Source organism: Pygocentrus nattereri, chromosome 13 (assembly GCF_015220715.1).
Source record: "Pygocentrus nattereri isolate fPygNat1 chromosome 13, fPygNat1.pri, whole genome shotgun sequence".
In the NCBI taxonomy this organism is placed as follows: Eukaryota; Metazoa; Chordata; class Actinopteri; order Characiformes; family Serrasalmidae; genus Pygocentrus; species Pygocentrus nattereri.
This window is the reverse complement of record NC_051223.1, coordinates 17987028-18131206: the sequence shown is the minus strand read 5'-3', so window position 1 is coordinate 18131206 and position 144179 is coordinate 17987028. Positions and strand designations below refer to the sequence as shown.

The 144179-nt window shown below is 39.3% G+C and overlaps 2 protein-coding genes and 1 long non-coding RNA gene across 7 annotated transcripts; 1 reads left to right on the top strand and 2 right to left on the bottom strand.

Moving 5' to 3' along the window:
- The first annotated feature begins 55426 nt into the window (after positions 1-55426).
- Positions 55427-59168, top strand: LOC108443186. The gene is made up of 4 exons (XR_001859115.2): positions 55427-55511; positions 55973-56067; positions 57956-58091; positions 58571-59168. It is a non-coding gene; the product is annotated as an uncharacterized LOC108443186 (long non-coding RNA).
- A 411-nt stretch (positions 59169-59579) lies between these two features.
- On the bottom strand, positions 59580-64295 carry wfikkn2b (WAP, follistatin/kazal, immunoglobulin, kunitz and netrin domain containing 2b). Its single transcript, XM_017723666.2, has 2 exons — positions 63777-64295; positions 59580-62089 (listed from the first exon to the last, which is right to left on the bottom strand). The coding sequence occupies exons 1-2, from the start codon at positions 63963-63965 to the stop codon at positions 60596-60598; spliced, it is 1683 nt and encodes a 560-aa protein (XP_017579155.1). The 5' UTR covers positions 63966-64295; the 3' UTR covers positions 59580-60595.
- Positions 64296-74551: 10256 nt separating this feature from the next.
- Positions 74552-137611, bottom strand: abcc3 (ATP-binding cassette, sub-family C (CFTR/MRP), member 3). Of its 5 annotated transcripts, none has more exons than XM_017723671.2 (31): positions 137364-137605; positions 118414-118590; positions 118182-118304; positions 117021-117158; positions 115043-115168; positions 114211-114272; positions 112983-113114; positions 109282-109512; positions 106124-106301; positions 103600-103761; positions 102022-102114; positions 101489-101692; positions 100381-100527; positions 100024-100111; positions 99752-99818; positions 97791-97917; positions 97531-97707; positions 94295-94462; positions 92990-93173; positions 92711-92819; positions 92245-92401; positions 91746-91956; positions 88343-88656; positions 83495-83694; positions 83123-83249; positions 81942-82043; positions 81122-81268; positions 79824-79982; positions 77284-77450; positions 76986-77180; positions 74552-75018 (listed from the first exon to the last, which is right to left on the bottom strand). In XM_017723671.2, the coding sequence occupies exons 1-31, from the start codon at positions 137394-137396 to the stop codon at positions 74910-74912; spliced, it is 4614 nt and encodes a 1537-aa protein (XP_017579160.1). In that variant the 5' UTR covers positions 137397-137605; the 3' UTR covers positions 74552-74909. The 5 variants fall into 5 exon arrangements, with proteins under 5 accessions (XP_017579160.1, XP_017579161.1, XP_037399860.1 ...); XM_017723672.2 differs by lacking the exon at positions 88343-88656 and adding an exon at positions 90271-90581 and having other exon boundaries at positions 137364-137604; XM_037543963.1 differs by lacking the exons at positions 74552-75018; positions 76986-77180; positions 77284-77450; ... (2 more) ...; positions 81942-82043; positions 83123-83249 and having other exon boundaries at positions 83358-83694; positions 137364-137611.
- Between the last annotated feature and the right edge of the window lie 6568 nt (positions 137612-144179).

Genomic DNA, 144179 nt, shown 5'->3' with positions numbered 1-144179 from the left:
GGTTCAGAGTTACTGCCTAGTATGTGAGTGAAGGAAACTCCCTTACAGTTTTCTCTTGTCCCAGCAGTTTTTAACAGAAGTACATTTAGCAAATGTGTTCACCATTTTAACTGTAACATTTCACTTACAAATCCTTATTTTCTATAACATTTACACAGATTAAAAAAAAAGTTAATTTATCGCGATTAACTATATGAAATTCTGAGAGTTTTATATATATATATATATATACACACACACACACACACACACATACAGCATATAAAGTACACATATGTAGTGTAATGACAGCATCTTTATGTATTGTCATATAGTAATATATATTACATTATTACATATACAGATATTTACATTGTATCTGTACAGTATTTATAGTATACAGTATCTGTAGTATAGTGACTATAGTTGCTTTTATATATATATATATATATATATATATATATATATATCCTCTCCTTGGATCACCACCTTATCGTGGTGGAGGGGTTTGCGTGCTTGAATGATCTTAGGAGCTATGTTGTCTGGAGCAAAAGCTCCTGGTAGGGTCTCCCATGGCAAACTGGTCCTAGGTGACAGGTCAGACAAAGTGTGATCCATAATAACCCCTATGAAGACACAAAAGCAGGACTTGTGTACCCTGCCCGGAACAGGGTTACCGGGGCCCCACCCTGGAGCCAGGCCTGGGGGAGGGGCTCGCCAGCGAGCGTCTGGTGGCCGGGCATTTACTCATGGTGCCCGGCCGGGCCCAGCCCGAAGGAGTTACATGAGCCCCCCCTCCCATCGACCCACCACCAATGGGAGGGGCAGTAGTAGGGGTTCGGTGCGTTGTGGATCGGGCAGTGTCCGAAGGCGTGGGCCTTGGCGTTCTGATCCTCGGTTGCTGAAACTGGCTTTTGGAACTTGGAACGTTACCTCACTGGCGGGGAAAGAGCCTGAGTTGGTGCGCGAGGTTGAGAGATACCGGCTAGATATAGTCGGGCTCACCTCAACACACAGCTTGGGCTCTGGGTCCAATCTCCTTGAGAGGGGCTGGACTTTATTCTTTTCTGGAGTTGCCCATGGTGAGAGGCGGCGGGCAGGTGTGGGCTTTCTCATAGCCCCTCGACTCGGTGCCTGTATGTTGGGGTTTTCTCCGGTGGACGAGAGGGTAGCTTCCCTACGCCTTCGGGTTGGGGAACGGGTCCTGACTGTTGTCTGTGCTTATGCACCAAACAGCAGTTCAGAGTACCCAGCCTTCTTAGAGTCCTTGGGAAGGGTGCTTGAAAGTGCTCCTCCTGGAGACTCTATTGTCCTACTGGGGGACTTCAACGCTCACGTGGGCAATGACAGTGAGACCTGGAGGGGTGTGATTGGGAGGAATGGCCTCTCTGATCTGAACCCGAGTGGTGTTCAGTTTTTGGACTTCTGCGCAAACCACAGTTTGTCCATCACGAACACCATGTTTGAACACAAGGATGTCCATAAGTGCACATGGCACCAGGACACTCTAGGCCGCAGTTCAATGATTGACTTTGTAGTCGTGTCATCGGACTTGCGGCCATGTGTTTTGGACACTCGGGTAAAGAGAGGAGCTGAGCTGTCAACTGATCACCACCTGGTGGTGAGTTGGATCAGGTGGTGGGGGAAGATGCCGGTCAGACCAGGCAAGCCCAAACGTATAGTGAGGGTTTGCTGGGAACGTCTAGCAGAAGAACCTGTCAGATCGATCTTCAACTCACACCTCCGTCAGAACTTTGACCAGATATCGGGGGAGGTGGGGGACATTGACTCAGAATGGGCCATGTTCCGTTCCTCCATTGCTGAAGCGGCTGACTGTAGCTGTGGCCATAAGGTAGTTGGTGCCTGTCGGGGCGGTAATCCTCGAACCCGGTGGTGGACACCCCAGGTGAGAGATGCCGTCAAGCTGAAGAAGGATTCCTACCGGGCATGGTTGGCCTGTGGGACACCAGAGGCAGCTGGCAGGTATCGACAGGCCAAGCGATCTGCGGCTTCAGTTGTCGCCAAGGCAAAAACCCGTGTATGGGAGGAGTTTGGTGAGGCCTTGGAAAGTGACTTTAAGTTGGCTCCGAAAAGATTCTGGCAAACCATCAGGCGACTCAGAAGGGGAAAGCAGTGTGCCACTAGCACTGTATATAGTGGAGATGGTGTGCTGCTGACTTCGACTGAAGACGTCATTGGGCGGTGGAAGGAATACTTTGAGGACCTTCTCAATCCCACCGACACGTTCTCCAGTGAGGAGGCTGAGTCTGGGGACATGGGAATAGGCTTGTCCATTACTGAGGCAGAAGTCGCTAAGGTAGTTAAGAAGCTCCTTGGTGGCAAGGCTCCAGGGGTGGATGAGATCCGCCCTGAGTTCCTCAAGGCTCTGGATGTTGTGGGGCTGTCTTGGCTGACACGCCTTTTCAACATTGCGTGGACATCGGGGGCGGTGCCACTGGATTGGCAGACTGGGGTGGTGGTGCCTCTTTTTAAAAAAGGGGACCGGAGGGTGTGTTCCAACTACAGGGGAATCACACTCCTCAGCCTCCCTGGCAAGGTCTATGCAGGGGTACTGGAGAAGAGAGTCCGGCTTATAGTCGAACCTCGGATCCAGGAGGAACAGTGCGGGTTCCGCCCTGGTCGTGGAACACTGGACCAACTCTTCACCCTCTCCAGGATTCTGGAGGGTTCATGGGAGTTTGCCCAACCAGTCCACATGTGCTTTGTGGATCTGGAGAAGGCATTCGACTGTGTTCCCCGGGGTATTCTGTGGGAGGTGCTTCGGGAGTACGGGGTACATGGCTCTTTGCTACAAGCCATTCAGGCCCTGTACAAACAAAGCTGGAGTTTGGTTCGCATAGCCGGCAGTAAGTCAGACTCGTTCCCAGTGAGAGTTGGACTCCGTCAGGGCTGCCCTTTGTCACCGATTCTATTCATAATTTTTATGGATAGAATTTCTAAGCGCAGTCAAGGGATGGAGGGTGTCCGGTTTGGTGACCTCAGGGTCACATCGCTGCTGTTTGCAGATGATGTGGTCCTATTGGGGACATCAGGCCGCGAACTTCAGCTTTCGCTGGATCGTTTTGCAGCCGAGTGTGAAGCGGCTGGGATGAGAATCAGTACCTCTAAATCCGAGACCATGGTTCTCAGGCGGAAAAGGGTGGAGAGCCCTCTCTGGGTCGGGGATAGGCTCTTGCCTCAAGTGGAGGAGTTCAAGTATCTCGGGGTCTTGTTCACGAGTGATGGTACAAGGGAGCGGGAGATTGACAGGCGGACTGGTGCTGGGTCAGCAGTGATGCGGGCTCTTTACCGGTCTGTTGTGGTAAAGAAAGAGCTGAGCCATAAGGCAAGGCTCTCGATTTACCGGTCAAGCTACGTTCCCACCCTCACCTATGGTCATGAGCTTTGGGTAATGACCGAAAGAATAAGATCGCGAATAAAAGCGGGCGAAATGAGTTTCCTCCGCAGGGTGTCTGGACTCTCCCTTAGAGATAGGGTGAGAAGTTCAGTCATCCGGGAGGGACTCGGAGTAGAGCCGCTGCTTCTTCACGTCGAGAGGAGCCAGCTGAGGTGGTTCGGGCATCTGGTTAGGATGCCTCCTGGACGCCTCCCTCGGGAGGTGTCACAGGCGAGTCCACCTGGGAGGAGACCCCGGGGAAGACCCAGGACACGCTGGTGCGACTATATCGCCCAGCTGGCCTGGGAGCGCCTCGGAATCCCCCTTGGAGAGCTGGTGGAAGTGGCTGGGGAAAGGGAGGTCTGGGCTTCATTGCTTAGGATGCTGCCCCTGCGACCCGAACCCCGGAGAAGCGGAAGATAATGGATGGATGGATGGATATATATATATATATATATATATATATATATATATATAGTGTAATGACCATTTATGAATATGTATAGAGCATATGAACAGTCATTAGTACAGATCTACCAAAGACCCACCTACAAATGCATTGTTTTATAGGTTAGACAAGCTTTACAGAATGTTGTCCAATTTCCTGTTAAACCTAATGAGAAATTGTGGCACGTAAGAGTTTAAAATATGTAATTTTAGAGTGCTTTAATACTTTCAAGCTACTTTTTTGTATGCGTGTATACTATATTTACACTGGTGTAGTTGACATGCAATAAAGCTGGCATTAGTACAAAGCATATAAGCTGTAGCAGCCCCATGTAAATAATTGTGCCCTTGAACTACATTGAATAGGACTTTTGTTAACATCACGTAAGGCTTGTCCAATCTAACAGCAACTTTTAGGTATGATAGTATTATGAATACACTGGGCAGGGCATGGAGAGGTCAACTGCAAAACAAAACCCCTGCAGAACCCAACCAAGAATACGTTGAGTGCAGATGGTGCACTTGACTGAACCTCGTGTTTGTCCACCGTCCTGTTCAGTCCTTGTAGGTATTGGTGGAAGACAACAAATCAGAGTGAGAGAGAGAGAGAGAGAGAGAGAGAGAAAGAGAGAGAGAGGGAGGAAGGCCCCTTTTCAGCTGTAAACTAAATCAATAAACAATCAGCAGGCTGGCTTTTCTGAAGAAGACGTGCATCAGCCTGAAATGCTGTTTTATTGTGAAGTTGCAATAAAGCTCATTACTCAGTAAGCTTAACAGTAGAACCTAAGCAACTCAGTTATGAATATGGGGCTCATACTGTATGCATTTACATACAGTTTTTAGCAGCATAATTGTTCTGGGATTGTGGGACATTAAAATAATAATCAGATTATTTACTGGTAGAAAATAGAATGAGAATGGGTGTAAAAGGGAATTTGTTGTGCTCAATCAAAGACAGAAAAAATCTAAATCATGCAACACATAACAATAACAATACTATATACAATGGACTGAAAAAATTGTATATCTGGGTTTTTTTTTGTCCAAACTGAAAAATAAACAACAAAAAGGTATCAAATTTTAAAACAAGAAAAAATACAATAAGAATAAATATTTAAGTTTTAGGACTTTGGCCATGTTCAGGCCTTTATACAGAAAGGTCAGATTGTATTTTTTCTCTTCTCTCTTCCAGTGAAGCTCATGTTTAGATGACTCTCAGGAGGATTTGATCTACTCATCAGAGGCTTTTGCACTTGAGGAGTCTAGGCCAACTTGAGTGCTCATTGCCATTAAAGCAAAAGAAGTACACACTGTTATATATTTGTTCTATGTACCACATTATTTGTAAGTCGCTTTGGATAAAACCGTCTGCTAAATGTAATGTAATGTAATATATTGTTATATAGGGGAGAATGGGATTGGACAGCATGGAGGTTGGTTAGAACATTGTTACCTTCTGGGTGTAAAAAATTAAACAAAAATAAAGTCTCCTTAAGTAAACAAGAAGTAAATATAAAGTGTCTCTGTGGTTGGGATTGGTTTAGGGCTGTTGTCACAAACATATGTTTTGTTTTCTTTTTCTTTGTTTGTTAGTTAGAACTATAAATTTAATTTAATTTTAAAATGTCAATATTTAACTCACAAACTAGAAAGATATTGTTTATTTTAATATTTCTAAAGTCTTAATATGTGCTAAAGAAAGAAAAAAGAATTTTAAATGGTTAAAGTGACCCAGGTTTTTCTTGTTATTGATTTTTAAAATTAATCTTCAATACAAGCCAAAAATAACATTGTAACGGGGAGCGAGGAGGCGGACGCATATGTGGAGATAAGCGACGTTTATTAAGGGCAAATCCAGGGTCATAGTCTAAACGGTCCAGGGTCATAGAGCCAACACGGATTGATCGGGGGGCAGACATGACAGAAAACAGAATCAAACATACAAACAGAACAAGCAGAACAGTACAAACAACAGTACAAAGACCAGCGACCAGACAGGGGGGAAAACACAGGCTTTAAATACATAAGGGTAAATGAGGAACAGGCAGGAACACAGGTGGAAACAATCAGGGGTGGAGTCACAAAACGAGGGGGCTGGACTAAAAAAATCAAAACAAAGAACATGCGGGCTAAACCAAAACACAACATGAACACATGGACAGGACTGGGAGGGGCCAATCGTGACAAACATAAATGAACTATTCCTAATGTATAATTGATTCCAAAAAAACTTTTTTTATAATGCCATTTCTTACTATTATTTACCATTAAATATGCTAAAATGACCATTCCTAAAATCACAACATGACACTGGACTTTGAGGTAAGCTTATGCTGGAATGCATTAGTGGAGTGGACGTTAGCTGTAGGCGTCTGGTTTCTTACCTCATTGCTGATAGTAACTAGAGAGTTTGAGTGAGATGGAATGTTCCATTCACCCCTTAGAACCCAGTGTACTGATCAGGCAGACGATGCCCTCGCTGACAAAGCTGCTTTACTGGACATTTATAATCCCAGGACCATGCACAGGGTGCCTTCACCCTCAGAGGATGTACAATAAATCTGCTGCATGATGTGCAATTATAAATACACCATTGAAACATAACAGTTTGCTTTTCAGATGGTGGCTTATTTTCTTGGATCCACCTCAATTAATTTATTTATATAATTGAAATTTCTGTAATGAACATTTGGCATATGTCTAATTATGCTAAAATTGCTGTGGGATAATTTTAACAACATTGCAGGATTCACTCAACAAATGTTATTTAGATTCGTTGTATTATAGCCGACAGCAGAGGTGTGTTACAGATACCATATACTCACCCCTGATACTTTGCCCCCTTTCTCTCACACCCACACACATTAAAGGAGTATACCCTGTTATGTATAGTACAGTGCAAGTCACATTTATTCTTTTAGTTTTCAGTTAAAAGGTCAACTAAGTACAAATTCAGGATATTTTTCTGAGAAGATTAGATAGTGAATAAGATAATTCACTAAGATAAATTCACTAAGATAAATATCAGCCACAGAAGGTCTGGTAGACAAACTTGCCATCATCAGATAAACAGAAAGTAAAGTGGTGGTCATCTTTGAGACAGAGGAGGAAAATCAAGCTCCACTCTTGCTTCAGATCTGAAAAAATCCACAGGTGATTCTGTCCACCCTTCCACTGTGAGAAGACAACTCAATACTATGAGTCTGAAAGGATGTGGAGCTGCCAAGAAGCTGTTACTGAGAAAAGGAGACTTACAAATCAGACAAAGAAGCTGCTTGTTACCACCTCAAAATCCAGACTACAACATCACTGAATGTGTTTGGGATTACTGGATCATGAGAGACTGAACTTTGGAGATGAAGTGAACTGAAAGCAAGTCTCCTGAAAAGAATGGATGCTGCAGTAAACACAAATTGTGGAAACACTAAATCCTGAAAATGTGGATGTTACAACCTATGTAACATGTCGAAAAGTTGGAATGCTGTGCAAAATGAAAAAAACGCAATAATGCGCTCATCTTTGAAACGCCATATTTAACTGAAAATAGTATGAAAACAACATGACAACAACAATTCTGTGAAAGACTGGGTGATATAATAGTGCAACAAATTCAAGAATAATGTTTCTTAATGTAAAACAGCAAAAAAAAATCCATCCATAGGGTTTAATATGATGTTGGCCCACCCTTTGCAGCTATAACAACGTCACCTCTTCTTGGAAGGCTTTCCACAAGGTTTAGGAGTCTGTTTATGGGAATTTTTGACCATTCTTCCAGAAGCACATTTGTGAGGTCAGACACTGATGTTGGTTGATAAGACCTGGCTCACAGTCTCCGCTCTAATTCATCCCAAAGGTGTTCTGTTGGGTTGAGGTCAGGACTCTGTGCAGGCCAGTCAAGTTTTTCCACACTAAACTTGCTCATCCATGTCTTTATGGACCTTGCTTTGTGCACTGGTGCGCAGTCATGTTGGAACAGGAAGGGGCCATCCCCAAACTGTTCCCACAAAGTTGGGAGCATGAAATTGTCCTAAATCTCTTGGTCTGCTGAAGTATTAAGAGTTCCTTTCACTGGAATTAAGCGGCCGAGCCCAATTCTTGAAAAACAACCCCACACCATAATAATAATCCCCCCCTCCACCAAACTTTACACTTGGCACAGTGCAGTCAGACAAGTACCGTTCTCCTGGCAACCGCCAAACCCAGACTCATCCATCGGATTGCCAGATGGAGAAGCATGAGTCATCATTCGACATGTCAACATGTCTCAATTGCTCTAGAGTCCAGTGGCTGGGCTTTACACCACTGCATTCAATGCATTGCATTGCGCTTGGTGATGTAAGGCTTGGATGCAGATGCTCAGCCAAGGAAACCCATTCCATGAAACTCTCTACGCTGTTCTTGAGCTAATCTGAAGGCCACATGAAGTTTGGTAGTCTGTAGCAATTGACTGCAGAAAGTTGGCAACCTCTGCGCACAATGCACTTCAGCATCCTCTGACTCCGCATTTTACATGGCCTACGAACTTGCAGAGTTGCTGTCATTCTCAATTGCTTCTACTTTGTTATAATATCACTGACAGTTGACTGGAATATTTAGTAGTGAGGAAACTTCACAACTGGACTTGTTGCAGAGGTGGCATCCTATCACGGTACCACGCTGGAATTTACTGAGCTCCTGAGAGTGACCCATTCTTTCACAAATGTTTGTAGAAGCAGTCTGTATGACTAGGTGCTTGCTTTTGAAAAACATCTGAACACCTGAAAACATCTGGTGCATTATGGGAACAAAAATGCAACAAAGAAGACCTTGACCTATTGAGCAGCTAAAATCCTATATCAGGCAAGAATGAGAAAACCTTTCACTTTTTAAGCTATGGTCGATCTCCTCAGTTCCATAACACTTTGTTCAGTGTTGTTGAAAGAAGAGGTGATGAAACACAGTGGTAAACATCAAATTCAAAATGGCAAAGATTTTTCAAAAGTGTTTCAACATTTAATATGTCTTTGTACTCTTTTCAATTCAATAAAGGGTTTAACTGATTTGCAAATCTCTGTATTATGTTTTATTTCCATTTTCCATAGCATCCAAGCATATTTGTACAATGGGGTTATATGCTTAGTATTTTTTTGAGGCTCCTGTGTACTTTTTTGTCAAATATATGAAGTGTTTTGTACCAGCTTTTTTGAAAATTATCTTCTTTTACATGATGTAAATTGTTTGGAGTGGGCTTTATGGAATGGAACTTTTCATATGTTTTATGTTTCCAGATTTTTACCTGATGCTGAAAAGTGAATAACTTGTACTGGCCGTTTGGTTGGGCATTAATTACAGTGTGTGTGTGTGTGTGTGTGTGTGTGTGTGTGTGTGTGTGTGTGTGTGTGTGTGTGTGTGTGTGTGTGTGTGTAGCTCAGAGTAGGACACTGTACTGAGCTATATTCCTCCTGTCCCTTTACCTGTATACTTATAGACCCAAAATAACAGGCGAATGTTCTAATGTCAGCATTTCTCGCTTTTTTTTTGAGCCCCAACAAAATAATACAGCACCTTTCCTCTTTTCGTCTCAACCCCATTCTAAAATCTCTCTCTTTCTCTTCCCCTCTCTGCCTGGCTCTGTCTCCTCCTCTAGCCCTCGTGAGCAGGTTCAGCTGCACTGCCTGGCCGACTTTAATTTCCAGCAGTAATGTTCACAGCACTGTGATTAATTAAAGCAGGCTGCCTCTGTAATAAAGAGATGTTCCACTAACTCCTGTTTGTTTTCCCGGGGAGAGGCCGCGCGCGCATACTAAACAGAGAGTGCACGGCTGAATGCTAAAACGCAAACATCAGACACAGTGCTTTCAGGGTAACAGAAGCGGTGCAGCGGTGAATAAAAACACAGGCATTAAAAGCAACTGCAGTTTAAAAAAAAAAAAAAAAAAAAGCTGACAGCCTGAAAGGCCGAGCACACAGAGCTCCACTTTTCTGTCTAACGATGTGCATTCACATACACCCACCATCCACTTTATTAGAAAGACCTACCTTATACCTACACTCACTGGCCACTTTATGATATTTATGTACATCTGTATATCATTATTCTTGGCTTTATCTAATGATGTAAGTAATGTAGGTGGGACAATCACACTGAAGCCCAGACTGTGGGCCCTTATAAAGACGTTCACACCCATGATTCATGGGGAGCTAACTTAAAATACTTCAACCATTAATCTACATTAGGCATTAGAGGGATTAAACATGAGAGAGGAAATAAGCACTGCTGTGTCTGATCCACTCATGCCAGCACAACACACACTATCATACCACCAGCATGTCAGTGTCACTGCAGTGCTGAGAATAATCCACCACCCAGATTAAACCTGCTCTGCAGAAGCAAAGTAGCCCCAGACCATCACAATGCTTGACTGTTGATACACTATATTGCCAAAAGTTTTCACTCACCCATCCAAATCATTGAATTCAGGTGTTCCAATCACTTCCATGGCCACAGGTGTATAAAAGCAAGCACCTAGGCATGCAGACTGCTTCTACAAACATTTGTGAAAGAATGGGTCACTCTCAGGATGTCAGTGAATTCCACCATAGTACCGTGATAGGACACCTCCTGTGCAACAAGTCCAGTCATAAAATTTCCTTGCTACTAAATATTCCACAATCAACTGTCAGTGGTATTATAACAAAATGGAAGTGATTGGGAATGACAGCAACTTAGTCACAAAGTGGTAGGCCACGTAAAATGACAGAGTGGTGTACGTGGATGCTGAGGTACTTGTCTGACTGCACTGTGCCAAGTGTAAAGTTTGGTGAAGAGGGGATTATGGTGTGGGGTTGTGTTTCAGGAGTTGGGCTCGGCCCTATAGTTCTAGTGAAATAAACTCTTAATCTTTCAGCAGACCAAGAGAGGGCCCAGCAGCTGCATCCAAGCCTTACATCACCAAGCGCAATATAAAGTGTTGAATGCAGTGGTGTAAAGCTCCTCAACTAGACTATAGAGCAGTGGAGACGTGTTCCCTCGAGTGAGAAATCATACTTCTCTGTCTGGCAATCCGATGGATGAGTCTGGGTTTGGCTGTTGCCAGGAGAACAGCACTTGTTTGACTGCATTGTGCCAAGTGTTAAAGTTTGGTGGAGGGGGGATTATGGTGTGGGGTTGTTTTTCAGGAGTTGGGCTCGGCCACTTAGTTCCAATGATAGGAACTCTTAATACTTCAGCAGACCAAGAGATTGTAGACAATTTCATGCTCCCAACTTTGTGGGAACAGTTTGGGATGACCCCTTCCTGTTCCACCATGGCTGTGCACCAGTGCACAAAGCAAGGTCCATAAAGACATGGATGAGTGAGTTTAGTGTGGAAAAACTTGACTGGCCTGCACAGAGTCCTGACCTCAACCTGACCTCATCCCAACACCTTTGGGATCAATTAGAGCTGAGACTGCAAGCCAGGCCTTCTCAACCAAGATCAATGTCTCACCTCACAAATGTGCTTCTGGAAGAATGGTCAAAAATTCCCATAAACAGACTCCTAAACCTTGTGGAAAGCCTTCCCAGAAGAGTTGATGTTGTTATAGCTGCAAAGGGTGGGCTGACATCATATTAAACCCTATGGATTAAGAATGAAATGTCACTCAAGTTCATATGCATGTGAAGGCAGACGAACGAATACTTTTGGCAATATAGTGTATGATATTCTTATAGTTGAACATGGTGTTAGCTTTATGACAGTTGTAATGAGACCAATGTCTTCCAAAGTTTCACCTAAGTGCTCAATTCACAGAATATTTTCCCAAAAGTCTTGGGGGTCGTCTTTGTTTTCTAGCAAATGTGAGATGAGCCTACCTACTATTTAATAGTTTAGAAATATTTTTTCATGGCACAATAGCATTAGGACTGCAGGACATTTATTGATATATTATGGTGTTCTTGTCTGGCCAGGGATCAAACACCAATCTCCAAATATAAGGGACAAAGCTTCCCTGTTTTAGTATGTGGATGCAAGTAAAAGAAATTACTTAAAGCTTTCAGTATTATTTGTACTGACCGTTTAGGAATTACAGGCATTTTCACATATAGTCCCTCCATCTTCACAGCCTCAAAAGAATTTGGACAAACTAAGAAACATAAATACAAGGATTATTTTTATGCAATCCTTTCCAGTCAATGACTGTCTGGACATCACCAAACTAAAAACTGTGTCTCTGTCCAAATACTTATGGGCCCGACTGTATTCTTAAGGACTGTTCTGTGTAGTTAGTCACAGCTCTTCCATGCAGTGTAATGGTGTTATCTACTACACTAAACCAACTTGTAATGCAAGTCATGGTGGAACGGCAATGCAGGTGTTTTTAATAAGTGGCCGGTCAATGCATAATAATGGCAAGTGAGAAGTTGTGCATAAGTGAAATAGTCAGTGCATAGCAAGACTCCATTTTAGTGATGCTGAGTAATGAGGCTTGATCACTGAGCCTTGGGCAATATGTGTGAGTGCTCTGTCCAAATGGAAAATGCTCCAAACTAGAAAAAGGTCATGCTCCTCAACTGCCACAGCAAAGCACAGCTGTGTCAATACGAGCATGAAGCACTTTACTTTAAAGAGCCTTGATATTATTGGTAATGCTATCACAGTCGAAGCGCCCTCTAAATGGATTTGTCATAGATATGAAAGCGTGTGTGTGTGTGTGTGAGATGAGGCCTGGGAGGAGATGGGGGGAGATATCAGAGGCGTGTGTTTCTCACATCTAGGATACGTCTGCTCCATCTCGTTCCAGATTATTTTAAGATACTTCCCCCTCGTGTAGCTCTTTTACCCCCTCTCTCTCTCTCTCTCTCTCTCTCTCCCTCTCTCTCTCTCACGCTCACAGCCGCGTGTGCTGTGTCTGTGCTGGAGCTGGAGTAGAGGATGCCAACATGAGTCAGGACACCAGATCTGTACCAGCATTCACACTGCATCTCCAAATTAAGAGATGAGAGAAAAAGACTTAGATAGGTGGCTAAATAGATGGATGGATGAATGGAGGGAGAGAGAGACAGCACAATTATGCACAATGTACAGATCAGCTTTTTCTATAAAATCACATGTACAATGATATGGGGGGGGGGGGGGGGGGGGTTAAAAAGAAAACACTCAATAGAAATAGATTTAGGCAGCTGTTTGTGTGGGATGTTGTCCAGAAAGAGGAGAAGAAGGGCCTTCATCATAACTCCCACTTAAACTCGGTTAGTTTTACCTAGGAAGATACTATAATTTAGGTGATTACTGACACGATTTGTGGTTTTAATCCAATATGAGTCTGCAGCATGTGGAGTTTTTAAGTCTAACAGTACTAAAAAGAGTGAAGTACCTGTAGGAGTCTTTTTATTTTTTTCCTATTTTATTCATTGTTACTCCCTCTCCTTGAATTTTCTGGTTTATTTATGTGAAGCACTTCTAGCTGCATTTCATAACAGATTATACAAATAAAATGTATGAAATAAAATGCATGAATATAATAGAAACATCGATGTAGCACGTTCTTTCCCATACGCAGCACTGGCTCTACCTAATAACAGCTGCCAAATGGACCCCTAACACTCTGTTGTCTAGGATGCTAGAGTCAGAAAATAGAGAAGAAAAAGAGAAGATGAAGAGAATAAGCTTAAAGATAAAGGTGTGCTCCTCTGTTAACTTTAGGTTTAGATACTCAGGCTGTGATTAACCCTCATGCATGTGCACATGAAATGTGGTGTTTATGACAAACAGGCAATCATATGAAACATGACGAGGAGACACCACAGACAGAAAAATAAACCATACTTACTTAAATATGTAAAAAGTGGTTAAATGGTTTTATTTCAGTATGATGCTTAAATGGTAATCTGCCCCCACTGCCACTGGGGTTGGACACGTAGCTTAAAGTTAGAGGGTAAAAATACTGCAGGGTGGGACAGACCCCAGGATCAAAAATGCTAAAAAGTTTATCTATAATTTAATTTGTAACTTATTGGATCCTCAACTGAACTAAATAATTTAGAAAGCTTTTGGTAGTCACTGTTTTTAATTAATCTCTAGTTTGACAGTACTTCACCTAGTAAGATGGGGGGGGGGCAAAAAGGCTAAAGTAGGCTCTGTGCACTCTTCATGTTGTTATTGTTATTTAGTCCTGTGCTGACAGTGTGACAGCACTGGTGTTGGGGTATTGTGGTACAAAGTAATGCATTACAGTAATGTGAGTACTGCTTCCTGTAAGAAAATAGTGTAACATATTGCAGTTTACTGACTTTATATTAATTACACGCAATGCATTTGAAATGTACATGCAAGTATAATGTAATATTATCTCTCTTTCTACAAAATGTGCGTGCTACCTGTCAGGGCTGACTGCACAGCTAGACAGGCTGGACTTGATTTTCATTCAGGAACAGCTTTGTCAGCTTTATGTTTATTTCATAGAGTTTTGATTTAGATGCAGCTGTTTTTAGACTGTATCCACAGGCTAGTTTCCCATGTTTTCAAACAGCAGTAGTCCTTCATTGTTTAAAATCAGTATAACTGCTCTGACTTACTTAGAGACAGTAACAGTGATTCAAATGATGTTTACTGTGATTGGCTATTTCGAAAACAAGTACTGAAAAACACTACTGAGTTTTCCCCTTACAGATGGTGCAGATATGTATGGGTTTTAGAGAGTCACATAGATGTATTGCTTTTCAGAGATCCAAGTGATCCAATTACAGTTTTGATGAGCAATTTGTAATCATAATTTGTAATGGATTCCCTATCCCAACATCATATAGCACTGATATACATGATATTTTAATCTGGGCTTTCTGATGTGATTTGGTGAAATGACACAAATATATTTTACTGTATTAAACAGACAATCAAATCCCTTACAATTTAGCACAGCCTGCATTGGTAAAACCTAATCTGGTTGGCATAGTACTGTAGAAACTTACATGCCCTCCCCTGTCACCCCAGGCAGCTTTACTCACTGAGTGGAGAGCTGATTCTGTGTTTACTGTTATGTAAATTGGCCTTGATAGGTGCCGCGAGGTGGTCAGTACTGAGGGCATGACAGTGTCCCTTGTCTTGAGAGCAGAGCAACTGCTTTACATTAATGACATTTCAAATGTCCATATTTTAATTCTATTCTTCTGAACAAGGAAGCTTCATTTGTTAAATATGATGCACATGTGATCAGATTTTTAACCCCATAAAAGACGTTCTCTACATACTCTACATGAGGCTATTTTAGACGGACAAATGGACAGCTTTATTGTTCATTTCTGTAAACCTGCCTTGCCACAGCACAAGCAACACGTTAAAAAAAATAAATGTACAGAAGAAATAAAAATGTTACATCTATTATAGCAAAGTTATAAAGTGGGGTAGATATAAAACAAACTCTATTATTTAACTGCATATAAATAATTATGATAAAAAAATAATTATTGTACATTTTCGGTGCTGTTTCAGTTTAGCAGCTCTAGGGAGGTGGTAGGGAGTCATGCATTTCTTTTGAACACTCTTGTTCCCTCTACGTCTCTTTTGTCATTTGTTCCTGTGGTGGTGCTGTGCGTAACCTGGCTTTTCTCATCCAGTTCCCCCAGGGCCCCCAAACATGGAAAGAGCTACATCACAAACACATCAGGCACTATTTATGGAGACAGCTATTTCCCCATGGATCTACATGCCATCAGCGACCCTTTCCTCGGAAAAAACAACCCATAATCCTAGTCCTGAGTGCGTGAGTATGTTGGAGCATTTGTTGGTACATGTTGCAGATTTATTTCCACTGTGTTAAGATAAACAGCAGGATGTGTGAAAAACAACACTAGTTTGATTCATTTCCTTGAGAAAACCACAAAAGAGTAGTTGGACAGAAGTTGGTTTATTGTCAATACTGTTGGACCAATTATCCATGCTTATATGTATGCCAATTTTAAGTTTTCCCTGCTCTGACACACCTGATCCAACTCATAACTTACTAATGAGCTGATGCGTTGGTATGAGTTCCTTCTGGTTGGGAAAGCTTAAAAGAATCCTCCAGCATTTTTAAACCTAATTTCTATTTGCCACAACTGTAGCACACAGTCAATTACCAAATATAGCAATTATAATGCATTTCCTTGTTTTTGGAACAGAAAACTCATTGACTCATAGCACTTATAATAGATGCTGAAGCAGCTGCTCATTGGCTTCTGTTAACAGTATGCATCTGTCCACTGGCTTACGTCAACGAGTTTTCAATTCTTTTACTAAGTACAGAAAAAAATGTGAAAAGCATTGCCCATGGTATGATACAGTTACAGCAGATTAGGCTGGTAAATCCTGGAATAGTTCAATAAAACTAAAAAGACCTCAAGAGCCCTGACTTATACAATGGCTGACGGTAACAGAATACTTGTAACAATATTATCTAATCAGGATACAAAAGGTAACTTCTGTTACAGTTTCAGGAAACAGTCATCAGATTACAGATAATGAAAAAACATGAGTGATTGCTGGATTTCATTAAAACCGCACACCAAACTGCGAACTCCCAACTGTGAACAACTGCGTGAGCAAATAGTCCAAAATTTTAAGAACAACATTCCTCAATGTGCAATTGAAAGGAATTTTTATTTCATCATCTACAGTCCATAATATCATCAAAAGATTCAGAGAATCTGGAGAAATCTCTGCAAGTATGCAGCAAGGCAGAAAACCAACACTGAATGCCCGTGACCTTCAATCCCTCAGGCAGCACTGCATTAAAAACCGACATAATTCTGTAACGGATATTACCACATGGGCTCATGAACACTTCAGGAAACCATTGTCAGTGAACACAGTTCGTCGCCCCATCTACAAGTGCAAGTTAAAACTATGCCATGCAAAGCGAAAGCCAAATATCAACAACACCCAGAAACGCCGCCGGCTTCTCTGGGCCCGACCTCATCTGAGATGGACTGACTCAAAGTGGAAAAGTGTCCTGTGGTCTGACGAGTCCACATTTCAAATTGTTTTTGGAAATCATGGACGTCGTGTCCTCCGGGCCAAAGAGGAAAAGGATTGTCTGGATTGTTATCAGCGGAAAGTTCAAAAGCCAGCATCTCTGATGGTATGGGGGTGTGTTAGTGCCCATGGCACGGGTAACTTGCACATCTGTGAAGGCACCATTAGGGCTGAAATGTACATACAGGTTTTGGAGCAACATATGCTGCCATCCAAGCAGCGTCTTTTTCAGGGACGTCCTGCTTATTTCAGCAAGACTATGCCAAGCCACATTCTGCACGTGTTACAACAGCGTGCCTTCATAGTAAAAGAGTGCAGGTACTAGACTGGCCTGCCTGCAGTCCAGACCTGTCTCCCATTGAAAATGTGTGGTGCATTATGAAGCGCAAAATACGACAATGGAGACGTCGGACTGTTGAGCAACTCAAGTTGTACATCAAGTAAGAATGGGAAATAATTCCACCTGCAAGGCTTCAACAATTAGTGTCCTCAGTTCCCAAACGCTTATTGAGTGTTGTTAAAAGGAAAGGTGATATAACAAAGTGGTAAACATGCCCCTGTCCCAACTTCTTTGGAACGTGTTGCAGGCATCAAGTTCAAAATAAGTGAATATTTGCAAAAAACAATAAAGTTTATCCGTTTGAACATGAAATATCTTGTCTTTGTCATGTATTCAATTGAATATAGGTTAAAAACGATTTGCAAATCATCATATTCTGTTTTTATTTATGTTTTACGCATCATTCCAACTTCATTGGAATTGGGGTTGTATATAACTTTAGACAAGCAATGGAAAGATCACATTACTTTAATACAGTAACCCTTTGTGTTTGGTTAGATTACATTTTTTAACAGTGCAGTTTACCCCACACTGTGCAGCAGAGCTACATTACATTAGTTACATTATTCTGCTCACATCCTCAATGATTCATGAAATACTGGAAATCTGTCTCAGCAGCCTGGAGGAGAAAGTGCTCACCTCTAGGTCTGAGTTATTTCTATATTCATTTGCATCTTTGACCCATCCAGGGTGTATCCTGCCTTCCGCCCGAAGACTGCTAGGATAGGCTCCAGCACCCCCCCGCGACCCTGACGGAGAAGCGGCTTAGAAAATGGATGGATGGATGGATGGATTTGCATCTTTCTGACTGACAGACTTCAATGCTGCAGGCCTACAAGCTTGTAAAGAGGTTACTTTAATTACCTCGTCCAAGAAAAAAGACGTACAGAAGACGTAAAGAGTGGGCTGTTGGGTAGAAGATGAGATATGTTTTTTGTTGTTCTTTTTTTCTGACACTGGGTTTGACAAGTGAGCATCTACATTTCAAAACATCCTATAGTCACTGTTCCACACAATCCTGCAAAGCTTACGCCTGCATCAAAATGTGTTACAGACAAGATCCATAAAATTAAATTTAAATTTTTAAATAAAAATTAAAGAATTAAATAGATACATAACAGAGTGCAGTGAGGTTTCCTCTGGAGCTCGACCATCATGATGATGGATAAAGAAACATTTCAGGCTTTTGTGAGTGCTACTGAAGCTGTTCACTCTCAGCTGTGGGCTGCTAGATCCCTTTAATTCAAGCACGTCATCACTGTGAGAGAAGAATGGCTTCAATATAATAAACTGCATGCTCCATGTCATAAAGATATGGCAGTCATAATTTGTGCTCCATGACATTCTTCTATGACTCAAAGCAGGGAGTGGCTTTTATCACTGTCATGGCAGAAGAGGAACAAGAATAAATTATCCATGCTAATGCCATATGTGGCATGATAATGAATGATTTTTCAAATAAATAAATAAGTAAGATCAAAATGAGCTGAGTTTGAAATCAATAACAAATGAATATGCTTCAAACATTTTTGTCCAGAGGGCTAACACTTTAGTTGGACGGTTCACTGTAGATGCTCAGTTTATCTTTGGGTAACATTCAACTATAGATCTATTAAATGCAACTGAAACTGAAGTTGCATGTGAAAGGGTCTATTAAATCTATCTCTAACCCTAAACCTAACCCTAACCTTAAGGCTAAACCTACACCTACTCCTAAACCCAAGCCTAACTTAAATGTTGTTGATAACCAACTGAGTATCACCAGAACGACTGTAAATAATATAGGTATCTATAGATCATCTATAGTGGGACCATGCAAATAAAATGTGACCAGGGAAATTTCTATTAATGGCTATTTCTATTATTAGTGGACTAATATGTAAAGTGATAGCTTTACAAAAAGCAAAATATTTGGGCACCCCTTGTCAAATGACTTATTTTATTATTTTTCTAAGTGAAAATATGTTACCCATCATCTCCAGAAAACACACTTCTGCACATTCTAATACAATAAACAACAACTGATTATGTGCTGAATTTAACCTATTGAGCAACAAATAAAACACAACACGTGGCCTGTGCAAATGTTATGGCACATTTTATATTTTATGCTTTAGTTTTTTCCAATATGTTAAAGTCAACAAACAAACTAAAATTAGCAGGAAAACGCTATTTTAATTCACAAGTTTGTTCCCTGTAGAGGATGCATACTTGCACTATATTTCCAAAAGTAGTCGCTCACCCATCCAAATAATTGAATTCAGGTGTTCCAATCACTTCCATGGCCAAAGGTGTATAAAAGTAAGCACCTAGGCCTGCAGACTGCTTCTACAAACATTTGTGAAAGAATGGGTCGCTCTCAGGAGCTCAGTGAATTCCAGCGTGGTACCATGATAGGACGCCACCTGTGCAACAAGTCCAGTTGTGAAGTTTCCTCACTACTAAATGTTCCAGTCAGCTGTCAGTGATATTATAACAAAGTAGAAGTAATTGAGAATGACAGCAACTCAGCCACGATGTGGTCGGCCATGTAAAATGACAGAGCGGGGTCAGCAGATGCTGAGGTACTTGTCTGACTGCTTTGTGCCAAGTATAAAGTTTGGTGGAGAGGGAATTATAATGTGTCATTATTTTTCAGGAGTTGGGCTCGACCCCTTAGTTCCAGTGAAAGGAAATCTTAATGCTTCAGCAGACCAAGAGATTTAGGACAATTTCATGCTCCCAACTTTGTTCAGGGGTGGCCGTCTGTTCCAACATGACTGCGCACCAGTGCACAAAGTAGGGTCCATAAAGCCATGGATGAGCGAGTTTAGTGTGGAAGCTCAACCCAACAGAACACCTTTGGTTGGCCTTCTCATTCAACATCAGTGTCTGACCTCACAAATGGGCTTCTGGAAGAATGGTCAAAAATTCCCATAAACACATTCCTAAACCTTGCGGAAAGCCTTCCCAGAAGTGTTGAAGCTGTTATAGCTGCAAAGGGTGGGCCAACATTATATTAAATCCTATGGATCAAGAATGGGATGTCACTCAAGTTCTTATGCGTGTGAAGACAGACGAGCGAATACTTTTGCCAATATAATGTATTTTCACTTAGAAAATCAACAAAACACTTACATTTGCTGGGTGTATTCAAACTTGTGCATTGTTTAAAAAAATCTTTTACTCACATTTTTCTAAATTCTACATTACATCAAAACCTGTAAACCAAGCAGCAAAATACAAAACTCTGCATTTATCTGTCCCTTTCCTGAGGCATTTTTTGCTCCATGTTACTGCGCTCTCTGTTTTCGAGCTGCTCTCAGGTCAGTGTGAGGTCACAGCCTGCAGGCCAGGTTTAAATAACCCCCCAACTGCCCTCCCTTTTGTCCCGGCCTTGTAAATCCTCAGCTCGGGATGCATTACTGGGATTGCCTTATGTAATATCTCCCAACACTGGGTGATAAAGCTCCAAAAGCATGGTCTGTAATAGAGCGACTTTGACATGAAATGCCGACATGGACGAGTTCTGGCTAAATCCAATCTAAATGCAAAACTGGCTATTAATCTCTCCACCTCCAGCGAGCACACGCCAAGCAAGCTGGCACAACATACATACACCTATTTACACATATTTGAAAGGTGCTTTAGTGATGTGTCATATAAGGTCCACTTCATATATGTGGCATCTCTTTTTGAATTATGTTGTGACATAAAAGCAAACTCAGTCACTGCGAGGCAGACCAAAGAACTGAATTCTAAACTTTGAATTCCTTCTCATTGAAAAAACTTATCTTAAGAGTGATAAAATATGCTGCCATTCTTGTTCAGGTGTTTGTGATTAAGTCCTACCAATTTGTATTCCTTGAAATGCAATATCACAAAAATTCAATTACAGCACACTGTACTGTGAGATTAATTCTGCTCGCTTGAGCTCAAACAAAACAAACCGGTCGCCTCAGGTCTTCACGGAAACCCTGTTTGAGGTACGACTGGCCAACAGCAGAACGGCAGAGCTGCACAGTCCTAAGCAAGCAAAAGGATTGCCCACCTTTCAGAAAGACCCATTGTGAAGCATGAAAGAATGGCCTGAATTGACCGTCTGAGAAATGAATAAGTTACATAATGTTTTTTTTTTCTTTTGGATGTCACCACTGTACATGTAACTGCACAAAGCCATGATGTCACTTGTCACGTCAGATTATGCTGTCTTCTTTTCTCCCTAAACTGCCTTGACAAAAGAACCATACATGCGTATACAGCAAAAGATTAGCATAGTAAAAAACAATGTTAGAAATTATGTGAAGTTCAAACACACATACACTACCACACAAGTCTGGAATCAATTTTCATTTTAATCATTTTTGTAATCTTACAAATAACATGTACAATGAAAGTTTAAATGTTCTAAACTGGTCACTAATAGGTATTTTAAGATGTTTTATGCTAGATTTTAAATTATATATATATAGAAATATTTTAATGATACATGTTGTTGAAAGTGAGCTTTATACATACACTAAATATCAATGCTATGTAATACTATGATCAATACCAACATGATTACAGAATAAACATGTGTTTTCCGTCATACATCAGCTGTTAATATTTTCAAAATCTTGATCTAAAAACTAGATCCAGCAGTTTTGACAGTTATTTACAGTATTTTGTGTTGAGATGTCAGCCTTGAAATTTAATCACTACTTTAAACACATGAGGCATTCTGGATCATAAATATCATAAATTCTGGCTATAGCCATCTTACAGACACATTTAAAAAAAAATTCTAGCTTCTATTAATAATTTAAACGTGATGTTGCAGTGGGCTAACATACTAGATTCATTTTTTATATTTATCTCTGACAAAATTGGTTTTATATTATATTATAAAATATATACATATGCATTATACATTTTTAATATATAAACTTAGTATTTTTTATTATAAATAATAATAAAAGCATAACAAACAAAGAAATGTCTAGTGTCTTTAGAATAACGGACTGACCACCCCTCAGCCCAGGCCTTAACATCACTGAATGTGTTTATGAATGTAAGAAGCAGAAAACACAACCAACTTCTACGACTGAACTTGATATGTAGAATAACATCGCTGTAGATTTCTTTAAAAAAAACGAAAGCAAGTCTGCTGAAATGAATGGCGGCTGTAATAAAGGCTAAGAGTGGACACCATAAATACTGAAATAATGCATTATATCTAGTTACTGAAGCTTCTGTGTGACTTTGTGTTTTTTTTTTCTTAATGCTGAATAGATAAACAGGCAGACATAATTATCAACACCTGAGCAATATAAAAAATTCTTTTCCATTTTCCATTTCTGTTGTCAGTGCAGGTGAGCTGAGCTGTATTGCTGAAATGAAACCTCATTACCTTGATCCTCAATGTTAAAGAGGCTTTGGCATGCGGCCCCCCCCTCCACCACCCGTGACACTAGAGCAGACTGCTCTATTTTCTGCAGGCACATGCACACAGGCCGTATCACGTTCTACTCAATAAACATTGGCTAAGGAAGATAATGCGAGGGGGAGGGAGCTTTATCTGCTAAGCTTGGTTAACAATACGATCTAACTTCTACTTATAGTCCAGCGGTGTGCCGTGGCAGCAGGCAGCCCTACTGCTCCCTGAAAGGAAAGCCAATGACTTGTGAAGGTCAGTGGCCAGCTCAGTCTGTGAAATTAGCTCTCTCTCTCTCTCTCTCTCTCTCTCTCTCTCTTTCACTCTCCAGACCTGTTGCCCTCAGGCCAGCTGCCAGTCATACAACCATGTGACATGCCTGAAGATGAGATAGTGAGGCAGAAAGAGTGTGGGAGGAGGAATGTGTTTGTGTGGGGGTATGTGTGCTATGTGTTTGTTTTCATATATTTTCAGCACAAAATGTCCTGACTCTGTATGAGAATCAGAAAAAACCACAGGTAGCCTACATTACCAGGAGGAACAGAATGGCTGTTACCCTTTTTTCTTTCTTTTTGGTTGAAACTGAAACAGCATGAGTTTAGAAAAATCTTTATATACATACATACACACACACACACACACAGATCATATACATATATATATATATATATATATATATATATATAATATATCATATATATAATAAGGATGCCCGTAAGTAGTCTTCATTTATATTATTTACTATCAATGTGGCAAGTACATTTTTCAGCGTCAGGGAAAAAAAAAAGCAGACAACATGTTTAACCCCTTAAACTTTAACCACAGGCTTATTACATAATAAGGCTTATTATTCAGTAACTACAGCAAGCTAAGCGATTCTTAAGGTATTGAAGAATGTAGTAAAACTTTGGGCTTGTCGGCAGACCTGACCATTTAAGGGGTTTAAGAGAAAAGCCTCAAAAATTAAACATCACATTTTTTCAGTATGAAGTATGTTCACTTTATGTGGCTTTATTACAGCTTTATTACAGATTGTTTTCATTCCCTCTACAGGGATATTTTTCCCACACCTCCCAAGTTCAGTCTCAGAAGCTGGTTGCTTTTCTGCTTCCCATAACCTGAAGTAATCCTAAACACATTGAATGATGTTGAGGTCTGGACACTGGGTTGGTCAGCACATTGTTCTGAGAACATCAGTAGCAGATTTTTGGCAGCTGTTTTTTTTTTTTACCTTATTTTCCTTTGACTTTCCCCTTCCTTATGCAAGTGGACAATCTTATATTGGACAATCTTATAACATCGCCTCCTGAAAAATGAATAGTTTGTACTTATATTAACTAGGAATTAAACTAAAGGGGTCTCTGATATTTGTACAGAGCTGTATATATGACCCATCTCTCTGACATTCTATAAAAATAAACGTGTGTGTGTGGGGGTGTTTGTTGGGGTTGTGTAGGAATGTGGCGTGAGTGTGTGAGTGAGGCACAGACAGGACCGCCACTGTAAGCAAACACGTTAACTGTCTCAAGTTGATTATCTCGGCTATCACTTTACTATCAGTTAATTGTGCTTAATTCCTCTGCCCTCCTGCCCGCCAGCACTGCACTGTGATAATGGACTACTTCAGGATTGGCTGGGGTAAGAGGCTCTACATCCCTTTCAAGGTCAGGGAGAGTATATAAAGTGTCGCCGTGAGCTGTGAGCACGGTCTTGCTCAGATAAGACCACAAAACTTGTGCAAAGTTTAAAGGAAGGGATTTTCAACTAGAGGCATGAAATGAACACCAAACTACTGATAATTACTGTTGTGATAAAATCTTGTGTCTCCAATATGGTAACTTTACAGGGGAAGTAAAGTTCAATTTGGCAATTTTTCAATTTTTTGGCTTTTATCATCATGCAATGTTAATACAAATGTAAAGGGCAGCTGGTGTTTCCATCTAATGTAAAAAAAAAATCCCAAAGACAAATATGTTTTGAGAGGCCACTGCAGATGTGATGTAGACTGATGATGCCTTTAACTAATATTCCACTAAATATCTATTGAATGCAACTGAACATTATGTTTAATGTAAAATATTCTATTCAAGGGTCCACATAATGGAAAACTGAATTTTGATCACTCTTCTGAGTGTCTGATGTAGTATGTAAACATTATCAAAGTTTGAAAACCTACCATTCGCAGTCCATAAATGGAAACTACACTAAAGAAAACAGCTAGTTCTTCATTTCTTGTTTTTCTGATATCATTAAAACAAACATCCACCTTTTCAGGCTACAGAAGTTAGGTCTAGCCTTTTCACCCTAAACTTTTAAGGAATGTTTTAGCCTGGGCTACTTCTTAAATAAGGAACAGTACAGGGCAGCCAATCAAAACGGAGCTCGTTTACATGTAGTTGCTGTAGCACAAAAACTTTATCTCCATTTTTATTATTTTTTGCATAATTTGAATGCTCCAGTTACATTAGCCTTGTGTTAAAATTTCATGGGAAACAGAGCTACTGAGACAGTTTAAAATTACTTGGTAAAAACATGGAGGGTCATGAGATCTGAGATAAGGGCCATTTAAATCTAACACCAAATCTCAACCTAACCATAGTATCAACTCAAAATCTAGACCTAGTCCTAAACCTAACCCTAACCCTAAAACTGTTGATAATTAACTGAGTTTTATCAGATAGTTTAACAATTAAAACATCTGCATGTAATTTTTTGAGCACTATCAACCATGTTTTCTCTCCTTTCCTTCAGTTAGTTAATGCTTACAGCTGAAGACTCAGTATCTCTGATGTAGGACGTCCTGTTTGATGGCATGTGAAAATATGGGATACATTCCCATAGGATAAGGCCTCTTCCATAAAGTCTGGTCTTATATGTCTATAATAGAAATCTAGAGGTCTGAATGGAGAGGTGAATGGTGATAAACTTTCACAACGAATCCATAAATGGAGCTTTGTGATAAGCAGGGCACTCTCTGGGGTATCTCCCATCACCCCTTTGTGGCATTGCAGGCTAAGTGCACTAAGGCCCCCCCATTCTGTACAGGTAGACTTTAATCAGCTGCCTACATTATTGAGGCAGTTATTGATTAAGCTGAAGTGCATGTCTGTGTATTTCAGAGTGCGTTTACCCCGTTAATAACTTGCAGACAATCCAGGCTTAAATCAGGAGCCTCTGTTAGAATAGAAGTCTTACAAAAATCTACACACAATGTCATTAGAGATGGAGAGTGAATTACACTGATCATGGTGGTCACAGGCCATTTCCAATATTACGCAGTGGATTTTAAGCAATGCCTTCTGCCAGTATGTGACATCAGCATCGCACAAAACCGTGACGCTAGCCGTGGTCTTTTGTAATGCTAAGAGAGAAGTTAAGCTGCGGCTGACTCAATGCCTCACTCTGCGCCTCGCTCTTTTTTAGCTGTTTGTCTAAAAGCCTGGAGATAAAACTCCAAAAATAGAGGAGTGTGGCAACAGAGGGAGAATGAGTCATCCATATCAGCTGTACTCTTCCCTGGGTGCATGGCAGCCTTAATGCAATCACAACACATGCACACTCTCTTACACAGATTGCCTAATTGAGGTATTAAACGCACAGAGCTGGTGCCTTTATATATTTTGTGTTTTCAATACACCCTCAGATTTCAAGATTGTTTAACTGCAACTTCTCAAATAATCTGAACTGTAAACTAATTTGAATGTAGTCGTTGTGCTTGTTTCAGAGTAGAGTTTTGTTAATACAGGCGTATGCAAAAGTTTGAACACCCTGGTTAAATGACAATTTAATGATTGTCTTGTTGATTTTCTACAGAAAACCAAATTAGATGTGGCATTTTTCTGCAAATTTATCACACAATATCTTTTTTTTCCCACATTTCACTTTGGGAAAAAAAACAAAGCATACAATGTGCCATAAACATTGCACAGGCCACATTCTACATATCACCCCCCCCCCCCAAAAAAAAAGAGTTAAATTCAGCAAATAAACAGTAATTGTGCATTAAAACATGCAGAACTGTGTCCTCACAATAAACTTCATCTAAAAGGTATGTCATCACAGCTGTGAAGCTGTATAAAATCATGTTGATGCTGAAAAATGAGAAACAGCAGAAATGATTCAAAAACAGCCACCTCAAAATAGTGTTTATGAATAAAATGAAAAGCTTACAGGGCTGTTTCTGAAGGAAAACAGAGTCTGGTCAATTTAGGTGAGGTTGGGTCTCTCTGTTTGGCTGCAAGGAATCTTTTCCCACCAGTTTCATATTAGCAACATTTTATACTGTAAAAGCATTACATTTAATACAGGAAAAGGTGATCAGATTACTGCTGGAATAACATGTTACTTGGTACCAGCAACATGCCAATTCATAGTTAAAATACAAAGACTGTGCTGGCTTATCTACATCTAGACCTCTTTAACAACAAGGTTAATTAAAAAACAATTGCCATCAAGGAATGAAAATAAATGCCCTCTATTAGCATTATGCAAAACAAGTTGAGCTTTGGTCCATTCCATGTTAGCCATATTAGCATATGATTTGAATGAAACACTAACTGCCCTCAAGTATTTTATCTGGAAAGGTTCCCCTGATCATACATGTGATCATTAACACAACACGACGTCAGCCTGTAACGAACAGTACATTACACAACAGCACTGTTATGCATGTGTTAAAGCCTCCTGTCTCCTACTGATGTCATGGCAGATGATGCGCTTGTCGCTTAACTCTGTCAGCAGAAAGAACAGCTCGTCAGCATAAGGAACAGCAAGAGTGAAGGAAAGTGACAGAGAGCCGGTGGCTTTGTCTGGGGCAAAGTTCAAAAGAGCTCCAGCTGCTGCGTGGGAGGAGGATGATACACACACAGTCGTGACTCTCTCAAACCGAACCTCTCAAGCATCCTCCAACAACAAATACACATGCAGTAGCAGTTATCTACCTGTCTGAGGAACGTGTAACGGTTTACAGCAGAGGTGTAAATCTCCAGATGTGGAGATTTAGAGAGGAGCCCAAACCCATTTTCAAGCACACAGATTCTTAGTTCAGTGAAATAGTGACTCAAGCAGAAGTTAAAGTTCTTTTCTCAGTAAACAGCATGAGTATAAGTTTGTCTCTTTTTGGTGTATGTATGAAATGACGCACATAAAGTCAGTGGTAAGGCCAGTTGCAAAGCAGCACAGATGTGGTCAGTTAATATAATATTAATAACTAATATGTAACTGAGAAAAAATTCATTTGATTATGCATCTTTAAATCTCAATGCATCATGATATCTCACATTTGACCTCTTTTGGTAAGATTCACAATTATTTAAAACATATATACTGAATACAAAAATGTCAGTGGAGGAACCATTTACAAACTTCTCTTCATTAGATATGAAAAGAGCACCAGAGAGCATTATTTTGTGTGCATACATTAATTTTGATCATAATTATTTGGTTATAAAACATAAAAATAGATTTACTAAGTGTTACTGCAAAAATGTGGCACTATTACTAAAACTGATATGATAAATGTTGATGAAAACATTTTTGTTGTCTCCTCTTCTGGTTCTAAAAAAATGGTTGCTCAGAGCAGGCAGACACAAGCTTAAACATTCTTAAGATTCACAGAGGTTCCTTTGTCAGGCAGGTAATATTAAGGTAGAGAGCTGCTATCAGTCATGCCTTTTTAATGTGTTTAGCACAGATTATGCTTTTATTGTATACAGAAGATGTTTCCTACAAAGTGTTTGGCCTACAGCACAGGTGACTGTGTAGACAGTACATATCACTAATGTTAGTTAACCCCTTAAATGGCCAGGGCTTTGAATACAGGCAACCTGACTGTGTGTAATATATTTGTTCATAGAACAATCAGAAGAGGTGTGAATGATAAGATATTTGAGGGCACAGGAAGTATTTGCCTGATTTCTGACTGTCTAATCTACTTGACATTATTACCTTATATATCTATGTAGCCATCCATCCATCCATCCATCCATCCATCCATCCATCCATCCATCCATCCATCCATCCATCCGTCTACTTGCTAATGGTTAACATGACACGCTTCCAGGTATTAAGCCATTATGGTGCAAGGCTTACGTTTGCTCTGCGTTTATGCTCAAATATCAATTTATGCTCTTATGTTAGGCATCAAAAATGAAGGGTGAGAGACACAAGAGGCTGAGACAGACAGATATGGAGGTGAGAATAACTATTTTATAAGAAACGATTGAGGCACCAGTGCTTACACACACATTGCAGGTCTTTTTCATAATCATTTTAAGTACTGTCACGATACCCCTCCCAGTCCTGTCCATGTGTTCTGCTGTGTTTTGGTTTAGCACACGTGTTCTTTGTTTTGGTTTTGTAGTCCTGCCCCCTTGCTTAGTGACCCTGCCCCTGATTGTTCCCACCTATGTTTCCACCTGTGTCTTGTGATCCCTTGTTGGCCCTGTTCTATTTAAGCCCTGTGTTTGCCCTTTTGTCTTTGCTGGTCTTTGTTGTTTGAATGTTTTGAGTATGCTGATTGTTTGATATGTATGCTTGTTTGGTTCAGTACTTTGGATTTCCGTGTTCTTTGTCTTGTCTGTCCCTCCTGCTATCCGCATTGGCCATTTGAACCTGGACTGTCTTGACCCTGATTTTGGATTTGCCCATAATAAAAGTCACTTATCTCCGCATATGCGTCCGCCCCCTCGCTCCCTGTTACAAGTACACAAAGAGCTCCATAACTTTTTAACCCATTAAAATCCCAGTCTTATTGCATACTAAGGCTTATTATTCAGTAACTACACGGCCTTAAAATACAAACTGGCTGAGCTATAGGATAAAGAAGTGTGTAATGAAACTTTGGGCTTGGAGGTGGGCCCTGGCTATTTAAAGGCTTAATAACTGTGATATTTGGATAAATAAATGAATATGTAAGTGAACATATAATATTATATACAGATCATATCCAAAAAAGTTGAGACGCTGAGCAGATTGTAAATAAAAAATACATGAAATGCAATTACATGTAATTCAAGTAAATCATACTTTTTGAACGAAAATACTACAAAGACAGCATAACAAAGGCTAAAACTGAGAAATTTGATTGTGTTTTGAAAAATATATGCCCATTTGGAATTTGATGATAACACATTACAAAAAAATTGGGATGGGGACTTCCTTTAACAACACTCTGTAAGCATTTGGGAACTGAGAAGACCAACTGCTGTAGTTCTGAAAGTGAAATGTTTTCATGTTCTTGTTTGATATAGGATTTCTCCTTTGTCGCATTTTTCATTTCATAATGCGCCAAATGTTTTCAGTGGTGACAGGTCTGGACTGCAGGCAGGCCAGTTTACCACCCAGACTCTTTTAATACAGAGCCATGCTGTTGTAATACATGCAGAATGTGGTTTGACATTCTCTTGCCAAGACAGTCAAGACCTTTCCTGAAAAAATCATCTGGATGGCAGCAACTGTTGCCAAAACATATATCTATTGATCAGCATTAATGGTGCCTTCACAGATGTGCACATCACCCATACCATGTGCATTAATGCACCCCTTTACCATCATGAATACTAGCTTTTGAACTTTGCACCGATAACAAGCTGAGTGTTCTTTAGCCCAGAGGACACAGTGTCCACGATTTCCAAAAAGAATTTCACATTTTGATTTGTCATACACAATTCCACCTCAGTCCATTTTAAATGAGCTTCAAATGACATTAAATTAAAAATTGGCATATGTTTTTAAAATAACAATAAAATTTCTCAGTTTCAACATTTGATATGCTGACTATGTACTATTTCCAAGGAAATATAGGGTTTAAATGATTTGCACATAATTGCTTTTTTTTTGTTTATTTTGCACAACGTCCTGACTTTTTTGGAAATGGAGTTGTATGTCATGAATATATAAACCATTAATGTCTACAACTTCACTATCAACCCTAGTAGAAATTACTGATAATAGCTGGATTTCTGACTATGGTAAAAAACCCTTTTTATTACTTGAGAAGATTTTTTTTCTCTATCCATATTACACCAACCATTAAAATACTGCATGTTCAGGTTGAATGTCTTACAGTGAGAACAGATTGTCCTATTTTTGTATTTCTCCAAAAGTTGTTCAAAGCTATTGGGAACCCCCTTCGTGCTCAGTAATGTTTTTAAGGTGTTTATAACCTAATAACTAAATTAGTAACTATTACTAAACAAATTTAAGACCATTCATAAACACTTTATAAGGGTAGTCTTATCATTTTTGGTCCCCAAAATTGATGCAGTTGAACTGGCAACTTTAGATGGATGCATCACAATGCATCAAAGGATTTGCACACTTTTAGTGGTGTGTTATTAGCGTTTAGGCCTCCAGTGGGCAGGATTACATTTTCAGGTCTGTACTAAAGACCGCAGTTGCTGCTATGTTCCTGTATTGTTTAGCAGTTCTTGTTCGACTGTGTCCAGCAGCCGAGCAGGGCAGAGCAGAGATCAGAGGCAAACTGCTAAAGGCTTCAATCAGTCCAGTTGTGGATGTAGGCTTTAGGCAGTGGCTGCAGTAGCTGGGAGTGTCTGCAGGAGCTGAGGTGAGCTCCAGCTTACCTTGCTCTCTGACAGTTGAGCCTCATCCTTTTTGTGTCCTGCTAAAGGGCCTGGATTGTACACAATGTACTGAGGCACATTTTTCCTGGCCCAGGTTCAACGGTTCACTGTTTGCTGCAGTGGACTAGGGCAACACGACTCATGTTCCAGCCTTTCATCCATTAAGTACTACAGCCTCTCTCTGTCTCAGGCACTCTTGCCTTCTCTGAACTGCTCTCAGACTATGTCTGTCTCTCTTAGCTATATGACATTACATTATGACATAGAATAATATGAAAATATGTTATGGGCATTGTCATCCAATATGTTTTCTGATGTATTATAGATATAAAAATCACAGAATTATACCAGGCACTGCAGAGTAACAAGCAGCTGACTAAATGTCACCCCTTTTTGGCAATTTTCACAGCCTCTTATAAGCATAGCATTGCTGTTTTGCTGACATTATTTGCTGACATTATTGAAAATGTCTTCAGGTATTGCACTATTATATTTCTGACATATTGCCCATTAATAATAAAGCATTACATCATTCGCAAATGGGAGTTTTTGTGTTACATACACACATTCTGCATAAAACACACACACACACATGCACGTTCTGAATACACAGACAAAAATTAAATAAAGAAAGAGAAGAGATGGTTTTAGAAGGTCAACTTGAAAGGAGATGTGGCCCCAATATAAGTCAATTTGGTTCGGCATAGCAAGAGAAATGTAACTGTAAGCGCTTCAAAGGAGACATGAATCTAACAACAAAATAACAGGCCAGTTGGTTGAATCAGTGACCTAAATATGTTTTCATATATTAGACCATCTACTGGAACATATGGCCCTTTACTCTGCAATGTAAATATTTAAAAGGTAAATGTTTGAGGAGCATATTAAAGACGTTTCAAGTCAAAACCACTTTTGTTTTTCAACCTTGACAATTCTCCAAGTGTTACAGAACTGTGCAAAGATCAGAGACCACTCTTAATTTTCAGTCCAGCCATTAAATATAAGTTATTTCTTTTTAAAGAGATATTTCTGATGACATTAGATACAATGCAAGATAATGAGGAAGGAGAAAGTCTAAAAAAAAGGAGTGAAAAACAGGAGTTTCCAAAACAAAGCACTCCTAAAACTTTTCTTTAGTAAAGATAATGCATCTGTATACAACCATGAACACTCTAAGAACCCTTTGCATGATTAAAGGGTTCTGTGCATCATGAAAGGGTTCTTCAGATTTATGGAGAACATGCTGTAGCTTTTTTATATAGCACCAAAACTGGTTCCGCTATTATGATGCCAATCATTATCTCTATTAAAGAACTCTTGAAGAACCAAGTGAGTACTTAAAATTAATTAAATATGTAGAGAAAAATAAGACTCCTAACAACTGTGCAACATCTGGCAGACCAGCAAAACTGTCACGATCAGATAAACAGCACTCAAACCTTTCATCTTTGAGACAGAGGAGAAAATCAGATCTGAAAAAATCCACAGGAGTTTCTGTCCATCCTTCCACTGTGAGAAGACAACAACACTATGAGTCTAAAAGGATGTATAGCTGTCAAGAAGCTGTTACAGAGTAAAGGAAATGGACACAAAGTTCAGTAGATTGACCACCCCAGTGTCCAGACCTCAACATCGATGAATGTGTTTAGGATTACTTGGACTGTGAAAAGCAGAAAAGGCAACCAACTTCTAGGACTGACCTAAGTTTTCTAAAAAGAATGGAAGCTGTAATAAAGGATGAATACACTGAATATTGAACAACTCACTCACTCGCTTGCTAGCTGGCTGGCTGGCTGGATGGCTGGAGGTTAGGGAACCAGCCTTGTTACCCGAAGGTCGCCAGTTCAATTCCCAGAGCCGACAGTATGTGAACAAAGCACCCTTGAGCAAGGCATAACCCCCAACTGCTCCCTGGGCACCATGGATAGGGCTGCCCACTGCCTTGGGCAAGTGTGCTCACTGCCCACTAGTGTGCATGTTGTGTTTCACTGCACAGATGGGTCAAAATGCAGAGGTGAAATTTCCCCGTTGTGGGACGAATAAGGATCACTTAACTTAAGCTTATGCTCCTGGGCCGTGAGGGGTGCTCGAATTTATCGCAGTACTTGTTAGGTGAAAGGTAGGAAACACCCTGGACTGGATGCACAAATAATATTATAAGAAATATTATATTAATATATTATACATATTTATATTAATATTACAGAAATATAATATAAATATTATAATATAATATAAGAAAAGGTTCTAATGCTTTTCGCTTTTTTTTTTCTTGACCCTGAAAAAATAATAACTTTGCACAATACTGTATACGTAGTGGCCTAACAAAGCATTTGGACCCTAACTATTTAAACATTTTTAAATTTTAGGTTTCTTTATAAAATATTTAACAAATATATTTATTTCAAAAGAAGACACTAAACTGATGATAGACTCTTTGTATGGAGAAAGTCTGGAGAAGAATTCCAAACACCCTGCACTAAAGGCTTTGTAAAGCACAAAGGTGTAAACATCAAAGCCAGGAGCTGTTTTTCTTACAGGGCTGTCGATGAGCTTGTGTTCATTGATGGGATCGTGAGCTCTGAAGTGTACAAAGCATTTTGGGGGAAAACTTGCAGAAGTCTGCAAAGAAATTGCTCAAATAATAATGATTTGAAACACATCACCTGAAAAAGAAAACCTTGCCAAAAAGAAATAAAATAAATGCTATTCAGTTTGACATTTTGTTTCCTAACACGGTGAACTTCATACATTTTGAAATAACAAATGTCTGTATAATACAACCCCAATTCCAATGAAGTTGGGACGTTGTGTAAAACATAAATAAAAACAGAATACGATGATTTGCAAATCCTTTTCAACTTATATTCAATTGAATACACTACAAAGACAAGATATTTAATGTTCAAATGGATAAACTTTATTGTTTTTTGCAAATATTCATTTTTAAATATTCACACATTCTGTCCGGCGACTCAGGAGTGGTCGGGGTGGCTGTGCCCAAGCTGTATTTGGCAAGGGTGGAGAAACTCTGACTTCAAGTGAGGATATTGTTGGTCGGTGGAAGGAGTACTTTGAAGAACTCCTTAATCCAGGAGACGTGCCTCCCTCACGGGAGTCAGGGCCGGAGGCCTCTGGCGTGTCAAGCTCCCTGATGGAGGTCACTGAGGTAGTTCGCAAGCTCTTCAGTGGCAAGGCACCAGGGGTGGATGAGATTCGTCCCAAGATGCTTAAGGCTCTGGATACTGTGGGGCTGCCATGGCTGACAAGCCTTTGCAATATTGCATGGACCTCAGGAACAGTACCCTTGGACTGGCAGAGCGGGGTGGTGGTCCCCATTTTTAAAAAAGGGGACCAGAGGGTGTGTGCCAACTATCGGGGTATCACACTGCTCAGACTCCCTGGGAAAGTTTATGCCAAGGTGCTGGAAAGGAGACTCGACCGATAGTTGAACCTCAGATTGAGGAGGAACAATGCAGATTCCGTCCCGGCCATAGAACAATGGACCAGCTTTTCACCCTCTTGCGGGTTGTTGAGGGGGCATGGGAGTTTGCCAACCCAGTCTACATGTGTTTTGTGGATTTGAAGAAGGTTTATGACCATGTACCCCGAGATATCTTGTGGGAGGTCCTCCAGGAATATAGGGTACTGGGGCTACTATTCCAGGCCATTCAATCTCTGTACTCCCAGAGTGAGAGCTGTGTTCATACACTCAGCATTAAGTTGGACCCTTTCAGCGTTAGTGTTGGGCTCTGACAGGGTTGTGCCCTGTCTCCACTCCTGTTCGTGATATTCATGGACAGGGTGTCAAGGCGTAGCCGAGGTCAGGAAGGCATTGTGAGTGGAGGCCAGAGGGCGGCGTCTCTGCTATTTGCAGACAATGTTGTTCTTTTAGCTGAATCACATGGATGCCTCCAGTGCTCACTGGATCGGTTTGCAGCTGAGTGTGAAGCAGTTGGTATACAGATCAACATCTCCAAATCTGAGTCCATGGTGTTAGCCTGAAAAAGGATGGCATGCCCACTCCAGGTAAGGAGAAAGGACTTAGCCCAGGTTAAGGAGTTTAAGTATCTCGGGGTCTTGTTCACGAGTGATGGGAAGAGGGATTTTGAGATCGGACGCTGGTTGGGACAGCCGGCAGCAGTAATGCAGTCATTGTACTGGACTGTAGTGGTTAAAAGAGAGCTGAGCCATAAGGCAAAGCTCTCTGTTTACCGGTCAGTCTACATCCCGAGCTTCACCTATGGTCATGACCTGTGGGTAATGACCGAAAGAATGAGATTGCAAATACAAGTGGTGGAAATGAGCTTTCTTCACAGGGTGGTAGGCTACCCTCTATTCGATAGGGTGAGGAGCTCGGCCATCCGGGAGGAGCTTGGAGTAGAGCCGCTATTCCTCTGCATTGAGAGGAGCCAGCTGAGGTGGTTCGGATACCCCCTGGATGCCTCCTGGTGGGGGTGTACCAGGTACGGCCTACTGGGATAAGACCCTGGGGTCATCCTGGAGGAAGTTGCAGGGGACAGGGTCATCTGGGATACTCTGCTCTCCCAACTGCTACTGCGACCCTATCTGGACTAAGCTGTTAACGACAATGATGATGATGATGATGTATAATATATACGTTTGTGTTATTACATGTACAACAAGTATTTTTATACATATACATGTATTAGATGTATATTAACCTCACCGCTGTTTTATGCTGTCTTTCTTGAGCCTGCAAGTTTGTCTTATTAAATGCTGATGTTACACATAGAGGTTTGAAGCCTCTGAAAAAAGGATTTAATGCTCCACTGATGTTCTTCACTGAAGCCACCATAGAGATCAGAGACTTAGCTCTGATTAGTCAATCAGCTCTGTTCAAAAGGCAAAGGAAGCCCAGCAGAATGCCAATAGCAGGAGCATTATGTCTGCCACATCATTAACAGACGGTGTCCTTGGCACAGAGGGCATTCTGCTCAAATTACAACATTTGCAACATGAGTAACGCTTTATAGACATGTTCATTGTGCTGTTGACAGATTAACAATATGTGTATCGTTTTCATTTATGGCACCAAGTAAAAAGGAATCTGCTGTGATAGCTACTCTATCTACGGTAACTCAAAAACACTTAAACCTGTGTGACAACACATTTATGTTACTTTCCCCATCAAAGTTGACTTTTTCACCTGGCAAATGTGCTCATGAGGAACTCTGACTTCAAAGCAGTTTCTTGTGGAGATGCACCTCCCCTGCAGCTGCCTCCAGCAGCCTCTTTGGGTTTAAAGCAGGAGGATGTTGGCCATCTGAGAATGTGTCCATGGATAAACAGGGGAAATCAGGGTTTAACAGGCTTTGCCTCACTGTAAATGAGTCATTTATTTTGAGCTAGCAAACAATGAAGCAGCACAAATGAAACCTCAGCAAGGATTCTCTCCACGCAACACACATAAGTAGCACTACCAAGGGCTGAGCTAGTCACATCAGCTATCCTAACTATACTTTTTCACAGAAGATACATAAAACATACACAACGGTTTGTATTACTGTGGTTGTACAGTGCTTCCTTTGCCGTCTGTATGACTGTGGCTAAATACCCTTGAGCTAGTGGCACAAAACCTCAGCACTACATAACATTTAACAGTGACACTACATAACATTTAACAGTGCTGCTATTCAACTTGCTAACTGAGGGTTGGGCTAGTCATGGAAGCTAACTGTACTAACTGTTTCATAGAACCTACAAAACATACACAGAGGCATTCCTTTCGTTGTAGGTTGTTTTCAATGCCTTGTGAGTGACAGCGGCTAACAATTGTTGTGCTAGTGTTACAAATGAAACCTCAGCAAATATACTGTCCGTACATTAGTGTCACTAATCAAATAGCTAACTGAGGATTGGACTAGTCACAGTAGAGTAAGCTAATTCTACTGTTTCACAGAAATTACATAACGAGGTTTCTTTGAAGGGGGTTTCCGTTGCATTCTGTGTGACTGTAGCTAATGGCTGCTGTGCTAGCAGCACCAATGACACCTCAGTAAAGATTCTCTCCCTGTAGCACAGAAGCAGTGCTATTCAAAAAGCTAACTGAGGGCTGGACAAGTGATGGTAGGTAAGCCAACTTTACTGTTTCATAGAAATTATATAACTTGTACACAGAGGTTTGTATTCTTGTCCGTGAAGAGAATTCAATGTTAGTCTGCTAGTTTATGCTGCGGTCACCTATCATGCTCATGCCAGATGACCGGCACACCAGCAACCAAAAAATAACATATGCTGGTTTTGGTGGTGATCTGCTTAACAGCTTCCATAGCTGCTGACCAGCATCCAAAACACACAATATGTTGGTTTTGTTATTGATCAGCCATGCTGGTCTATGCTGGTTTCAGCAAGACACTGGCCATGTAGCATTCAAAAGCATTCAAAAGCAATATTAGCCAAATAGCTAACCGAGGATTGGGCTAGTCATGGTAGACTAAGCTAACTGTACTGTTTTATGGAAATATGTTTGTATTTCTGTCATCGTAGGTTGGCTCCTTTGCTTTCTGTATGGCTGTAGCTAACAGTAGCTATGTTAACTATACTGTTTCATAGAAACTACATAACAAACACAGGCAGGTTTGTATTGCTGTTTTTATTGGGTATTTTCAATCATCTATATTGGCTAAATGCTGTTGTCCTATACCTAACACACCACAAACCTTAACTATATTATATCTCCAAATAAAAGCTATATTTATAGAATTCTTTTTTACTCGCAGCCATATGTCCATACAATCTCATAAAGTTAATGTTTTCATTCATTTTGGGGGCATTTTTCTCTCCACAAATAATTCTCACTCATATACACAGAAATAATTCAACACATCTGTCTACAGATGTTTGTAAAGATGATGAAATTAATTGTTGGTGAGGTATGATGACTAGGAGAAAAACATTTATGACTGTAACTTTTTCATGTGTCTGTCAAAGCACAAACTTCATGCAGCTGTGTGTTAAACATTAATCCACAGTGCTTCTAAATAATCTGCCTGGCTAAAGATATGGAGCCCATAAATCCTATGCTTGAGAAGCATAGCCATTAAAGCATGCTGAGGTAACGCAGAGGACACTCTCTGCCTGGCTGCAAGACTGCTCCAAATTTAGCTCCTGCTCATCTACCACACTACTCCAGACCTCTATGAACAGCATTGTCCTCGTTCCACAGCAACACGCCACCAAAATTATTTACAGACGTATTTGGGAAAAGGTGCTGAACAAAACATTAAAAGAAGGAAGCAGAGAGATGTTGAAAAGGTTGCTGTCAGAGGCAAAGTGACTACAATTTAAGTTGATTTAGATCAAAATAGCAGAGAGAGAAAGGAACCTCATTGTAAGAGCAGTTAATCTACAGGTTTAATCAGTGAACCAAATATTTTAACATATATAGGCCTCTGCTGGTATTATAGCACTTCTTTCTGCAATTGTCATGTCTGAAAGTGCCACCAGAGGTGATTAGATGAGCCTACAAATCTACTTTAAAGTAGTTTAAAAGGTCTTCTCAAGCAGAAGCAAAATTAGCTATCAGAACCCAAATTGAGTTCAGGTCAAAAACATCTTAAGCACAAGCAGAGCAACCTCTGAGAGCATTCAGTTTCTTTCACCACAAGAAGTGAAGTTTGTTAGGCAGCTTTCTTCTCTTTTTGGGATGTTTTGCAGTAAAATACAATGCTAGAACTTGAAACTCCAAAGAGATGTCACCAATCACAAAGCAGTACGAATGCTGAGCCAACAGAACTAAGGTGAAGAAATAGTAAAGACTAATTTGAAACTGTAGATTATTTCCATACAAACATACTATTGTAATAATAATGACAGTCTAGGACAGTGTTCTCCAACCATGGACATGCAGAGCCTAGTTCCAACCACATTCTTCCACACTTGTGCCAGCTAATCAACATCTTCCCAAGTCCCTGATTGGCTTTATCAGATTTATTATAATTAAGTAAGGAGTGGGGCATCTTACTAGACACAGGCTGGAACCAAACTCTGCAGGAAGGTAGCTCTCCAGGAACAGGGTTGGTATACACAGGCCTAGAACATTTGTAAGTGAAGTAATAATGCAGTATTAAAAATGGAAATTGTAATAGTAATGGCAACAGCAAAAGCATTAGTTATAGTAATAGTGTAGTAATAGTAATAGTACAGTAACAGAATAGTAATTGGGGCTCTAGGCAAAGACCAGGAAAGGGGCCCTCTAGAGGCACTTTTTTATTATTATTTGAGGATCTGGGCCGGTGCAACTGTATAAAAGTGTGAAAAAGTTACCTCATGTAAAAGTATTGTAATTCGAATAATGAAATACATCTAGTATTTTGGGATTGTTGTGAGAATGTTATAATTACTTAAAGGGCACATACATTTTAGGTCCACTTCTAACAACAATTTGTGTGATTTTATGTACCAAAACGATTCTTGTTAACAATTCATGTTAACACGACAGCTTCCTACTTCTTTATGTCCCTTAAATGTACACATATATGTAAATGTCAATGTTTTGGTTTTTCATATATCTAAGAAACAAGGAATTCAAGCAGAGCTGGACTAGACAGTGAATAATATGCCTTGAAAGTTTAACAGTGTTTACATGGGACCCTTGGCGTATTGAGGCCCTACATGGGTGCATACCTTTTCCTAGTGCAAAGACTGCCCCTCATAGTAGCAGCAACAGCAAGAATAATAGTTATAGTAAAGGCAACAGTATTAAATTAATAATAGCAACAATAATGTTACAGTAACAATAATACTAATACTAAAAGCATCAATAATGCTAATAGTATAGTCACAGTAATGGAAAAAGTAACAGGAATAGTATGGCAAAAGTAAAAGTATAGTAACAGTAATGATAATAATAATAGTACAGTAATATTAATGATAATAGAACTAGAATTAGTGACACACTACAGGGAGAGTCAAAAGTCAAAGGACACAGTTTTATTTTATTTGATTTTTTATGCTGTCACAAGCCTCCATGATGCAGTGCTGAAGGTGGTGTTTGTTGCAGATTTTCTCAGCATACACAGTTTGTTTGAGATGACCCCAGAGATAAAAGTCAATAATATAATAAAAAATAAAATAAAATAAAACCTGTCCTGTGACTTATGACTCATGCTGTACTGTTCAAGTCACTTATCAAATTAATAAATGTTATTGAATAATAAACTATATGATGAAATGCATAAACTACACTAAAATGTAAACCAATGATTTATTCACAATTCCAGGTAAAAAAAACCACACAAAAAACAGGGTACAAACACTCAGACAATCAATTGTTATTAAATAATAAACAGTAATCGCCAAATTAGATTAGGCTAGACTTTTATTATCCCACTGGGGGAAATTTACATTGTTACAGCAGAATACACAGTAAGCAGATAAAGAGCAGTAAGTAGACAAAGATGTGCATCATACAAAATACTAAGTATAAGATATACTATATAAATAAATAAACAAACAAGGCATCTGTTTGCAGAAAAATATAAAAAATAAAAATTAGAATTAAGAAACTATACAAATTTACAGTTTACACATGCAGTTGTTGGATATTGCACATTTCTGAGCCGGTAATGACTGGATATCGCACAGAAATTGTAGATATTGCACAGTAATAATTACAGATATTTCACAGAACGTGTGTATGTATTGCACTTGTACCATTTTGTCAGCAGCAGATATTGCACATTAATTAGAGGTAGGATAAGATACAGGTCTATGTGGTGTGTTCGTGATAGAGCGCACTATGATATGATATTATAGATATTTCTTGTCATAAATGTACTATCATTACTAGCTGTAAGATCGGAGACATTTAAATATGGGGCATTCTGGGTATTAATATTAATATTATATCATATATTAATATCATTCTTGATGCTGTATAGTGTTCTTAATCATTAAGGAATCACATACAGGTTCATCCATTTTCCAAACTTTCATTTTTCCATCTTTTTGCAAATTTGAAAACTGTAGATTATTATAATCATGTTAGATTCATGTTATACATGTATCTGTATGGATGTTATGCGTTTGAAGAATAACCTCAACACAGGAATGCATAAAATTTGCCAAAATCATTGCCAAAAGTAAGTAAACTTTATGACAAATACGTGCTCATATTTCATTCATGTTGAATGAAGTCAAATTAATGCATCCCTTTTTTCAGAGTAGGAGTAAATGATCTACAAAAAAAAGTAGTAGACTGTATTGCTCTTATAATCATTGCATTGAGTTCTTCTATTGCCATTACATCCTCCTCTTCCTCTATTTAGTTTTAAGTATCACCACACTGTGTAAAGCTCAAAGCCGATTGCATAAACGCGAGAACAGGGGCAGTGGATATTTGGAGCACCTTTGCTGCTGCCACAGCGCGTCCCTTCACACACACAGAGAGGAATTACATAAGACTCCAGCAGAGATGAATTCAGGTCGAGGCAAAGTCGCAGCCAAAAAGAAAAGAAAGGATGGCTGTGAGAGAGTGAGCGAGAGTGTGTTACTGTGTGTGATTACGCGATACACAGAGGGGTCTCCTACAGAGGGGTTCCGGCCTTTGTGCTGAAGTATAGGAGGATTAACCTGGGCCTGCCCCCACCTTACCACCATTACACAAGCAAAGCCACTGCCCCACTCTGACCCGTTCTATTCCTGACCACAGTGTGCACTGATCTAAAAATAAAACACAGTACGACACACATTGAGTCGCACACACAGACGCAGTGTTTGTTTGACGTCAAGGTAATAAACCCCTCTTTCTAAAGAGAATGGGTTTGTAGAGGTTTAAATGAAGAGAACATCAGCTCCACTCACTGGTGGAAGGTGGATGCTATACAGTGCAAAAAATTGTATTACATTCTGTGTAAAACAACATTTATCCAGAGGTGTGTAGTAACCAGTTAGTCACTCAGTTCCACGTACTCAATGGTTTGGTGGATTTATACTTTGCTGAGTATTTACCAATCAGAATAGTACATTTGTGTAGAACAAAATCCACTTAATTTAATCCCTAATAGAATGTGTCATTAAAATGTACTTCCTAATTTCTTTTTCTGGGTAACCTTCATTGTTTTATGTTGGTTTGAGTGTCTGTTACTGTTTTTCATTTGATCACACTGCTGACTTCCAAGGTTCATCATATTATGTAAAAGTTAAATTAAAACATTTTATATGCTGACAAATGCTGTACAGGTCCATTTCTGGCTATAAGCTGAATAAGCAATCAGACACTGGGGACCCTGAGTATGTATTTTTAAAAAGTTTTCTAACATCATTGGTCAGATATTTCCTTGCTTTTATACCTTCTCAGAGTGGATTAAGTACCATTTTTTTTTTGTTCTTGCATACAAAAACATATGACTGAATTGGGAGGGTGCCCCCCTCAAGTCAAATGTTGCTTAGGGTCCCCAAATGTTCAGAAACAATGTTCATGTGTCATATATGTGTGTACTGTGTGTAGCTTTCTGACCTGCTCCTTTTATATTTCTGGGTCATTCACACAAAACCACCTCAAACTATGTTCACAAATAGGAGAGTGACATACTAATCATGCAGATAAATAATATTCATATCATTCAGTAGATGAGCTGGAACTCTATATGGTACAGCTTAGTTAAATGATTAATTTCTCTGTTTTTAAGTTTTCTTGTAATTTTTTTACCTAATTTCCCTTTTCCCTGATGGTAATTCCAACACTTTCTCATTACAGATATCTATCATTGTCTCTGTTTTGTTAATTAGAAAACGTGTGTTTGCAATACTTTTGAATCTCTAACATTTTCTACATAAACCACAAGCCTTCCAGGATTCTCCCCATCATTCTGCACTCAATACCCCATAATGGCAAAGTGAAAAGAGAAATATAGAAAATAGAAGATAAATAGAAAGTGTACACCGAAATTGGCTGAAAAATGCCATATTTAAGTTTGTTCTGTATCAGCAAAAACATCAACAAAACATACCACTGTATCTTCAAATCTTACAGTATTGCTGTAATAAGCAATAATAATTTGGTCACTTAATTTTGAAAATCTTACTAAAAATCAATTTTAAAATTATATCAGTTAGGTTTATTTCTAACTATTCATTCTAGCATTATTATATGTACATTTATTACATTCATAATATTTGTCTTGTTTGTGAAAATAATCCTAATTTTTACATCTGCTTCAGTTATTATTACTTTCAAGTAACAACACTTTTTCGTGAGTTTGGGCTGAGACTACACACCAAAATATTTGTCAAATACAAATACTCCACCCATCACGCGGAGGCTGGGGGTTCAATTCCCGGATGGTGTTAACGCTGGTTTGAGGCAGTCATGGGCTGGAGGTTAGGGAACCAGCCCTGTGACCAGAAGGTCGCCAGTTCGATCCCCAGAGTGCACAGTATGTGACTGAGGTGTCCTTGAGCAAGGCACCTAACCCCCAACTGCTCTGCGGATAAGGCTGCCCACCGCTCCGTGCAAGTGTGCTTACTGCCCCCTAGTGTGCGTGTGCTCACTAGCATGTATATGGTGTTTCACTTCACAGATGGGTTTAATGCGGAGGTGAAATTTTCCTGTTGTGGGACTAATAAGGTTCTCTTAATCTTTATCTATCCCTAAAACATTTCCCTCCACAGTTACATGCAGACATACATTGTCCACCATGAGAATTTTAAAGACTAGAGGATGCTCTTCTATTGGATAATGTGCACTGGCGTAAAAATCAAACTTCAATGACCAAATGACTTGGTTTTATTGTAATTTTAGTGGAGGCAGAGTTTTTCTGAGGGTGCAATCAGAAATGCCCATCGGCCCTGATATTCGAACCCATAAACATCTAGCGGCTTGTTCACCATTCCTACCGCAAAGCTACCACACCTCACATACTATTTAATAATTAAACCTGAGGAAAAAACATATTCTTCTACAAATTCAAAACTATTTACATATTGTTGAAATATTCAAACATGTAAACATGTTCCATGTGTTCAGGTGAAAAAAATCCATTATTTCACATTGTCATTCCAACAGAAGATGGGGACTGTGTTCTGAATGAACAACTGTGGTAAGTCTTTAAAATGACTGCTGGACACAGAATGCTTACACAATGCTGACACCTTGTGGCTCAAACTTCCATGCTACTATTTTCTGTATGGGATGGTAGCCCTTCACCACAGCGTCTCCCATGTTTTTTAGTTTAAATGATCAAAATAGGTCATACAACATAGCACATCATCATGTTCAAATGTATTCAGACACCCCCTCTAATAAGTGAAGTTCACTTTAATGTCCACCTATTGCTAATACAGGTGTTTAGTTATACACAATGTTTGAATAAGCCCCACAGAAAAGCACTGTTAATAGAGTGGGATGCTCTGGCACAGGAGCCTAGAGCCATCACACCTATTGCTAAGCATTGCCTACAGGGGTATAAAGCCCCCCAGCATTGTGCTTAGGAGCTGCGCAACTGTGTAGAACAGAGTGATGGAACACCATCCTATACCTCTGGGGATGAGCTGGAGTGACATTAGTAATCTAGAACTAATCATCCAACATCAGCACCCAACCTCACTAACGTTCTTGTGGCTGAATGCAATCAAATCCTCACAACAATGTTCCAACATCTAGTGTCAAGCTTTCCCAGAAAAGAAGAGGCTGTTACTGCAGCAAAGAGAGGACAAACACCCTGTTAATGGCCTTCATTTCAGAAGAAAGCAAACATGGCCATATAGTGTACATATTAATGTAGTGTAAATTTATAATATTTATTTGTCACCATAAAATGCAATTTGCACCTCTTCACCTTCCAGACTAGTGTAGACAAACACTAGTCCTACATTAATATAGCACAATATAACATTCATATCAGCTAAAGAAGCTATGAAAAATGGTCATCTATTAAAAATGTACAATATGACGTAACCTGCTGCATGAATATGGAGAATGTATCAATATTAATTTGTCCAAAAAATGCCCAGGGCTGCCAACATTAATGAAACAATTATAAAACGACTGGGACACATGAGTTATTCCCAAAGAGATACACTATAGAGAGACTTAGACAGCTGTAGTGAAGGACAAGCCTGTATCTACTTGGCCTTATCATTTCCTCTCAGGGGAATCCCCAACGCTGCCTTAGGGACCTTCTCCATTACTTTATTAGCACAAGTGAAGGATATTAGGGGTGAGAGATCAAACAAACGCCACTGTCAACTTCAGCAGCAGGACTCACTACCTGACGCATTTCGCTTTTCAAACCCCAAAATAACGGAGGACAAAGCTACAGCAATACAATGCTTAACATTTCAAAACCATAACATTCAATTTGCTGGTCTGATATACATGACTGCTGATACAACCTCACCACTTTCTTCTGCTAGCTGGCTCATCAGCATGCTAAGGACTATACGGCTAACAAGTACACAACATTTCTGCTCTAAGTTTATAGCCAAACAAAGCAATTACTTATACACATTATATATGTGATATATGCATATATGATATATGCAAAGTTCTTTAAAAATTTAAAGGCAAAGTTTGCCTTGCTAGCAGGCTGACTCACAGTCTAACCTGCCAATGTCATTCCTTTTAAATAATCCACTCCTCAATGTCCACTCTTCCCTTTCTGCCACAAGTGTTCACTTGTCTAGCATGAGTGTGATGCACAGCCGATTGGTGAGCCAAAGCAGATGAGGGCAAGTTGAAAAAGAAGAACTGAGACAGGGGTTCATGTTGATTTCCACTGATTTATAAAGGTTTGTTTAAAGTATTTTAGATTTTCTGCAGAAAACAACAACTGCTTTCTATTAGAGCACATTTGATGGCGAAAGACTAACATTAACTAATTTGAGCGATGAGAGGTGAAATTCAGATGTGATTTTGCAGTTAGGGGCAAAGAAAGCACAGAAAAATGTGTAAGGCTTTGTACTGAATGTCTTCACAGGTGCAAAAATACTGCAGGCTGTGGACAGGGATAATTCTCCATGGTTTCATTTTAATTTCAGCTTCTGTTCTTTTAAAACTCCATTTTATTTACCTCTATAGCTGACTTCCTCACCCCTCACTCACTGTTCAAACACCTCAAACTCAGCCTCACAGCAGTTCAGAGCTCAGGAGTGATGCTGCTGCAATTATGAACCCCTGATAGGCCGTATCATTTGACGCTAGCTGCAGAGAAAGTCTCCTCCTCGGGCTGCTGCCAAAGAACTTGTAGAGAGGAGAACAAGCACTCTGTAATGTACATATAGTTTATAAATGCTTACACATTTTTAAGATAAAAGAAGTTTTAGTTAAACACATCATTCTACTTTCTAAAATTAATTCATTAGTTCTGGACAAGTGATTAGAATCTATTTAACCTTTTGTTTTTAGCCATTTAGCTCCATTCACCTGCATTCATTTAGGACTTGCTTGTGGGTGCCCTCTGCTTAAAAGCTAACAAAAACAGCTTATCTACACATTTAAGTCTCTCCATGAATGCAGCACATCCCAAGATCCTCCTTTCACAGCCACTCTGCATGGCCATGGCTCCTGCACTCCCATGGCAACACAAGCCAGTAGCAGGACCCTATGGTGTGAAATCTAGCAGTCTTTAATTTGTTCTCTCTGTACTTTTGTGCACTCTACTGCTACTTGAACTCTTCTATCCTTACAATCTCAAAACCAACCAGTTACAGATGTGGTCCAAAAGCAATCACTGATATTATGTTCTCATTCAAAGAGACACTAACATTAGCTACACAACTGCATTATCCATTTGCATAAATTAAGCAAAAAAAATAGGATTTTCCAAAACTGGAGGTCAGATCATTAATAAAAGATATAGAGAAAATGAGACTCCCAACCACCATGCAAGACCTGGTAGTAGGGATGCAGCGATTATTTGACTTAGTCGACTAAAATCAATGACCAGATAAGTTGCCAATTAATTTAGTAGTTGATTAGTTGGTAATGTCATCATTGTTTATTTTCTCTCTTTTTTGTTTAGCAGGAAAGTTAATTAAAACAGTGAAATATTGAATGATATTCATCATTGTCTTCATTGATAGTTAGTAAATGCATAAGACAACCTCAAGCTAAATTTAAAAGCTAATAGCTACATAAAAGGTATTTGGTAATGTAGTGTGTAACGTGTGGGAGCGATGATGAGGCGGACGCCTATGCGAAGAGGAGTGAGATTTATTAAGGGCAAATCCAGAATCAGGGTCAAAAGAGTTCAGGGTCAAGGGGCCAACACGGGGGTATCTAGGGACAGACATAACTAAAATAAACACAGACAGGAAACACCACAGAGAAACAAAACACCACACGAGAATACAAAGTCCAAACAGCACAATCCAAACAAGAGACTAGGGAAAACACAGGCTTAAATACAGGGACAGGTAACAAGACACAGGTGGTTAACAAGAGGGTAACAGGTGAAAACAATCAAGGGCAGGATTTGTAAACAAGGGGACAGGCCCAGGAAGGAATCAAACCAGACCAAAACCAAAACAAAAGCACATGGATGACTGGGAGGGGCCAATCATGATATAGTGATTCATAATCCGAATAATCGATTATTCGTTTCAGTAATCGATGGATTAATTTCAACATAGCAATTCTACTTAATGCATAGTTCAAAAATGAAGGGGCCTCAAAAGCAGGTGGAAATGGCATTTAATGGTTGCTATGAAAAAGAGTGGAAGCCAGGGAAGGGAGCCCAAGTGAAAAGTAGCACGTTGTGTCAGAATGGTGTACTGCACTTTTATCTGAAGACCTAGAAAGAATGGATACTGTACACAGACTGAAGCTTTTACAGTGGTATCAATCTGAAAAGCCACATTATCTGTGATCAAGCAACTACACATCTCTGCAGCTTGACAGCTTTAGCCTGCTAATTCAAATCATCAAATATCTCCTCTTCTGCTAACAAACAAACATGGTATTGATTGAAAGTTTGAAATGCACATTTTGGGCAGAATTTCATTTCTCCACTTGTTCTGATGAAGCGTAAGTAAGAAATAATTAAAAACACAATTCAAGATGAGATTTAGGATGAATACATTGTTACACATGTCACATGTTATAAAAGCCTATTCTGCATTTAGTGGTTTATAAGACTTCATTAGGAATGTCCGGAGACAGAAGAGCAATTCAGACAACAATAAGGCCCAATCCCATCCCAAATTCACCAGGTAGCGACTGAAACATCACCGTATTACTAGCGATTTTTATGTGTGTTATGAAGGAAATGACCAAAAAACACTATTACAATGGTTCTTACAATACAGCGGCTTTTTAACAGAGAAATACTTACATTTATGTGTTACTCTGGTCACAGCCATCTTGCCAATGATTCGCAGGGCATTCTGGGGATTTTCTCAAAACACTCTGTTTGTAGTACGCCTCTGAAAAATCTCCATTTGAAGGGCCAAATAGCTCTAACACTTCACCCTACCCCTCCAGCTCAACAAATCGGGACAACCCTACCCCTAGACGTGAACCCGCAAAACGGAGGGGTAGGGCTAAGTATTAAGGGGCAAGGAGTGAAATGGGATTGGGCCTAAGTATCAGCCAGACATCATCATTTACAGCCAGTACTGAGCAGGCCTGTGTTCATTTATACTTCAATCAAAACAGAATAAGTAAAATTAACAAATTATACAACAGATAGTTCCGGCCACGCAAGCTGATTGGTTGAGAGCCGTTCTAACTGCTGATATTTCGCCAAAACATCACGGGTTTTTCACAAACACTTTACCACTCTGCTGAGACACCATTGCTAAGCAAAGAGTTTGACAGCTGTAGGAGATGCTCAAATTTGAATGTTTATACTTCTTACTTTGCGAACAAACATAAAATGGACACTTTTAATATCCCCTTTGACCAACAGCTGATTTGGTCAGACCCTAAAGATGAGACTACACTAAATTCCCAAACTGTCATCACCACTGAGCAGCTTTTCAGTTGGCAGCTGTGACAGAAGAACACCTAACCAACCTGGAATCAGCCAGAAATGAACCGAATACCATTCACCAAATGTGGAGTCTGATCGTCAGAGTTTGACCAAATCGGACTGAGCTAGAAAACTGTTGCAATAACAAACAAAAAAGCTGCTCAGTGGTGATGACAGTTTGGGAGTTTAGTGCAAGGACCTGGAGAACAAACTGCTGGCTGTGCAGTGAGTGGGTGGAGCTTGTTATTCAGACGTAGCAACAAGCTGCTTGTTAGGAACTATAATTTGGCGAAAGGAACTGCATTAAAATATTTTAAACATTAAAATATATTAAATGACACGTTCATGGCCCAGTTTATTAATTTCTTCCTTTATTTATTTAACTGTTGTATAAAAGCAATAGAACACTTGAGGTTGTGTGTTATCACTATAACATCACGGCTGCAACCAAATCACAGGCGTGATGTTATTTCACAATAACACACTCCCTCTCGTGTTCTGTTGCTTAAGTAACACACCGGACACAAGCTTTCATCCACATGCTGTGATGATTTGTCAGGGACACTGATCTATTAATGTGCAGCTTGCAGAGTTAAAGCTGATTTATGCCAGACGTCATGTTCCCAACACTTTAGATTTACCAGCACTAACTCTACAGAGACAAAAATCAGAGGGTCTATCCAATTACCTGGCTGATTATTTGAAGCATGATTTCAGGCAAATTTAGCTCGTCCACGGATTAAACAATGTATTGTGAGTAAGATGTAGGAGGTGTGATAATGTCCAGAAGACATTCATTGCTGTTAAACTCATTCAGAGGACAAGTGCATTATCTGCTGAAGGGAAAACTGCAGCCCTTGTTATTCTCACGCTGTTGTTCATTCTGACCTGCCAACTTTGACTTACCACTCTATGTTACACAAGTAGCCACTTGAAATACGTGGAACACAAACTTGCCCTCAGCCAGGCTAGTGAGCTAATTAGCAAGCCATGTAAACTCTGCAGTGCAGAACTATTTTTGAGACACCTAATGGAGAATGGATCAAGTTAGAGAGAGAGAGAGAGAGAGAGAGAGAGAGAGACACTGCTTTGTCTCTCTATAAGCTTTGCTTTAGAACCAAGGAGCTCTGTCTTTATTTTTTTCTTGTTACTAGCTGTGTAGCCTTTAGCTTGTTAACTAGCAAGCTAGCGTTAGCAAGGTAAAGTACTTAAGTTGTATCAGTTGTCATATCAATATCATGTATAACAATAGGTTTGCTAGCAGCCCAGTCTGAACATGTAAAATGTAATGTTATAGTTTTAAAATACCGAGCATTTTCAAGTATTTTACTGCTGCTTATAAACAATGTTGCCTGCGACTTTTTTACGCCTTTGAAAAGGGACATATCTCAGATCACATTGACTTCTGGGCATGTTCTGCAAATCTTTACAGTATATACAATTAATAAAAAAGCCAGTAAACATATATAAAGGGCCAGTAAAACTCTGCTACAACAGCAAAGCAATTTGCTTTCTACTGTAAGAGGAAAAAGAATTAGCGGTGGCAAAAACTAAGCTTACCCTCTTTCTTAATTCAAGTTCTTTTTCACTGTGTTGATATTTTGCAAGTCTGTTTTTTTTTAAATAATGAAATTGTTTTCTTTTCCCAGTGATTCCCACCCGATAAGCTGCTGATTGAAAATTAAAGAGGTGAAGACATGGGTGCTCACTAAACTGCTGAAAGAGAATTTAACAGGACTGAAATTGAACTCCAGTCCAAAGACATCCTCAAAGACTGGTACAGAGAGAGTGAGAGGAGGATGAAGAAGGAGAAAGACTCCTGGATGGAGGACATTGAGAAGCTGAGAACAAACGCAGACGTTGTGAGCGCTGGAGGTTGAAGGAGATGGAGAGAAAGATCTCTAAGATGGAGAAAGCTGGGGAGAGAGTGGAGAAGGAGAGAGAAAGAGAGAGAAAGGAGATGAGGGAATGGACGAAGAGGCTGAAGATGGAGAGAGTGAAAGAGAGAGAGAGAGAGAAGATGAAGGAATACAGGGAGAGGATGGAGAGAGAAAGAGCAGAAGAGAAAGGAGATAGCTGAATATATAAAGAAGGCAGAGGAGAAACAGACGGAACTTGAGAAGGAGAGGAGGCTCATGATGGAGGAGAGGAAACGGAAGAAGGAGAGGAAACAGATAGAGGAAGCCAGAGGGAAGATGGAGGAGGAGAATATGAAATGGTTGGCACAATATACACAGGACGAGAAGGCTGAGGAGCTGGAGCTGAGGAGAATGACCTGGTGGATGAGGACAAAGAGAAATGAAGACAAGAAACACCTAAAGCTCCACTAAGAGAGCCATGAAGTGCGGATGAGGGAGAGTTCCTGAGGAGAGGGGTGGATGAAAAGCTGGAGATACAGAAAGAAAAGATGGAGAGTGAATTCAAAGAGAGGGAGCAGGCGAGACTGCAAGAGTGGGAGAGAGAGAAAGAGGTGATGAGGATGGAGAGTCAGACAGAGGTGGAGAGAGAAAGAAGGAGGATGAAGGAGGAGAGAGAGAGAGAGAGAGAGAGAGAGCAGCAGAAGCGAGGATCAAGTCTTTACACCAACTGGAGCTGGAGGCAGAGTTTGCAAAGAAGCTTGCTCAGGTTAAGGCAGAAGCTGAGGAAGAAAGTAGACGAACGCTGGCAGGATTATGGCAGGAGGAGGAGGACTGTGAGGAGCTGAGGAGAAAAGAGAGGAGGAAGAAAGAGGACAGAGAGAGCTCTGAAAGAATGAACCTCAGAGCAGAAGACCAGCAGAACCAGAATGGAAGCTCCATGGAAGTGTGCAGTGGAAAAGAGAAGAGAGAGAAGAAAAACAGGAAGAGTGTGCTCAGCAGATGGTGGAAGAAGTGAGGTGTAGAAGGAGAGAGGTAGAGGAAGAGAGAGCAAGTAAGAATCATGCTTATTAGGAAATGAATGTGAAACTTATTATTAATAAATAAAACAATTTCTTAGCGAAATGAAGCCTGACATTCAAACAGGACTCCATTTAAGAAAGACAGGCTCCTGAGTGGCGCAACCATCTAAGCGCTGGCCCTGTCATCAGGAGATTGCGAGTTCAATCCCTGGTGATGCTACAGTCATCCGTAGCCAGATGTCCAAGAGAGCACAATTGGCCTCACTCTCTCTGGGTGGGTAGGATGGCCCCCCTTCTCCCCCCATCACTCTTTGCCATACTAGTCAGTGCAGGCGTCTGTTAGCTGACGTAACAGAACTGGTGGTTGGCGCTTTCCTCCGAGCGCGTTCAGCTGTCCAATGACGTTGTGTGAGCACCAGTTCGAAAAGAAGTGGTAGCTGGTTTTACAGGTCTCAGAGGAACTCTGTGTTAGCCTTCACCCTCCTAGCGTTGGTGGCATCGTGTGATTGGGGAGTCCAAACTAGTGAGTGGAATTGGAAATGACTAAATTGGGGAGAAAATTGGGTAAAAAAAAAAAGAAAGACAATGTGAGCATTTATTTTGCTGACTAGTTATAAAATTATTGTGGACAGAATTAAAATGACTGTTAATTAACATTGAAATTAACAGAATTAAATTACTCAAGTACATTTAGACAGATGGAGGGAGAGAACCTGGGAGGAGTGGATGAGAAAGCAGAGGAAGATTAAAGAGGACAGGAAGAACAATGAAAGTGCCAGAGCTCTGTAAATCGGTCTGATGCTTTAAAAGGAGAAATCCTAATCTACAGTGTTGGGAAATTGATGGGAGAACTAGAGATTTACCAGAATTAGTTCTGTATGCTTTCTGACTTTCCAATATTTACATACCATTTTAACAGTGATTTAGAAATAGGTCAGAAATATAGAGGACAACGTGATACACGTAGAAAGAGGCGCAGTGTGTCTCTCTTCAATAGGAACATTATAGAAGACCAAAACAGTTCTAACATTTAGTTCTAACAATAAAAAAAATGATTATAGAGCACTTATTTCTGACAGCACAGACATCGAGGCATCTTCTCGCAGTGGAAGGATGGACAAACACCTGTGGATTTTTTTCAGATGTGAAGTAAGAGTGGAGCTTGATTTTCTGTCAAAGATGAACGTTTTAAGTACTGTTTATCTGATGGTCACAGTTGTGGTGGTCTACCAGGTCTTGCATGGTTATCAGTACAATTTTGAAAAATCCTGTTGTTAACATTGTTTTTCCTGACCTTTCTTTTCAAATGAACTTTTACAAACGTGTGGAAGAACAAATACTGCCCACAGGCTGCACCAAGGAGATATACCTCTCTCTCTCATGCTCTTGTATAAGCCCCTAGGCCTGCAGACTGCTTCTACAAACATTTGTGAAAGAATGGGTCGCTCTCAGGAGCTCAGTGAATTCCAGCATGGTACCGTGATAGGATGCCACCTGTGCAACAAGTCCAGTCGTGAAATTTCCTCACTACTAAACTACTTCCACAGTCAACTGTCAGTGGTATTATAACAAAGTGGAAGTTATTGGGAACCTCAGCAAAAAAGTGGTAGGCCATGTAAAATGACAGAGTGGGGTCAGTGGATGCTGAGGCGCATAGTGTGCAGAGGTCACCAACTTTCTGCAGAGTCAATCACTACAGACCTCCAAACTTCACATGGCCTTTAGATCAGCTCAGGAACAGCGTAGAGTGAGCTTCATGCAATGGGTTTGCAAAACCGAGCATCTGCATTCAAGCCTTACATCACCAAGCACAATGCAAAGCGTCGAATGCAGTAGTGAGTTCCAGTGAAAGGAACTCTTAGTGCTTCAGCAGACCAAGATATTTAGGACAATTTCATGCTCCCAACTTTGTGGGAACAGTTTGGGTATGGCCCCTTCCTGTTCCAACATGACTGTGCACCAGTGCACAAAGCAAGGTCCATAAAGACATGGATGAGGGAGTCCATGGATGAGGGAGTTTGGTGTGGGAGAACTTGACTGGCTTGCACAGAGTCCTGACCTCAACCCAACAGAACACCTTTGGGATGAACTGGAGCAGAGACTGTGCGCCAGGCCTTCTCATCCAACATCAGTGTCTGACCTCACAAATGTGCTTCTGTAAGAATGGTCAAAAATTCCCATAAAGCACTCCTAAACCTTGTGCAATGCCTTCCCAGAAGAGTTGAAGCTGTTATAGGTGCAAAGATTGGGCTGACATATTAAACCATATGGATTAAGAATGGGATGTCACTCAAGATCATATCCGTGTGAAGGCAGATGAGCGAATACTTTTGGCAATATAGTGTATTTGTAAAGCCGACCATGACGGAGCGTCTGAAGGGGAAACTTGTGAACTCACTGGGTCTTGTGAACTCACCTAGTCCCAAATCGCATACTAGCTCACTAAATAGTGTGTCAAAACAGCACATATACCACTACAAGTGCTGTCATTAGTGTAGTATGTGAAGTACAGGAGTGTGTGGTTTGGGACGCAGCAATAGTTCTGCTAGTGAGCTGGTTAGCTTATGTTAATGTTATAAGTTTATAATTTATGTGGTGTGCACGACATAGGGAGTAGGAAGCCATTTCAAATTGAGCTTGTATTTTGCCCAGTTCTGTCCAAGCTGCTGTTATATTGTAGAGTAGGCACAGGCTAAGAATGATACTGTACATAAAGGAAAATGGCTCAGGTAGATAATCACAGCCTACAGCTTAATGTTTTCACTGATAAACACATAGAATAGCTTATCAAATGAGCAGAGTACAAAATACACATGTACCTATGACGGTCAATGCCTACACATATGTACTACAGACTGGGTAGTGCCGGCAAAAGAAATATTCTCTATGCATGTGTGACAGTGGCATGGGTGATGTAGATTGGGCAGAGAGAGAGAGAGAGATCAGGCAGAGAACTTGTAGAGAGTAGAATTACCACTCTGTAATGTCTTCCAGGTTTCTCAAATGCTAGAGGGCGCTCCCGAGCAACTCAAAATGCAGGGGTTGAGATGGAACATTTAAGATTAAGATTAAGTGATACTTTATTAATCCCACAAACGGGGAAATTCCACCTCTGCATTTAACCCATCCGCGAAGTGAAACACCACATACACACTAGTGAATAGACACATACACTAGGGGGCAGTGAGCAGCCCTATCCACAGCACCCAGGGAGCAATTGGGGGTTAGGTGTCTTGCTCAAGGACACCTCCGTCATGTGCCGTCGGCCCTGGGGATTGAACTGGCAACCTTCTGGTCACAGGGCCAGTTCCCTAACCTCCAGCCCACGACTGCCCCAATTGGCACAAAATCAAAGTTTATAAATGCTTAAACATATTTTAATATAAAACAATACATTCATTACCTGAACACAGAAACCACAAAGCATTTTAACACGCTGTTATATTTTTAAACTTTTGAAGTTATAGACCTTCACTGCATCAGGATGAACAGCCAATGAGCTGCTGCGCTCGCCAACCAATCAGCACTAAGTAGCAGTAGTGCTAGCGTCCTGCTGCCTTTGCTGTTGAGAAAAAGGAAACATACAGGTTAGTTTGCTTTGCTTTTTTGTGAAAAAACATCCTTATACTTTCTAAAATTAAATGAAGGTCCTGGGCAAGTGATTAGAAACTTGTTTTCAGCCATTTAGCTCCATTCCTCCCATTCAGGGACTCACTCGCGGGCGCCCTCTGGCATTTTGCAGTCATGTTTTTTGGTATGCCCAGGCTGCTCTGGATCGGGTAGCCACAGAGCCGGTTTATGAGGAGCCTCGCCACTTCCTATTCCCCCGTTATATCAAAAACAGGACAGCTAACCAGCAGAGGGCGCTTGCTAGTGAGTCCTCGATGAATGGGAGAAAATGGACCTCAGTGGCTAAAAACGAAAAGTTAAAATATTTAATCACTCACCCAGAACCTTTCTTTAATTTTACAAAAGAGTAGAAGGATGTTTTTCACTAAAAGAAAAAAAAACAAAGAAATCTTACCTCTATATTTCCTTTTTTCTACAGCAAACGGGTTTGGGGCAGCAGGAGGCGGGGTTTACTGCTAGACCGTGATGATTGATTGGCTGTTCGCCCCCACTGACGTCATGGATATCGATGAGGTGCAGTTTTAAACTCCTATAGCTCGAGTTTAAAAGCTCTTAAAAATGTAACAGCGGGTTTTTTTTTGTTGTTTTATGCTGTACTGTGTTCAAGAAGTGATTGCATTTCTCCTCTAAACTTACCTCAGCCCAGTGTCAGTGAGCCGGAATCACTGGTGGTTTACCCTTCTCTAACGTTAGCCTCTGACCGCTCCACGCACAAAAGTACAGGTCTATCCGCTCAGGTTTGAGTCTTTATACTCTAAACTTGCATCAGTGAGACTGAATGAAGCTGCGTGGTTGTGCGTACAGCTGTTTCTCTCTAGGCTGTCGGTGGAGGATCGGTCGGAAGAAGCAGTAAGTTTTAGGGTTTCTGAATGGAGCATGTATGTCGGCTCAGGCGCTTCTGCTGGCCGCCACATCCTCTCATTAGCATATTTTAGCATATTGGACTGTGATAGGTTACAGCTAATATATGACGTACAAAATAAGGTGCTGCGTAGCTCCAGCTCGAATCAAACGTTTTGATTGGCTATGAAAGCCTTTTCAATGGATAAATGTGAATTCTGCGCTTTAATAACACATTTGATACAGATATCAACCTGCATAATCATACAAAGCCAACCAAGAGGTGTCAGAAACACATTTTGAGCGCAGGGAGTTTTTAACTATTAGTGGAAAACAATACATTTTATTATTAAAAAAATACATCTGTAGTTAAAAACACACAATAATGAACAGATTTCATAATAGTAGAGGTTTCATTTAATTAACAACCCAATTTATAGCCATTTATCAGCCGTGTGAGATGGCTGTGATGCCAGTGGTCATGTTCCAAAAGAATAGACAGTTTCATATCACTAATTTAGTTGCATCACTCAAAAAGACTACAGGTCATTCCGCACTTAGGGCCTGTCTGGGCACGTCAGGATTTCCATGAAAAAACTCAAGCAGAAACTACTATTAAATGTTTGCAATCATGCAAAATTTTAGATCTATGCCTAAATTTTATTTATGTCAGATTGGGCAGTATTTCGTCTCTGAAAGTCAGTGTTTCTGTTTGTTTTATGTAGCATTTGCAACTATTTGAAGCTGCACCAAAAGTTTAGTTGTAATATCTGTTTTTTTTTATTTCACCTCTTATTATTAATTGTACCATATCTGTAGTTGTTAACAATGACATATAAAAAATGAGACCCTTTTGTGAAAATGCTTGCTCAGTAGGCCCTCAAATGCACTGTAAGATAGAAGCTGTTTTGAAATCATGGTGCAACTTTACATAATTCATTCACAGACATGGTAAAAATTTAGGATTGTTCCATGAAACCATTCTCCAAAAACTGACTGAAAGCTGAAATATGAAATAAATTAAATGTATTGATACATATTTCAACTCAGTTCAATCATTCTTTAAACAGATCAAATCAACATTCATGAGGCAATTTAGACCCTAAAACAAAAAAAAAAAAAATAAATAAAAAAATGAATGTCACACAACTTTGGAATTTCGCATAGTTGCATGAAGTTTTTGCTAGAATTTTCTTCTGGGAAATCCGTGCTGTAACTGAACTTGCTGTAGGTGAATTACTATGGAACAACTCCCATGTGTTTGAGATTCTTTCTGAAAGGCTAGATTTTTCTCACGTTCTCAGTGCAAGATCAAGCTCTCTTTTTTGCTCACCTGGGATGCACTGTATTCCAGCATATTTCAATACTACACAGGGACTCTTTCTTTTTGATTGATGCCATTTTTATTTTCTCTCTCTCTCTCTCTCTCTCTCTCTCTCTCTCTCTCTCTCTCTCTCTCTCTCTCTCTCTCTCTCTCTCTCTCTCTCTCTCTCTCTCTCTCTCTCTCTCTCTCTCTCTCTCTCTCTCTCTCTCTCTCTCTCTCTCTCTCGCACACATCTAGAACCCTGGCCTTATCATTCCAGGCAAGAGAGGCGTCCCTGCTCCAGACTCCCTGCATCTCCCTGCGTCTGTGTGGCCTAGATGGGAGGAACAGAAACTGCTGAACAGGAACTGCCAAGCTAAATCCATAGAACAAGGTTTACATAACCTTACTTGCACTCGGCAGATCATAAGAGGGGTACTTGAGGCTCCCATAAAGCAGAGTTGGAACAGCACACAAACGGCAATAAATTTTCTTTTATGATGCCAGGAGGATTTGTTGGTATAATGAACCATTGCAGCTTAACGATATTTAGGATGGGAGAACTTAGAATAGAATAAAGAAGCCAACATGTTTACTTTCGTTGGATGGAGGTATTCCCTGATCCCTCTTTATTCCATTATGGCCCAGGATAGACATGAGCAAATGTCAAAAGTTCTTTTTGCCAGGCAGCTAGAAGGAATCTGAGTGAGACTGTTTGGGTCTTCATTCTAAAATACTGAGTGGCGTAACATGTAATAGACAAAAGCATTATTTCCGAGTACTTTTCCTTTGTTCGGCCTACTAAGAATTGGATTAAAGAATGAAGGTCTTGCTTTGCCATGTTTTTTCTTTCTGCCACTCCCTGCCTCTAAGGTCACGGATTTGCTTTCCACCACCTGCAGTAGCCGTCTTTTGAAGCCCACCCTGGAAAACTATACAGAAAGCAGCTGGTGGGACGTTCGATCTCCGGCTGTGGAAGTCCCAAATGTTCAAACCTCATATCCAAACATGCTTCATCTTCCAGCTCCCCCTCCTCAGTGCTCCTCTACCCAACCCTGCATGACCCTCCTTTTGGGGTGTGTGTGTGAGGTGGTCTGCTGGAATAAAGTAAGGGGCCCCACTTTGGCCTTGGACCATTCTCAGGAGAAAAGTTTCAGACTCTGTCAATCTTTATTCTTAGGCTTTGCCAGCAGTAGTGAGGAAAGGGTCAGGGTGCAATCTTCATTATATGTTCTTGAGGGGAAAAGGGGTCATTAGAAGCTGTTATTTTATAGTCTAGACTGGATACATTTATATTAATATATGAATATAAAAATGTGGTCTACACTATACATCTGTTTGTGCAATGTAGACTCATATAAAGACCATTGTCTAATGCATTGATCAGAAAGTACTGATTCTACTGCATCAATTTTGAAATGAATCAATCAAATGTACTAATTTTCACACCAAATTAAAATTCTTCAATTTACCTAAAATATAAATATTCATTATGTGTTGAATTTCCTGTCTACATTGTAAAATTTGGTCTTTCATTTTTTATAAAAGTAAATATTCTGGCTGCCTTAAATTTTTGATTTCACTGAATTTAATAATTATCTAAATAATTGATTATTGCTCTGTTAACTATGACTAACTACTATTTGATGTTCCACAAGGCAGCCAGATATTTACATTTTTAACCAAAAATCTTTCGCAGCAAAAAATTCTGAATCTTATCAAAATAAATGCATGAAATTTGTGGTTAAATTAGAGATTTTCTGAGATTTGCATTTCCTGAAGAAACATAGTCAAATACCATTTACACATCCATAAGAAACTGCAGTGATAGTCCAAAATACTGAAAAAATAAAAGTATGCTAAAAGATAAGAGATACAGTAGTGACTCAAAGTTTTTCAACTTTTATTTTGTCAGTGACACCACGTGTAATCTTCACAAATATGCAACATGATTATAAAAAAGAAAATATGCAAATACTTTCAGGAAATGATAACGTTAGTGTCTTATATCAGGGAACTAAACTCATTAAAATAAATAGAGGAAAAATGTTTTTATCAAGATTGTCTCTGCTTTCCTACCTGTACATTCAAATATTACCTTGACAGAAATGTGCCACATATAGGATAAAGATATATATGGTTTAAAAAACAGCAACAGACGTCACACCAAATATAATACAACTTCTCCAAGTGCACACCAACCTAACTCTACAGTATATTACAACAGTTTTACTGTGACATATCATTAAAACCTAAAAAAAAAGTTTTCATGAAAGATGAAACAGAGTAGTAGATGAGAAGTAATTCACTGGATTCCTCAGATGACTCTGAGCTTGCGAAAGCATGAACAAACTATATTTCCAGTAAGAGCAACCGTGAATTTATAGGGCAGGCATGGGGTTCCTTTTGAAGCAGGGGGAGAGAGAGCGCTGGGATTTGGCCTACCAGATGGATTTGATTAATGCTTCCTATGTCCACAAATGTGTTCTTTCGCTTTAACCTGAGAGATACTTTAGCATGTTTCCTATGTAAACTTCAAAAGTTGATGTTGTCCAACCGGTGGACATTTCCTAACAAGCTGCAGAAACAGAGCTGAGTCTGTCAAAGCAAACATCTTAACTGGACTGGAATTCATAGATGTTACAAGGGTACTGTATATAAGAAACAAACAGAACATTCAAGCAATAGCTTTTTGCGAACATACAGGCAGAGAAAAGTAGAAGCAGGAAAAGTACAGGTAGGCAGAAAACCAAGAACAAGAGAAAGGGAACCTGGAAGTGTCAGTTCTCCCTTCTGTCTTTACCCTACATACTTCTTACATTGATACACAACATTGGACATCTTTTCAATAGGAGTTTTCAACGGCAGAGCAGTCAGTTATGAGCTAAGGGCGGTGCCCTATTGGATGAACTCTTTCAGAATGTCACACGTGTTCTTGTTGATGACCTCACGCAGTCTACGGACCCGCCGGACGCTGAACGGGCTCACAAAGCTGTCCGGCTGCAGGACAGCCATGCCATTGTGCACATCACCCATGACTATGATTTGGCTGTCCGAGATGGTGACGTTGGGACACGGGCAGCTCCAGTCCATGTTCTGCAGCGTCACCTCCAGAGGTTCCTTCTGGAAGAACTTCAGCCCCATCTTCTCATCCTTCAGGATCTCCTCCACAGTGATCTGGGCACGGCCTGTGTCGTCATCCTCCGTCAGCTCCGTCACACGACCCAGGATCACAAAGTCACTCTTGCAGAAGCTGGCTACCATCTTATGCCGTGGCTTACATGGCTTGCAGTGGTGGTTCCTGGGGATCGGGCATGAGTCCTCGCATGCTTCCCTGGTCTCAAAGTTGTTCTCGTTTCCTCCACAGCCCCCATAGACAAAGGGCTGGCACTGACCCTGGGAAGTGCTGTAGGCCCAGCGTGGCTCATATGCCTTGCAGGGACCCTGCAGGCTGGGAAGGTTGCAGGGGACCGCTAGCTCGCCCTGACAGGACAGCATGCACAACTCAAAGGTGTCAAAGTGGTTTCGGTTCCCATCACAGTTGCCATAGGTGAAGGTGAAGCAACTGTTCCTTTTGCTGTCGTAGTACCAGCTTTGCTTCTCTCCGCCACAATCCCCACTGTCAGGTACCTTCAGGCACTCCTCGGCAGGGAAACGGGTGGAGTTCTTTGTCTCCACTTTCTCAACCTCTTCTTTCTGCAGCACAGAGAGGGGGAAATGGGCTTGGATTGAACCGCCTGAGTTCGTAGCAGTGCAAGTGTAGACACCTGCATCTTCCAGCTGGGCACTGTAGATCACCAGCTGTCCAATGTTGGTGACAACCACATTGCCCAGCACATGATTGGGTTTCATAATGATGTTCTCTTTTCCCTCCAGTTGCTTCTCCCAGGTTGTCTCAGGCTTCGGCCAGCCATTCACTTCACAGAGGAAGCTGGCAGTCTCGCCGACGTACACCGACTGTTGCGTCGGACTTCCTGCAATGACTGGGGCTTGCACATCCAGAGGAGTGGTGTGCAGCAGGGTGGTTGTCGGTAAGGCAGTGGTCCCTGGAGGCAGAGGGCTAGTGTTTGTAGGATGGGACCTGCAGGTCACTACTGAAAGGGAAATACCCTTGGTGCAAGCTTCTGCATCCATGTAGCACTTGTTGTAGTAGGTCATACCATCAGAAGCACAGGTGAAGTGGGGCTCCCTCTCACAGCGATCCCGGCACTTGCACATTGGCTTCCCGTTCCAGATGTGGCATTCTGAGCCTTGCTGAGTGCACACAAACTTGTCGCAGGTCACCTCCTTGGCCACCGGACCCTTTTTCCCTGATGTGTCTATGTAGCGGGCTGCCACACAGCTCCGGCTCCCACAGACGTTTGAGCAGCATTTTTCAAATGTTTCACATTCCTAAACAGCAAAAGAGAGAACAATGCAAACATTCTGCTCAATTGCTTCATTCACTTTCCCATTCACCTCGTCCACCTTCTAGTGGTTACTGGAGAAGAGTACCACAAATATACGCTGAGATATTAGATATAATAGAACTGAAATATTAGTTGAGGCTACTCACCATCACTACAGCTAGGAATTAATATGCACAGAATGTGTCTTTTCACTTTATCCAACTTGCCATGCATTTGATCCACTTTTCCATTCCTATTTTCTATTCCCATATCCACCTTCCCATTTATGCTCACTTCAAACCTTCATTCAGGTTCCCTTTCTTCTCAACCAGTTTCTCATTTACACTCCATCCCTTCACCAGTTTTCCCATTTACTTCATTCCTTATTTCATATTCCCATTGACATCATACACCTTCCCATTCACACTCACTTCATTCCTTCATTTATCTTCCTATTAACTTAATCTCTTCATCCACATTCCATTTACTTAATTAATTTCCCATTTACTCAATATCTTAATCCATTTTTCCATTCACATGATCCACTTTCCTATACACACTCCCTTCATCCCTTCATTTATTTTTCTATTAGCATTATTCACTTTCTTTTATAAACTCACTTCATCCCTTTACCCATTTATCATCCACCTTCACAGTGACAAATACTTCACCCCTTCATCCACACATCACATTCACACTCACTTTATCCTGTCCTCACTTGTATGAATGAAGGAATGAAGTGGGTGGGAATGATGAAGTGATCCACCTTCACATTCACACCCACTTAATTTCCATTTACTACATCCACCTTCCCATTCATACTCACTTCATCCCTTCCTCCATTTTGTAATTTACTTCATTCTTTCATCCATTTTCCCATTCACTTAACCGGCCTTCCCATTCATACTCTCTTGATAACTTCATTCGTTTTCGTGCTCATTTCATCCCTTCATCCATTTTCCCATTCTCTTCATCCACCTTCCCATTAACACTCCTTTCACTAATGTTACTATTTACTTCATCTATCTTCCTTTTCTCGCTCCATCCATTCCTCCATTTTCCGATTCACTTCATCGATGTTGCCATTCACACTCATTTTATCCTTTCATCCACCATCCCATTCACTTATCTCATTCCTTCACCCGTCTTCCCTTACACACTCAAGTCATCCCTTCACCCATTTTGCCACTCATTTCATCTCTTCATCCATTTTCTCATTCTCTTCATCCACCTTCCCATTCATGTTCATTTAATCCTTTAATTAATTTTACCATTCTCTTCCCCTCTCTTCTTTTTCACACTTCCACTCCTCAATTTCCCATTACCTTCATCCATCTTCCCATTCGCTTCATCCCTTCATTCATTTTACCATTCACTACACCTTTTTTCTTTTTCACACTCGCTCAATCCCTTCCTCCATTATCTCACTGACTTCATCTATCTTCTCTTGCACACTCATGTCATCCCTTCACCCACTTTCTCATTCACTTCATCCCTTCATCCCTTTTGGACTCTGTTCCTCCCTTTCAACATTCATTTAATACCTTTATCCAGTTTTCCATTCATTATACCTACATTGCACTTTCAGTTCACTCATATTTTGTTCATTTTAACTCCAAGTTACACGGAGAAGACTGCGTAAACAGTGCGTGCACGCGAGCTGACCACAGCGCTAGGTCAGAAATTCTCACCTGATCAGACTGACACTCCCGGGTGCAGGTGCTCATGGCGTCCACCCACAGGTTGGGGTTCACGTCGTTGGGGCAGAGCCCTGAGTGAGCGTGCGCTGCGCCATGCAGAGCCATGCCTTTTACGCAGCTGTGCACGTGGAGGATCACCAGCTGCCCGGCCAGAAGCCACATCCAGCGAGGCGAGAGCATCTTTTTTTGCGGAGTTCACGAGCGGCTCTCACTGAACAGCAGCTCTTTTCTGTGACTCAGAGAGTGCGCGCTGAGAAAGGACGCGCGTAATGCTGCGCCAAGTGTCTTTCGTTTTCTCCAAAACCGCGCTGCGCCCAAAGATGGACCAGTCCGTCCAGTACGAGTGTGTGGAGAAGTGAGGCAAGGTGCTGCTATTTATACCCTAGTACTTTAAAGCTGGCTACTCGTTCCTGACCACAGGACTCGCCCTTACGCGCACATGACAGTTATGGATTGCTGTGGAGTTCATGAGTGAGGTTTAAAAGCATCTGTCTCGAGGCTGGGCTGGTGCTGGACTACCTGCCCCGCTTGAGCACATCCTGCAGCCCGCCTTAACCCTTCGGCTGCCGGGGGGCCGGTGACTTACTCAGTGAATGGCACAGCTGGAGGTGGGAGCGACGGCACGCTGTCAAAAACTACTCAGGTTTCAAGCTCACTGTCGAACTCAAGCGACGAAGTTAAAACGCAGCATTAAATTAAAACACCAAACACATTCGCGAGACTCTTACACGCTCTTAAAACATGGTTTTAGTAAGGCAATGGATCTACTTAGAAGCACCTATATAGAACAATTTCATGCTACTTTGCATTGTGAAATGCTTTAGAGTGATGTGCTGTATATAGAACCTTTTTGAAAATGGTTCTGTATTGTACCAAATCTCATAGGTGTCCCGTTTTGCACTTCTAGCACAATTTTTTTGCTTATTTCATTTTCTCAGTAACAGCTTCTTCACAGATACACATCCTTTAAGACCCATAGAGTTGAGTTGCCTCTGTTCTGACAACACAAGCAGCTTCTTTGTTTGATTTGCTAACGTTCTTCTTTCTTTTCCCAGTAATGACTTCTTAACAGCTACACATCCTTTCAGACTCATAATGTTGAGTTTTCTTCTCACAGTGGAAGGATGGACAGAAACACCTGTGGATTTTTCAGATCTGAAGCCAGAGTGGAGCTTGGTTTCTTCCTATTTCTCAAAGACAGCTCTAAGTACTGTTTATCTGATGTGGTGATGGCCTATCAGGTCTTGCGCAGTTGTTAGGTGTCCCATTGAAAGATTGGGAGGATGGAAGAGCTTAAGTGGCAGTACACAGTGCACAAAAGTAAAAAGTGAACAAATTAAAGACTGAGAGATTTGATGTTAAACTCTGTGTTGGAGGTTTTTTTAGTGGCTTTAATGTTTATGGTCATTTTCAGTTATTTGCAAGTTACCTGTAAAATGAATATCTTGTTCTAAATGGCTATTGGAATGACTGGAAATCAAATAAACGAAAGGGATGGTCTCTGACTTCAGAATAAATAAATAAATAAATAAATAAATAAATAAATAATCAAATTTGGATGAAAACAAATGAAAAGTCAGTATGTTTCAAAGTCATCGTCTTTTAAAGACAGCAGGCAACTCATCTGTCAGCAGCTGAGCAGCAGTTGTTCAGTCTCCATTGACTTATATATGTTCCATCATCTCAGTTTCTGTGCTCACAGAAAGCTGCACGTTCTCGGCACATAAACAACGTTAATCACTTTCACAGGACTGTAGCCTCATTAACATCGGGGCGGTCGGTGTACAATCAGAGAAAGAACACCTTAACGAATTATGAAATACGCATTCTTGGAACTACTCAGTTCTTAAAGAAGCAATTCCTAATGAACTTCAGGAAAGCTTTGAACACCGGCGTGCTCTTGTGGAGTTTCACCTCATGTTACCCCTCCTCGCACAGTATAGGTTCACTTTTACAGTGCCTGTTTTTGTGCCATGGATTAACTTTCCAGTTAACGAATCGAGGAGGAGATTTATATAATTCTTGGAAACTCTTTGTCCTCGCATACCCTCTTGGAGAAAAACAACTCGCAGTCTACACATCTGTCAAGGGTGTCAAATGAGGACAAGGAAAGATTGTAGATTAAATCATAAGCTCATTATATCGCTTGTTTGTGAACAAAGTGTTTGACACTCTTGTTGATTCCAAATTTGGCTGACTAACAGGTTTAGAACAGACATTTATACCGATACAAGTCAGGAAGGAAGCAACTTAAATGAGAGCTGGACTGGAAGATCAGAGCGGCAAACAAACCGAGATTGGCCTTGTAATTTTCAAGTGCCTTATTACATGTATTATTTGTAATCACACCAATTAGATCAGACAGTAGCACCTTTTTTATTGGCAATTTTGGTGCAGCATAATAGTCAACTGGATTCTTAACTTACAGCTGCATCTCAAACAAAGAGAGAACCTGCATGTAAAGAAGGATCAGTAGAATACAAGGAACAACGTTTGCACATTTTAAAACATATCCAACTACTAAATGCATCCAAACGTCTTCAAGATGTGTCAAATTAAAGGTTTAGGACACAATCCAAGCAGCTTGTGAGCATTCCCCCCTTTTTCTGCAAGAATAGCCACCCAGCACTAAAAGCCCAGAGGCCTCCTCAGATCACTGAAGTAGCTGTTGTTAGCCCTCATGAAATTTCATCATTTTGCTTCTGCTATGAAACACATTAGTGCGCTAACAACATAACCTTGTCTCTCCTGAAAGGTTTCTGATGAAGTTAGATGTTTGCAGTCAACCGTCTGAAGCTGGAGAAGCTCCAAGATGAGGACAGCACAGCCTGAGGCAGGGATAAAACTCGTTAATGTCTCTGCATCTAACTGCTGGCACACCGAGAACATACTGAAGCATCAACCAACACATTTCAGTTCATGATTGATTACTTAAGGAGTAGCTTCGCACACTGCATTCTTTCATATCTCCTACTTTGGAGACAGATCACCTCAACTGCCCTTCACAGAGGCAACAGATCGTTTCTTGAATGAGTTGTTTCGTTTGGAACTGAAATGAATAAACTGTTGTCAACCCATTAGCTTATAGTGAAGACTGATGCAACCTGGGGCTATGTATGGGTAGATAAGAATCGGCCTATTATGTCCTGAAAGTCTTAAAAAGGTATTATAAACAAGCTTTAAATAGCAAGAGGGTTTTAAACAGTTCAAAGCCCTTTTCAAACAATTTATACCTTTCTGTTTCTTGTAAACAAAGTCTGTGTAATTGAATGTAATTTTAAACTTGGAAGTTTAGCATTAGGGCCACACCAACTCGTTTAGTGCCTAGCAGATAACAGGAAAAATGTCTCTTTAGTTCATGCAAAAGTTTCAAAGCTGTGCTGCAAATTGTTTCTTAGTTATGAATTTTTAAGGTTTACCCCCCCATCAGGTTCTAAATCACGACTAAATCTAATGCTCTAAATCAAATAATTCTCACAGCTTAGTTTACAGGATGTTGTGTCTTTGATTTTGAAGCATAAAATTTCATTTTCTGTCAATTTCTAAAATGATTGTTGTAAGAATTAAATGTCTACATGATGTGTTCTTACAACCAAGCATACAAATCAAAATGCCGTCTTTGCATATATTTGCATATATTGCATATATTTAAAGCTACACAATGATTTTTTTTTCCCAGCTCTCCAGTCATTTTACCTCTACTTTTTAAACTGATATGATCTGGCTTCTTCTGAAGAAAAACAAATGGGATCTATCAGTAATTTCAGACCAATCTCAAGTAGTCCCTGAGAATATTCAAAAGATCCTGAGAAAATAGTTTTTTAAGTAGCTAAACTTCTACTTAAACTCCAGTTCTTTACTCATTTCTGGATTTCATGACTATCATAGTACAGAGGCCGCTTTCATTGCCGTTGTCAGTGACATAATACTCAGTCTTGATGCCAAAAGGGTCTCTGTTGTCGTTCTTTAAGATCTGAATGCAGATTTTGACACTGTTGACCATAATACTTTATAACTCCATTTCCAAAAAAGTTGGGACACTATGCAAAATGTAAATAAAAACAAAATGCACTGATGTGCAAAAAATTAAACCCTATATTTAATTGAAAATAGTACATTGACAACATATAAAATGTTGAAACTGAGAAATGTTATTGTTTTTTGAAAAAGATGTGCCTATTTTGAATTTGATGCCAGCGACACATTCCAAAAAAGTTGGGATGGGGCAACAAAAGGCTGGTAAAGTTGTGTAATGCTGAAAAAACACCTGGTTCTTAATTGCCAAAAAGTCAGTAACATGATTGGGTATAAAAAGAGCATCTCAGAGTGGCTGTGTCTTTCAGAAGTTAAGATGGGGAGGGATCACCACTCTTTGAAAGACTGTGCAAGCAAATAGTACAACAATTCAAGAATAACCTTTTTAATGTAAAATAGCAATCTTCATCATCTATGGTACATAATGACATTAAAAGAAATCTATGAATGCACAAGGAACAAGGCCAAAAACCAGTATTTGCTAGCTGTGATCTTTGGGCACTCAGGTGGCACTGCATTAAAAACAGACATGATTCTGTTGTGGGAATCACTGCATGGGCTTGGGAACCAGTGTCTCTGAAAATGATTTTTTCTCCACAAATGCAAGCTAAAACTCTAAAATGCAAGGAAGAAACGACATTTAAACAGGATCCAGAAATGCTGCCATCTTCTCTGGGCCTGAACTCATTTAAAATGGACCAAGGGGAAGTGGAAAATTGTCCTGTGGTCCGATAAATCAATTGAAATTTGTCTTAATAATCATAGACACTATGTCCTCCAAACTAAAGACCACTCAACTTGTTATTAGTGCACAGTTCAAATGTTCATAATGGTATGGGGTGCATTAGTGCACATGGCATAGGTGACGTGCACATCTGTGAATGCATCATTATGAATGATATGCTGCTATCCAGATGACATCTTTTTCAGGGAAGCCCTTGTTTATTTCAGTATGACAATGTCAAACCACATTCTGCATGTATTACAACAGCATTGCTCCATATTAAAATAGTCTGAGTGGTAAACTGACCTGCCTGCTCTGTCATCCACTGATAACATTTGATGCATTATGAAATTAAAAATATGACAAATGAGCCCCTAAACTGTTGAGCAGCTGAAATCCTATATCAAACAAGAATGGGAAAACATTTCACTTTCAAAACTACAGCATTCGGTCTCCTCAGTTCACAAACACTTAGAGTGTTTGGGAACTGCAATTGTTGTAATTAATAGACTGCAAATACCTAGTTTAAATAAATAAATACTTGGTTTAGATTTTGTCAAACAGAAAGTTGTGGAGTTCCCCAGGGTTCCATTTTTGGTCCCATATACAGGCAAAACAAAATACTACCACTTAGACCCATAATCAGCAAACATGGGATTGATTCCATTGCTATGCAGATGACACAGCGTTATATATTTCAGGTTCATGTGACGTCTCACAACATTCTCCAACTATACAGAGAAAAAACTTGGCATGTTTTTGGATATTTTATTTTGAAATCCATATTAAAAATGTAACAAGAAATGCCTTTTAACATCTATTTGATGAATATTTTATCTATTTCATTTGTAACCATATTACATGCATTCAACCATATCTCACTTATGAGGGTGTAGAGAAGCTTATTCATGCTTTTACAACTAATAGTTTGGACTACTGTAATGCTCTTCTTTCTTTGGTCTCCCTAAGAAATCCATTAATACATTGATTTTGAATCATTGTCACACTTTGAAAGAGTCATTTGTCATATAATGCCCTTCTGAATTTATCTTCCATTCTTTTGAGAGAGAAATCTCCTAAGGAAAATATGTTTTGTTAAAAATCTAAAGGGATATTTTTTGACTCCTCCAAAATTCAGTCTTAGAAGTTGGTCGCATTTTCTGCTTCTCACAATCCCCATAATTCCAAACACTTTTCGGAGTCTGGGGTGGTCAGTCCAGTGCTCTGAAAGCACCAACAGCTTCTTTATGTGATTTCCAGATTTTCTTCTTTTTGTCTATTTCTTTTTCTCAGTAAGGGTTTCTTGACAGCTATACATCCTTTCAGACTCATGGTGTTGTTGTCGTCTTCTTACAGTGGAAGGATGGACAGAAATACCTGTGTTACCTAATTACCTAATAATTTTTTTCAGTTCTGAGGTAAGAGTGGAACTTGATTTTCTGTCTCTCAAAGATGAAAGCTTTAAGTGCTGTTTATCTGGTGGTGACAGATTTGGTGGTCTTGCATGGTTGTTGTATGGGGTACCTTTTTTCTCTACTTCTTTTAATAATTCCAGTTTTTTCATATATTTGTCTTTGACTTTCTCCCTTCCTTAAGCATCTTCCCAGAGATATCTCCTGAAAAAGCAATAACTGGGCACTTAATGGCCCTTCTGAGTCAAAATTAAATCAATGAAGGGTGGTTTCAGTGGTCTCTTCAAGAGAACAGCTTTGAAATTCTTCATTGTTGCATAAATTAAAGAACACATTTTTGCTCGATTTTTTCATGGAAATGACATGACCCGCTGGGCCCAAAACAGTTGGCAATCCTTCAAAGTACCTTTTTTGAGAAATGTGGCAGTTAACAATTTGAAAAACTGAGGGAGCAGCAACACACAATGAATGGTTTATTAAAACGGTAGTAAGAGGAGTTGATGAATGAATACTACGTTGATGTGTCTGTTCCTCAAGAAGAAATTCAAGTACATGTTTGTAAGAGAGTCAGCTTCAATCTGCACGTAGCCCGTACCCAGATTACACCATGATCCACATGAAAACACTGAAAGCAAGCAGCCGTTGTCTCAGTGTTGCTTTTTCTGAAAGAACCCTAAATGGCAGAATATTGACACCTACGCAGACATCCTGGGGGAGTTTTGTTGCACAGAGAACATGGCTGAGTTCCAGACTTCATTCAAAGCTGTTATGAAATGCTCTGACACTGCAAAGAGGAATTGCGCTCCAATAACAAACATCAGCTTTGTTCCATTCCATGGAGAAATCTTGCTTTGTCACCACTTCTCCATACCTTTCCCACTGTTTCTCTCCTACTGCCAGCTGCATGCAGTGATCAGGGAGGGAAGGAGGGCAAACCCATCCATATTTCATGTGGTTTGGCCCGAGGTGTGATGTTCAAGCACATCCTGTCAATTCTGGCTTATTCATCCTCTCTGGTCCATCATCTGTCAAAGGCATGGTGGGGCGGGACAGGAGTCTTTAATAAAGTAACACCAAGGCTAATTAAGGAAAAGAGAAAAAGGCAAACCACAGCCCCCCCCACCCCCCTTCAGAATCCAACACTCGACTGAGAGCATGAGGTGTCTTGTCTTTGGACCTACAGGGAATAACTCTATTCCATTAGGGCTTCTGTAAGACTGCCAATGTTTGGTACTCACTAGGAAGCCACATGGCAATGGAGCTTAAACATTCTTCCAATTCATCATCCAGGGCTAGGAGAGCTGATTCATGACTAAGCTTGATTTGACGGGTAAAAATAGCAGGGAAGTTCTTGTCAGGAATTTTGTGGTCTGTGCCATTCAACTGAGCAATTTACTCGATGAAATGTTTGACACATGAAATGGATGTTTTCACCAAATGAATTTTTACAAACATGGTACACGGAACTCCCGTTATGGTAACATTGTGAAAGGATAGCAGCAACTTTGTCACGTATCTACCATTTCTCCATATTCCAGCAGAGTGTTTTTTATTCGGCAGTAACACATGTCACTTCTATGCTGTTATAGATTTGTCTTGTGGCAACAATCAGCAACAAAAGCTCAGCTATTATAGCATTATAAAGTAAAAGACCACTTTTCTGTCAAAATGGACATGAAGTGCAAGTTGCTCATAATCCACAGCCATAAAAAAAGGAAAATAAATGGGAAAAAAACAGGAGTTAAAAAAAAAAACTAAGGTACAGAGAAAATGAGATACCTAACAACTGTGCAAGACCGGACAGACCATTTAATCTGTCACCATCAAATATACTGTACTTAAAGCTTTCATCTTTAAGAGAGAGGAGAAGATCAAGCTCCACTCAAGCATCGGATCTGAAAAAGTCCACAGGTGTTTCTGTCCATCCTTCCACTGTGAGAAGACAACCCAACACAATGAGTCTGAAAGGATGTGTAGCTGTTAAGATGTCATTACTGAGAAAAGAAACAAGAACTTTAGCAAATCAAACAAAGAACCTGCTGGTGATGAACAATGGACTGACCACCCCAGAGTCCAGACCTCAACCTCACTGAATGTGTTAAGGATTACTGGATTGTGAGAAACAGATAATGCAACCAACTTCTAAGACTGAACTTCCCTAGGAATGGAAAAAATATCCCTTTGAAAAGCATTTTTCCCAAAAGGAACAGAAGTTGTAATAAAGGAGTGGACACACACACATACACACTTGGACCTAACGTCTAAGTCTTAGGTCTGTACTTAATGGCTCTTTTAACTGAAAAAAACGAGAGTGGTCTCTGACTTATGCACAATTCTATGAGAACAAATCCCAAAAATGCCTCTGAAAATCTTATCAAAGCTGAGTTTGTTTGTTAGTTGATAACAAACACACTTGATTGCTGATTGTCGCTGCAAGCCTAAGCTACCATTCACTTCGCCTTGGTTTCACTTTGCCCTGTATTTTACATTACGGCCTTTATTTTACACAGCAGGGGCTCAAAAGGTATTTGAGGCTAAGAATGCCGAGCAGCTAAGACAGCTGCATCCACTGCGATTGGAATGGCTCCCGTTGGGCTGCAACTCCCTCTCTGTGTTTTATCTGTCTCTATATGATCCATAGCTTCATACATCTCCCTTCCTTTGAACATTTCTTGGTTTTCAGGTCAAAGACAATGTTGACAGCTTTAAAATCCAAAAGAGGTTATTTTAAAGACATGGTCCCATCATAAATGCACTGAATGGCTACTGACTGGCCACTAAATCACTGGTAAAACATTAAAAGTTAGAGCCAGTGATCACACAGTGTGGTAAAGGATGAGAAATGAGTGCGAGACAGTGAGAAGCTGTCAGGTCTTCTGTTATTCACTCAATATGTTTAACCAGACGTCCTACTGTGGGATCTGTCCACAGATGAAATACAGCATTGTGTAAATGTTTGGGCGCAACTGATCAAAGTTGATTGTTGATTTTCAACTGAAAATAAGTGAACACATCATCTACAGAGAACACACTTCCACACAATTACTTATTTACTGAATTTAACATACTGGAAAAATAAAACATCAAATATGGCCTGTATAAAAGTAATGGCACAATTTAAATTTTGTTTTATTTTTTTCCGAACTGTTAAACTCAGAAAATACATCGAAATTGTGCACCAACATACAGAAAATGCCATAGTTAAGTGTTTCATCTCCAAAAGCAACAAAAATGATGTTCAAACCATTGCATCATCTTCTTAAAAAAATATTTTTGTTTGGAACTGAATACACGCACCACGTGTATATGCAGTTCTATACGTTAACACACTACATGCTTGTTTCGTGTTGTGTTCCTGGATCAACTACACCTCTGCTGATTACTCATACTATAAAGTTTTCTCAGTCTTATGACCTTGAACAATGAAAGTGTTCTTACACATACATTTAATTCAAGCAGTTATGAATGGAATGGCTGTAAACATGTAGCTCTGCCAAGCTGTTTAACGAAGAAGAAATATAGATCATGTGGAATGCTATTGCTTTATTTAAAGAGGCCATTTCATGGAAAACTGAATTTTCCATGTATTTTTGAAATAAAACAGTCTGATGCAGTATGTAGCTGCCTGCACAGTCCACATATGGAAACTGTTTGGACTTCACAGTTTTGAACTGACAGTGCAATGTCATGAAAACCAACACATACCAACTATTCAACCTACAGCAGTTTAGCTTTGCCCATTCACACTGAAGTTATAAGGAGTGTTTCAGCCCAGATTACTTTTTAAACCAGTCACAATACAGGGCAGCCAATCAGAATATAGCTCATTTAAATATATCCATCTTAAAGACACAATAATAAAAACAGCCTGTTTAAAATGGTCAAGTAAAAAATGAATGACGACTCTTTATGGTACATAAAATCACACAAATGTGTAGGAGAAAAAAATTAAGATATGGTCCCTTTAAATAATTACTATTATTATTGTTACAATACTACTACTACAAATAATAGCAATAATAAACTATTATTATTATTATTATTAATGAACTATTTAATTTGACATATTAAATGTTTCTATTTTTTACAGTCATTTGTCTTTTATCATAGCTTATTAAGTAAAAGAGAATCACTGACATTAAGTGATGGAGGCCTCAGTTTCATTAAAAATTATATTTGTAGTGCTGAACTTTGATTAAAACACCATTTTTTTTCCATTGTGTAAAACATAGAAGACTCTCCAGGGGGCTGCTTACGATAGGTAGGGGGCAGTATGCCCCTTTTCAAGGTTTTCTGTTTTTTGCGCTATAAAAACAAAACTGCATCATCATCATCATGTAAATGCTAAACCCATGTACAGACCTGATTTAGTGTGACAGTAAATGGATGCTGTTACTAAGGGGAGCATTTCCCCCATTTTCATTTCTATGGTCCCTTTCACACACTCACACACAGACAGTAACTAACAGGGATCTATTGAAGAATCTCAAAAACGGAAGCGCCACAACAGTTGACTAAAGAAGACGACCGACACCCAAAACATGTCTTTTTGAATATGATTGTCAAACAAAGAATTTTGGTCACAAAGACAATTCTGGAACTTATTTGCAGTTCCCTTATTTGCAGCATGAAACAGTAAAAAACAACATAATTACAATCTTGTGACAAAATTTAAGTCTTTACAAATGTGGCTTACAAAATGGGATCAGTCATTTATTTCAACAGTAATCTTCCCTATAGAACAGCTTTGAAAAGTGACTTAAATAATACAGTACAAAAATAGACAGGTTCATTGTGAAGTAACAGTGGCACTGCACTTATAGAAAAAACAATAATGCAAAAAACATTGACAGGCCCTGTATACAGCTGGCAGCTGAGTAAAAAACAAAGATACATTCACTGGCTCTATATCTCTTAATGAAGGCACTGTTGAGTTTATACAGTGTCGGAGGCTCACGCCAACCCTGCGTCTTTAGCCATACCATAGAATATTCCTTTCTGCGTGATAAGGTTCACTGGTGTGTCGAATTCTGCTACCTGTCCCTTGTCCAACACAAGAACTCTGTGAACAAGAAGAGAGCAGGTGATTAAAAATGTGAATGAAATGATCATGTTTACAAACAAACTGAAACAAAATGCAAGCCTATGTACACCAGTATGTTATGATTAAATAACAGTCGTGATTAAAGGTGAGAGAGAAGTACCCTGTGCTTTACCTTAATATACCATTTTCATTTAAATATTTCCAAACATGTGAATAAGCAAGAGTTATCCCAAGTCAAGATACAGGGGTACCTATTTAATCTAACTCTGTAATTTGTAACTGTGCAGGAATATGTTTCCACATCTCCAAAGTTCAGTCTTAGAAGTTGGTTGCATTTTCTGCTTCTCAAGATCCAAATAATCCCAAACACATTCAATGATGTTGAGCTCTGGACTCTGGGGTGGTTATACCAGCAGCTTCTTTGTGTGATTTACAATTTTTCTTCCTTTTTGTCTATTTCCTTTTCTCAGTAATGGCTTTCTGACAGCTACAGTGCTGTGAAGAAGTATTTGCCCCCTTCCAATTTCTTCTTTTTTGCACATTTGTCACACTTGAGTGTTTGAACCTGTAAGAACCTGTCTGGCAATGTGAAGCAGATAGAACGTCTCAAGCAGCATTCAGTATGCCTTTACATACTAAAGAGATTCAAAAACAGATGCAAAAGTCTTTGAAATCTACCAGTCTGGAAAAGATTATTGCTCAGTCTCCAGAACTCCAGCAAACCACAGTGAGAGCAATCATCCACAATAGAGAAAACTTGGAACAGTGGTGAACTTTCTCAGGAGTGGCTGGCCTATCAAAATTTTACCAAGAACCCAGATGAACATCTAAAGAATTGCAGACTTCACTTGGTTAGTTATGATCAATTTTCATGATTCCACAAAAAGAAACTGGGCAAATATGGCATCCATCTGCAAGGTGCAAACAACTGCTGAGCAAAAAAACACCAAGGCACGTCTCTGATGACTGACGAGTCAAAAGTGGAACTATTGGAAGACATGGGTCTCGTTACATCTGGTGTAAAGATAAGACCACTTTCTATCATAAGAACATCATAACAAAAGTCAAACATGGTGGTGGTAGTGAGATAGTCTGGGGCTGCTTTGCTTCTGCAGGACCTGGATGACTTGTTATAATTGATAGAACCATGAATTCTATGGGAGGCAAATCCTGCCATTACTTTTTCCATACATCTGTGCAAATATCCTGCCAAAATTGAAAATGAAGTGAAATGCCTTCATTTCCAATTTCATTTTTCACATGAGCACAAGCCGTTTGTGACAAAAATAAAAATAAATTGAAAACAGCTCTTTGTCATTTCATTTTAGTCGTTATTCTGTTTTTTCACGGCCAAATCTAAAATGAAAACGCTAACAGACAAAAGAAAACACAAACTTCACTTTGGCTTTGACTTTTCTTCATAAATGAAAGATTAAGTGACCCTTATTAGTCCCACAATGGGGAAATTTCACCTCCGCATTTAACCCAAATACACACTAGTGAGCACACACACACACACACACACACACACACACACACACACACACACACACACACACACACACACACACACACACACATTAGGGGGCAGTGAGCACACTAGCTCAGAGCAGCGGGCAGCCCTATCTGCAGTGGCCGTGGAGCAGTTGGGGAGTAGTTATGGTTCTAAAGTCTGACTAACTGAACAACATTCAAAGCCAATGCAAAATACAATATACACATATATGACCACACATTAATAGAATTTTGTTACAATGCATTAGGCAATAAAACCATTAAATACCATGCTGCTGTTACCAAACTACATTGCTTGGTGGAAGAACTGTTTATTATGCATATTGTAATTATTAAATTATTTTTCACAAAAGATGTATTTTATCATATTGTATGTTGCTTAACAACACCACTTAACCCCTTTAATCATTTTAACACTCTGTTTTTCACTGTTTATACTTTCATTATTATAAATGGTAATCTTTCTGCACCTTGTGTAGTCCATGATGGTGTTGAGTCGGTGAGCTATGGTGAAGATTGTGCAGTCCTCAAACTGTGTGCGGATGGTTGACTGGATGAGATCATCCGTCTCCAGGTCGATAGCTGCTGTGGCTTCATCGAGGATCAGAATTCTGGTCTTCCTCAACAAGGCTCGCGCTAAACAGACGAGCTGTCTCTGCCCCACACTGTACAGACACATAAAACAATGAGCTAAAGTACTAAAGTACTAAAACAGAAAAACGAATTGAAAATTGTACACTGGAGATGCGATGCATAGTTTTTGTTCACCTTAAATTTTCTCCTCCTTCCGAGCATTCCAAGTCGAGTTTAGCTGGCTGGTTGCTGACAAACTTATGTAGGTGAGATAATGTCAGAGCATTCCAAAGGTCATCGTCACTGTATTTCTCAAAGGGGTCAAGGTTCATCCGCAAAGACCCTGAGAACAGAACCGGTTCCTATAAAAAGCAGATATTACAGATCACATTTACATTATATATGTACAATGCCAATAAACACAGTAAGCAGTAAGGACAGATGTATAGCTTTAGACTCTCCACTCTGCTACAAACATGACACAGTCTAGGCAAACGCACTTACACACAGAGGAATGTGCACACAAGCACAGATATACAATGTACATCAGCAAAAGTGTATTATGTGTGTGAGAAACCCTATTTGGAGTACAGCAAAAGGCTTGTCCTTGTTTATACTGACCTCCAGACAGTAATTTTAAAAGGCACTCCTATACCACATAACTCTGCCCCTAGCTCCATCGGCTTGGTAAAGAAAACATGGTAGAATCCGGTTAGTGGCCTGTGCTGGCAAGTTTTAGTACTGTGGTAAAAAACACACTCTACTGCAAAAAAACGCACCTACTGGATAGGTATGTAAACACGATATAAAGAGTTGAACTACTGAAGTAATGCTGTGGATTAACAATCTTCATAGAGATTTATGCAATCCTAGTCAACTGCATCAAGCTTCTACACAGATAACAATTTTAACCAGACAAAGCTGAATTTGATGTTTTATTCAAACATTTTGTTCTACCTTAAATGATGCTATAGATGTAATATTTGCCTGGCAGTTCACTGAAAAACTTGTGGGAACTCATTACAAAGAAAAACAGAATATCAAATAAGATCTTGACTATCCTTGCAGTTCCACATTGAAGCATGATTAGATGAAAAGTCTCTGAATATGTGAAAGTGTGACAATGTACAGTCACTGGGGTAATTCCATTCTGAGCTACTAGATTAGCCCAGTCGCAGTGTTCACCTCAAGTTTACTGTTTGCAGAGGGACAAGAATAAATATTTAGTGGGTTTGTGTTTGAGGCATGTTTGGCAAGTCTGTGCTTATCAAATGTGGAATTTGATTTATGGAGATGTTCACAGATGTGTTTATAACTGCTGATGTGTTTATAACTGTTTCTTTTTCCATTCATGGAAGGGTTTTTTCCACTAGATTTGGTCTGGAAGCATACATTTCTAAATCTTCATGCTCCTGTTCACAGTTATTAACATCTTGCGAAATTGTGAAAAGAACCACACTCAATGTGCTTTCAATTTCCTTTCAAGCAGCATTAGCATAGAGCCATACTGTCACCATATATATCCAAATAATGAAGAAAGGCAGTACCCATAATAAACAGCCTACCTTATCACTTGAAAAAAGTGAAGTCATGGCAATGTCTAGTAATGCTAGCAAACTCGATGCTGGTTACTGTCAATTCCACAGGTGTGCTTCAGGTTGATGGTCGGGAATAGGTATAGTGCCAAAGAGTAACAAAAATAGACCAAACTTTGTTGTAGTTTATCTATTTGACTGCTAGAGTAACTGTGTATCTTCAGTTTTGCACCTTTAAACCTTCACTTTATTTCTTAAAATGATCTTGAACTCTTTACAGTGAAAAATCACTGACTGAATCTGTGACAAACTGAAGTTGCTTTGAGATGATTTTGCAATAACCCTAAAAACATTTTCTGCTCACCAAAACCAACATTCGACGTAACAGACAAATACATGAAAAAAGCTATTTTGGTTTACGACTGCATATAAAATATTTTCTGTGTCCCTGAAACATACTTTGGAAAGGTTTCATTGTGTGCATCTTTATGCTGTTCCTTCACAGCTCTGTTCATTTTTCATTAAATTAAATGCAGTTATTTTCCATTGTCATCCTTCAACTTTCTAGGAAGTTTACAAGAAATATACAGAACATAAGCAAAAACGCTATTCACTCACTGGGAAATGTATTAAGAAAATGTCATATTATACCATACTTATAATACACAGCCCAGCTACAGTTGTTCACAGCACAATGAAACTTTTGTAGCTTGTCCATTCACATCCCTTGTTTTGCTAATGATTTCAATGCTGAGATCAGCTATGAGGGGCAAATGAGGCTAAATCACATTTCCTCAATGTTAGAAGTGAATTAGCAAAAAAAAAATGTGTTCAAGTGAATTAGGGTCAAGAACAGGAATTTTTGGAGAAAACAAAAGACGAACAAAAAATGTTAACAATCTGGATGCGAGCTCACAACAAATTAACCACAGTTGTGTTTGGAATCAAGCAAGCTAATTAGCCACTGAAGAACAAGCTGTTTCATGCTGTTTTGTGGGCATAAAGGTGCTTTGGCCTCCTTTACTCCTTAAAATAAAAACACTTACTACCATGAAATACTTTATGGCACTGAATGTGAATTCTCATTTTTTGCTTACACAGTAAACCCCATGAGGAAAAATATGAATATGCTGAGATGTGCTTAAATTAAAACAGATTGCATAGCAAAGGCAAAAATGAGAAAGGGAAAGCACTGCAGACCTGGGGGATGATGGTGAGTTTGGATCTCAGGTCGTGAAGGCCGATCTCTTTGATTTTCACTCCGTCGATGGTGATCTCCCCTCCTGCAGCCTCCAGCAGACGAAACAGGCAAAGGGTCATGGAGGACTTTCCCGCTCCGGTTCTGCCCACGATGCCAATCTGCAAACAAACACAGTTTACTTTGTGATTATGAGTGGGAGGAATGTCAATATAAAAGTGAATATCAGTATCAGTAAAATTGTCTCCTAATTTAAATTTTAGCTGCACTGGCATTTGACCCAGCACAAGTGTTGGCTGAAGGTGGAATAAACAGCAGCATTCTAAACTAGCAGAAAACAACATGTGCATGAACACAAGTTATTATTAGTATTAGTAGTATGGGGCAGCCGTGGGCTGGAGGTTAGGGAACCGGCCCAGTGACTGGAATGTTGGATAGGGCTGCCCACCGCTCTGGGCAAGTGTGCTCACTGCCCCCTAGTGTTTGTGTGTGTGCTCACTAGTGTGTATGTGGTGTTTCACTTCATGAATTGGTTAAATGCAGAGGTGAAATTTCCCTGTTTGTGGGATTAAAAAGTGTTAATTAATTAGTAGCAACAGTAATAGAACTAGCAGAAATGAAACACAATTTTATAATACCATAATATAGTGTTGTAGCCAAGATCGAGACTGTGTAGCAGTCAAGTCTGACGGAGACCAGATTAAAAATGTTTTCAGAATATGAATGTAAAAAGGAGAAAAAAAAAGAAATTTATTTCTAGTTCGTTGTTCATTCATAATTATTCATTATACACAATATATTTTTATATTATACTGCATTATATATTTTGTAAATAAATACATATGTAAATGATAATTAATATATAGGCTATATTATTATGGTTGTTGTTGTTTTGTTGTTATCATTATTATTTTAATCCAACTTTGCATTGCAATTTTTGGAAGTAAATGATGGTGGCTATTCTTCAAAAAAGTTTCAGTTACCTCAGACGGAGGCAGTTTCAGTTACCTAGCCTAAAACTAAGACAAGACTGAGTCCAAATGATGTCAAAAACGAGACGGGACATGATCGAGACTAGACTTGAGTACTACAGCACTACCATAAGACCTCCATTTAATCATGGCCAATTCCCACTTGCTAGCTGGGTCTCCATCTATCATACGATGTTATTAATATAGGAGGTTGAAAGGTAGTGTAAGCTTCTTTCTCCAGCCAACGTTTGTTTTTAAAGTCAGGAGTATGTCAGAAACCATACATTATAACTGCAATGGCTCAGATCTTTGCTGATGGTCCTCCTTACCTTCTCTCCCCCTTTGACTTTGAGGGAAATGTTTCTCAGCACAAGGTCCAGTCCCGCTCGATACCTCACACTGTAGTCCACAAACTCCACATTCCCCTCTGAAGGCCAATCACCAGGAGGCTTCTTATCTTCCACTTCCCATGGTGCCTGCACACATGCATTAGGAATATCTTAGACCAGTGTAGCATTAGAGACCACCATAACACCAAAAACTATAAAAAGACTAATTTTATTTACTACTAATTAATGCCAAGCTATGTGGAGCAAATATATTCAGACTGAGTCCATACTACATGATTTATTTTGTGTTCCTAGTCCCTTTTAATACATCTATACTAACACAAAAACTGGGTGTACTTATGTTTTTTAATATCTAAAAACATGAAAAAGAGCCTGTATATTAAGCGTGTTCAACTTGCTAGAAGTCTAGATAAAAGAAACAGTATTACACCTGTTTCTGTAATTTGGAGTGTTTATTGCTGCAAACATGCAATTCAGTTGAAGGGCCAAGCTGAAAACTGACTCTTCTGAGTGTGATACATTTGTGACTGATGATAAACTCGGTCGCACATCTAAGCTGTGTGTATTGATTCAAGTGTACAGTTCTTTTTTAGGTTTGTACATGAATCTGAAACAACAAATTTCATATAAAATTTATTTCAATGTTTTAACCACAAGGCCCAAGCCCCAATCACAAAATTGCTTCATGTAAAAACTGCAATGAAACTACTCATTTCATTTGTAGGATGAAAACATTGATACTAATTTGTCTGTGTCTGGTAACTATTTCTATTGATCTACACTGGTTCATCTGCTGTACCTCAGGTGGCGTCTCTGAATACTCCTTCACTCTCTCTACAGCCACAATGTTGCTCTCAAGGTCAGAGGTCATTCTCACCATCCAGTTCAGGGACATGGTGACCTGCCCAACAAGGAAAGGGTGAGTCAGCGGTTATGCTTTCATCCTGTGTCATTTGAAAACAGATCTTAGTGAATTCATTTTTCAGCACATGCAGAACAAAAGAGCATAAGCTGTAACACAGAATAAATTGTGTGAAATGGATGGATGGATGGATGGATGGACTGCTTCAACTCACATATTAACATTTTAGTAACTCAAATTGTTATTAAGTCAGAAAAGTCTAGCTGACATACAATTCACCTTCATTTTCAGATGTCATCACAACTAGAACTGTGACAAAGGTATTTAAACAATGTGGTAAATTTTACTAGCAAGGGCCTAATAAAGTGGCCGGTGAGCGTACATATATAATTTAAACTGCTCAGCTACACTGTACTATACATATAACATTTAGGATTGCCAGAAAAAAACTGCCTGCTCATGTAAAGAGGGTGTCTGCAGCTATTATGGCTGCCTATTAAGGTTTTAATTTAATGATTGTATTTTTTTTGTTCAGTTTTCTTAAATATTTACATGTGACATTGTTTATCTGAGTAATCTTTAATATGGCAAATTATTGCAAACTGACATCATCTGCATAAAAACATTTTGAAAAGTGGCTCAAAACATATTGAGCACTTTGTTAATAACACCTCCTTGTATCTGCACTCATTCTTCATTTTATGAGCTCCATTTATCTACTTAACTGTACTCCATCTGTTTCTCTGTATAGTCTGTTAGCCCCCTTTCACCCTATTCTTCAATGGTCAGGACCCCCATAAGACCTCCACAGAGCAGGTATTATTTGGGTGGTGGATCATTCTCAGAACTGCAGTGACGTTGACACAGTGCTAGTGTGTTTGGTTTTATGAGTGGACCAGACATGGCAGTGCTGCTGAAGCTCAGTGAGTGTATATTTAGTGAGTGTGTGTGTATATTATATACACACACACACACACACACACACACACACATATATATATATATATATATATATATATATATATATATAAAGAATGTATGTGTGTGTGTGTGTGTGTATAATAAAGATTGCGTTAATATTTGTTTTTGTTTTTTTTTTTAATTCAAATGTTACGTACCTGCAGGGCATAAGACACGGAAAGCCCCACCAGACTTGGGTTCAGGGACTCTTTCCCGATCACAGCGAACAGAGCAGCAAACAGAACAATACAATTTCCAATAAACTCAATCCGGACCCCCAACCACCTGCATTCAGCAAAACACAACACTGTCACAGCTCCAAATAACACAACAGCTTTCATCAGTTTTACGCCTTCATATCAGTATTGGACTAAACAAAGACCATTTGTGGTCTTGATTAAGACCTTACTGCAGTGTCTTTTTTTTTTTTTTTTTGCGCATGAAATACAAGTAAAGAGAACATGTGGAGAGTCTGAGGCCTAACATCTGCAGACAATCATGCATCCAAGAGGGAGTGAGGCCAGACCTACCTGTTGGAAACAATACCAGGGTAGTAACTCTTTTGGTTTTCATCCACTTTCATATCACTCATGAGTACAAAGGCACTGTTGCGCCCGTAAGCGCGGATCACACTAGTGCCCGTGATGCTCTCCGAAAAATGAGAGTATATGGGGGACCTACTGACCGACTCCAGTCTCTTTAGCTGCCGTGAAGTGGCTACATAAAATCTCTACAGAGGAAATCAGGGGGAGAAAGACAAACACGCCATTAAACTGCTATGACTAAAACAGTGCAGAAAATACATATACATAACACAGTACAGCCTGGTGAAGACTCTAAAACCACTGGCAGATTAAATCAGATGTCATTATCCATCACTCAAATAATCTAAATCAAATTCAATTCTTTGGATTTTTTGGGGGTTTCTTAGTAAAAAAAGTGAAATGAATAATATCTGTGATATCTTTAACAAATTTAGTGAGCTGCCCTGAGTTATATGATGATGGCCTCCAAACAGATGCACTCTTAAAAACAAAGGTTCCTGTATGGTTTTTGGCTTGGATGGCTGTAGGAAAAACCTTTAATTGGTTAAGAACCATTACATTATGTGGAAGTTCTTTAAACTTTAAAAAGTACACACAAAAGTAACACGGACTGATTACTGAGTGGGCTAGAGGGGCCAGCATCCAGAGGTCTCTGGCTGTCGGGGAATTTGGGGGACCTCAGACTACAGAATGGCTCAGGAAGGTGTACAAATTACTGTACAGAAAAACGAATGAAGAAACGTTGTCTGTCCTCGATACACCCACTGATCCGCTGTCCTTTTTCTAAGTCGGGTTTGGGGGTGTTGTTTTTGGGATTGCAATGGAATATTTTAAATGATTTTGCAAAATTTTGTTTGCCTTTGGATAAAACAGACACAACAGGCCATTACGTAGCAATGAGGTTTTTGTTTATTTTCTGTTTTTTTTTTGTTGTTTTTTTCAGCGGTGTGCAAAATGCTCATAAATATGAGAGCTGCTGTTTAATCTCACTTTTCATAACTTTTTAAAATTGTTTTTAATATTTCTGTATATGTAGGTATATTTAAAGATCTCCAAAAAGGATTGTGCCTAGAGGCCGTACAACACTAAGATCCGTCCCTTATTTTTAAGAGTGTAATTAATCCCATAGTGGGTGATGTGGTTTTGTTCCTAACTGAGGAATATTTGGTGGAAACAATTTCAAAGGTTTTGAAAAAGTTCATGTAGCCTTCACATTACAATTCAGGCAACTATGATTTTCTCCTGTTTCAGTTAGCTGAACTGAATGAATTGAGGCCACATGTTGTTGCTATCAACATAATTTTGAAAAAGATATCATTTTTGGCTATTAATGGTGAGACAAAAACTACAAAAAAATCTTACATAATCAGAATAATATGCTAATAATCTTTATATCATTCATTGTTGTTATCTGGCAATGGTTTCTAGAGTTTTCACCATTTTGAGCTTCAGACATTACGTACATACATACATATATGAAACGTTGCATGACATGCCTAAATCATCAGAATTAGACATATGAGAGAAAAAGATCTGATTTGCTTGTGATTTACATAAAGCAGGAACATCATCTATGAATGTAATCAAACACTATCATAATGTTGTAGTGTCTAAGGTTTGGCTTTGTACATTTCTTAACATTTCATATTAATGATTAATTAAATAAATTTCTCAGTATCATCATACATAATTATATAAACATGGTAAATGTTAGAACATCTCAATGTTTTGTGAACATGCAACCCCTGAAATCCACTTGAAGATGGTTCATTAACCTCAAAAAGAAAAAGAAAAAAACAAGAGAGAGGCTGGAGGGTTTTAACGCCATGCAAAGCTGAAGCCAAATCACAAGCAATATGTGAAAATGAAAGGAAGCTGGAAAAAGCTTTGTCAGTGTAGTGTGAGATTGTCGGTTATAGAACCTTGGTACTTCAACACAGAGGAACATATGGAAAATGCATATACGGAAAAATCACAGGTTGTTTAACTAGATTGGAATTTTCTGAAATACTTGTCCAGAGGATAATGACAGTCTACAAACAGGAGCTCCACACCCCATCATATAGCAAAGATGGTCATTTTAGCTTAGGTTTAGTACTGCTATGCTTTAACTGCTTGGTAAGTGCTTGGATCCAAATCAGTAAAGCAGAGCTCAACATAAAAATGTTAGGCTTTAAATCATGAGTCTTAAGCTGATGTAGTTCTGATGCAAGAAACTGAAAATGGTTAAAACTTATTCATTTCGCTCACGAATAGCCCTCAAGCCCAGAGTGCTGCTGTTTAGCTACAGGCTAAATGATAGGTAGAAGGAAGAGTCCACTTGAACTACTGTATGTTATCCGAGATATTAGTACAGCTAAAGCGCAGTGTTAAGAGTGGAACACTGTACAATGCTAGTGATAAATAAAAGAGAAATCAGACCGATGAAATTAACCGAAACATGAAGACATGGAAAAACAAAAACTTATCAAAGCAGAAAACACACACAACAAATGACTTCTTGTCTACTTCTACAGATCATAAACCCACTGCAAACTAGAGCTACAAACAGCTGTTCTTTATGCACTTTATCCATTTGTGGTATCAACTACAAAATCTGAGATGAATTTGAAGCGCAGATTCTTAGGGCCAGATGTACGTATGTGAAAAGACACGGTGCACAAGGTTCCCGTATGCATATGAAAGGAATGATTCTGTTCATTAAGTCTGTATTTGATCATTTAAACTGCGCATAAAAGAGGCTTGTACCAGTGACAGTTAAAAAACCTTTGATTATTGTAATTCCACTCCAGCATGGCAAAAAATGGTATTGTGTGAAGTGAAATTGTCTTAAATCTAGCCAATATACATCTAACATTTCCAATATTAAGATGATTGTAGGAATATTATAAGATTATTTTCTTATTTCTGAAGTTTTTCTTGTTGCAAATCTCATCAAATAAATGCATCTCACTGTATTGAAACATAATTTTGCATGTTTCGGGCATATTTTGTTTAAAAGAACTTAAAACAAGTAAAACCCTGAGAAATATTAGATATATTGACTAGATTTAAGACAAATTTACTTGAAAAGGTAACATTTTTTGTAGTGAGCTAAAAAGGAAAAAAGTCACAGGTGTACTTGGACAAACTATCTGAGTTATTGTGTTGGTAAAAAACATAAGCTGCTATGTTGCTCTGTGTAGCCACTATGACTGATGCCATTGTTAAAGGAACTATATTAATAATGTGCTTTTGAGACAGTGACACAAAGTTATGTCTTCTTTCAAGATGTAAAGAAGTGTCATGTGACACTGGCCACCGTACCATCAGCAGCACCTCTACACCCATTTTTATGCAATCCACTAGTGCAGATTGGGTGTACAGGGGGTTATCCTTTGCACTTTTTTTTAAATTATGCAATTTAAATTATGCAATTAAAAAATTATAATATTAGAGGACTACAGAAAAGTTCATAGCAGAGTTGCAAGAAAGCTCTCCATTTTTATTCAGTATACAGCTGAACATTTCAGTTTGAAACTTTAATTAAAACAAAAAAAAAAAGGTTTCATTTCTAGACAGTAATGACGGACCTTCCCTGGTATTGTCTCTTCAACACTTCTTCCCTGTTCTATGATTGCTTGCTGATTTATGCCACAACAGATATTAAAAGTCTGTCCTGTTCCCTCCTGTTTGGGGTATTTTCTTGGATGAAATATTTATAACAATTTGCACATCAGAGTAAAAAGTTTTGTAGACCAATGTAAAGAAAAAAGCCTTTGGTATAGGCAACACAACTGAATCTCAATATTGAACATATATTATTAATAATATGTTTGAATTATTTTGTCATTATAAAGCATGAGCTATCAATAGGATAAGTGTTAGGCATATTTTGTTTAGACAGTTGCTGTATGCTTTAGTGCTTTGGCCTCCTAACATTCTTATTTGCCTCTCTGGAGTGGAGTGTACTTGTGAGTGCAACATATCAAAACTGAAACCATTGCAATGTTAAACGATGTGTAGTTGGAGGATAAAAATAGTGATGGTGACTAAAAAAATCTAAATGAATGTCTTCTTACTACGAACCGGTGAAACTTTTTTATAGTGAATTATAGAATTTGGTTAAAAATTTAATTGGAAAAAAAAAGGCAAATTATGGGTAGACAAGAATGTCACGCAAAACTGAAAACAGTACAATAATGGCAGCTACAAAACTACTGTGAGAAATAACACAGGCCACTTGTGTGCAGCTAACACCTATTATTCTAAATTTTAAAATGGTTATATTTGCTTTCCAGACACATTTCCCCCTTAAAACGATAAGAAGAAAAAAGGCGAAATCTATTAACTGGGAAAACAATATCACACAGAGCATTATCAGTTCTAATTCTGATTTCATTTTCATTTCGAGCATCTCGTCTTGGGCTGAGCCCCGAGTCGCTGTGCAGTCCAGGCACACAGGTGCATTACGTACCTGCTTTTTCAAGTATAATGTGTACTAATTGCATCTGAAACCTGGTGCAAAAGTACATCTGGCCCTCAGGCTCTATTTAATCTCAGGAGTAACGATTTTAGGACTCAGTAATCCTTTACTCGAAACTGCTGAGTTTTAATCTGAATAAAGAACAGTTGTTAGCATTAAAAAAGTACAGAGAGTCGAGTCTCATCTACGAGACAGAGGACACCATAAGAGCACTAAAAACTAAACAACCAAACCATGGTGTAAACTACAACACTACGACAGTGGCAATGCAGCTAAAGACAAAATATCGAGAAAGAAAAAAAAAACAAAACAATATTACACACGTTAGCATGCTGTATTAATGAGTTAGCAGACTTGTTCCTATTTACCTGGACCCACCAATAGAACATCATTAACGGCACTATGACTATGAGGAACATAGGGGTGAGGGCAGAGCATACGAGCAGCACATTGACTGTGTACCAGAAAGTGCGCATCCAGATATCAATATTTTCTGGAATGAGAGTGTCTATTGTGTCCACATCTTTGCTGAAGCGGTTCAACACGCGTCCTGAGGGGGTGGCCTCGAAAAAGGCCTGCGGTGCCCTCAGAACAGCGTGGAGCACGTTGAGGTGGGTGGTGTGGGCAGCCTTCAGCATACTGTAAGCCCGGCACAGAAAACAGTTGGCCAGAATCAGCAAACCTGTGAGGGGAGGGGCAGCACAAGCGAAAGACAACGAGGAAGAGGTGCGTTAATACTTGCACTCACACACTATCTTGCTCTCACGACTGGAAGCACTAATAAACATGAGCAGACACTGAGGAACTGTCCCCAGCACATACAAGTTGTTACATTCTTTTACGACAAGCAACAGCTCTGGCTCTGTTTAGGTAAGCACTCTGCTCACGGTCTCTGAAGAGTTTAAAACAAACACATACAGCCTAATACTGAAGGTCAGAATACTTTTGGATTTGCAAAAAGTCTGCAAAAGAAAAAAAGTCATTTGTAAATACTGAAGATGTCTTCCTGAGTCCATCACCCAAAACAAACAGCAAACTATCAGTGCTAATGTTCTAATATTGCTGGGTAAGATCAAAGATCCATCATCTGCAATGAAATTTGCCACTACATTTACAGATTTGTGTAAATGTTACAGACCACCCTTCATTTATGTAATTTCCAGTAAAAAGTGAACATTACGTACAAGCATGATTAAAAGAAAATGGGACTCCTAACAACCGGTCAAGACCTGGCAGACCACCAGAAAAACAGTACTTCGTCTTTCAGAGAGGAAAAAATCCAGGTCCAATTTTGCTTCAGATGTAAAAAAAAAGCTTTGGATCTGAAAGGATGTGTAGCTGTCAAGAAGCCATTACTGAGAAAACGGACTAGACAAAATGAAGGAAGTTTGCAAACCAAACAAAGAAGCTGCTGGTGTTCTCAGAACAATTTGAGGACCAGAGAACCTCAGAACCAGACCTCAGCATCACTGAATGTTTTTGAGATTATTTGGATTGTAGAAGCAGAAAATGTAACCAACTACTAAGACCTGGGGGGGTTATGCTATGCTATATTATGCTATACATATGCTATGCTATGATATATTATATTTATTTGTTAAGTTGTTGACATGCCTGTGTAATTTTCTGTTAGATATATATTTCCTGTTCTTTTGTGGTGTAGAAATATAAACATTTTGTTTTTAATAGCTGTTTTAACTGGAAATTTAATAAACAAATGTTGGTATTGTATTTATTGAAAATGACCAGAAAGAGAATGACTTTTATCTACCAGCCAAAAGAGCTAGACAACCTAACAATGAAATTACAAAGTGCTTCCATCTATTAATGTCATGTATCTAGCATATCATGTAATATCATATTATGACCACCAGGGGTCAGTGAGATACCAGATATCTGCAGCGTCTTACTCACGAGGCTGGAGCTGCAATCAAGCATTAAAACCAATGTATGACTGTACAAGTGTATTTGTGTGTGTTTGTGTTAATGTGTATGTCTGTGACTGTGTGTATGTGAGAGAGATTGTGAAAGCAAACAGGCGGAGCAGGAAGTGGGCGGGGAGGTTGCTGGTGGAGAGAAAGAGAGGAAATGAATACTTGGTTAGGCAGGGGAGAGAAAAAACTGCACGAGACAGAGAGAGAGAGAGAGAGAGAGAGGGAACCGAGCAGGAGAACAGAAACTCTCAGCCTTGCTGCAGCCTGAAGCACAAAAGCTTCAACCTCGAAAAGGGGGGAAAAAATGCCATTATTATTCAAAATTCTCTACTGTTTTAATGCTGCAAACATAAATGCAATACCTGTACAAAGAAGTAAATCAAAGCCAAGGGGACAATGACCACGGCAAAGATGGGAGTGCTGAAAATGATAACGATCATGGTGGACAGGGAGGCAAAAAAGGTACCCAGGAACATGAGGACAGTGTAAGGTAGAGCCTCATCGATCACATAAATGTCTTTGGAGAAGCGGTTGATGATACGCCCTATGGGGGTAGTGTCAAAGAAAGCCTGGGGGGTGTGAAATTTGTTGTCCAGCAGGCTCTGGTGCAGCTTACAGGCGGCCTGGATTTTCCCCAGGGCAAGAGTAAAGGTAGAGGACATAACCAGGAAGCCTGCCGTAGAGAAAGCAGAGTAGGAGGAAGAGAGTCACTACATTATAGTGGCCTGCTAAGGGGCAGAAGGAGGGGGGACTGGGGTTTGGGGGAGGGTGGATTTCACAGAGCAGGAACACAGGCCAAAGACAGGAGAACAACCCTTGCAAAAAAATCCAATAGTACTACTCACAGTAGAACATGTAGTTTCCACAGTAGAGGAAAAATCAAACGTAGAAATCTGACATCAAGAAACAACTACAAGCAGCTTGTAAGTGTGGGAAGTATAAAACTGTAAACCTGTGTGACTTTTATCCAAATCAGAGACATCATAAGCTTAAAAATGCTAAACCACAAACAGACACACTCACAAGATAATTAAATATGAATACTTATGTAAACTATTTCAAAAGTATCACATGTATGACTGTGTAAAACCCATGTATGAAAGTACACAGATCGCATAAGAATACTACTAAAACTACTGATGGTGATGATGACTGTTAAACTACTAGCATTATTATTAGACATGTTCACCAAATGAGAGAGCAAAAAATTATTACTAAATTTCTGCAAAAAAAATTGTTTTGGTTTTCAGCCAAAAGAAGAGGACAAATTTTTGACCCAAAATGAAATGAGATCAAATAGGACAACAGGTGTCAAATTCTAATAGCAAAAAAATTTGATGTTGAGTTTAAAGTTTAATGCAAATGAGAAATAGTGGTTAAAATACTGTTAGTGTCCTTTCACTCCCCTGAGCCGATCAGCAGAGACATGTTCAAAAAAAAAGCTGCAGCAGATCAGCAGTGAAAACATCGTGTGTGGGGAGCTATTTCATGGTTGGATTTTACAGGCATACTACAGCCTACATACTGTAATAAGTTTAAGAAAGCTGCTTTTATTTATTGCATGCTTTATTGTTAGCTGTTTTTAGGTTTTTGGTTTCAGTTTTCAGTCCAGTGTGTCCTGGATTTTAGCTTTGTTACAGCCAAAAATGTTCAAAAATGTGCATCACTCATTATTAGCAGTATTCTTATTATTATTATTTGACATGATTTTATACCATTATTGCCCAGATAGTGAAAATATTCTGATATAAATGTGGAATCCAAACCCACCAATCATAAGCAGATGCCATACAACATCACAGTAACAAAAGCCTCATTAAAGGGACTTGTGCCATACCTTGTGTAATGCCCAGTGCCGCATACACCCCCACTCTCATATGTACTTTCTCATGTGCAATCGTGTTATTCCTGGCATCATTAGTCCACTGGCTGAGCCAGATGTTGGCTCCGATAGCAGCTGCGCTTTGACTGGCGTACAGGAAACAGATGAAGATGGACAGCAGAGGCCCCACCACTTTTGCATATTCCCAGTAAACCTTGAATTTCACCTAAATAATATGCGACAAAATGTAAATGCACTGTGCAACACTGTTCATTTGAAATTATAATGTTTATATGTAATCATCTCTGAAATTCACACAAAAAAGAGAAAATTGTAACTCCAACAAAGATGACCACTCCATTGTACTGTACATGGCACTTTCACATCCTTTCTTATTCAACTTAGCTTGAACATCCAATCTTTCTAACTCCTGGTAAAGACTTTAATTAAACAAGAACTTGCATAGTGGCAAACCCCTCACATTCCAGATGGGGGGCAGCAGTGAGCCACTTACCCTGCCCGTCTCTGTGGTCTCAGCCTGGATGAGTTTCTCCCCTTTGGCCTCCTTCTTCTCCTGTTGCTGGTCCCCATGTCTCCTTTCACTGCAGCGTCGCCTGCGGATGGACTTTGTCTTTGGGTTCTCCACATCGTTGGACATGACGCTCATCTGCCTGCCAAAAAAAAAATTAAAAAAAAAAATAAAATTGGCACAGATAATAAAAAGGGCCGTGACCTGGATATCTAGAAATTTTTATGATGTATGATGTGTTTTGAGATCCCTTTTAGAACTGGAGGCATCTGTTTTGCACATTAAGCATCTGCTCACAATGTCCACAAGGCCTGAATCCTCTGCAGCACTCCAGTAATTTGTACAAAGAATGGCTGTGTGAACTTTTGTGCTGATATGAAACAGAAACAGAAGCGCAAAGGAAAACACATCTATAAAAGTGAAGAGACCCCTCAAGGCATACAATCTGTACCTCATGAACTGTCTCCGGGCCTCGTTGACTGCAGGCTCGTTGTCCACCATGTCGGTATGGTTACTAAGAGCGTCATCAGGGAACAACTCCTCCTCGTCCATTAGCACCTCTGGAACGCACAGCCACGTGTCCAAATGATAAAAATACACATGGAGAGACAAAAAAGGAAAAAATTAGAAATAATGTGACTACTGCTGTCTAGACTGGCCCCTCGAGAAATGATTTTCATGGCCTTGGCCTCATTTCTTTTTTTAATTTTATGTGTTTTCTCTTGTGTACCCGTCACTTCAGCGTCCTCTATGATGTCCTCCAGGGAGTAATTCCTCAAAAAGTCTGCAAAGGCCCCATTTTGTTTCAGCAAGTCTTGGTAGGAGCCCATCTCTGACACCATGCCATCCACCAGCACCATGATGTTATCCACCTGGGGCAGGAAGCTGATGCCGTGTGTCACCAAGATCCGTGTCTACACCAAAACACGCACACAATTTTTTAAATAGAAGACAATTACAACAGCACTATGGATTGTGGATGGGTGAGGTCATTCCAATATACTATTTGAACACATAAAAATGTGAACTCATAAAAAAAAATAAAATAAAAAAAATTGCTGGCTTTCTTAACAATGGACTGGACACACCCAAATCCCAGAAGATCTGAACATCACTGAATATGATTGGGATTCCTTGGATTGAGAGAAGCAGAAAAGGCGACCTTCTCCCTAGACTAAACTTTGAAGGTGTGGAAAACTATCCCTTTCAGATTTCTTTTAAAAACTAAAGACAAGTCCCCGAAAAGAATGGAATTTATTACATAAATGCAGAAAAAATAATAACTTTCACTTATATACCTTGTACTTAAAAAAAATATGTAAAATCATGTTTCTATTTATTTTAATTCACAACAACAAAATACTTTTTGGGATATTCACACACTTTTAAAACACATTTTCAAATGGCAAAATTGTCAAAATGCCTATCTATGGATAGAGCATCAAAACTGTCTCAAAGCTTGTAAAGGAAGCACATGCCCTGACAGACATGTATGTAAAACAGCTAGGTTAATTGTCAGGTGGTCAAAAGTGTGACTGGTACTATCTGTTACATATAAACCGCATGGGACAGATAAGCATCTTGTTCCCGAGAGGGCTCTGATATCACCAGATAAGAGGCATCATTTGAGTAAGTCTGCTGACCGCACCTGTATACCTGATCCATGATCCAGGTTCAAACGTGAGGAACGTCAATTATTTAATTACAATAAAAGAAAGTATGCTGTCCCTCGCAGCCTAAGAGAAAGTATATTGTTGCTGTTATATCAAAACCATTTGAATATGCCCTTTGCATTATATGTACATTTCATGCTGAATGGATCAAGAAAAATGGTTCAAAATGAAACAACATCTCAATACATTAACTCACATTAAAGAATGTTTTTTCTTTATAGAAATGTTACCATTCTGGTGATATAATGGAGATGCTCAGACAATGATGACATAGAGAACTAGAAATCATTTCATTTTTCCTTTTTGAGCCTTCACTGGCATAGGGACTTTAAGCACAAGTCTGAGGCTCTCTTTAAAATTACCTTTCCACGTAGGGCTCCCTCTGGTCCAATCACATTGTCGAAGATGTGCTTGGCCACATGGGCGTCCACTGCAGACAGAGGATCATCCAGTAGGTAGACGTCGGCTTCACTGTAGAGAGCTCTGGCCAGGCTCACCCTCTGCCTCTGGCCTCCAGAAAGGTTAATACCCTGCATAAACAAAACACCCAAAGACACTCCTAACAATCAGCAACTCATCCACTAAGCACTAGTGATTAATTAAGGCTTAATAGAAGAGCAAACGAACATGATACTTAAGAAACAGAACATGGGAGGAGGCCTTCGGCTTGTGCCAAATCACAGCAGTGATGCTGTTCACAGTAACACAATATCTCAAGTTTTACTGCTTTTGTAACCGCTTTGCCAAGTAAAGAAAAAGGACAGCAAAAAGCCCTGAATATTATGTTTTATTTAAATATATATTTGTCATAAGAAACTGCCAATATTATTTCCAGGAACTTAAAGTGAGCATTGTTCATACCTGAGCAAATTGTTACATAATGATGCAGGTCTAGTGAAAGCTTAGCATTTCCATATTTTGTATATAGGTTACACACTCACACACACACACACACACACACACACGCACTTTCTAAGCCGCTTCTCCCTCAGGGTCGCAGGGGGTGCTGGAGCAAATCCCAGCGATAATCGGGCAGAAGGCTGGTTATACAGTCACAGCAAAAGATTGAAAACTCTTGGTCAAATGACATGTTTTTGTTGATTTCTTGAAGTGAAAATACACTGTCACGTCCTCTACAAGGAACAATCTTAAATAGGTTATTTTTCTGGGAATAAAACAGTCTACTTAACCTATCACTGCTGCTAACATAGAGAGCGACTATTATGTACAGTCAAATTCAAAGCTTTGAAAACCCTTAGTCAAAGGATATGTTTTGTTAATGTTCTAACACAAATTAAAGTGAATGATTTCACTTTTCACACAATGTAAAATAAAAAATACCATAACATTTGTAACACTTTGTATTTTATTTTTCCCCCAATATGTTAAATTCAGCAAATAAACAGTAATTGTGCAGTACAACGTGCAAAAGTGTGCTCTCTACATAGGATATGTTAACCTCTTTTCATTTAAAAAAAAGGGGTGCCCAAATTTTTGGATACAGCTCTGCATATATGTTTAAGTGCAATTGGCAAGTTGTAGTTATTTTAACCACAATAGTGTTTTGTGTCACTGTTTAGGAGTAAGTATGCATGGTATAGTTGTTTTTTTTCCCCTACGTTCCTACAAATCACAAAGCTTGTATGTATTCAACATGTATGGTAAATAAGTATAAACAACTGAAACAGTTTTGAAACATAAATCATTTGAAGTAACAGAACTAGCAATAAAAACACAACCACAATCAGATTGTGTGGTCCAGGGCAGCTCGTATAAAGGCCCTAGTGGGGCTAGGCCCTCCCTCTCTTTCAAAGAAAATAAAGCATCAAAATAATATTTAATTGACTAACCACACTGTGGTAAAAAAATGCTCAGAAGCTGATTAATCTGGCCTTTCTATTGACTCAATGCGACCAACAGATCATAATAAAAGTATGAACTATTTAAGATGGGGCTGATTCAGTTTTTAGCCCATACTGTAGATCCACTCAGCCTGTCTGTGACTGTGTGTGTGTAAAATGAATCATGACATATTGAATCATGACACATAAACTTCCGCTACAGTCATTACGTGTTTGGGCTAAATGCCCAGCACCGTCCTCCAGCAGTCTGTAGTCAGTGCTTGTTGGGGCCGGCAGGTCTGATGCAAAATCTTTGTTCTTATGTCTGAAGCAGTTGTAAAATAATAGCATGTCATCACATGGCAGTGTTGAATACTGAGACTTTTTTTGCTTAATTTCTGCTTCCTGTAACTTACTCACTTTACACTACTACAATACTGCTAATTTCAGTTAGCGTCTGAATAGAATTTACAATATAATGTTAGCGCCAGCTAATAGCGGTGCTATATCAGCTGTACATGGACATTTGGATCTTATAGCACAGACATTTGAAGCTTATATCTGCTGGTAACAGACGTTCAGGATTTACAGTTTTACGTTTAAAATAATTTAGATGTAAATCTGATCATCTCAAGGCAGCCAACGTTTGGGGGTGTGTTTGTGCGTTAGAGATGGACACAAGAATGAGTGGTATGGTTTTTTTTTAGGATTACATCATTCTTATTTTTTCTGTCCTAGATACACATTGATCTTATTTGCATAACAGTCCCACTCTTTATGCTCAATACTATAGGTTCTTGATAAATGTCTTGTTACCAGTAATGAAAGCCATTATATAGAAATATTTGACACATGAAGATTCTAATTCACTTTCATTTCTGTCCACAGCATTAGACTATCTGTTATGAATACGGCCACCAAATATTACTAAGAAGTTGCATCAGCATCACAATCTCTACCCACACTGAAACCTGACCTGTTTCTACATTAACACACATATCCATTTATAATAAACCCAGTACTTTTAAGTAGAATATATACAAATATAATTTTTTAAAACTTGTTCATATTTAAAGGAAACTATAATCGGCCGCATTAAGTGACTTGATGAGGAGTGACAACAGGTAAGCCTTTAGAGGAGCAATGATGGAAAACTGGTTTTAAGTTCTGCTTTTGCTCATTATTGATAATTTGTCCTTATCTTTCCACTGTTCAAGTAAGTCAGCAATGACGGTCCAGAGTGTTTTTAGACAGTAAAGCTGGACTAATGAGAAACTTTATTCGCAAGTGTTGAGATAAATCGGTGGACCGTTTTGTGGAGAGACTTAAAAATGCATGGGAAACATCAAGTTTGGTGTGAGAGTGTGAGATTAGACCTAAATGTATGAGTATCACGGCCAAAGCGTGAGAGTTGGTAGCCCTGTCATCTTCTGTTCATGTTGTAGTGGATGTAAAATGTAATCATGCTATGAAGGATAGTGTGATTGTTCTGTAAGCCATTAAGTAATGGTACACATCAACATTTAAATGTGTGTGTAACCTGTTGAGAGCTAAACAGCTCATTTCATCATTCAATTGCTGCAGTTACAGTGCGAGAGCTTTTGATAGGATTTTTTGTTTGCTCTCCCATCCAACATTGTCAGTAGTCGTCATTGGTGTGGTCAGAACTGATGACTGTATAAATGTGCAACAAAAGCAATAATTAATTATCTTTAAAAACAAGGCTTTTCATGCATTTAAAACAAAAGCAGTAGTACCTTCTCTCCTATCTCCGTTTGGTCACCTCCAGGAAGCACTTCTAGGTCAGGGGTGAGGGCACAGGCCTCCAGCACACAACGGTACTTCTGCTCCACATAGGGCTTGCCGAACAGGATGTTGTCTCTCAGTGTGGCATTCTGGATCCATGCCTGCTGGGGCACATACGCCACCGAACCCTAACAGAAAAGAAAGGCAATATGTAAGGACATCAAACAGTATTAGTAATAGTATCAAGGGAATAAGGCAAAAGTCCACTCACTCTTATGGAAATATGCCCTTCCAGCTTTTCCATCTCCCCCAGCAGAGCAGATACCAGAGAGGACTTTCCACAGCCCACATGACCCACCACTGCCAACAGTGAGCCCTGGGGCACCAGCACATTAATGCTGCAAATATACAGATAGACCATTATATATGAACACATGCTTCTAATCAACCTTTCACACTATAAACATTTAAACATAAACTTTAAGTCTGTGATGTTTTCATATTTTTTTATTTTGTAAGTGTAAATACATACACATCCTCTACAGAAAACACAATTCTGCACATTTTGATGCAAGATAACTGCTTATTTGCTGAATAAAACATAGTGTGGCCTATGCAAAAGTTAGGGCCTTTTTTGTGTTTTATGTATGCTAAACTCAACAAATAAATAGAAATTTTGTCCTAAAATTCAGAAAAATGCCATATTCAAGATTCCCTGTAGAGGATGTGTTTACGTATTTTCAATTAGAAAACCAACAAAACATTTCATTTGACCAGGGGTGTCCAAACTTTCACAAAAGTGAAAATGTTTTAATTAAACTGACAGGACCATCCAAAGCAAGGACATTTCAGACATGTCAGATGATTTTCTGCTGAAACATACTGACTGTTTTTGTATTGCACTATAAATACTTCAACTTTTATTCTCTAACTTTTACTTCAACTTTTAATCTGTAAGATGTCTACAACTAATATACTACATATATGTAAGTATGACTACATAGGTATATTTGTACTGGTCGAAACATTGTGTATACAGAACACAACACAGAAAATGCAGATTTACTAAAAGAATTAATTACAGAAAGTCTGCTGACACTTTGTTCCAATAGGGGTGGCAAAATTAGCATCCATCTTCTAAGAATGGCCATGCAAATGAACAGAGGCTTTGTAACTGAGAGGAATATGAGCTGTGCAACATAAACCCACTGTTTGGCTCAAGTGCCTTTTGTATGAAAGCCTATTTATGGATGAAAAGGTGTTTCTGGTTCAAATTGTGACTCATTACATCAAGATTTTCTCAGGATTTTGATATGGTAAGTCAAAATACCGATGATGTTGAAAAAAAGAGTTACTTATCGAGAAAATATTATTATTTCTAATTAATAAGAAATTTGTTTACAGAACATAAGCCATTACTTTGACATAAGTCAGAAATTCAGGAAAGTATTTAATTATTTAGTCTTTCTGTTTCAAAACACATGCTCATCTTCTGCTGGAGGGATGAAATGAACTTAACTAGAGTGCATTTAAAAACATTTAAATGTTGTAAAATCACTGTTTAATTCCACTGTGTGCATCCTAGTTATTTAGGAACCATATTATTTTGAACTTGTGGTAAGTGTAGCTATGTGCAGTGCATGAAAGGCTGACATTTCTGCAACGGTGCGCACAGAAACCACAGCACATACAACGTAATGATGATCTTGAGTAACGCAGGGACAGCACAGCCAAAAGAATTTCAGTATGTGCTTTTAACAGTCATTTGGAAAGGAAAAAAATGTTGAGTCATTTTTTAGGCAAAACCTAACAACAATTTGACAGCGGTAGTGTCTGTGATGGTGAAAATGATAGCATTAGGAAACAGCAGCATGAACAGTTTTACAAAACAACTTTGTTTTCAGGTTTTTAATTTATTAAAAATAATGGGACATGGCAGGTGTTAATGTTTTTTAAAGTGAAAATAAATTAATGTGTTTAAAAAGCTTTTTTTTGTCTCTAAGCATAAATATGTTAGCCATGTTAGCATCAAAACTAAGATAAGCTTTTTACAGGTGCTATAATGGTATTATTATGACTTCTAAAAGCCCGTTTTGCCTATTTAGTTAGTCTTGACAGGCCAAAATGTTAGTAAACCTGCCCCAAAATCATATATTTCTGTAAAAAAATCATCCAGACAATATCTGACAAGTTTTTGTATGAAGTTTAGCTTGCACTGTTGAATTTGCTTACTTCTGAAGAGTGGGCGAATCTTTTTTCAGCCATGAGAACTTCCCATTCACAACTGTCACAGCGTAATCTGGAAATATGAGAATCATATTAGTGACTGTTCATGACTCAAAAAGAAAATGTGGCAGCTGACAAACTGCTATGTTACAGCACTTTATGGTGCATAAAAAAGAGCAATGACTCATCAGATCAGCTCTCACAGATGTTCTAATTGAGGCCCGTTTGAGGAGTTTTGAGGAGTACAGGCTGCTTCAACAAAGGCCTTCCTGCCTTACCAGAGGGAGCAGGCTTTCTGTCCACATTGTCTGGGTTCAGCTCATCATGACTCAGGAACTCTTGGACACGCCTGAGAGACACGCTAGCCTGCGCCAGGCACGAGAAGTGGGAAGGAAAAGAAAACAGTGTGACATTTAGGGAAGGAGTGTCTATTGATGGCACTATAAACACTCTGGACATTCTTCAGCTGGAGATAGCAGAAAATATTCCCTTTCAGACTGAACCATAACATGCAGGATGTTTAAGACGTGGATGTTTAACTCATGGTTCCACTCATTTGTGTAAGAATAACAATGTGTTGCATAAAAACCTGAATTCAGGATATCCATAAACAGTAAGGGGAAGAGTACACTCACTTGTGCAAGGCTGCTTATGACCTGAGGAAGCATGTTGAGGGGAAATCTTAAGATGTTGAACAGAGACAGGGAGACGAAGGCCTTCTCCGCATCTAAAACATTCTCTTTGTCGACAGTCACATATACAGCAAATGTTGTCAAGGCAACCTGAGGGAACATTTCAGGAGGAGTATCCATTAGATCACTCCTACACCCCCGACACTGATACAGATCCATTAGCACATGGCAGTGGTGACAAACCATGCTGGGCAAAGCTGCCAACCAAGTTCACTGTAACCAATGCAAACACCAAATGTGACACTACATGGTGCCTATTATATATCTGTCATGTCCATCTGTGCAACTAGGGAGGGGCATTTTAATTCATAAATAACTATTTTTGCTATTTGAATATCTACATTGTTAAATTAATCGTATTCAAATATCTCAGTGAGACTAATACATAAACTATTCCCAGTTGACGTGCAGCATGATAAAGTCAAAGTTATAAGATTAACAAATCAGTAATCTGTTTGTTTTATGTATTTACATATGTATACTAAAAAGTATGTGGACACCCTTTCTAATTAGCTGCTCGGCTGTTTCAGCCACACCACATTGCTAGCAGGTACATAAAATTATAAAGATCATAAAAAAATGTTTTGCTGAGTTCTGTGCGGAAGAACTAGACTCACTTTCATAAGAGCCCTAACCTTAATCCAGGTCCCAAAATATATCATGAAGACTTTGTAATAGAGTGAAGGCTGTTATAGTAGCAAATGGAGGCTCCACATTAATACACTCAGCTTTGGATGACATGTTCAACAAGCACATGTTAATGTGATGCTCTGGCGTCCACATACTTTAGGCCATATATAGAACCTCTCACATCATTCTGCTTAACATTAAATGTAATGTCTGCTGATATTCTGTTATTCTGCATTGCACACTTAGTAAAACAGTTATTCAAAAATACATTTCATTCTCTTTTTATCCAAACTATACATGCTTTATTTCTAAACTCAATGAAGTAAACTAATACTAAGATGAGTCTGGATATCTGAATATTTGATTAACCAGGACCAATATTGGACATTCAGTTAAAAATTTAAGACAGAAAGCAACTTACCAGAAAGGGGGCACTGGTCCAGGCCATGGTGGAGAGAGCACTGAGGTAGGCAGTTTTGCGCAGCACATTGAGCTCTTTTTGGCGAATTTGGAGAACTTTCTCCTTAAACGAGACCTCCCAGGCGTAGAGCTTCAGAACCTTCATTCCATTCAGAATTTCATTCATCAGCTTGATGCGAGCATCTTTATACTGCATCTGCTCCACCTGCAGACAACAGAGCAAATCAAGAAACTGAGATAAAGACCTGAAGCAAATACTTTGTATTTTAATTGTATGTTTTAAAACTGCTCCTGAACTGCTAAAATATTCTATTTCTAATAACCAATTTTTACTTTAAATAACCCATTTTAGTCAGGTATTATAGATACTTGCTTCTTCTGTAATTAAAAGACACTGAAAGCAGAGTTATGCCACAGAATGAGTTGTGACAGCATCAAAGACCACATAAACAAAGTACATAATGAGACAGCATTGTTTGGTTTCAGCAAATCACTATTATCTTTGTTATTACATAAACAGACAGAGAGAAAGACCTGGTAAGTTCTGGTTTTCATGGCGATGACAGCATTTAAGGGGATTAGCAGGATCATAACAGCCACACCTGCCAGGACAGAAGGCCCCAAAGTCTACAAGGTAAAATAAAAAGGGGAAAAACAGATGGATAAAAGGCTGCAGTGACAGACAGACAGTAATGTTGGTGCCTCTCATTTCTCTGCAGAAATTCTAGAGTTAATCTGGCCTTTTGTGGAAGCAAAACAGCAATCAGTGGACTTTAGATGAGTATCTTTCTGTTCCTGTACCAGATGCTAGAGCACACATGAGTGACATCTCTGGAATGTACACTGATTAAACCTTGGTTTTTTATATTCTGGACAAAATGGCTTGCTAATGAAAAACAACCTTAAGTACACAGAAGCCTCACACAGAGGCAGCCCAAATTCCCATATTCTATACATGTTCACTTATGATGTGTGTAGTTTCATGTATCAATAACAGTCATAATTCATTTTTACATGACCATTTCCGAATCTCTCTTTATCCCTTACAACTAAATGGGCTGTTTATGTTAAAAAGCTGTCTGAGCTGAAACAGGCAGGGTTAAACTCTCGCAGGATCAAAAGGCAGACATGTTATATCACAAAAACAACTGATTCAAAATGTATTTTGCAACTTAATTTCCATTTATGGACCGTATAGACTAATATATGTGGGGCAGAGAACACGAGCAAGTAAATTTTGAAAGAGCAACATGGTGTAGAGGTCCACACATACCGCCACAGCCATGTTTTTATACATTTTCAAAGTAAAAAGCAAGAGCCTAACATACACTTAAAATTTACATTCCAATTATTTTAACACTCTTGGGCTGATTATATTCGAAAAAGATAAACAACTGAGCTTTTAGAAATACTTTATTTTTAAAAATGTGAAAAATGGTTGTGTCCATCAAGGGTTGTTCCTCACCTATTGCCTAAAGTGGATGTCTGTTGCATTCAGCTACATGATGAAGCTTTGTTCATTTTATAGCGCACAGTAGGTCAAACTGTGTCCTAAACCACACTGAGAATTCTGCATGACAATAATGAAGACTTGGACATAGTTTGAGTGGGTTGAGAGACGTTTTGGGGGTGTATTTACAGAAAAGATTTGGGTGACTATTGACTTCTAGTGTTAGCAATGGTGGCCTTGTAGCTCTAGTACTAAACTAAAAAACAATATTTTGAATCAAACATGCCTTGGTTGACTGACTACAAGAAGGGTAAGTAAAAAAAATTGTGCACATTTGATTAATAATACCTACAAATTGTACCAGGTGTGTTTAATGTTTAAAACTCCCAGCAAGCGTATTTAAAAATTTCTGCTCTGCTGAAAATTGTCCACCACTCAAATAATATCTGGTCAGTGGTGGTCCCATGCTGGTCATTTTCCATTGTTGGATGTGGTAGAGGAGGGCTGATAAACTGTGCAGCAAATGAATCCTACAAAAGGTACCTATATGATAGGTGTTGCCGATAAAACAGCCAGCGATTATGAGTACTTTTTGTGGTGTTTCTGCTAATCTGTACCCCTACCATATTTCATTATCACAGTTGGAGGGCTGAGGTACTGACCTGCCAGAGAAAGAAGAGGGCCAGTATGATCTGCAGCGGAGAAGACCACAGCATGTTCAGGAATGTGGTGAGGTCCATGAAGCGCTGTGCATCCACAGACATCAAGTTGACCACCTCCCCCACTGTGGAGGAGCGCTTTGCTTCATTTGTAATAACCAGCGACTGCGTGAAAACAAACAGACAGCATCTCAATAAGACTTTGTACCTACTTGTGGATTAATTTGTTTAGTTACTCATACAAACCATATCATGCAATACTGGGGCTGGTTTAGATTTGCTGTATTTTTCCGGTTCATATTTGGCAATAGATTAGGTGCTATTGTGTACAAAAGGCAGTGATGCAATTGTGACTCACTGACCTCTGACACAGCAAGAGGACATAAAAAGCATTTGGCGCCATTATTAACATGACAACAAAGAAAGCAATGAATCACATACATTTGTTTGAGAAGCAGTTCTAATCTTACGTCAGTGTAACAGAACATTCTCCTTTTTATTCTGCAATTTTTTTCAGACTGCATTTCCACAGGAGAAATTTGTACCAGATAATCCAGGATCTGAACTGACTGAACACTGGCTCCAAAGACCAATCAGTAATCAGCCCATTTATTTTTATTTTGGCCAATCTTTGTTGCTATTTCATGATGAAAACAATGTTAGCTAGTTACGAACAATCACTGTAATGGGATGCAGGTGTTAAATCTTACCAAAAATGTCAACTGTCTAAATATATTTCAAATTGTGTGAAAAGCCTATGACTTTCATATCAGTGCTTTTTTTTAGCCAAATATATATTAAGCATCAGGTAAAGAGCAATTACAATTGCTTATTGCTTTAAAAAAATGTCCAAAAAATCATCCAGCAGCCATTATAGCTGTAAAGACATTGGACCAGTTTACAAAAATCAGTGTGGCACTTAAAATTAGTAAAAAAGACTTGGTCTACTCTTATCACAGTGGATGCAGCTTCCTACTGCTTGAGACTGAAAATCAGCAACCTAAATTGGAAGTATTGTTTTTTGATCAAGATCCAGACCTGTTTTCTTGGCCAAGAAGACCAGCATGTCCACCTTTTCTGCCTTGAGCAGTGCCAGACTACCAGTTAGTTGTGGTGGTTGTCAAGTTACTTTTCCCTATTTAAAACTTACTAAGACTACATCATTGATAATGTATGTTTTTAATAAAATCTGCAGCACCGATTTGAAAATTGCTCTCTTTCAAACTGTGATTTCAATGCTGAAAAACTGATTCATCTTTCAGCTTCACCCAACAGTTAGAATTAAGCTATATACACTAAACCTCCATCTTTAGTACTAACAATTACTATCACTACAGGCATATTTATTGAATTTATTTATTTATTTGAGTATTCTTGAATTTACTACTCTTCTTTGAGTGCATTTCTGTACAACTAGTTTTACTTCTTTTCAATCAGGTTTCTATCTAAAGCAGCAGCACTTCCACTATAATCTCTTTCCATCCCTTTGTAAACACAACATATGAATCAGACCCGGCGGCCTGGGCCTAATCCAAACTATTACACACTACTGGGAAAAAGTGCACTTGAGCAGAGTAAAAGAAAATGCATATTGACATCTACTCATACCCCAAGACGGCACCATCTTCTTAACATGATTTAGCAAAGTCATGACACAAAGAGCACAGATTCACCTCTATACACACCACATTACACAACAAACTTTTTTATGATTAAATGCTGATTGTTTTTCTGCAATGCATGACTCCAGTCTTAACAAAGAGCTTGCATAGCTCACCATGTCAACACAAAGACACTGACCTTTCACACAAAATCACAACCTAGACCAGAAGGCAGTCGACATGCCTTTTCATGCTGTCGTATTTAAGATTCAAGAACTTCCAAAGACGGCAGTATGTCTTTGCCATGCTACCATGTTTCATATTTACAAAGACATAACATATGAGGTACACAAAAGTTTAAACAGCAAGGTCTATTAGCTCATTTTGTAAGTGAAAATGAAGTTAACACATCCTCTTCAGGGAACAAATTTAAAAATGGCATTTCTTTGCCAAGAAGGTTTTACGTTTTATTTTTTGTTAAATTCAGCAAATAAATAGTAATTTTCATTCAAATGTGAAAAGGTGCATTCTTTGTAGAGAATGTGTGTTTTATGTTCACTTAAAAAAATCTACAAAATATGTCATTTCATACCTGCCTGTATCCACAGTGATTACCTAATACCATGACACCCGTAATAAGTTAGTACTGTAAGATCACAGATGTGCTTGAAGAACAAGGTTACATTAAAAATACATCCTGTAAGGCACAATGTCTACATAAAATAAGCCTTGGGGTACATGTATGAAATTCTAGCCTTAGGCAACTGCCAGGCGTAACATTTGCTAGTGTATAAATAGTGTCATTATCAAACAGGGCACACAATGCTTACTGCAGGACTTTATGTGGTGCTGTGGAGTCTCTCAGTAATATCTGTAAACACTATCTCATTCGGGTATCTGCTTCCTTTATCTGTGAGTGTCTGTACCTTCCTGTAGATGGCTCCTATGATAGCGCTGCGCAATCTCATTCCCGTGACGAAGCAGTACTGAAAGTGCTGGTGCAGTATAAGCGTCTGCAGCAGGGCACAGCAGAACATAAGGAAGGCCAGAGAGAAGCCCCACCACGATGGGACCCTCTCCTCTTTGGTGAACTCAATGAGCATCCTGATAAACAGAGACAGAATGGGGAAAAGCATATTATGTACAATATAAAATACACAGAATTGCTATGTGTGTACGTAAAAAGTAAAAAAAAAAAGTGATGAGCCAGCCATTTCAAATTTTGAAGTATATTTATAAATATTGTCACTGACAATGACAGGACTGCTTATTTATAAAGTAGCTTCACTAAAGTGGCCCGCCTCACAACTAAATTCTGCATTGGTGTGCCAACTCATTTGAAAACATTGAGCCATGAATGGACTGTTCTGTTGTTACAATCAAAGAGAATACTGTTAGATGAAGTAGGAAACTGGTTTTGTTTAAACTGAAGGGCTGACACCTTATTTTCTTAAAATCTAGGCTAAAAGATAGCACTCACTGTAAAGGTGAAGTAAAAAGATACAAACACAATAATATGGTACTTGGCTGTCTTACATATTTCAAATGATTAGATCTCCCTTAATTGAGAATTGTACCAATTTTTCAACATTTCGGATAGGAACCAAAACAGCTGTCTTTGTAGTGTAGATATCATGATCCCTGGTTTCTATCACCACCACTTTAAGTTTCAGTGAGTTTCTCTACAAATAATTATCAAACTACTCTGAAAATCTCAACAATTTAATTAATAAGAACTTTTGAAAAAATTGTCCCTTTTAAGTAATATCAAACCCTGCGTGACAAATGAGTGTCACTGTTAGTTTGATGCTAACGCAGCACAGGAAATCCCACTTCTAGAAGTGCAGAAATCAGCATTATCACTGCAGTGGTAATCTGATAAGAAACAACCACTTATAAGGTGAAGATTTCTGCATTAAACATTGCTATATTCTGATAATGTCATTAATGTATATGACAAAATAATGAAACTGTTCAGGAAATGATTGCAATATCAGTGACAGGTGACAAAGTTCTTGTTTCTTGTCGTTGTCCTTTCAGCATTTTAATTTCTTTTTTTTATCTGTTTTTATAACTTATTATTTTCTATTCTCATTTGTTTTTACTTTGCTCTTTCTGTGTAAAGCACTATGTTTTAAAGGTACCATATAAATAAATGTATTATTGACGATGAGAATAATGATTTTTCTTCTTCTTATTATTATTATTATTAATATTATCTGCATTTGACTGGATTTTGCCAGTTATTACAAACACCCACTTCTTTGATACAACATTTAGCCTGCTTGTGCCTAGTTTAAATAGATGTCAGGGAGTTAGATTTAAAACCTGGGTTAATTTTACATTTCCTGCACCAACTATATCTTTGATCAGCTTCACGTCCATCTTAATGAAAAAGCTACAGAGGTAACAAATTTGCATAAGGCTTTTGCTTTGCAAATATCTGAAAACCCAATGCAGATTAATGACAGCAACAAACAACATGCAAAATGCCACCAGAGGCCTTTAAGCAAACCAGCATTACAAGCTGGCATTGTTCATTTGCTGACCATTTAATCAGCATATGCAGCTTCCTATTTACTTCAGAGTCTCCAAGCAAATGAGACAAAGGAGTTAGTTAAAACATGAGTGTTTATTTGTTTTATATGCTCTAAAGCCTTTTTCTAAGCCAAGGTTAAAAGGGTTGCCACCATGAAAGCTATTATGTTCCTAACAACAGCAGACCATTTGTATGAACCCACACATACAAAGGATTTTATACAAGCAAAAACTGCAATGACATCTGTTCCCTAGCCAGCGTCTTTTCAGTGCCACTTGATTAAGCTTCTCTGGTGCACGGCTAATGTCTTTTCAAGCAGCAGATAGCAGCATTGCAGGAAACCCAGCAACGGCAGAGGCACTGACAATGGCTCATAAACAAACCAAACCCAGAGATAAAGCTGATTAAACACCATTTATCACTTCATGTCATCATTCCAGCAACTATTCAAAATGACTGTATGGCATTACATGCCAGTCTCTTCCCCATCGTAAATTTCTAATGACTCTTAGCTGCCCTATGTAACATCTGTCTAACTCTAGCAGTTGGAGAGCTATTCAGCCCTGATATGAACATATGTGTATTTGCTTTCTTTACATTAGCATACCACAGTCTTAGTATGTGTATACTATAGAGAGCAAATCCCTCGATTTTTCATATTTGCTGAATAATTCAGTGGTTGAGATAAAACAAACATTCTGAGAGGTTTCAAATAAATAATTGTAGAGAAACTTTGTGAGAGAAAGGGAGAACATACATACAAAAAAAGGCAAATTTACTACACCATGAAACAACAAACATTTAAAATCATAAAACTTTGATAAAATTGACCGTTTAAGATTAAGTGACCCTTATTAGTCCCACAACGGGGAAACGGATGGATCCCTAACCTCCAGTCAACAACTGCCCCTGTTTAAATGTCAAGTTCATTAAACATCAAATTGTGATTTAACAGAGCAATGTGCGTTACGTTCTGTTAATTCTTTACTTGAAGGTCAACTGTACTGAAGGCAGCCAGGTCACTTTCTTTTTCAGGGTAAAACTTCAAATTAGTTTTTAAAGTTTACAAAATTTGAGCTTGGGTTGCGTTTGGTTTGGTTTTAGACTTAGTGACTATTTGAGGCTAAAATTCTATTTAGCTATTAAAATACATAAAAACTACAGATGAATGTTTTTGTGTTTTTGGCATGTAAATGAGAAAGTTGATGTTGAGACAGAGTAAAAATGCAGGACTTTAAGAACGGCATGATTGAGGAAATATCTGTTCTTAAGGCATATTTTTTCATTTTTTGTTACAGTGTTTTCATTCTACTCTTGTTCTTTTAATGATTTTGTTTATTAGACATGTTGCATTACATATTTTATAATTTACAATTCTACAATAAACTAGGCTGAGCCCTGGTTCGTGACAGGCCTAGCCAACATCCCTGCTTCAATTTATACATTTTCAAAGCAAATATTTTCTAATCCATCAAATCCTACGATTAAATATAGTCTTTTGGTACTGTAAGATGTTCATTTATGTAAGTGGCCACTGGCCTTCACCTGAGAAGCTGTGGGTTGATGAAGGTGATGAGGTCCTGCAGCAGTTTGAAGGCGGAGCCTATGAGAAAGTAAGGGCCAAATGCCCTGAGCAGAGCCCGTAGAAACGAGGGCTGATGGGACTTCTTCCGGTCAGACAACAGCACCTCCACCTCCTCAGGACTGACCTCCACATGGTTGGCCTCTTTTCCAGCTCTAGAGTACACCACCTGTCCGTTCACATCCTGCTCAGTGCTGTGAGGGGAGGAGAAAGATTCTTGTTGTGGTGATCATGAAACACTTTTGGAGAAAATGTTTAACAAGTTAAATGGTGTCAAATTTTTTTTTTTTTGCATATTGTCAATTTTCTCTAGAAAACTCATGTCACCAAGGGGAGCTTTTTCAAGTAGTACAAAAACGGCTTTGGAAATAAAACATAGTCATCATTTTTCTTACCTCAGGTTGTTTTTGAATGTATTTACCAAACTAGATATTTGATAATATTTTGATGGATTTTGAATAATCCGGACTATAATTTAGTCTGCTTTCTTGAGCTTGTCAATGACGTCATACATTTGGAGGTGATATTTTTCATTCCATAAAAGGAACATAAATATACAGATGGGTGACAAATGAAAAGAAATGAAGTGCCTTTAGGGAGAACATACACCACCACAATCTGCCAGAACAGCTTCAGGGCACACTGGCATAGATTCTACATGTCTCTGGAAGTGCAGTGAATGGAAGGAACACCATTCATCCAAAAGATATCCCCTCTATTGGTGTGATGATGGTGGTGATGGAGAGTGCTGTCAATCCAAAATCGTAACCATTTGTTCAAACAGTTGCCGAAATGGGTTGAGATCTGGTGACTGTGAAGGCCATAGCATATGACTTACATCATACCCTTTAACCCATTCAATGATGACTGTGCACTGTGGATGGAGTCACTGTCATTCTGGAAGAAACCTCCCTCATCAGGATCAGTTTCCCTTCCCTTTATCTACACAGGTGGATGCAAACCATGCCAGCAAAATGTCCCTCCACAGCATAAACAGCCATTGGACCCCCTCACTATAGTGGCCAAGCATTCAGGCATGCACCATTCTCGGTGTAAATCACACATGCACTCACGCACTTGTAGAGAATATGGTGACGGGTGACTAATCAGACCATATCACTTGTTTCCACTTTACTGTATTTTTTTGCTTGTGGCTTTTACGCCACCGAATTCTAAAATTAAATTTCATTTAATTTACTGTTTCTGTTAAAACACTTGCCGGTTGAGCAGTATTTTTGACCGAAGCTTCTGCCATCCATGGTAGCACTTTACTTGGAGTGGTCCTTTATAGATGATTAATCAACACTCAACAGATTTTTAGTAACACATCAACAGCACATCAATGAAGTAGCAGGTAGTGCAGCATCTGAAGTACTGAAGTAAATAAATTAATAAAATAAATAAAATCTTGTAGATGCACTGTTTATACATTAATTACATAAAGTAGATGTAATGTTAATTTGTTACTTGCATTATGGAAAACCTAACCTTACCCAACCTTAACCAAATCCTAACCGTCACCCTGGCCCTAATCCTAACCCTAAACTTAAGCCCAAACCTAATCCTCACCCTCATATGTTTCTGACATGTTACTGAGAGTCTGTTGAGTGTTTGTTTCATCTGACAGGAACACTCAAAACGTGTCACCCGCTTTCTGACCAAGATAAGCAAGATAAGGCTTATGGTCTTTTGAGATAGGGCTGCTGGTGGCCTAACATTACACAAGCTAGTTAATATCAGCAATGTCTGCTAAGGGCAATAGTTAACATGGAACAGAAAAGGGTGGCTTGCAAATAGAAAAAAAAAAAGTTTTTTTAGGGTCAAGTTGACAGGACACTCCCAAGTGTTAAGTGTACCAAATCTTCTTGTGCTGCTCCCTTTAGGGGTCGCCACAGCGGATCATCTGCCTCCATCTTGCTCTATCCACTGCCTCCTCTACTTTTACACCAACCATCTCCATGTCCACCTTCACTACATCCATAAACCTTCTCTGAGGTCTACCTCTTCGCCTTCTACCCGGCAGCTCCATCTCCAACATTCTTTGACCAATATATCCACTATTCCTCCTCAACACATGTCCAAACCATCTCAACCTGGCCTCTCTGGCTTTATCTCCAAACTGCTCCACCTTCACTGTCCCTCTGATCTGCTCATTTCTGATCTTGTCTATCCTTGTCACTCCCAACGAAAATCTCAGCATCTTCATCTCCGCCACCTCCAGCTCAGCCTCCTGTCTTTTAGACAGAGCCACAGTCTCCAAACCATACATCATAGCAGGACACAATACTGTCTTGTAAACCTTCCCTTTCACTCTTGCTGCTATCCTTCTGTCACACATCAGCCCTGACACCCGTCTCCACCCACTCCATCCTGCCTGCACCCTCTTCTTCACCTCTTTTCTACACTGTCCATTTCTCTGGATGGTTGACCCAAGATATTCGAAGTCATCCACCTTTACGACCTCTACTCCTTGCATCTTCACCTTTCCACCTGCCTCCCTCTCATTCACACACATGTATTCCGTCTTGTCTCTACTGACCTTCATTCCTCTCCTCTCCAGTGCAAACCTCCACCTCTCCAGATTCTCTTCCACCTGCTCTCTACTCTCACCACAAATTACAATGTCATCTGCAAACATCATGGTCCATGGAGCCTCCTGCCTGACCTCATCTGTCAACCTGTCCATCACCATTGCAAACAAGAAGGGGCTCAAAGCTGATCCCTGATGTAACCCTACCTTCACCTTGAAACCATTTGTCACTCCAACCGCAAACCTCACTACTGTCTCACTATCCTCATACATGTCCTGCACCACCCTAACATACTTTTCAGCTACACCTGACTTCCTCATACAGTACCACAGTTCCTCTCTTGGCACCCTATCATATGCCTTCTCTAGATCCACAAAGACACAATGTAGCTCCTTCTGACCTTCTCTGTACTTCTCTACCAATGCTCTCAACACAAAAACTGCATCTGTGGTACTCTTTCTGGGCATGAAACCAAACTGCTGCTCACTGATCTGAACCTCTCGCCTTAGCCTTGCTTCAACAACTCTTTCCCATACCTTCACGGTGTGGCTCATCAACTTTATACCTCTGTAGTTACCGCAGCTCTGCACATCACCCTTGTTCTTAAAAATGTTAAGTGTACCAAATGAGCTTTTAAAAACCACTAAGTATTTACACAGTAGGCTCCACTCTGAAGCTGGCAGAAGGAACTTTTCTTAACAAAGCAGTGGAACGTGAAAAGCAGCACAAATGCCAAAGAGCAAAGCATATATATCAACTGCTGAAGATGAATACGCTCTTATTGACTGCAGATTATAGTGTTTTCAAACACAAATACATTAGTGTTCCATAAATAACAGAATTAGAAGCACATTTATTTAATATTACCAACGTTTCTTGAGAGTCAGCTTATGTCAGAGCATTCTGACACATCAGCATTTTCTTTTATCACATTTTCGTAAGCATGTAAGAGACTGCAAAATTTATCTGCAAACATGCAACGGACATGAACTTGCAGATTATCAATTTACCATTTCTCTGTAGATGTAAAGATCATTAGTTTAACTGTTCTACTGTAACTGTTATAGTCTTCCCACAGAAACTGACACTCTAATGTAAGTGTTGCTCATTAACAGCACTGTACTGTCTCATACCTCTTTGCTTTAGACTTTTCCACTTCCCATTCCCTGAGGAGCTCGGGCACCACTGTGTCAGAGCAGTCCTGCTTGTTTAGGGACCACAGGTCTTTCGTCTCTAAAGGGTTTTTGTAGCCTTTTATAGCCAAGCTGAGAAAGAAACCAGAAATTAGAAACAATTTCATACATTCAGCCACAATACTGTGTATCTGGAGTGAAATATAGAAGCCCAAGCACTGAAAATGTTTTAAATATGATTTGATATGGAACAAGGATTGAATTTGAGCAGAATGTATTCAGGGCTCACAAAAAATTATTTAAAATGAGGAAGTTGGAATAGATTGAGTTGACTTCACAAGCTCATGTAAAATATGACTAATTCTATTTGTGTATCTCAACAAACAGGCATCTTCTCCCCCTTTGCTGTTTGCGATGCTAGCCTAGTGGTTGTCTGTTAGCTGATGTAACAACATAGGCAGTTAATATTCTCCTCAGAACATGTTGTGCAGTTGAGGAGAAAAACTGGGTAAAAATGTCTAGGTGTCATTTTAAATTAATATGGGGTTAAAAGTTTAAGCCATGTTGAGGTAATGACTTGCTCAGCCATTTACTGTTAATTTTTAATTGAATGTTTTGGAAGCTCTCCACAAATGGCTTATAGTCCTTTCTCAGTTCCAACTTCTGGCTTAAAGAACTTAATTGGAAGCAGCCAAATGAGTGGGTATTATTAGCTCCATCACTTTACACACGTGTCTCTGATGCATGGTTTTGTGGACAGCTATTTTGGTACTGATGTAATGGTATGATGGATAACCTGGAGGTTTTGTTTTAGAACACTTCATGATTCCAGGTTAGGCTTTCCTAATGGAATGGCATGGCTAGGTGGTTCTTGCCCAGTGACTGCCAAAACAAACATTAAATTACAACATACCACTTTCTAGACTTTGAACCAGCAGCTCTCAAGAAAGCTATCAACATTCTCACTTAACCATCACAGCTCGGCATGATACACAGATCAGGCATAACATTATGACCAACTCCTTGTTTCAACGTGCACATATATAGTAAGTGGAGCTGAACAAGGAGAAGGTGTATATAGGGTCAGAAGGTGTATATACCACATGCTTGATTTCCATTGACCTTTTGTCCTTAACATTCACACAATCACATTAACAGAGTTTCCATAGTACACTGGAGCAAATTTACTGCCCTGCTGAAGTATTTCAAAACACAGCATGATATGTACCTTGTAAACCACCAAAAGGTCAGTCTTGAGAGGAAGCCAGCAGTTGATTCTGGGCAGGGATTCTTGGAAGTAAATTAAAAGTTAATGCACCAGAGTTAATCACTGAACACAACATATGAACAGTTCATATAGAAATAGCATGTTTGCTGTAAATAAATTACAGAATGTATATAATTACTGAAAAGCCTCAACATTTCTGCACATTTGCTAGACTCCAACAATCTTCTACCCTCTGTTAGTCACATGCACAGATAGACCCTAGAGTTGGCTTGAGCCCCTGCCTATTGTCCTTAGACTGTACAAGTGTGCTCCTGGTCATCATTGTGTTTTATTTGGCTACTCTGCAATACATTAAAGTGAGGCTCAGCTCAGAGGTAGTGGGTCGGCTAGAGTTCTATGGCCTTCATCACTCTTGAGTGCATTCTCTGTCTGAGTAACTGCATCTATGGAGATTTCCTTTCAGTAACTCTGACCCCCACAGATGCACAAATCATCACAGCTAAATAACACTGATAATCTACCGTCAAGTTGCTTAATATGTTTGTTTTGAAACACAACCAAGCAAGTGGTGATAAGAGAAGATAATACTTTGCTAAACCACACTTTTGTTATTGCAAAACAGATGTTTATGCAACTCTAAAGTTCATCACATTTAGAAGGCATAGTGGGTTACATGGCCCTGCTTAGACTGTATTTTTGGCTGTCTTATGTAAAATTCTTAACATTGCATTTGCTTTCCTCTGAAATATGATTACAAAGTGTCTCTTGATATGAGTGTCTGTGATAAGCTGTAAATCAAATTTATTTCACCCCACCACATAAGCACACTTACAGGATCTGTGACCACACTGGAGAAGAGAGGGGGCTTCTCGTTGAAGCAGGAGAGGATGAGTTCCGCCAGCGTGAGGCCAAAATACATGTAGAATGTTGTGAAACGCAGTGTGTCCTTGATTTCTCCCTGCAAAGACAGGAATATGCTATAATGTATCGTCCTCCTCTAACTTACTCCCCACCACCCCAAATACTCAAATTTCCTACATTCGCCTGGTTCATAAATCTGTGGCGTCTTGTTGTTTTAATTCTCAAGTAAGACGTCAGTGTGGTGTACATGTCACACACGAAAGTCCAGCGTTTGTGCAGCCACAAGCCCAGAGGCCCCTTGGTTAGATAAGCAGACCTTGAGCGGTACTTAAAAACAACAGCACTACTATTCTTTCTTTTTCTCTCTCTCAGCAACATTAGCAGCAGCAGCAGCTCTGTCCTCGTCTGAACTCCACATAGACCTGAGCGCCTGACTTGGAGCGTGGGAGGGAGAGGGATGGGAAGATGACAGCCAGACATGAAAAAAGGGGAAGAAAAAAACCCCACAAAAATAAGTGAGAGAGTAGGAGATGGAGAGAGGAGATGAAGGCAAGATGTGAAAACAACAAAAGGTTAACTGATATGAGAGACTGAAAAAAGACATGATATAAAAGAGAAAGAGCAAAGTGCGAAAAGACAAGCACAAAGTGAGAGCTCAAAATTGTCACTGGAGTCTTATATAAAAAGATACATTATGAATTCATTAATCCTAGAGGTGCACAACATCTCAGTAGCTGATGTACTGTTTACTAATCATTGAGAAAGCTGAATTATTAGTCTGACATCTAAATGCAGCCAATAGGTACTACCAATAATTTAGTAGCCTATTTATTGATTAAACTTTCATTCAAGGAGTAGAGATTTGAGCAAAAATGATGGATCAGTGCATGAAATCAAGCACCAGCCAACAAGTACCTTATTTACACATCATTTGCACAAAGCACACCCTAATTCATGCATATGGGATCCAATAAAACACCAGTATTCAACGGCTCATGAGCCAATGACTGTGCTTGTAGGCGGTCAAGCAGTGAGCACACGGTCCCCCTATCGATGTTTACTGTACTTTATAGCATAGAAATTCTGACTTCAGAGAAGACAATGTGAAATGAACAAAACATATTTTACTTTTTTAGACAGTAGAATGTTGTGATGGAATAATGCTATTATTTTCTTTAAAAAAATAAGTACCAACACTGTATTACTGCAGTGTATGAGCTGGGTTTTTTTATTTTTATACTTTGTACAGTGTCAGTAGAAAAAAGCAAAAGCATATTATAATATGTCTTTAAATGGGACAAGGAATAGCTGCGGCATTTGTTTGTATCAATAAAAATCTAAAATATGTACATCCACCTCTGTACTAGATGCCACTGCCATGTGCAGAAATTATTTGTATTATTGTTATATTTGTATTCGTATTATTGGTATAATAGACATAATGGTGATAGTTTTGGTTAAAGAAACACACCACTTTCACTCTTCATAATTGCTCTTCTTTGTCTTCCTTCAAATCCCTGCTAAAAACCTTCCTTTTTCCTCTCTGTAGTCTTAATTTTTTTTTCTTTTAAATGATGTAAAGCGTTCTTGGGTTTGTGAAAGACGCTATATAAATTGAACTTATTATTATTATTATTATTAAAACAAAGTTCTTTTATGTTCAAATTTACTCACACTTCTACAAGACGTGAATTTGACCATTGCAGATACACAAAAGATGACAATAACAAGACTATCAGTGAAATTTGCATGTGTTACTGTTACAATGAGACTTGACCACATGCAATTTGACAAATAAGGACCAATATCAAGAAACTTAAAAATTGTTGATGATGATGTGTCATAATACATGATACATCAGCAGACCAGAAATCGCATATCAGTGTATCCCTTTAATCTTCTTAAACAAGCTACGTTTCGGGTACTAGCCACATGAAATTGGTACAAACCTTTGTGCTGGCATGGATGATCTTGGAGCGGAAAGGCACAATGGCACACAGCACCGACAGAGTCCAAAATATGAAAAGCACCCCAGAGGACTGCACCCCTCTCAGCCTCTCAAACTGGATAATGAAGGTGGCCAACAGCTGATATGAAGAGAGGCAGAAAAAGAAGAAACAGTTTCAAAGGCATCCAACTCTTTAGAGTCATCTGTACATCTGGGGCTCAGTACGAACAGCTAGGTTTTACATTTACGTTATACTGAACAATAGAGTCCTATGCATGACAAAATGGATACAAGTTTGTACAAGGAATATGGAGGAGACAATGCAACAAAATCATGTAACTATTTCTAGATGTTTCTAGAAAAAGGAGAGGAAACCCACACTAGACTACATTTTTTCAAAACGTATTTCCATATTTAATAAAAAAGGCCAAGTATGTACAATATTGTGCAGAAGTCACCACCATTCATTTATTCAATTTCCAGTGAAAAAGGCTATTCAATAGAACTTTTTTTAATTAAATATTTTTTTTAAGAGATGGAAGAAAATCAAGCTCTGCTCTTGCTTCAGATGAAAACAATTCTAGGTACTTCTATTCATCCTCCCACTGTGAGGGCCTCATTCAGCAACTGTTCTTAAGCAGAAATTTCTTCTTAAAACACAAAGTTTTCATAAAGATTCTGACACTCATTAATGTTTTCTTGTTTGGGATTTGTTCGTAGGTAAGAACAGAATCTACACACTCAAGATCACAAAGGTGCCAACTATTCTGCAGTTTAAGAATACGTCATGAATCTGACATGACAATGAAAAAAGTCATTGATAAGATTAATGAATGAAGCCCTATGAGTCTGAAAGGGTGTACCATTGTCAAGAAGCTGTTACTGGGCAAAGAAAGTAAACAAAAAAGGACAATTTGCAAACAAAACAAAGACACTGTTAGTCATAACAATGGACTGACCACACAGTGCCCAGACCTCAACTTTTTCTTAAATATGGGGAAAAATTTCAAAAGACTGTGACCCATATGTTGGGATTTACTCTTTTTTATTTTTGGAATGCTTCACTTGAAGTCAACACCCCAGAAATGACACATTTCTTTTGACACATTTATAAGGCAGAATTTGTTTTCCCCTTTCGTTGCATTAACGTTTCAATACTTACCATTGTCATGCCAACTATTAATGGAGTAATAAAGTATATTAAAGGTATGTCCTTCTCTTTCATCTCATAAAAGGAGGCAAATAGGTCTGTCCAGCACACAATCCATAAAATAAAGCCAAAAACCTGCAGGTGACAAACAGAGAGAGAAACATATAACTACTGTAATGTTGTGAAAGCAGTAGGATCTGAGTAAAGAAATCTGTATACTGACAAGCGTCTCTGAAAGCCTTACCGTTTTCACTCTGTTTAATAAAGACATCATGATGTAGCCTTTGTTGTTCCTCTTGAGGTAAAAGAGGTAGAGTGGGGAGATGAGCCACAGGTAGATGCAGGGGGTCCATGACAGCACAGACAGCTGAAAGCACTCAGTCAGGTCAGGGACATCTGCGTAGAAAGTCCGATTGTGCTCCTGTGGATAGTAGAGACGACTTGTTACAGTCTCCGCATTAGCCTACTGAGGTGGTGCCAGCAGCACACATAGACTGGCACATATAAGAACTGTTACCACAGACTTGACCTGGTGAGACCTATAACAGGTCCAGCAGGTGCAGCTACAGGACACTACAGGAGCCTGGCCTGATTCAAAAGGTTGCCAGACATAGACTGAGCATTACTGAGCAATTTAGCTGCACTCAAAATATCAATAGAGCAAATAAATCAGCAATAAACTCTCATCAAAGCACAAATCATTGCACTCATGAATGTATCAAACATTTCTAAATTTATTTATACAGGACGTGTACAAAAGAAACCACTAATGCATTAAAAGTTAAGAATGTGACATTTTGTAACATAAGCATGTGAAAGAACTGTTTTCTGATGCAGATTAATGTCTAAGCTCTAATAAACAAAACAAGCCTTAACATTGCAGAGTTGATTGCAGTTGATTTGTATACTATTTTTGATTTGTATACCATTTTTAACCACTCATTTGTCTGTCGTCTCTGTCATAAGAAATCTTTTTATCTTTATAAGAACAAAAATGTCCTCAACTTTAAAGTTAATGGAACAAGATTTTATTTCAAGTGATGTTGGGCAATATCTACTGGTGCATTCGTCATGAAATGTTCATACAATGTAAAGGCTTGAATTTTCAAATAGTGTAAAAGGTCATAAAAAAACTGATCATAAAAAACTGTTGAGCTTGCTGTAGTAAATAAACACTGTGTACATTTCAAAACATACTATGCACCTGACAGTCCATACAGTCCACATATTGACCAATTTAAATTCACTATTTCTGTGCTGTCACGAAAATCAGCACACTTACATTTATCCACCTCCTCTGGGTACAGCAGTTTAGTCATGCACCCTTACACAGAAGTTATAAGCAGTGTTTCAGCCTGCATTGTTTTTGAGTGAGGTACAAAACAGGAGAGTCAATCAATCAGAACAGAGGCAATTTACATCTTATTTATTTCTAATGGGTAAGCAGAGGTTGGAAACTGGACAAGTAAATATGAATGATGGCTATTTTGTTACATAAAATAAATGGTATGGGCCCCATAAAATAAATGGTATGGGCCCTCAAAAAAGAGCCACTGTATGTTTTATATGCATTGATTTCAAGATTTGATCTGATACTTGATATTCTGTGGGTTAAAAATGATTCTGCAGAGCTCTAATTATTCCCAAACAGAACCCTTTTAATGCAGGTTGCACCAAACCTATTACAAAACAAGCCAATCACAACCTCTAAAATATATAAGCCACGTCAGAACACACAAAACCATAAAAAGTTTGTGCATGGCATAATCCCAACATCATAATAAGCATCAGCATCCGCTCCCCCTTTCACTCTGGACAAGAGCTGGCTATGGAAATTTACATCTTTATGATGCCAGTATTACTGAGTATTAGAGAACTGTGTCATTTAATAACAATTCCCAATACCTAAGTAGTCAGTCTGACACACCTGCTACCAATCCACATACGCTTCAGGACTACAATTCAAAAGATTCATTGCAAGATCACATGACCCAGGACACAACATCATCGACCTATCAGAGATCCAGATCACCTGAATACTGATTCCTCACAGATGTGTAGTATGGTCATGTGATAGTTTAGGATAGATATAAGCTGGGCTTTAGTTCAGATCTTTGCAAAGTATTGTTTTCTTTGGAGACTTACTGAGCATTCTGTCCTGTGTTTATTATCTTCTTGCCTGTTATTTCTTTTGACCCTGTTTTAGGACTTTCCCTTTTGGTACCTACGCCTGGTTTGTTTACTACTATGTTTTTTTGACTCTCTGCCTGTTTTGTGGATTTTGCCTTGCCTTGCCCTTTCTTGTTATGTTTGCCATAACAAGCATAGCAGTTTCAGTTTAACACAGCAAATGAGAGGCAGTCAGAAGAGACTGATGGGCATTTTGGCAATACAGTTCCAAAATTAGACCTTCTGTTTTGGCAACACCAAGCTGAAACATTTAGTTATGCTGTAAGTCCTGGTTCTCCTACCCTGAATAAACAATGTCTAGGTTGATAAAACAAGACACTGAAGCTAATTAAAAGCACTAACATCATCTCCAAGCTGGCATCTGACTGCGTCATGGTGATAGAGAAACATCGGAGGGAAGGGTTATTCTCTTGGCTAACAACTGCACTCAGAAGAGCTGAACAATGGTTAATCCCATGAGAACTTATTTTTTTCTTTCCAATTCAGACTTGTATTTAATTCCAGGCTTATAACAACACATTTTATGTACCTTCTGTAAACTTTGGCCAAATTATTTGAACAATTGAAACCCCCAACCAACAATAAAGAGAGTCTACAGAGAAGTGTAAAACTGGGTGCAGGTCTGGCTGAAGAAGGCAGATAAGTGTGTACAAGCGGAAATATCTAATAATATCTTCTATATCATTAGAAGATACCTTCTATATTATCAAATACCATAATATTGTGATATATCTGGAAAATACTATGGTAGGGCTTTTTATCAGTACCATCCAACACTGTAAGTACCATACTGAAAATTAGGTAGTAGAAATTGGCCTTGAGTTTGACCTCCTTGCTTACCGTTCCATAACAGAACAGCTACATCAAACGTTTTTTTTTTGGCACAGATTCACAGTGTTGGATTTCACCCTCTTTCCCCATTCCACCTCACTGGAAATCATTCAGGTATTTAAACAGACACAATACATGCACAATAGGAATTTCAACACTTCATGTGCTACTTGAACACACACACGTGGTTTGAAAGTCACTGCCATGCATTCCATTTCTCCATTTCAGCTTTATAAGGACTGTCAGCACTCGCAAAGAGGAATAACTAATGCTGAACTTGCAAACCACAAGTTATTATTATCGGTAGTTCTACTCTGTAACTTTTTCACACCCTCAGAGCTTTTAGCTTCCCAACGATGTATCACATGAGTCCTTGAAATGACAGAAGTCATCTGTAAAATCCCTCTTTTTGGCCACTAAAAATGCAGAGCCTTGTCTTGGAGCTCTTTGTTAATTTTACTTGATTGTTCGGGGTTTTGTTTTTTTCCCCCAACACAAACCAGACCAGTTCATGTTTCACACAGTCACAAATATACACTATTAATAATAAAATAACAACTGTTCACCGCTTCATGTGACACCAGAGCCTGTTTAATTCACTGAAACTAATTTGTCAGAATTCGGCAAGTGACAACTTTCTAGTACTCTGACCATTTCTCCAGTCTGATGCAATGTCTGAGTTATTAAATAACAGCTTTATGGCCAATGACAGCATAAATAAAAAAGGTATCTGATTAGAATGATAATTGTAAAAAATTACAAACTAAAAAATGCAATAAGTAGAATAAGTTAGAGGAATTGAAAGTATTGAACACTGTAATGGTGTCGTAAAAAATAGAGTCAATGATGGTTTATTTCAAATATAACGTAGCCTGAGTGATCAGCCTGTAAGGCCAAAAAATAAAGTGGACGCAACTGAATAATGACAAACCAAGCATAACTTTTCAAAGATTCCATTATACTTCGTTAGAAAAACATAATCTAGGACATCATTAATCTTACAGTAAAAGAGACTAGAAGAATTTAATTTGCCAATTAGTCACTATGAATTTATCAGGAAGGTACATTTTAATCTATTTTAAACTTTTTTCATTTTTAAATTGAGCAATCAAGCTTAATCGAGTAATTGTAACAGCCCTACTTGGTTGCATCTCCTAGAACATATATGTTTAACGTACATTTGCTGACAAACCAATGAAAGTGGTGTTAGCGTTAGCTCTAAATTAAAGGGGCCAAAGTAGACATGGCTTCTCTGTAGGGAACGCCCAAAGTTAGATAAACACAGCTGCCTGGGTTTCTCTCCATATGTCAGCGTGGCCCTGAGTGTGAACATGTGCACGAAATCGAGAGGAAAACGCCCACATTAACTACAAGCTATCTAAATCTACAGCTAATAAGAAGCTTTCACATTCAAACTGGCCATCCACTCTGGCTACATCTTCAGAGAAATCTCTGGTTTTCCAAGACAGGAGTTGAGCTTATAATAAAATGAATCAAATTAAGAAGCAACAGTTTACACAAACGGGTAAACATTTACCCAAAAGACAAAATATTTAAGAGTTTGTACAGCTGGAGACTGGAGTCTGCTCACACTTTGACCGGTGAGAACATTAAGGTAGGCCTACATGAAGCCCACGCCAACTGCTGCCATTACTCCCCATGGATAGAGAAGAGTCTACTGGGGGGTAATGACTCAAAAGGCTTTGGCTGGTGTTTATCTACAGTGATTATCAATTTCCATGTGCTAAACCCCATCTGTCCTACGCTCCACTTTTTAGCAGGGCATAAGCAGGCAGCCACCTGGGCTGTTAACTCTCCTCAAGGCTGGATGAAGGACAGGCCTTATCGCTCAGGATAGCATTTAAATACCAAGCATCATCTTAACTCCATCTTAATCATCAACCTACGCAAACTGTGGCAAAGCAAGTTGTGCAAATCAGTAAAAAAACAGCTCAACAGGTTTTACACATTCATTTTGTTCAGAGCGGATATCTGATTACAAGCGCACAAAAGTGAGTGTATAGTAGGCTAATATTTACTCTAGATGGGGTTTCATGGCTCAGTGTAAAAGCTGCGGTGAAAACTGCACTGATATGGTTTGCACTTTGCTAGTGACATAAATGTAAGGCCCTTATCAAGAAATGAAAATGGCATTAGCGTTCTCAGCTTGAACATTCTTCTAATACTGCCACATGGAAAATATGAAGTGAGTAACAGGATAAAAAAAAAAGGAGAATTAAAACGATGGATTATTATGGTAATGCTGACTGGAATGCCTCATGAACTGGGAGGTCAAAAGTAGAAACTTGAAATAGATGTAGGACAGACTGGAAGTGTAAAGAGTATTGACCTTTCTAGAAACAACTCCAGAAATAATAGCCTTTTTATGTTATCTCCTTAACTGCAGCACACACACACATATACCCGGTTTAAGCATGATTAATCTGTTAAATTGTTTTATAATTTACATATCCCTTAAAACAGCTTTGGGAAAGGCTCATGTATTTCTCTAAGAATCAACATTTTAATTGAGTTAATTTAATTAATTCAAAACCTAATAGTGAACAATAAGGTGGCTATGTAGTAGTAATATTACTAATATACAGTTCTTTGCAAAATTCAGAAAACATCCTTCATTTCTAGTTAAAAAGCCAGACACAGTTATTCATTTTTCAAGAGATATTTCAGAGAATTAATACAAATCATCTGCTTTTATAAGGGAGGAGGAAGTTTCCTAAACTGGAGTTCAAAAAATAATTAAAACATACAGAGAAAATGGGACTCTAGACAATTATGCAACACCTGGTAGACCAACAACACTGTCACCATTAGATCATTAGGACCTAAAGCTCTCATATTTCAGAGATAGGTGAAAAAACAACCACCTTTGCTTCAGATCTGACAAGATTCACAGGTATGTCTGTTCACGTGTGAGAAGACAATGCAGGTTTGGGTTGTGGGGTAGCTGTCAAGAAGACTTTAATAACATCAGCTGAGTGTGTCTGGGATTACTTGGATTATCAGAAGCAGAAATACAACCAACTTCAATGACTGAAATTTGGAGCTAAAAATGTCACATAAAAATGTTACATAAAGGTTTTTTTTACTTTTATGCATATTTTGAATGGAAACTAAATAAATGAGGTGTGGTCTCTGGGTATTGCACACTACTGTGAGTTAGCAAATAAAGTAATAAAGTAATAGTAAAATTTAGCACAGTAAAATAATTTCCCACACTACTCTTGCACATTTACAGCTTGGTAATGTAAATGATTGCCAGACCGGCACAACTGCTCATAACAGTAATTACTGAAAACAGTTGCTACTACTTTGCATTTACAGCAGGTACATGCCTCACTCCAGAAATGATAAGGAATTGCAGTAAAACAATAAATATGATTCATATTCTTTTATGATGAATCCTACAGAAAATGCAATTTTGAACTCTTCCTAGGTATTACTTGGAATCACAAGGGTGTATGTATTAAAGCAGGACATAATTTAAAATTTACACATTTTTTTGTATCCATCTCATCACACAAACAGAGATTTGCTCCAGTCCAACCTCCAATCCAATAGTATGACAGCATGAGCAGGTCAGCCTACTTCAAGGGGATTATCTTAACCCTGCTGTTATGTTCAATTGGAAGGAACAGCAATAATGTTCCCAAGTCAAACTGACCAGAACCATAATGTTTCAATGAAAAATAGCTCATTTTAAATTGGCATCAGTATTGGCCGATGCTGAGGTTTTCAATACAGGTATCAGTATAAAAAAAATATAATAAACAAAAATACCCAGCACATAGAGCTGGGCAATATGGCAAAAAATTTTATCACGATAAACAAAATTCATATCTTCGATATCGATACATATTGCGATAAATGTCAATTCATTATTTCTTTCAGGCTGATTTTTGCTCCTAGGTACTATCCTTTATGGCCAGAGCATGACAAACACTCATCAACCAGTGGAACATTTCACAAGTGTCTGCTGAGCTGTTTACATCAGCTTGAAAAGCACGGCCACAGTTTTTGTAATAGAAATTATTTAATAGTCATAATTTAAGAAAGAAAACATTATTTTAGCTGTCTGGTGACGAGCGCCCAGCTATCCTGTTACAAATGCTAAACAGGTGGCCAGTTAGTAGAAGATTGGATTTATCTACACTACCGTAGTAGTTTGAGGGGTGAACCAAAAACCCCAGACAAAAGAGTGTTTTTAACAGAGGTAACGGAAACAAGGCCATTTTCTTCCATTGCATACAATTATTATTACACAGGTCCTAGAGTGAGTAAGAGATTATGAAGTGCAAAAATGCTTTGATAGTGAAAACACAAAGATAACTGTGATTGTTCAGTTCATGTGGAGCATGAAATGATCCTAGTGGAAACTTGAGAAGGTTCATTTGTTCAGTATTTGAATTCCTTTACCTTAAAAGCAGCACAACAGAGAGAGAAGAACAATGACATGACCATTCAACTCTCCTCTGGTGACCCTTCTCTGCTGTTTCAGTGCTACTTCTGCTTCTATTTTCATATAACATACTTTACGCTGCATGGATTACAATGAACAATGATTACAATGCAAGTGCCTAAAAGAGTTTCTATTTCATTGAAGAACCTCCACGTACAATAATGGTTTTATACCAACTAAAGACTTTTCCTGGAACTGTATATCTAAGTCATGAAGCAAGAAGCTAAGAGCGTACAATTAAGCAGCTGATAAAAAGAGTAAACATGAAGAAAAGTAGTGCTTCTTCTTGTATCCCTGCAAAAAACTCCTGAAACTTTAGTGTAGAACACGTTTTCCCTGCACAAACTTAATCATTAACGAAAGAGACAAATTGTCGGGTTTGTTCGTGCCCATAACAGCACAAGCGCTGACTCACTGTAGAACATCAGTAGCTTAAACATCCAAATCAACACACTGCCCACCAACACACTGTTTGAAAAATACTCGCTGTCAGCTGCAAACTGGAGCCTCAATGCTAGCCAAACTCTCAGCAGGCTCTGTGTGTGTGTGTGTGTGTGTGTGTGTGTGTGTGTGTGTGTGTGTGTGTGTGTTGTACACTGCTGTGCTCCTTCATAATCTAATCCAGATGAACAGCCAGGCAGAGGAGGGGATAATTGACAAGCAAGTCTATGGCTGAGGGGGTAGACGTGGTCAGATGCAGCAGCGTGACTTAATGCACAAACATATCAATTCTTGCAGATGTATTCAGCAAGGCTAAGTTTAGATTGATCAAAATATCTTTCGGCAGGATAGTAAATTTTACAGTCTACATTTGTATACGTGCAGTGCTCCTGTTTTGCAGCCATGGATTGTTTACAGCTCTCCACAAATCACAATGTGCACTGCAAGGGGAGGATGAGCTGAAATTATATTTTTTTCCACTATTTGGACAACAACAATATGATACCATGATATCATAAACCAAAAATATAATAATAATAACAATAATAATAACCTAGTAATAATAATGAAAACTTTAAAGTTAATAAAAGATATACGGCTCCCTCTTAACCTTATAAAACAAAGCATGATGAGGCAAGGTTTGTAAAAGGTTTGAAAAGCTTTCTTTTCTTTGTGTTGCAAACTGCGAATACTAGAGTCTTGAATTTTGGCCATAAATGTAATCACCTATTGAAAATGTTTTCTAGCATCGCTATGGTGTTCTAGTGCTATATTACTATTTGAAAATCGGAAAAGTCATATGTTTTGCTGGAACTTGTAACAGACATTAACATACATTTTACCTCATATGTTGCAGTTTTACAGTGATTCTTTCAGTGAAGAACCGCGGCATTAAGCTGCTGCTATTTGTGACTTGTCCAGGAATCCAGCAGGCCTACAGTGATGTTTTTCTCTTAAATTTGATCATACTGGAACATATTGGAAATCGAAATATATTTGGTTGATTCCACTGTCAGTTCCTATTTATATTATAAGGACTTCAGTGCAGCTCCTGCAGTTCTAAGAGCAAACTTGGCAATAGATTGCTTAGATTCAATGGAGGAAAATGCTCGCATAGTCTGAATACAATTATAATGAATCTAAACAAAACACAAATTAAAATGACAGTCATATATTTTTGTTTCCCAAAAATCGTTTGGTTTCCCATTGTGGTTGGTATGGTGTAGCGGGTAACATCCCTGCTTTCTACGCTGTAGATTGGGGTTCAAAGTAATCGTACTACACTATACCATCAAGAGTCCTTGGGCAAGACTCCTAACATTACCTTCACCTGCCTGTGTAAAATATTTCAAATTGTCACTCAAGACCAGAGCATTATCCAAATGCCATAGATATAAATTAATAGGCCTTCTCTGAATACCTACAAAGCTCTGAGGGCTTCCCTGTGCGCATGTACACTCTAGTAGCTTCTTTATATTCACGCCCATGCAGGTTTTTAGCGCCAGCTGAACGCTATATACTGAAGTACACAACTCAATGACATGACGATATTCACAACATCCATATCATAAAACAAAGTCATATCAGCATTCAGTTTTATACTGGTATACTTCCCACCCCTAGGTAGGAGATCATATTTTATCACACAATAATGAAAGCTCTTAAGAGAAATTCCTGATGTTTGTACAAGTTTCATTAGCTGTCATGAGACTCCTATTTCAGGCCATATGCTTGATTTCCCAGGAGCTGCCCAGCAACTGCAGGAAAAAAGCGTTAAGGGTCCACTTCAAGATAAAGCACACACATACTGTACATATGCACTCGTAACAAAGGCCTCTTCTTATGTGGTTTTCCAGTCTGATCCTAGTGAAATCACTGACTTCAAGTCACATTGACCAAAAAAAAGAGTAATTATGCAATTACAGAACTTAGAACTGGTGTATCTAATCAAGACTTTACAGCACATTATACTAGTGGCCTAGTTTATAACCTATTCAGTGAGCTAAAAGCCACAAAAAGGCCATCATGCAAAAAAAAAAAAAGTAAAAGTCAGAAAAATCTCAGTAAAATTAGTTTTAAATATGTTTATTGCACTTCTCAAACAAATGTTCAGAACTAATCATCTGATCACCATATCACTGACTACGACAAACACATTTCAGAGGAAGAGAAGCACATGAGAAATCAGCTTCCATTATGGCATATGACAAAGAATATCAGGAAGCAACACCGTAGACGCCAAGTTTTTCTTTCCTAATATTACAGTCCTTGTTTCCTTTTCGAGTTATTATGACATTACACTGCCAGAGGCTGACGATCATGAGTAAAAGCTCACAGAGATGTGAAAGTGTGTGTTCAGTGTGGTAGTTTCCCAAATTTTGTCAGCTGTGTGGTGAGAAAATAATAGTTCATTATTCTACAGAGACAACTAAAAAAGCTCTACTCTGGGTTGGTGAACGATAGTGATTAACTTCCCTGTACTTGAAGTGGTAGGTCTGCAATGCAACCTTGACTGGTCCTCAGGATAGACTAGTCTAATTATATCTATGCTTCAGATGAATCTCCTTTAAAATGCTTCATAGTTCAGAATCAGATGACCCAGTTTGGGTTATGGCTAATCCAAACATGAAAGAAGCTTAGGTGTAAATTCTGACGTTGACTGTTGTCTTTTCATTTTGTGCAGTGTTTATTCAGCAGGCACAAATGACTGATGCAGTTCTTAATTTTGACTGTCAGTGCTAATACGAGCGGAATCACACTGACCGTCACTAATAAAAGCAGAACTGTTGGACTGTGGTCTACTGACAGGTACTGTGCTAGTGGGTCGTTCAACAGAAACATCCACTTTTTTATCTATCCTCTTTGGTGTTACGCATAAGAAACGTAACACCAGAGACATTTTTGATGAAAAATCCATTTTACAAAATGGCTGCTACAGAGCATCAAACCACTTGTTGTCAATCATTGAATATCCACTAAAATACGTAACTTAATCTATTTGTTTACTTTTTTTTTTGTTTTTACAATTTCCTAAGAATAAAGTATGTCGTACCAGTGACGTCAACTAAAAGCTTCATATTAAATCAGGAGCTAAATGATAAAATTTCTGATAACTGGAAAAAGAAAAAAAAACGGGGTGATCAGGGTCCTCTCTGTGTGGAGTTTGCATGTTCTCCCCGTGTCTGTGTGGGTTTCCTCCAGGTTCTCTGGTTTCCTCCCACAGTCCAAAGACATGCGGTCAGGCCAATTGGACGTGCTAAATTGCCCCTGGGTGTGAGTGTCTGAGTGCCTGTCTGTGTCTGTCTGTCTGCCCTGCGATAGACTGGCGACCTGTCCAGGGTGTATCCTGCCTTCCGCCTGTATCTGATGACCGCTTGGATAGGATCGAGTGTTATGTGGTAACACTGGGTGACATAACATTACATATTTTATAACATTTATTTGCCATTTGTTTTCTTTATGTCATTTAATTTCTGGACTCCATAGTCATGTATAGATTGTTGTAGTTAAAATATGGCACTCACCCTTCACACATGACTATGGGGACAAGCACTTCTGTGGTGCTTGGAATTCTAGATAATTGCTTTAATAACCAATATTGCTAAATTGGGTCAAGAAGGTGTAACTGTTGAAATAACTTAGTAAAATGTAGAAAAAATATAACCGTAACATGTTTTTTAAGTGTAATATATCTGTAAACGCTAGGGACACAAAAACGGATGTTTCTGTAGAATGACCCTAATACAGTACAAGCAGTGTTGAAGTTGAACTACTAAGCCAAAAGGATTACTTTTTGATATTATAGTAATTACAGCCTACATTGATATTTTGGTAAAGCAAACCAGTTTAACATGTGGCACTACAAGCAAACAGCAGGGATCTCATTGGCCACTAAGGGTTAAAAGTCTGTAAGAACTTTCTTAGCTCTTCTTAGAATAATATTTTGAGGGAAAGAAGAGCTGAGATATCTCTTCAGTGATCAGCCGCATCAAGCTGAATATTACGTAATTGGATGACTGTACACTTGAAAATGCCTTCAGGGAGGGAAAGAAAAACAAAACTAAAAACTGTGATTGGTCCACAAGATATGAAGTACAGCATGTTAAATAAGTGGAGTTTGACTGTTATGTGTGAGTAGCACTGGAACACGGCATGAAGGAATTTGTTCAGGTTCACTGTTCACCTGAAATGACCACAGCTTAACTTAATAGACAGCATGCCCCTACAACCCTAGAAAGCAGTGGGCTGGTCTCATGTCGCTGCTGGTCATGCGACAGTCAAAATCCAGGAGAGCTAAAGTTGGACATTGCTGTCTCAAAGAAAAAAAACCAAAGGGCTCAAAAACAGTGAGCCACAACAATGCAAATGGGGCCAATGCTGTAAATAGAAGAAAACAACACTTTATTTTCCAGAATGAGATGGTTACCTTACGTGACATTTCACGTCTGCAATTAATTGCTTTAGTTCTAGTTACAGTAATGTTCGGTATGGAAGACTTTGTGATAATCCCTTCCAGCTTAAGTAGCTAAACCCACTTGCGCTCATTTGAAATTAGGGCATGACATCGCTACAACTAATTCCTACTGATCTCGATGTAAGAATGATGGCTGTCCCAGCACAAGCCATTGCCCGTTACTGACCTATTTGTCAAAGCTTGGTAAGAGGAGGTTCACCTTAATATGAGGCATAGAATATGTATAATGTTGAACAGCAGCCCACATGACTTGTACAGTTATCCTTTTAGCGTGCACAACGTCTGAAAATGAAATTAGGTCACATACATGGATTAGGCTTTAATTGTGTTTTACAGCTTAGACGTTTGCCTGAGCACTGCTAATGTTTTCTAAATAACAATTTACAGCGTAAAATCTTAGTGCAAGTCCAGGAAACACACAATAGCGCACCATTGGTTTACATTGCTGCATTTACATCTTTAAGTGGCACAATGTCTGCTAAATCAAACCAAATCTGAAAAAGAACAGTCATTTCTGTTGCGTAAGAGCTATTTTCATACTTTGGCATCTTATTGTCCATTTTCATCAGCTACTTTCATCACTTTTTCATAAAAGAAAACAAGTAAATTCGAAAATCTGAGTAAGTCAGGGAAATGCGGCCGCCTGCTCCATCATCAGACAGCCAGGGGCACTTAAGGACATGGGCAGTCTGTGCTGCATGGAAGAAAGATCAAGAGCAACAGTGAGAGACACTGAAGTGGGATATAAAAAAAATGGTATTCCACTGTACCCTTCTATAAACACTGCTAACTGCAACAGGCATCCAATGAGGAGTGTGGTGACCATGAGAGCTGGGTGAAAGAAACCTTTGGCAAGAATCAGATACAGTCTGGCTGTTACCTTACATGCCCTGCGCTTCTGAGCGAGCTAATCTGAATGGGAGTGAGGAGAATGAAATGAGTTCGCTCAGAGCTGAATTCAACCAGACAGCAGCGTCTGAGCCTTTTCACTCCGAAGCCGGGAGCAGGAGCTTCAAACACCTCACAAAACATAATAATACAATACAAGTAGCCAAAGGAGCGTTCAGCGTCGGCTGTCCACAAAGCCCACGGCTGTACTGTGCAAGCCCAGCCACATGCTAGCCATGAGATATAGATTAAACAACATAAAACAATAGAAAAATGGATAAAACAGTGAACAGAAATGGCTGAATTTTGTTTATACTTTTATCCATTTTTATAGATCACAGTGCTGTTACGAATCGCATAAGCAACTCCATTAGGGCTATCGCTATAAAATTATCCAGTAACCTAGCAATTATTTTGTCACATAATCCAGTAATCCTTCATGTGCGTTTATGATAGCAAACATTTAATTTTGTTTCACATGCTTGAAATTTGTAACTACACACATATGTGCATTAATGAGATCCTGCTGGTGTGGGTTTCCTCTCTTTCAGTGAATGAATATGGTTAATAATAGCTCCCACCCATCTTCAGACTTTGTAATCTTCAGGATTTAAAATGACAACATACTTTTTAATCAATTATTTATAGTAATAGTGACAAACCTAAAGTCTATTTCAACAAATCAACGCTAACTGGTCATGTTTAAGCTTTTATTATGTATAAGCTGTATTATTATGTATTAGCCTCGTAGGTCCATTGCAAAATGAAATAAGCAAACTTCAAACATGTCTTGGCTGATTGACAGCACTTAGGGTCAGGGGGACTTTTTTGTACAAAATATCACTTTATTTAATGTGAATATGGAACTAGGAAAAAAACTTTTTTTATGTTGGTACTCTTAATGCAAATACATTTGAAGTCTAGTTTGACTTGCAGATAATGGTGTATAAGGTGTGATATGTGATCCTAATGATGTTAGTGAGTTATCTCCATTTAACTTATTACACTGCTCAAAAAAATAAGGGGAACACTCAAATAACACATCCTAGATCTGAATGAATGAAATATTCTCATTTAATACTTTGTTCTGTACAAAGTTGAATGTGCTGACAGCAAAATCACACAAAAATCATCAATGGAAATCATATTTATTAACCAATGGAGACCTGGATTTGAAGTCACACACAAAATTAAAGTGGAAAAACACACTACAGGCTGATCCAACTTTGATGTAATGTCCTTAAAACAAGTCAAAATGAGGCTCAGTATTGTGTGTGGCCTCCACGTGCCTGTATGACCTCCCTACAATGCCTGGGCATGCTCCTGATGAGGTGGCGGATGGTCTCCTGAGGGATCTCCTCCCAGACCTGGACTAAAGCATCAGCTGGTGGATGGAGCGAGACATGAAGTCCCAGATGTGCTCAATCGGATTCAGGTCAGGCCGGTCCGTAGCTTCAATGCCTTCATTTTGCAGGAACTGCTGACACACTCCAGCCACATGAGGTCTAGCATTGTCCTGCATTAGGAGGAAACCAGGGCCAACCACACCAGCATATGGTCTCACAAGGGGTCTGAGAATCTCATCTCCGTACCTAATGGTAGTCAGGCTACCTCTGGCGAGCACATGGAGGGCTGTGCGGCCCTCCAAAGAAATGCCACCCCACACCGTTACTGACCCACTGCCAAACCGGTCATGCTGAAGAATTGCACAAAGGCGGAGGTAGCGGTCCTGCTGCTGGGTTGTTGCCCTCCCACGGCCTCCTCCACGTCTCCTGGTGTACTGGCCTGTCTCCTGGTAGCGCCTCCAGCCTCTGGACACTACGCTGACAGACACAGCAAACCTTCTTGCCACAGCTCACATTGATGTGCCATCCTGGATGAGCTGCACTACCTGAGCCACTTGTGTGGGTTGTAGAGTCCGTCTCATGCTACCATGAGTGTGAAAGCACCACCAACATTCAAAAGTGACTAAAACATCAGCCAGAAAGCAGAAAGGTACTGAGAAGTGGTCTGTGGTCCCCACCTGCAGAACCACTCCTTTATTGAGTGTGTCTTGCTAATTGCCAATAATTTCCACCAGTTGTCTGTTCCATTTGCACAACAGCTGTGGAATTGATTGTCAATCAGTGTTGCTTCCTAAGTGGACAGTTTGATTTCACAGAAGTTTGATTTACTTGGAGTTATATTGTGTTGTTTAAGTGTTCCCTTTATTTTTTGAGCAGTGTATATCATGATAAAATACATATGACATATCACTATTTATCACCACACAATTTGGGAAGATAAACCCACACACACAGACACTGCACAGGCATTACAGTATAATTCCATGTAGGTGAATCATTGTGGAAGACTGTAGTGGGTATTTATTGTAACTGTTCAGTGTGGATAAGTACTGGGCAATATATAAAGGTAAACGGGCACTGAGCATTTTATATGATTTAATATTCTATTCCATTAAATGTCCCTATTGATATGTCACTATATACGCATTACGTTAGGTTTCCTTTGGTGTGATTTTAAAGGTAAAAAGATATTCTGTGAGTGAAAGTAATATTCTGTTATTAGTACTCAAGAAGCAGTCCATTAAATCTATATATGGAAACAAATTGGTAAAAATAGGCTATTTTTAATTCAATATTTTTTAAAGCCCACGCATTTACCTAAATCAGTTCAATCAACCCTACAACTATGTAGGGAGCAGGGAGCTGTTTGAGATTCAGCCCCAGTGTGAGAAAGTGCTGTCGTCAGATGGGCAGAAGACTCATGGTGGTAATTTGGTGGCCAAAAAGTACTTTTAAAGTGAAAGTATTTGCATTAAACAGTGCTATGTTACATACTTTCCCTGTTATACAAAAAAGTTTTTAAAAATCAGGAAATGTCAGCTCACCGTGACTGGCAACCAAATGCTCTTCTCCTCATTCAGCGGTCAGTGGTTGCTTAGCCACAACACCAAACTCTAAAGGAACTACTATTCTTGGTAGAATACTTGTTAACGTTGTTATTATTGTTATTACTATTGTTATTATTATTATTACTATTATTAATGATAATAACAAACAATTATCTAAAACATTGTGTAGTTTAATATATTTTATGTTGGTCGCCATCATATAAAAGTAGTGTGTCACAGTAACCCACGGCCTCTTGTGGCTTAATGCTTTAACATTTGATTTTACTTAATTAAACTTAAGCCTTGTTTTATTCTAAGGGGATAAAGAAAGGTCTGAAATGGTCATGTAAAAACTAATTATGACTGTGAATAGAAATAAAATACAATACAATTAAAAATGTAGGATATCAACCCCTTTATAATCATCAAATATCATAATACCTTTGGAAAATATCAAAATACCAGCACAAATCTACACAAACAGAGAGACTGGACATATGCCAAATCACCCCTGGAATGGAAGCTATGCTCACATGAAATGTGTACTACAAAATTCGGCATTGTGCTTCCACAACCAGCGTGAGCAAGTGTGTCAACCAAAACGTTTATTTGTGGGAAACTGCTTTAAACGGGTTTTACCAATGAAGAAACACACCATAACATGTTGTAACTATAGATTTCAACCAAAGTTCAGGAAGTGTGGCTTTCTGAGCGAGTCATGAGAAACAAGCCTCGCTCACTTCCTCAGCTACTCAGTACTGGACTCCTGCTCTCAAATGTCACCGTTACAATTAGTCTTGCACATTATAGGCCAATATTTCCTGTAACTAGAAATAAAAATATGTTTGGGTTTGAACCAGTGACATCCTATCTACACTAATACAAACTGATCTACATCAAAACTTGTCATCATTTTGGTACTCTCTGAACATGCAACGGCTCTGATTGAGTGTAATCATGAAAGTGGACAGAGGTCTCCTTGATGCTTTTGATAAATTGGACAGCACAAAAGGACACAGGGGCCAGGGTGAACTCAGGTCAGCAATACTGACTGTGCCTTCTACGCCCTTCCCTACTTTATTAAACTAGTTGGTTTATTGGACATCTTGACATACAGAAGGTTCGCAAAAACATTCTGCATACAAAATATAATGAGCTAAGATTCTGAGTTGTGAGCTGTGGGTCCAAGATCTCCTGCTTCCTTCCTAAAATATCTCTAATACATATTAATGAACAGACCTCTAAAGAAATTACCAAACCCTCACAGCAACAATGTTCAGCCTATTATCTGATATAATGTTCATTATAATTATTATCATATCACGATAAACAATCCAAGACGCCAGTACGCTGGACCCCGAAAAGGTCATTAACTACAACAAAAGATGGCAAAACATGCTGTGATATACACCTAGAAGCAAGACTTATTAAACACAAAGCAAGACGCTTCATATCTATTGACCTCACAAAGACTCTGCAAACTGCAGTTATTATGTTCCATAAATGTACAGTACTTATGTTAAATATGACAGTCAGACCATAACGCTAGGCGTGTGTACAAATGCTTGTGTGCATCTGTGTATGTTGGTCATTGAAATGGTGAATGACTGTAAAGGCTTTTTGAGGACTCTGGTGACCACGAGAATAATAAGCCTTTTGCTGTGTCGGTTGCAAGAAGTAGGCCATGCACAAGGATGGCCTTACCTTGAGTAACCTTGTAAACAAATATAATTCCTCTTAGAAACCAACAGGGACAGCTAAAGAGGAATCCACCAAGTTTTCAAAATCTCTGCATGATTAAATGACTAAAATGTACACAAAGTTATTCAGAGAGGTATTATGTGAAATGCTCCTTTTTAGAGAAACTTACCAAACCAGAACTGTTTACCGCAGCAGTGATAGGAACCAGACGTCTGAAGAGTTTAATGCCAGTAAAAGCTACATCACAAAGTTATTACATGAAATGTAATGATCATGAGACTCTGCGTGAGGTTTTGGCTTAAAATGTATTTTAATCCATTTATTTTAACCCATTCATGGAGGGGCGTTTTAAAGCAAATGAGCAGAAAATGGAAACTAATTTTCAGATGTATGACTAGTTTACTATGATCAACAGTACATAGAAAAACTTTAGAGACACATGTGTGCTCGGCGGTGGATTTGGATAGTAAATAAAATAGCTTTGTCTGTGTTGTAGACATTGTGACCCCTGGTTCCTATCACCATCACTGTAAATAAATCAGCCTGTAAGTTTCTCTACAACAAACCATTTCACATCAAACCACTCTAAATGACTCTGAATGACACGGTTTCCAATTCAATCAGACTTTTTGAGAAATTGCCAGAATTCCGCTTTAAGTCTGGGCTCAGCCAGGCTCACCATGTTGGACTTGATCGATAGTCTAGCCACCGTGTGGTAAACTTGGGAACGACAAACGTTCAAACGACGCCTCAGGGGTCGTAGCAGGGGTCGCTATGGGGCTTTTCTTGAGACAATACTTTTGAAACCAGTTTTCTTTCTATAGTGAAACTTCTTCACACCAACGCCGGTGGTATCCCCACCAGGAAGCCACGAAGCTAAGGCTAATAAAGAAAAAAGTTGCAGCCATGCCTCCACCGTCACTGCGTTAAGATGTGACGTAGACCTGAACCTTTAGATGGTCCAGGAAAAGGCTTGGATGCCATAAGGATGGGATCATTTACCCTAACGGAGGCGTCTCCTGTATGAAACTCCCTAGCGGCTTTCCTCGGTATGAGGAAGGGTTTGGTAAAGTAGTGAGCCGCCGTCATCAGTAGCTAGTTCCCCACAGCTCTGCTGAGCACGGCTGGTCAGAGAGCTGAGGTGAGGGCTCCAGCTAAGTTCTTTAAACAGCAGATATGAGCTCTGTGGTGTCGTGTCAGTTCCCTGCACTCTGTGGCTGTTAGTAATAATGAACCCCGGGCTCACAGAGACTCGCGTCTCAGGTGTTATTGACAGAGCCGTGCTAACGGCACACTTACCCAGAATGGTTCGTCTCCACATAAGCGCTCCATCTGGGGGCTTCTTCTTCTCCCGCGCCTCACTGGACCGCTTCTTTTTCTCTCTTACGGAGAAAGGATGTGGCTTCGTGTCTCCTTCTGCTCAGCTCTCGTGCTCGGGCATACAGCACACACACGGACACACATACACATGAAGGAATGAAGGTACCTCCGCCGGCAGACTCACAGCATTCAGGGGCAGGAAAGTATTTACCCCCCAGTTGTCGTGGTGAGGTGGGAGGGGGGGTTGGGGGGGGTCACTCGGAGGTTGTCATGACACACCAGAAGAACACGCCCATCGCTCCGCCCTTACACGCGCGTGTTTGTATTTCTGCCTTTGCGGGGTGTTTTTCCATTGACGTATTCGCTCGCTCGCTCATCATCGAGCTAAATAACTATTCCTGATCCTAAGCCGGACTCTACATTTTACCGTAGTGACCAAAATTAACTCGAATCGGAAAAGGAACCCTTTGAATTGAGGCTACATATAAATAAAAAACAAACATTTTTCCTTGTGAAGAACAGCCCCCCACAAAACTGAAGTAACCTGGGCGGGGGAAGTATTTAGTGCCCATTCAGAGCTAAATACATAGGCACAAACACACAGTTGAGAGTGGAAAGAGAGTGAAAAGTTCTCGAGAAACCTACTAACTCGTATTTCTTCACAGTGGTGGTGATAGGAACGGGGGGGTCGCAGTGCCAACCATGAGGGTCATTTTATCATTTACTCTCCAAAATGAGGCCACACGTGTTTTGTATGTAATGTTGATCATTAATAAAATCGTGGACTACTAGGACACTGTGTTCCTTCCCTCCGTGATTGTGTAAAAGAAAATTTAGTCTCCAGATAGCAGACAGTTTTGGGCTGATTCTGCCTCTCCTGTGTGAGTTTTGGTAGATGTTACGCATGAGGGCCTGAACGGGGTCAGATTCTGGACAGCTTCATACCGTTTTGCCTTGTGTCTACATCTGTGGAACATTTCTGGCGTGAATATTGTGGACCAACAATGTAGTTGGACAAGAATGGAATCAGATTTGGGCCATATCCTTTAAATCTACTCACTTTACAGTTTGTGGGCCAGATCTGGGCCGAGGACCCATCAGTATACCGGGTCAAAACAAACCAAGGAACCAGACAAATGTTGCTAACTGGGTCTTCTTTTTAACTATTCTAAGACAATGTCTCAGACATCAGGCAGCATAATAATATGTCCATGCATTAAATTGCTGGTGATGTATTTTTAGAGGCTTTTAGATGCATTAAACTTTTCAGACACCTGTTTTTTGTCACCATCACTGTGAACAGTAAAGAATCCAGAAGTTTCTCTTGAATAGAGCATTTCCCATCAGACCACTCTGAATGTTTACATCTCAACCATTTAATGGTGCAGAAATGTATGAAAACTCAGCTGAATGTCTTTATGGTGTCTTATGTTGGCGTAGAAGGAAAGGGGAACTTTTTAACATAAAAAAACTATAGACTAAAAGCATTTGCTTAATGTACATTACATCTTTTTAAAACAACACTACCATAGACATGGGGAAGACCTGCTTAAAAAACAAGAGTCTCCATTTGTTGACATTAATGTCATTTAAATTTAAAGCTGTGTGTTGGAGAACTGAGGGTGCAGTTATGAAGATAAAGGAGATGTGAGCGCTCATGCTGTGAGGATGCCCTCTCCTGGCCCTACAGAGAGTGGAAGTAATGGGTTTGATCCTGATGAGCGGGACTGCCTTACCTTTATTATAACCTGCCCCTCTTCTCCAAGAAAAAACTGAGCCGTTAATTCAGTCTCTAAAGAGAATCCCACCACAGACCTCTTTCAGGTCTGCAGAGGCAGGTGAGGAACCAGTTAACCTTGTTCATTTCTGCTATGCTGTAATACAGCCTGTCTTCTACAGCGCTCACACCAGGCTCTGCCCTGTTTTCTTTCATTAGCTGTTAATCTGATTTGCAAGGCACTCACATTTGCTGGAACACGAGGAAGTATCAGTTCAGTTTAACTCAATTAGAAAGATGGCCTCTACATTTTATTTTGTTTGTTTTTCTAGCCTGGGGATCATAAACAAACAGGGCATGAACTGAAGTGCACTGTACATCCAATAGGTTGTAAACACCTGCTCACCCAATGCTACTTCTGAATGAGATCAAGGGTATTAACAGGGAGTTTGTTTCTCCTTTGCTGCAGTAGCAGCTTCTACTATTCTGTGAAGGCTTTATACGAGGTGTTGGAACATTGGTGTGAGGATTTGATTGCCTTCAGCCACAAGAGCATTAGTGAGGTCAGGAACTGATGCTGGATGATCAGCTCTGGATCTAGGCCTGCCATGAAACTGAGGATTAATTGTTTGATTAAGTTTGTCTATTTTGTGAAGTGTGTGCAGCTATGAAGGAACAAGTGGCTACATTGGCTGGTCAGCTGTCTCACTTCCGTACTGTTGATGCTTAGCAGCTCTCAACTGAAGACGGAAACAGCTTAAGCTTAAATATACAATCATGATTCACTGATGCCCACTAAACTCGTCACAGCACCAGTCACACAAAACAAATCCATAACAACTGTCAAAAGCGTCATAAGCATCATTCAGATAAAAAAAAAAAAAATCACATAATTTAGTAGGTGAACTGGAGCGTTATATGGAACAGCAAGACGCTTCTGTCGTTTTCCATTTGAATGTTTTCTTACCCTTATTCTCATTACCACAGTCTGTCCACATATGTGTATTATTTATCTTTTTTGATTAGAAAACTATTTCTTGTATTACTTTTAACTGTAAATATACAAACTCAATGTTTCTAACTGTAGAGTTGTAAGAGTAAACCTTTTTTGTAAACTGTAAGGACAAAATGTTTCGGCTGTCACTGTGTTGCGGTAATCAGATAATATTTCAAAATACAATAGCGGGTTTGATTCCGTCGCTGGGTGACCAGGGTGGAGTTTGCATGTTCACTCTGTGTGGAGTGTGAGCCCCCCCCCCTCCCCTCGAAGTTAAAAGACATGCCATCAGGCCGGTTGGAAATGCTAGATTGATCCTGTGTGATTATGTGTATGTGTACACACATATATACACATACATGTTGTGTGGCTTTACGCCCCTGTAACTGACCTATGTCACCTTGGCATAGGCTGTGTGTGTGTGTGTGTGTGTGTGTGGCCACCACAGAGCATCCCATTCTCTGCTTTTCTATGGAGATTACACAAGCTGTGTATGTGCGATTCACTGCTTGTCTAAGCAGTAGGTGCACTTTAGAATAGCTGAATTCATTTATTAGAAGGCATGTCTGGACATATAGTGTATGCTTTTCTATATTTTCTAAAATAAAAAAATAAGAGCTCATATCATGGCAAACCACCTATTTGAAATAAAGGCGTATGATATAGCGTGTACACATCATTAAAGTTTTAAAACGTGCCATTCACTCTCCAGTCAATGTATGGAAACTAAGCTGAAAACAACCTGGTTTAGAAACACTGTTTTTTTGTGGTGTCACCAAAACCAACACAATTAGATATATCCACTTATTCAGCTTTAAAGCAGTTTAGACCCGCCCACACATTCTGAGCATTTCAGCACTGACTGCTTTTTAATAAGGTACAGTACAGGGCGGCCAATCAAAACAGAGCTCATTTACATATTTTAGTCTTAAATGCACAGCCACAAAAACAGCCTGTTTAATTCCAAAATGGTCGAACATGAATTCTGACTATTATTTTGATATATAAAACCACACAAACATTATAAGTGGACCCTTAAATCAAAGACAGAGCTATTTTGGTCTACAGCCTTAATTTCTTTGTCACCCCAAGAAATAATATGTGATAATACATAGATAATACATAGATAAATTGCACATTTCACAAAAGTATTATCTGTACCCTTGGTGACACAGAAATGTGCAAGCTTATGGCTAGCATATACTGTCCCCAGTGTAGGCTACTATATTCAGAACGTGCTGCAAGTGAAAATGATGTGGGTTGCACTCTATACATGTATGATATAGTGAGACTTGTATGCCCTCTAGAGGTCACATGTGCAGGAAATGCTGAAGCACTGCCAATACAAGCGCTGGGCGAGCTCTGCATTATTAATAGTGAATCCAGCGTGATGTTATCTGTGTTCTTGTAAAGCACTGTTGCTCTGAGGCCTCTGTTATTGAGCCCTGCATACATGCTGTAGGTCTGTATACAAAAGAACACACAGCTCTAAAAGAGCAGTTTAGGACCACAGAGAGAGCTTAGACTGCCTGAAAGGTGCATTACACACTGATCCCTTTGTCATTTGTTTGTGTATGTCATATATGTATATATATATATATATATATATATATATATATATATATATATATATATATATATATAGCGGTGGGAATCTCTAGGCACCTCACGATTCAATTTGGTTATAATTCAGAGGGCTGCGATGAGATTATAAAACGATTATCGATGCATCTTTTAGAAAAGGGACGTGAGCAACACAGCGCGAAAGCCCTGCTTCATCACAACTGAGACTCAGACTGCAGGTCACCTAGCAACGATGCGTTATTCGCATTCATAGGTGCTGCGTGGATGGAGCCACGCTGGTGACATCCTGTAGAAATAAACAATAATGTGTGTTGAATGTTGAGAGACATAACTATTTATGTCAGCATTCTTAAGACGACATTGTACTGATATCAGGTTAAATATGCCTGGAAACCACCCCCTGTTCGCTCCATGGCATGGATAAGATTATTGAAGCAATTATGTATAGTGTTTTAAATATATTTAGTGCTGTAAATATGTTCAAGGTTTATTCTTATTATGTCAGTACAATGTCATTTATTTCATAAAACATCTTATGTCAGGTTGCGAGAACCGACATAAGCACTTCATAAATGTTCAAGTAGTGCTTCATAAACACATTATTCAGTGCTTATGAATGCGTCATAAAGCCCTTATGTAGTTAGCCTTCAAATAAAGTGTTACAGAAGATTTAATCTTAAATCTCGCTGACTTTCCAGCCACACCTGGCTCAACAGCAAAAAATCTTGGTGTTATAATTGATTCAGATTTATCATTCAATCAACACATAGGCAGCATCACTAGGACAGCTTTTCTACATCTTCGCAACATTGCCAAGATAAGAAATGCCCTGTCCCTGCGTGATGCAGAAACACTAGTAAATGCCTTTATTACTTCTAGGCTAGACTACTGTAACGCACTACTGTCAGGATGCACGAGCAGGAATTTAAACAAACTCCAACTAGTCCAAAACGCCGCAGCCAGGGTCCTCACTAAAACTAGAAAATTTGATCATATCTGTCCAGTGCTATCATCACTTCATTGGCTGCCTATTAAATTCCGTATTGATTATAAAATCCTTTTATTGACTTATAAAACCCTACATGGGCTCCCTCCTGAGTACTTACAAGAACTTGTTTCTCATTATGAGCCATCATGACCACTCAGATCACAGAGTGCTGGCTTATTAATAGTCCCCAGAATTCAGAAGGTTTCAGCTGGGGGAAGAGCTTTTTCTTATAAAGCCCCCAAACTTTGGAATGATCTTCCAGAAACTGTTCGGGACTCAGACACAGTCTCAATCTTTAAGACTAGGCTGAAAACTCACTTGTTCAGTTTAGCTTTTGGTAGCTAATGTTCCCCCTTAGATAAAGGCAGCAGATCCAGGGGTCCATGGACACAGGGAATTATAGTAAACTTAGACGCTGGTGCTGTCGTCCCACTGCTCACACGCGGTCACTCAAGTTTGTGGACGGTGGAGCGGAGGGATGCCGAACTGTTTCAGAGTGCTCTCGTGTCTGTGTGTCCTTCTGGTTCTCTCCTTTTAGTTAAGCTGTCACAGTCAGATCTGCCGGGGTCATTAGCCACACTCTGTAAATGTTTACATACCCTGTTTATGTACAAACGGATAGAATAAAACTAATTCCATCTCCCTGCTTTCTTTCCGAGTATACAATCACCCATATGTCCGGCTGGACACTGAAGGACGACTGACTGCCGAGCCCTCCTGCTACCCACTTCAGACCAGTTGCCCATGCCCCAGCTGCCACCACCTGCCTTGGACTAGCTGCCCACCCTACACTGATGTTCTCATAGACTCCTAGCTATTCCTAATACCAATATTATTGCTATTAATATTAGTAATATAATCACTTGTAGGTAGTTTGACCAGAGGAGGATGGGTTCCCCCTGGTGAGCCTGGTTCCTCCCAAGGTTTCTTCCTCAGTTCTGAGGGAGTTTTTCCTTGCCACTGTTGCCCCTGGCTTGCCCACCGGGGGGGGGGGGGGGGGGGGGGGGGGTTCTGTACATTCTTACAGTCCTGTTGAAACTTTGTCTTTTCCGAAATTCTGTAAAGCTGCTTTGTGACAACATCTGTTGTAAAAAGCGCTATAAAAATAAATTTGATTTGATTTGATTTAGAAAATTTTTGACATTTGTGAATTGATTCAGAGTCATTCACATTCGCACCGCAATGCATCTATGAATCAATTTTTCCTGCACCCCATTTTTAAGTGAAATGTTACAGTTAAAATGGTGAATACATTTATGCTAAATGTACTTATGTTAAAAACTGCTGGGACAAGAGAAAACCGTAAGGGAGTTTCCTTCACTCACATACTAGGCAGTAACTCTGAACCTGCAACACACAACATTGGATTTGTAATAGATTAGGGAGCTGAAGTCTCAAATATAAGACATGTAGTCACATACTACTGTGTCTCAGTTCAGATATATGTAACAAAAGAAAATAAAAACTAAATAAAACTTCAATTGTGCTGAAGTTGTATTCAGTCACAGC

Excerpts from the sequence above, each read along its gene's own strand:
- wfikkn2b (XM_017723666.2), bottom strand. The coding sequence starts at position 63,965 with ATGCTCTCGCCTCGCTGGATGTGGCTTCTGGCCGGGCAGCTGGTGATC. Across the intron at positions 62,090-63,776 it reads GGGAGTGTCAGTCTGATCAG|GAATGTGAAACATTTGAAAA; the intron begins GTGAGAATTTCT and ends TTTGCTGTTTAG.
- abcc3 (XM_017723671.2), bottom strand. The coding sequence starts at position 137,396 with ATGGAGCGCTTATGTGGAGACGAACCATTCTGG. Across the intron at positions 102,115-103,599 it reads CCCTCTTCTTTCTCTGGCAG|ACTTTGGGGCCTTCTGTCCT; the intron begins GTCAGTACCTCA and ends TTTACCTTGTAG. Across the intron at positions 93,174-94,294 it reads AGGGAGCCCTACGTGGAAAG|ACACGGATCTTGGTGACACA; the intron begins GTAATTTTAAAG and ends GTTTTGGTGTAG.